General features: G+C 45.2%; 1 protein-coding gene across 2 annotated transcripts; it reads left to right on the top strand.

The window, feature by feature from the left end:
- The first annotated feature begins 25,830 nt into the window (after positions 1 to 25,830).
- Positions 25,831 to 140,886, top strand: SDHAF3 (succinate dehydrogenase complex assembly factor 3). Of its 2 annotated transcripts, XM_072154351.1 has the most exons (4): positions 25,831 to 25,944; positions 29,482 to 29,665; positions 53,742 to 53,903; positions 140,691 to 140,886. In XM_072154351.1, exons 2-4 carry the CDS (start codon positions 29,495 to 29,497, stop codon positions 140,721 to 140,723), a joined length of 366 nt encoding a protein of 121 aa, XP_072010452.1. In that variant the 5' UTR covers positions 25,831 to 25,944; positions 29,482 to 29,494; the 3' UTR covers positions 140,724 to 140,886. The 2 variants fall into 2 exon arrangements, with proteins under 2 accessions (XP_072010452.1, XP_072010451.1); XM_072154350.1 differs by lacking the exon at positions 140,691 to 140,886 and having other exon boundaries at positions 53,742 to 54,648.
- The last annotated feature ends 3,293 nt before the right edge of the window (positions 140,887 to 144,179 follow it).

The raw sequence follows: 144,179 nt of genomic DNA, 5'->3' as shown, positions 1-144,179 counted from the left end.
TTAGGCTTCGACGACCACTGGGATCATTGCAAATCAGCAATCAATGTAGGACTTATGTATTTCCACAAGCACAGCGCCATGTATAAAGTGTGGCTGTGCATGGTACTGCACTTATTGCTGAGCTGCAATACCGCTCATGGAGAGGTGTGGCACTTTTCTGGAAGATAGTAGCACATCAGTTCCTTTACTCTTATCTTGCACATAGGCACAACATAGTTATGGTACTCCAGTACTCTATCTATTGATACTACCAAGTATGGCTACTCTTATCCTGCATAGATGGGCAATCTATAGTATCCTGAATATGTGAGCACTAAACATTACTACTACTCCTATCCTGCATTTATGGGAACAGCACAGTACTACTACTCCTATCCTGTATATATGGGTACAGCACAGTACTACTACTCCTATCCTGTATATATGGGCAAAGAACAGTACTACTACTCCTATCCTGTATATATGGGTACAGCACAGTACTACTACTCCTATCCTGTATATATGGGCAAAGAACAGTACTACTACTCCTATCCTGTATACATGGGGACAGCACAGCACCACTACTCATATTCTGTATATATGGGCACAGCACAGTACTACTACTCCTATCCTGAATATATGTGTACAGCACAGTACTACTACTCCTATCCTGTATATATGGGCACAGCACAGCACAGTACTACTACTCCTATCCTGTATACATGGGGACAGCACAGTACTACTACTCATATCCTGTATATATGGGCACAGTACAGTACTACTACTCCAATCCTGAATATATGTGTACAGCACAGTACTACTACTCCTATCCTGTATATATGGGCACAGCACAGGACTACTACTCCTATCCTGTATATATGGGCACAGCACAGTACTACTACTCCTATCCTGTATATATAGGTACAGTACAGTACTACTACTCCTATCTTGTATATTTGGGCACAGCACAGTACTACTACTCCTATCCTGTATATATGGGCACAGCACAGTACTACTACTCCTATCCTGAATATATGGGCACAGCACAGGACTACTACTCCTATCCTGTATATATGGGCACAGCACAGGACTACTACTCCTATCCTGTATATATGGGCACAGCACAGTACTACTACTCCTATCCTGTATATATAGCTACAGTACAGTACTACTACTCCTATCTTATATATTTGGGCACAGCACAGTACTACTACTCCTATCCTGTATATATAGCTACAGTACAGTACTACTACTCCTATCCTGTATATATGGGCAAAGCACAGTACTACTACTCCTATCCTGTATTTATAGTACATAGAGGATAGATGTCCTTATGGACCAAGGACCTGATGCGACCTCTAGCTCCGGTATCCGTATAACATCTCCCTCCATAGAAAATTCTACACAATTTCTCTTACACTCAGATGGGGGTCACCCGGGAAAATCCCATAGAAAAAGTCACAGCAAACTTCTCCTTTCCCATTCTCCATGACTCACAACATTTGGAGAAGTCGATTCCGAATTCATCCTTTTGGCAATGAAGAAAAAGAAATCCTATGTTTATGAGGCTCAGACGCAGAGTAACGACACGACACAAGTCGGCAAACTCCTTGCGGTTACCGAGGAAGTTAAAAGAAAATCAAAAAGTGTCGAAAGGGGAAACAGCAAATATGTGACTTGGAGCGGCCGGAGGGGGGACTGGTGCGGGGGCTTCAGGACTCTGCAAATAATACACTGGAAAGTTTTACCATAGGCCAAGCCAATAAACCTAGTATGAGCTTGTAGGGAAGCGTGGCAGCATAGCCGGCACCGGGATCGGGGGGTGAGTAATGCTACACGTAGTCCTACCCAGCAAACCTTCCTGTTACATTGGTTCCATTGTCCTAATTTTTGCATATCCATGATGGATGCCAAGATTTTGCAAACATAACAGGCTGAATGTGACAAGTTACTAAAAATCCCCCCCCACACCCTATAAACAATATCCACAGACCAATACAATACTGCAAATATATCAGCAGTGAATATACCACACATAAATATATATATCAACAGCAGGAATACCTTGAGGAAGATATAGTCATCACTACTCCCTTCTACTTTTGTTCTAAACTGGTCAGTCCTAGTTTTCATCCTAGTGGACGATGCTTCTCCATGTGTTCTAGAAAATCGAATTCACACTGCGCTACTAAATATATCACAGTCACTTAGATTGTAGTGCCCCCTAATTAATTAAAGTACAGCATTGGCATCCCCTCCTTATTACATAGCACAGCAGTACCCTGCTTCATAATACGTATAACAGCACCCCTTCATTAATTATTATGTATAACAGCACCCCTTCATTAATTATTATGTATAACAGCCCCACATCATTAATTAACCTGTATAACAGTACACCCATTGAATAAAAGGTAGAACACTAGAACCTCTCATTAAATATTATGTAGCACAGCAACCCCTCCTCAATACAGAGCATAACAGCCCCATTATTAATTATTGCAGAGTTCACGGTGATGCCCCCCTATAGTTCAGCAGCTCTTCTCCCCAAACCCTAATGGTCAATACAAAGTTCGGCAGCTTCCCCCCATATGTGATGATAACTGCAAATTTCAGTTTGTTTTCCCAGATCTGCCACTTGGTTGTGGTTGCACATGATGAATACAGTCATTATGGATCATTACGCACCCTGGATGGATCAGACCGTTGTGTTTGTTGTTAGTAGCAGCAGGACTGTGAAAATGGATTTAAATTTCAGGATTGTAGTTTCTCTAAGTGAACTGGGTGTGTCCTGCGTTTTCTATACCCATGTTATGTATTATACATAGAAACAACACCATCACCTGCTTAAGAAATGGTGTAATGTAAGTCCCTGCTTCTCACACATCGGGGGCTGGTGTATTGTAAGTCCCCACCTCTCAGACATCGGGGGTTGGTGTAATGTGAGTCCCCGCCTCTCACACATCGGGGGCTGGTGTAATGTGAGTCCCTGCCTCTCACACATCGGGGGCTGGTGTAATGTGAGTCCCCACCTCTCACACATCTGGGGCTGGTGTAATGTGAGTCCCCACCTCTCACACATCTGGGGCTGGTGTAATGTGAGTCCCCGTCTCTCACACATCGGGGGCTGGTGTAATGTGAGTCCCTGCCTCTCACACATCAGGGGCTGGTGTAATGTGAGTCCCCACCTCTCACACTTCGGGGGCTGGTGTAATGTGAGTCTCCGCCTCTCACACATCAGGGGCTGGTGTAATGTGAGTCCCCACCTCTCACACATCTGGGGCTGGTGTAATGTGAGTCCCCGCCTCTCACACATCAGGTGCTTGTGTAATGTGAGTCTCCGCCTCTCACACATCTGGGGCTGGTGTAATGTGAGTCCCCACCTCTCACACATCTGGGGCTGGTGTAATGTGAGTCCCCGCCTCTCACACATCAGGGGCTGGTGTAATGTGAGTCCCCGCCTCTCACACATCAGGTGCTTGTGTAATGTGAGTCTCCGCCTCTCACACATCTGGGGCTGGTGTAATGTGAGTCCCCGCCTCTCACACATCAGGTGCTTGTGTAATGTGAGTCTCCGCCTCTCACACATCTGGGGCTGGTGTAATGTGAGTCCCCACCTCTCACACATCTGGGGCTGGTGTAATGTGAGTCCCCTCCTCTCACACATCAGGGGCTGGTGTAATGTGAGTCCCCTCCTCTCACACATCGGGGGCTGGTGTAATGTGAATCTCCGCCTCTCACATATCTGGGGCTGGTGTACTGTGAGTCCCCGCCTCTCACACATCTGGGGCTGGTGTAATGTGAGTCCCCGCCTCTCACACATCAGGTGCTTGTGTAATGTGAGTCTCCGCCTCTCACACATCTGGGGCTGGTGTAATGTGAGTCCCCACCTCTCACACATCGGGGGCTGGTGTAATGTGAGTCCCCGCCTCTCACACATCAGGTGCTTGTGTAATGTGAGTCTCCGCCTCTCACACATCGGGGGCTGGTGTAATGTCAGTCTCCGCCTCTCACACATTGGGGGCTGGTGTAATGTGATTCCCCTCCCCTCACACATCGGGGGCTGGTGTAATGTGAGTCCCTGCCTCTCACACATCGGGGGCTGGTGTAATGTGAGTCCTCGCTTCTCACACATCGGGGGCTGGTGTAATGTGAGTCCCCACCTCTCAGACATCGGGGGCTGGTGTAATGTGAGTCCCTGCCTCTCACACATCGGGGGCTGGTGTAATGTGAGTCCTCGCTTCTCACACATCGTGGGCTGGTGTAATGTGAGTCCCTGCCTCTCACACATCGGGGGCTGGTGTAATGTGAGTCCTCGCTTCTCACACATCAGGGGCTGGTGTAATGTGAGTCCCGGCCTTTCACACATCGGGGGCTGGTGAAATGTGAGTGCCCTCCTCTCACACATCGGGGGCTGGTGTAATGTGAGTCCCCGCCTCTCACACATCAGGGGCTGGTGTAACAAGAGTCCCCGTCTCTCACACTCAGGTGCTGGTGTAATGTGAGTCCCCGCCTCTCACACATCGGGGGCTGGTGTAATGTGAGTCCCCGCCTCTCACACATCGGGGGCTGGTGTAATGTGAGTCCCTGCCTCTCACACATCAGGGGCTGCTGTATTGTGAGTCTCCGCCTCTCACACATCGAGGGCTGGTGTAATGTGAGTCCCCACCTCTCAGACATCGGGGGCTGGTGTAATGTGAGTCCCCGCCTCTTACACATCGGGGGCTGGTGTAATGTGAGTCCCCGCCTCTCACACATCGGGGCTGCTGTAATGTGAGTCCTGCCTCTCACACATCAGGGGCTGGTGTAATGTGAGTCCCCACCTCTCACACATCGGGGGCTGGTGTAATGTGAGTCCCCTCCTCTCACACATCAGGGGCTGGTGTTATGTGAGTCCCCGCCTCTCACACATCGGGGGCTGGTGTTATGTGAGTCCTCTCCTCTCACACATCGGGGGCTGGTGTAATGTGAGTCCCCACCTCTCACACATCGGCGGCTGGTGTAATGTGAGTCCACACCTCTCACACATCGGGGGCTGGTGTAATGTGAGTCCCCACCTCTCACACATCGGGGGCTGGTGTAATGTGAGTCCCCACCTCTCACACATCAGGGGCTGGTGTAATGTGAGTCCCCACCTCTCACACATCAGGGGCTGGTGTAATGTGAGTCCCCGCCTCTCACACATCGGGGGCTTGTGTAATGTGAGTCCCCTCCTCTTACACATTGGGGGCTGGTGTAATGTGAGTCCCCTCCTCTCACACATCGGGGGCTGGTGTTATGTGAGTCCCCACCTCTCACACATCGGGGGCTGGTGTAATGTGAGTCCCCACCTCTCACACATCAGGGGCTGGTGTAATGTGAGTCCCCACCTCTCACGCATCAGGGGCTGGTGTAATGTGAGTCCCCGCCTCTCACACATCGGGGGCTGGTGTAATGTGAGTCCCCTCCTCTTACACATTGGGGGCTGGTGTAATGTGAGTCCCCTCCTCTCACACATCGGGGGCTGGTGTAATGTGAGTCCCCACCTCTCATACATCGGGGGCTGGTGTAATGTGAGTCCCCACCTCTCACACATCGGGGGCTGGTGTAATGTGAGTCCCCACCTCTCACACATCAGGGGCTGGTGTAATGTGAGTCCCCACCTCTCACACATCGGGGACTCTTGTAATGTGAGTCCCCACCTATCACACATCGGGGGCTGGTGTAATGTGAGTCCCCACCTCTCACACATCGGGGGCTGGTGTAATGTGAGTCTCCTTCTCTCACACATCGGGGGCTGGTATAATGTGAGTCCCCACCTCTCACACATCAGGGGCTGGTGTAATGTGAGTCCCTACCTCTCACACATCGGGGGCTGGTGTAATGTGAGTCCCCACCTCTCACACATCGGGGGCTGGTGTAATGTGAGTCTCCTTCTCTCACACATCGGGGGCTGGTATAATGTGAGTCCCCACCTCTCACACATCAGGGGCTGGTGTAATGTGAGTCCCCACCTCTCACACATCGGGGGTTGGTGTAATGTGAGTCCCCGCCTCTCACACATCTGGGGCTGGTGTAATGTGAGTCCCCGCCTCTCATACATCTGGGGCTGGTGTAATGTGAGTCCCTGCCTCTCACACATCAGGGGCTGGTGTAATGTGAGTCCCCACCTCTCACACATCGGGGGCTGGTGTAATGTGAGTCTCCGCCTCTCACACATCAGGGGCTGGTGTACTGTGAGTCCCTGCCTCTCACACATCGAGGGCTGGTGTAATGTGAGTCCCCGCCTCTCACACATCAGGGGCTGGTGTACTGTGAGTCCCCACCTCTCACACATCTGGGGCTGGTGTAATGTGAGTCCCCGCCTCTCACACATCAGGTGCTTGTGTAATGTGAGTCTCCGCCTCTCACACATCTGGGGCTGGTGTACTGTGAGTCCCCGCCTCTCACACATCTGGGGCTGGTGTAATGTGAGTCCCCGCCTCTCACACATCAGGTGCTTGTGTAATGTGAGTCTCCGCCTCTCACACATCTGGGGCTGGTGTAATGTGAGTCCCCACCTCTCACACATCGGGGGCTGGTGTAATGTGAGTCCCCGCCTCTCACACATCAGGTGCTTGTGTAATGTGAGTCTCCGCCTCTCACACATCGGGGGCTTGTGTAATGTCAGTCTCCGCCTCTCACACATTGGGGGCTGGTGTAATGTGATTCCCCTCCCCTCACACATCGGGGGCTGGTGTAATGTGAGTCCCTGCCTCTCACACATCGGGGGCTGGTGTAATGTGAGTCCTCGCTTCTCACACATCGGGGGCTGGTGTAATGTGAGTCCCCACCTCTCAGACATCGGGGGTTGGTGTAATGTGAGTCCCGGCCTTTCACACATCGGGGGCTGGTGAAATGTGAGTGCCCTCCTCTCACACATCGGGGGCTGGTGTAATGTGAGTCCCCGCCTCTCACACATCAGGGGCTGGTGTAACGTGAGTCCCCGCCTCTCACACTCAGGTGCTGGTGTAATGTGAGTCCCCGCCTCTCACACATCGGGGGCTGGTGTAATGTGAGTCCCCGCCTCTCACACATCGGGGGCTGGTGTAATGTGAGTCCCTGCCTCTCACACATCAGGGGCTGCTGTATTGTGAGTCTCCGCCTCTCACACATCGAGGGCTGGTGTAATGTGAGTCCCCACCTCTCAGACATCGGGGGCTGGTGTAATGTGAGTCCCCGCCTCTTACACATCGGGGGCTGGTGTAATGTGAGTCCCCACCTCTCACACATCAGGGGCTGGTGTAATGTGAGTCCCCACCTCTCACACATCGGGGGTTGGTGTAATGTGAGTCCCCTCCTCTCACACATCAGGGGCTGGTGTTATGTGAGTCCCCTCCTCTCACACATCGGGGGCTGGTGTTATGTGAGTCCTCTCCTCTCACACATCGGGGGCTGGTGTAATGTGAGTCCCCACCTCTCACACATCGGCGGCTGGTGTAATGTGAGTCCCCACCTCTCACACATCGGGGGCTGGTGTAATGTGAGTCCCCACCTCTCACACATCGGGGGCTGGTGTAATGTGAGTCCCCACCTCTCACACATCAGGGGCTGGTGTAATGTGAGTCCCCACCTCTCACACATCAGGGGCTGGTGTAATGTGAGTCCCCGCCTCTCACACATCGGGGGCTGGTGTAATGTGAGTCCCCTCCTCTTACACATTGGGGGCTGGTGTAATGTGAGTCCCCTCCTCTCACACATCGGGGGCTGGTGTAATGTGAGTCCCCACCTCTCACACATCGGGGGCTGGTGTAATGTGAGTCCCCACCTCTCACACATCGGGGGCTGGTGTAATGTGAGTCCCCACCTCTCACACATCAGGGGCTGGTGTAATGTGAGTCCCCACCTCTCACACATCAGGGGCTGGTGTAATGTGAGTCCCCGCCTCTCACACATCGGGGGCTGGTGTAATGTGAGTCCCCGCCTCTCACACATCGGGGGCTGGTGTAATGTGAGTCCCCACCTCTCACACATCGGGGGCTGGTGTAATGTGAGTCTCCTTCTCTCACACATCGGGGGCTGGTATAATGTGAGTCCCCACCTCTCACACATCAGGGGCTGGTGTAATGTGAGTCCCCACCTCTCACACATCAGGGGCTGGTGTAATGTGAGTCCCTACCTCTCACACATCGGAGGCTGGTGTAATGTGTGTCCCCGCCTCTCACACATCGGGGGCTGGTGTAATGTGAGTCCCCGCCTCTCACACATCGGGGGCTGGTGTAATGTGTGTCCCCGCCTCTCACACATCGGGGGCTGGTGTAATGTGAGTCCCCACCTCTCACACATCGGGGGCTGGTGTAATGTGAGTCTCCTTCTCTCACACATCGGGGGCTGGTATAATGTGAGTCCCCACCTCTCACACATCGGGGGCTGGTGTAATGTGAGTCCCCACCTCTCACACATCAGGGGCTGGTGTAATGTGAGTCCCTACCTCTCACACATCGGAGGCTGGTGTAATGTGTGTCCCCGCCTCTCACACATCGGGGGCTGGTGTAATGTGAGTCCCCACCTCTCACACATCGGGGGCTGGTGTAATGTGAGTCCCCACCTCTCACACATCAGGGGCTGGTGTAATGTGAGTCCCTACCTCTCACACATCGGAGGCTGGTGTAATGTGTGTCCCCGCCTCTCACACATCGGGGGCTGGTGTAATGTGAGTCCCCGCCTCTCACACATCGGGGGCTGGTGTAATGTGTGTCCCCGCCTCTCACACATCGGGGGCTGGTGTAATGTGAGTCCCCACCTCTCACACATCGGGGGCTGGTGTATTGTGAGTCCCCACCTCTCACACATCGGGGGCTGGTGTATTGTGAGTCCCCACCTCTCACACATCGGGGGCTGGTGTATTGTGAATCCCCACCTCTCACACATCGGGGGCTGGTGTATTGTGAGTCCCCACCTCTCACACATCGGGGGCTGGTGTATTGTGAGTCCCCACCTCTCACACATCGGGGGCTGGTGTATTGTGAGTCCCCTCCTCTCACACATTGGTGAGCTTGATTCTCCTTCCTTCTGAAGGTGGGGATTTTTCTTGTTGCCTACAAACTTCAAATATCATTGGAAGGTTTTAGAAAAACATTGCATACGTCTATTTTTAGATTTTGAGTCTGATATGTATTTACCTATCCAATCTGTATTTCGGAAGATATTCCACCGTCCCGACTTTTTTTGTAACACCCTGCCAACCAATCTTCAAGACAATTTAAACAAAATCAGTTTGGCCAAACCGAATTCAGAAAAAAATTGAATTTGAATCCGCCGTTTTTTTCCGGCATCAAATCAATCTAAAACGTCAAATCAATTTGTTCATCTTGAGGTCTGATCCCCCTTCCATAGTCGCTGACTAATTTGATACATTTTTTGATACAACCTTTCCCCACTTCCCACATTCTATGTAAATTATTATGTATCACCCTCACACCTTGTGACCTTTGCCCCCCTCGAAGCCGCCGTTGATCATGTGTGGGCACAGCTCAGGGGTTAATACAAGCTGCGTGCCGTATATAAGTAGGATCCATACGTCTCCTCTATATTTTGCTGACATATTTTTGAACACCACCAACACATTTTTTTATGTGAAATGTGACTTTGTGTTGATTCTGCTGAGGTTTCATGGGTGGGAACCTGTGGAATTGTATAAACATGGAGCTCACTTCTCACCGCTGCTTGAGTCCATACTTAGCGTGCAGTGTGGGTGGTATAGGTGCCTGGATGCCAGAATCAGGGTGGTAGGGTTTCATGACATTAACCTCTTTCATGCCTCCCTGTGCCGCCTTCCTAAGCTATAATTAAAACCCCAATAAACGCTGTTTACACAATTTATTAGCGATGGCGCTTCGCTTTCCCTTCGGAATTATGACTCGCACATCGTCTCAGTCGCTCATTGTCTTTGGGGTAAAATTCTCTGGATTTGGAGATATTTTGAAAGAGGAGTTTTGGAAAGGACATTGCCAAATATTGAGGGCCGGAAATCTGAGATTAAGGGATGTTTACTCAGTACTGATCACAGGAGTAAATGATGCAAGTATCAATATTTTTTTTTAAAGGGAATGTTGTGTTTTGAAAATTTGTGATCTGAAATTCTTTCTGTCCTTTGCATCACTAATGAGGGTTACTGATTATCCAATACCATGGCCCCCATAACTCACCAGCAGGGGGCAGGGTGTCGCCTATATCATTGATAGGGGTTACTGACTGTCCTATGTCATGGCTCCATACATCATCACACCAGCAGGGGGCAGTGCGTCCTATCACTTCTAGGAGTGACTGTCCAATACCATGGCCCCCATATCTCACCAGCAGGGGGCAGCGTGTCACCTATATCATTGATAGGGGTTACTGATTGTCCTATGTCATGGCTCCATATATCATCACACCAGCAGGGGGCAGTGCGTCCTATCACTTCTAGGAGTGACTGTCCAATACCATGGCCCCCATATCTCACCAGCAGGGGGCAGCGTGTCACCTATATCATTGATAGGGGTTACTGATTGTCCTATGTCATGGCTCCATACATCATCACACCAGCAGGGGGCAGTGCATCCTATCACTCCTAGGAGTGACTGTCCAATACCATGGCCCCCATATCTCACCAGCAGGGGCAGCATGTCACCTATATCATTGATAGGGGTTACTGATTGTCCCATGTCATTGCTCCCTATATCATCACACCAGCAGCGGGCAGTGCATCCTCCTATCACTACTAGGGGTGAATGTCCTATACTAGGGCCCCCACATCATCACACCAGCAGGGGGCAGTGTCCTCCTATCACTAACAGGTGTTACTGAATGTCCTATGTCATGGTGCCCCACATCATCACACCAGCAGGGGGCAGTGTATCCTCCTACTACTAGAGGTGAGCAATTGTCTTATGTCATTGCTCCCTACATGATCACACCAGCAGGGGGCAGTGTCCTCCTATCACTAACAGGTGTTACTGATTGTCCTATGCCAGTGATGGCGAACCTTTTAGAGACCGAGTGCCCAAACTACAACCAAAACCCACTTATTTACCCTGATGTGCCAACGTGCCATTTTAAGAAGTAACATATTGCTCCCTGTTCTTTCACTTCTTTAATTGTATCGGCCCCTTGAGGCTACTAATACAGTTGACAGAAGGTGGGCAAATTAAGACCATCATTGTAGCTTCTCTCCAGGGTCTCTCTGTTTAGGAAATATGGTGGATCCAGCAGGAGGACCTCCAAAGGTAATGCAGTTCTATCAAAACCTTCTCACTTTTCAAGCAGTTCCAAACAGTCAATGAAGTGACACAGTAAAATAGCGCTGAGCGCAGCATCTCTTATGTTGCCTGGGACTGCAGGAAGATTTAATGGATTTGGTCCTGTTTGGGGAACTCTGTCCTGGGCTGGTGGCCCGAGTGCCCACAGAAAGGGCTCTGAGTGCCACCTCTGGCACCCGTGCCATAGGTTCGCCATCACTGTCCTATGTCATGGTCCCCCACATCATCACACCAGCAGGGGGCAGTGTATCCTCCTACTACTAGAGGTGACCAATTGTTTTATGTCATTGCTCCCTACATGATCACACCAGCAGGGGGCAGCGTGTCCTCCTATTACTCCTAGGGGGTGTCTTTTCTAAGTCATGGCCCCCACAACATCACACCAGCAGGGAGCAGTTTGTCCTCCTATCACTACTGGGGGTGACTGTTTAATGTCATTGTCCCCATATCATCACACCAGCAGGGGCCAGTGTGTCCTCCTATCACTTCTAGGGGTGACTGTCCTATGCCATGGCACCCCATATCATCACACCAGCAGGGGGCAGTGTATCCTCCTACTACTAGAGGTGACCAATTGTTTTATGTCATTGCTCCCTACATGATCACACCAGCAGGGGGCAGCGTGTCCTCCTATTACTCCTAGGGGGTTTCTTTTCTAAGTCATGGCCCCCACAACATCACACCAGCAGGGAGCAGTTTGTCCTCCTATCACTACTGGGGGTGACTGTTTAATGTCATTGCCCCCATATCATCACACCAGCAGGGGCCAGTGTGTCCTCCTATCACTTCTAGGGGTGACTGTCCTATGCCATGGCGCCCCATATCATCACACCAGCAGGGGGCAGTGTATCCTCCTACTACTAGAGGTGACCAATTGTTTTATGTCATTGCTCCCTACATGATCACACCAGCAGGGGGCAGCGTGTCCTCCTATTACTCCTAGGGGGTGTCTTTTCTAAGTCATGGCCCCCACAACATCACACCAGCAGGGAGCAGTTTGTCCTCCTATCACTACTGGGGGTGACTGTTTAATGTCATTGCCCCCATATCATCACACCAGCAGGGGCCAGTGTGTCCTCCTATCACTTCTAGGGGTGACTGTCCTATGCCATGGCGCCCCATATCATCACACCAGCAGGGGGCAGTGTATCCTCCTACTACTAGAGGTGACCAATTGTTTTATGTTATTGCTCCCTACATGATCACACCAGCAGGGGGCAGCGTGTCCTCCTATTACTCCTAGGGGGTGTCTTTTCTAAGTCATGGCCCCCACAACATCACACCAGCAGGGAGCAGTTTGTCCTCCTATCACTACTGGGGGTGACTGTTTAATGTCATTGCCCCCATATCATCACACCAGCAGGGGCCAGTGTGTCCTCCTATCACTTCTAGGGGTGACTGATTGTCCTAAGCCATGGCCCCCACATCATCACACCAGCAGGGGGCAGTGTGTCCTCCTATCACTACTAGGGGTTACTGTCCTATGCCATGACCCCCACATCATCACATCAGAAGGGGGCAGTGTGTCCTCCTATCACTACTTGGGGTGACTGATTATCCTATACCATGGCCCCCACATCATCACACCAGCAGGGGGCAGTGTGTCCTCCTATCACTAATGTCCTATTCAGACAACACCTGTATTTACATATCTGCCTGAGACATAACTGCATGTTGAAGTAATTCTTCATGTCAGTAAGTGTTTCTAGGCAGGTAGGTCTGATGCTGCCGGACTATCCTCCATCCATCCATCACATCTACAGCTCTCTAATTTATAGTTGCTCTCTAATTGTCATCATAAAAGTCATCTGTGATCATCATGTGATAATGTAACTATAATGACAATGAGTTGTGTGTGATGCAGGGAGCCGATGATCCGCCCTGACCTGTAATGCCAGGGATAGATAAGCCACACAGAGCGTCTCGGAAACTTGAAAGAGTAATTAGGTTAACGAGGGGAAGGAAAATGATACTGCCGCGTATTCACTGAGAGGAGCGCGGCCAGGAAAACCACACGGCTTGTATGTAGATGTCCACGGAGGAGACGGGACCACAGACAGTCCTACAGGAAATCAGCCACGTGGATTTAGTGGTTTTAATCCTGGAATATTTGACTTTTGGATATGGGAGGGATCCGCACTTCGTCACAACAACTCGAGGGGAAACACTGGGGCAGATTTATCAAGTGTCTGAATGTCAGAATATTTCTAGTTGCCCATGGCAACCAATCACAGCTCAGCTTTCACTTTACCAGTGCTCATGAATATTTTAAAGGGGAGCTGTGATTGGTTGTCATGGGCAACTGGAAATATTCTGACTTTCAGACACTTAATAAATCAGCCCCACTGTGTCCGATATAAATAAACACAAAACACTTTTTTTATGGTATCAAATAGGCCACAACTTTATTTAAATCACAAGCCTAAAACAGTTACAGGAGGATTCGGGGGGATTTGCTAGGAATGGGATTCACCTATACTGTGACATACAGCACCCGGCCAGACAGAAATACAGGGGCGGCATGCTCTGCACCGCCATTCTAGCAGAGCCAGTCCACTTTACAGGGAACCTGTCACCAGGAATCTCATTTTCATGAAAGACTTGTTGCAAAAACCCATGACACCTGCAGTGCACATCTGCCTTTCTGCTTTCTCTAAACATTCACATTACAATATAATTGTGTGTTATAACTTACCTTGCACCCTGACAGAATCCTCTGTGTAGTCCCAGGGGTTGGGCATTGGTTTGGATGCATTTCAAAAAATAACATATGACTTGTCATTGCTGCAGACTCCTCAGCTCTCAGCCCCCACCTTTGTGCTCTTGTACAGCTCCTCCCTCCCTTACTGATGTCAGCTCATAAGGCTGTGAGCTCTGTGAAGAAGCAGGAGGGAGGAGCTTTACAGGAGCACAAAGGTGGGGGCTGAGGAGTCTGCAGCACAGACAAGTCATATGTTTTTTTTTAGAAATGCATCCAAACCAAAGCCCAACCCCTGGGACTACACAGAACATTCTTCAGGGTCCAAGGTAAGTTATTACACACAATTATATTGTTATACAAATGCAGAAAGCAGATGTGCACTGTGGGTGTGATGGGCTTCTGTAACCTGGGGACAGGTTCCTTTAAGGGCACCAATGACCCTCGTGAAGATCCTCACTCCAGTGCTTCATCACCGTGCCCGCCCCTGGGTGACATTACCACTAAGACATCCTTCAGGCCACTTCCAAAGCTCAGCCTGTCACCACCATCAGGTTCAACATCCAGTATTAGTAAAAAATTACCGTAGTCCACTTACCCCTTCCACCCGACTCCTCCACCACCAACCCCGAAGCTGTGACAGAGAGCAAGACCTGCTGTTCTTTATTACTTAGAATTGACCCCCATTTTATTTATTATAAATATTTGTTTCTATCCATATATTTCTATTTAAATCAAAGCCATGAAAATAAAATAATGTCCAGGCCGCCATAAAATCTGATCAACCTCACAAAGAGTCATCAGATCAGGAGAGGAGAAACCCCCGTGGGGGGGGGGGGGGGGAACCTCTAGGGACCCATGGCTGAAGGATCCCCCGTCCTCTGGGCTTAGAAGGATAAAACCAACTTTATGTCATCATAACGCAGTAAATATTACATGGTACAAGATGCAGAATGTCAGGATCCAACAAATAATCTACAATAAAGTTTCCTTAATTATACATAAAGTAGCTAAACAAATGTAGAGCAGTAATGGGACAGGGAGGGAGGGACATGTGTCCCCATCTTCTACTGAGAGGAAGAGAGAGACAGGACAGGAAGTGACATCTACTGCTGGGCCCCACCCCTCTCACAGTACCACCCTATACACTACATACTCTGCCCTCTCACAGTACCACCCTATACACTACATACTCTGCCCTCTCACAGTACCACCCTATACACTACATACTCTGCCCTCTCACAGTACCACCCTATACACTACATACTCTGCCCTCTCACAGTACCACCCTATACACTACATACTCTCAGTCACTGTGTACATACATGACATTACTTATCCTGTACTGATCCTGAGTCACATCCTGTATTATACCCCAGAGCTGCACTCACTATTCTGCTGCTGGGGCAGTCACTGTGTACATACATGACATTACTTATCCTGTACTGTTCCTGCGTTACATCCTGTATTATACTCCAGAGCTGCACTCACTATTCTGCTGCTGGGGCAGTCACTGTGTACATACATGACATTACTTATCCTGTACTGATCCTGAGTTACATCCTGTATTATACCCCACAGCTGCACTCACTATTCTGCTGCTGGTGCAGTCACTGTGTACATACATGACATTACTTATCCTGTACTGATCCTGAGTTACATCCTGTATTATGCTCCAGAGCTGCACTCACTATTCTGCTGCTGGTGTAGTCACTGTGTACATACCTGATATTACTTATCCTGTACTGATCCTGAGTTACATCCTGTATTATACCCCAGAGCTGCACTCACTATTCTGCTGCTGGTGCAGTCACTGTGTACATACATGACATTACTTATCCTGTACTGATCCTGAGTTACATTCTGTATTATACTCCAGAGCTGCACTCACTATTCTGCTGCTGGTGCAGTCACTGTGTACATACATGACATTACTTATCCTGTACTGATCCTGAGTTACATCCTGTATTATACCCCAGAGCTGCATTCACTATTCTGCTGCTGGTGCAGTCACTGTGTACATACATGACATTACTTATCCTGTACTGATCCTGAGTTACATCCTGTATTATACTCCAGAGCTGCACTCACTATTCTGCTGCTGGTGCAGTCACTGTGTACATACATGACATTACTTATCCTGCACTGATCCTGAGTTACATCCTGTATTATACCCCAGAGCTGCACTCACTATTCTGCTGCTGGTGCAGTCACTGTGTACATACATGACATTACTTATCCTGTACTGATCCTGAGTTACATCCTGTATTATACCCCAGAGCTGCACTCACTATTCTGCTGCTGGTGCAGTCACTGTGTACATACATGACATTACTTATCCTGTACTGATCCTGAGTTACATCCTGTATTATACCCCAGAGCTGCATTTACTATTCTGCTGCTGGTGCAGTCACTGTGTACATACATGACATTACTTATCCTGTACTGATCCTGAGTTACATCCTGTATTATACCCCAGAGCTGCATTTACTATTCTGCTGCTGGTGCAGTCACTGTGTACATACATGACATTACTACTTATCCTGTACTGATCCTGAGTTACATCCTGTATTATACTCCAGAGCTGCACTCACTATTCTGCTGCTGGTGCAGTCACTGTGTACATACATGACATTACTTATCCTGTACTGATCCTGAGTTACATCCTGTATTATACCCCAGAGCTGCACTCACTATTCTGCTGCTGGTGCAGTCACTGTGTACATACATGACATTACTTATCCTGTACTGATCCTGAGTTACATTCTGTATTATACTCCAGAGCTGCACTCACTATTCTGCTGCTGGTGCAGTCACTGTGTACATACATGACATTACTTATCCTGTACTGATCCTGAGTTACATCCTGTATTATACCCCAGAGCTGCATTCACTATTCTGCTGCTGGTGCAGTCACTGTGTACATACATGACATTACTTATCCTGTACTGATCCTGAGTTACATCCTGTATTATACTCCAGAGCTGCACTCACTATTCTGCTGCTGGTGCAGTCACTGTGTACATACATGACATTACTTATCCTGCACTGATCCTGAGTTACATCCTGTATTATACCCCAGAGCTGCACTCACTATTCTGCTGACCACTATTTCTGTGCAATGTTGTTCTGTAATGTGTAATTGGTATATCCATTATTTTCTGTCTGCCAGTGACCTGTGTGGGAAATCCTTCTGTTTATATATTTCCTGACAGAATTTTAGGAAATAAACATTTCCTAACTTTTGGAGTTCATATGGAAAAGAGAGGTCACAGAAAATCATCAGTGAGTGTCTTGTAGCATGGATTATAGATGAAGCTCCTATAGCAGATTTATTAGGATGGAGCGCAGTCTATGTGCAGCACATCATGTATTAACCCCTACTGGGAAACACTTAAAGAGGCGTCATAATTTGATAATTAGCCAAAGAGCAGAAAGAAAGAGCCTCTACCACTGTGAAGGACCCAGCATGTACACACATTACAGGGACAGACAATTCATTGCAATTGGAATTGTGTAATGCTGCACTTCTCCACTAGAGGCGCTGCAGGAGAATGAAACATTTGCTAAATTCCCACAGCTTACATCTTATCCCTGGTGGTCCCAGAAGTAGTTATTATACTGTCTGGGACCCTTCTAACGAACAAATCAGAAATCCCCTTTAGAACTATTATGGATTTGACAAGGAGGTCCAATGTTTGACCTTCAGATTTTGGCTAATCAGGCTTGGAGTATACTGATTGCATTTTGGATACACCAAACTTTTATACTAACAAAAATAATTTTTTGCAGAAGATGCATAAAAATTAATTCCTTTGGGGGGTTCTGTATTTAAATTTTTATTAAAATGGTGGGTATATTAATTTGAATTGATATTTTTTGGGGTACTGTATAATAAATTACTCAGAGGAGTATATATCATGATGCATGAGGCCACATGGGGTATAGTTTATAATATAATAATATTATAATATATTAATATATATTAAAAAAAAATAATATAAAATATTATATTATAAAATATAATATATAATAATATTATATATTATTTAGGTGCACAGTGTGGTCAGTTGTGAGTTGTATATTACTTAGGAGAACAGTGTGGGACAAAGGTGTTAATTAGGGAACATTATACTGTGCATATACTATACTATATTTAGGGATGTAATGCAGAGATAATATAATATATAATAATATTATATATTATTTAGGTGCACAGTGTGGTCAGTTGTGAGTGTTATGTATTACTTAGGAGAACGGTGTGGGACAAAGGTGTTAATTAGGGAACATTATACTGAGCATACTATATTTAGGCATGTAATGTGGAGATGTGCTGCAAGGAGCTGAAGACATCTGGACAGCAAATTTGTCACTGAAAAGTCCCAGCTGGGAGAAGTTACCATGTAGTTCTGTACTCAATGGAGCAGATTGTCACCTGTGAATTACTGGGTTCCAATTTTGCCTGTGTCTGATCAGTACTGTAGTCACTGACTAATCTTCGAATGTGTGAGACTACTCTCAGCATGTGTGGTGGCATGAGCTCAGTCTGTCTTCTGAATTTGAATCGGGAGCGCAGTGTGGCGATATTATGAATTGTTATTAATGTTGTCAAGCAACGTCAGCATTTTTTTTAATCAGGATGTGGGTTTTATGCCTGGTACAGCAGAGACTCATGGGTAGGCCACTGTATCTATATATTTAAAACCTGAGACTAGTGGAGGGTCCACAATCTTTACACAGCCCGGGGTCAATGGTAGCCTTAAGTCCCCCACATAATGGAGATGAAGAACCTTGTTTATGGATAATATTGCCCGAGATAATGATAATAGTAGACTGTTATAACTTACAGAATATCTAGGGGTCCATATACTGTTCCTACACAGGGGCCCCCTACTGTCCATGTGAATGTAGCATTCCACCATGTCCAAGTGTTTGAGCTCTAGATTTGGTCCCTGTGATTGCCTGTCCTCCAGCATTTGGAAAATAATATGCCAATTATCTCCTTCCTACTGAAAACCCATAATGTATAGTAATTTAAAGGTTTGTATCCCAAATGGTTAAGTTACATAAATACTGACCCAAGCTACAACCTGCAGGAATCCTGTGAGCTATGTCTCCACCTAGTGGCCACTAGGATCATTACACTTCACATATGTGGGGTAAAGTTTACTCCGACCAGTTTACTACTGGCGAAAGTTCATGAAATGGAAGTGATTTATAATTTTAGATAAAGGATCAACAAATGTTCTCAATTTATAACAGAATTTGCCAACAAAGTATAAAAGAAAGTATCCTACCGTATGGTGTATACAGCCTCAATGCACAACTATGGGGCAGATTTACTTACCCGGTCCATTCGCGATCCAGTGGCGCGTTCTCAGTGGAGGATTCGGGTCTTCCGGCGATTCACTAAGGTCGTGCGCCCGATGTCCACCAGGTGTCTCTGCTGCGCTGAAGTCCGCTGGAGTTCACCGTCCAATCTTGGGTGCAGGTAAGTGCGTGTCAAGCGACGCATTTTAAAAAAAAATTCCGCAGTTTTTCCAATGGCCACGTCCCCCGATTTCCGTTGCGTGCATACCGGCGCCGATGCGCCACAATCCGATTGCGTGCGCCAAAAACCCGGGGCAATTCGGCGCAAATCGGTAATTTTCAGGAAACCCTTAGTAAATGACCCCCTATGTGTTCTGTTACATAAACAAACCAGATGTAGACAGACTATATACATTTCATAGGTTACAAGATATATGGGACAAATAGCAAGAAATAAAAAATGTAGGATCCGACTACACAGTTTGTTTGTTGTCTGTTACCATGGAGACACAGATAGAGTGACACAAAAAGTAATGGAAGTTTTAATCCAGACTTGGGTTGCAGATGATAAGAAATAAGAAAAAAAAAAAGGAAACTCTGTTGGTATCAGAGTTTAGGCTGAGCGTATAAAATTATTCTGGGGGTCCACCTTCCGTCATTACCTGGGAAACAGAACACGGAAGCCTCGAAATTGGGTTATCTTCTGTAGCACCTATGAAGTCCGGTATTGGGTAAGTGTCTGGACACACTAGAGGTTCCTCTAGAACTCTGTTGGGCCAGTACTGAGTACATTGGGCTTGTTGGAGGTCTGTTTCCTTGAAGACACATAGCTCAGTATAATAGCTGTAGAAACTAAAAGATGGACCAGGTGACAAGAAATATGGAGGGAGGACATGGGATGCTCTGTGTGTGTGTAGCTAGCAGGAGAGCCGTGCCTGTGCAGATCTGTGGATACAGAGGTCTTTTACACATAATAGTGAGATACAAGATCTCCCCTGTTCCCTATCAGTCCCTCCACCCCAGTCTGCGATTCTACAGAACTTTCTCTGTCTCTCTCTCTGCACCTCCATCATACTCTTCTCTGCAACCCCCTCCTCTGCGGCTCTCTGGACAATATCTAAACATCTGGGAAGTTGCTAACTCTAAGTGCTCACACAGTACAGACTATTCACTTCATGACACAGTTTCACTGCTGGTTTCTACTACTTATTACATGCTCCACCTTATGATGAAAAGCTGGCAGACTAGTCACTATATAGATCCTGTATGTACACACTGTGCAGAGCTCAGTGGATTTACCTGTAGGAATCTTAATGGATTTACTGCGAAATCACTTAATGAAACCATCATCGGAACTGTGAGCATCCGAAATTTAACTTCAGGCTAAAGACAATGAAAATTTTGGTAAGTACTCCATAAAAAGTAAAAACATTCCCTATTACATTTCCATATTTGGGACTTTGTAGTCATGTTGGGGGTTGTCCTGGGGGTCGCAATTCTTTGAAATATTAAGTTCTCTGTGATAAATGTGACATGAATTGCTCTTCCAGGGACAATAAAATACTGGCAGGCAGGTTTGTGTTTAGGTTTTTTGCACACAACTCTTTTTATCTTGCTACACAGGGGCTGTCACCCAGCTTTCCAGCTACATATGAATTATCACCCAGCTTTCCAGCTAAATGTGGATTGTCACTCAGCTTTCCAGCTACACAGGGATTGTCACTCAGCTTTCCAGCTATATATGAATTATCACCTAGCTTTCCAGCTAAATGTGGATTGTCACCCAGCTTTCCAGCTAAATGTGGATTGTCACCCAGCTTTCCAGCCATACAGGGGTTGTTTCCCAGCTTTCCAGCTACATATGAATTATCACCCAGCTTTCCAGCTAAATGTGGATTGTCACCCAGCTTTCCTGCTACATATGAATTATCACCCAACTTTCCAGCTAAATGTGGATTGTCACCCAGCTTTCCAGCTAAATATGGATTGTCACTGAGCTTTCCAGCTACACAGGGATTGTCACCCAGCTTTCCAGCTACATATGAATTATCACCCAGCTTTCCAGCTAAATGTGGATTGTCACTCAGCTTTCCAGCTACACAGGGATTTTCACCCAGCTTTCCACCTAAATATGGCTTGTCACCCAGCTTTGAAGTTACACAGGGATTGTCACCCAGCTTTCCAGCTACACAGAGATTTTCACTCAGCTTTACAGCTACACAGGAGTTGTCACCCAGCTTTCCAGCTACACAGGAATTTACACCCTGCTTTCTAGCTATCCAGGGATTATCAACCAGCTTTCCAGCTGCGCATGGATTGTCACCCAGCTTTCTAGCTATCCAGGGATTGTCACCCAGCTTTCCAGCTACTCAGGTTTTGTAACCCAGCTTTCCAACGACACAGGAGTTGTTACCCAGCTTTCCAGCTACACAGGGGTTGTCACCCGGCTTTCCAGCTACACAGGGGTTGTCATCCAGCTTTCCCAGACCACAGAACTGCAAATTTAGCTTGTGATATTTGAGAGATTCAAACTTTATATTGCGGCAGATAATTCACGGTTCAGGCAAGCTGCGTAGCTCACAAAACCACAATCCTGATGCAAACTGAAAGATGAGATTGTTATCTTGAATATGACTCAAGCAGTACGGCATGTTTCTAGCTCCTATAGAACCAAAGATAGGGGGGGGTCTGAAGTGACTTTCCCGTTTCAGCCTCTAAACTTGACTCATCTCAGGCAAAATATGACTCTTCTCTGCTCATTGTCACATGACTTTGTGGGATTTTTTTTTTTCTAAGTAAACGGATGAGATTTCACATAAAAGAGGGAATTCTAGAAAGTACATTTTGTCCCTGACCTGAGGGGGCTGAGAGTTTACTGGGGTAAAATTGGGTGACAGGTTCCTTTAAGCAGTGAATGCAGGGATGGTTTACAATTTTTCTTGGCCAGGAAGCAAATATCTGGAAAGAAGAAGCGTATACTGTACCGAGTTGTGTTTACGTATCTGACATGTGGGGGAGAAATACAGCTGCGCCAATGTGTTACTTGCGCTTTTATATCGCGGCTGTAAGATTGGGATCGGGTTGCGATATGTTTTTTTTCGTAAGTTTTTGTTTGTTTTGTGATGGGGAAATCCTGCAGATCCAGGTACTTAGCTGTAATTACACGTTCAGTCCTGATCGGACAGGTTTTGGTACAATCTATAATTAACGGGGGTACGAGATGTCGCGAGGTGATTACATTGGCCACCGCTCAGGACGCGGCTTTTCAGTAAAGTTTTTGTTGAAAGGACGATAATTATAACTTTTATTTCCTCTTTCAATAACATTTCACACATCCGAGGCGCAGGGTAAGTTGTGTAACTCTCCAAATACTTTATTGATTTCTGTTTGTCTAACTTTTACAACGAAAACACAAAAATAATTTTTTTTTGCATTTTTTAACTTCCTATTTAAAGAGACACTTTATGAGGTTTTAAACAAGCAGTTCCCATCAGGTACAGGATGAAATATCCTTTCTAGAATCCCCTTAATTTATGTAAAATATCACCCATTTACCTATAAAAATCTTCTCCTAAGTCATGTGACAATGAGCAGAAAAGAGTCATATTTTACCTGAGATGAGTCATTTTTAGGCTTCATGGTCCGGGTCACGTTTGGTCCACTCTTCTCTATTCAAAACATTGTTGGAAATTGGATGTTTATTTGTAGCTGCCTGTAACTCCAGATTTGTGGAACACAGAACCACAAGCCTGATGCGATCTGAAGGGTGAGATCCTTATCAGGACTCAAGCTGGTAAGTCAAACTTCTGACTCCAACTCCGACTTCTCAATTTCCCCAACTTCAATTCCCAGTCCTGTTTTCCTAGTCCCTCTAGCAGTGCTGAGATGAGTGCAGCCATTTCTCCCAGTGTCTTATTCCTCTGATCTGTAGTGCAGAAGCATCAATACTGAGCATGTACATAAAAGGCAGCCACATCCATCTCAACTGAAACCTAGAATAGGGGTGGACATGATGCCTGTCAAGTCATGAGTTGTGGCTCACACCCTGCTGATAGTCAGAGTCCAATGAGCCCTTCCAGAACTGATGGCAGATAATTGGTGCAGGAGGCCGGGTAGCGGTGAGTGCAGCTGAAAGTGCTCCCTGCTCCCGAGTCCTCTCCTGTCGCTCTGCTCTGTCTCCTAACTGCTGTCGGGTCCTCTCCTGCCGCTCCGTTCTGTCTCCTCACTGCTGTCAGGTCCTCTCCTGGCGCTCTGATCTGTCTCCTCACTGCTGTTGGGACCTCTCCTCCTCCTCCTCTCTGTGTCCTCACTGCTGTCAGCTCCTCTCCTGATGCTCAGCTCTGTGTCCTCACTGCTCCCGGGTCCTCTCCTGCCGCTCTGCTCTATCTCCTCACTGCTGTCGGATCCTCTCCTGCCGCTCTGCTCTGTCTCTTCACTGCTGTTGGGTCCTCTCCTGACGCTCAGCTCTGTGTCCTCGCTGCTGTCGGGTCCTCTCCGGTCGCTCTGCCCTATCTACTCACTGCTGTCGGGTCCTCTCCTGACGCTCCGCTCTGCGTCCTCCCTACTGATGCTGAGTGTCTGCTTTAGGGGTCTTCAGTATTATTATTATTATCTGCTCTGGGGTCTCCACTATTATCATCTGCTCTGAATGCAGTCTCTTGGGGGGGGGGGGGGGTTATTTATTGCTGTATTGTGGTTGTTGCTGGTTACTATATGGCCCTTGGACTGCTGATGAATGTTGCTCAACTCAGGAATAGAGATGAGCGAGCACTAAAATGCTTGGGTGCTCGTTATTCGAGACGAACTTTTCCAGATGCTCGAGTGCTCGTCTCGAATAACGAGCCCCATTGAAGTCAATGGGAGACTCGAGCATTTTTCAAAGGGACCATGGTTCAGGAATAAAATGTGTTATTTAATTGAAAAAGAATGTCTTCTGATAAGTTATCAGATGTATGCAAACATCTGCAATCTATTCTTCACTGTTCCGCGCGTATATTATCTCCCGACAAGTTAGCAGATGTGAAGAACAGTGAAGAATAGAATAAAAACAGTGAACACAGTGAACACAGTGACCACAGGATCATTTAAGTGAAAAACGCAGTGAAAAACACAGTGAAGAATACATTGCAGATGTTCGGCACATCTGCTTACTTGTCGGGAGATACACTGTCCCGGGATCCGCTGCTCTTCTTCCACTGAAGTCTCCCCGATCTCTCTGCCCTTCCCGATGTCTCTGTGCCCGCCCCTTTCCCCCGCTGTCTCCGTGCCTGCCACTGCCCCGCTATCTCCGTGCCTGCCGCTCCCCCGCTGTCTCCGTGCCTGCCGCTGCCCCGCTGTCTCCGTGCCCGCCGCTGCCCCGCTGTCTCCGTGCCTGCCGCTGCCTGTGCTGCTCCCCGGTGTCTCTGTGCTGCTCCCCGGTGTCTCTGTGCTGCTCCCCGGTGTCTCTGTGCAGCTCCCCGGTGTCTCTGTGCTGCTCCCCGGTGTCTCTGTGCTGCTCCCCGGTGTCTCTGTGCCCGCCGCTGCCCCACTGTCTCCGTGCCTGCCGCTGCCTGTGCTGCTCCCCGGTGTCTCTGTGCTGCTCCCCGGTGTCTCTGTGCTGCTCCCCGGTGTCTCTGTGCTGCTCCCCGGTGTCTTTGTGCTGCTCCCCGGTGTCTCTGTGCTGCTCCCTGGTGTCTCTGTGCTGCTCCCCGTTGTCTCTGTGCTGCTCACCGTGTTCTTCAATGTGTTCTTCACATATTATTTTGTTCGCACCGTTCCGCGCGTATCTCCCGACAAGTAAGCAGATGTGCCGAACATCTGTAATCTTTACTGTGTTTTTCACTTAAATGATCCCGTGGTCACTGTTTTTATTCTATTCTTCATTGTTCTTCACTGTTTTTTTTTAATTAAATGCTCGATCTCGAGCCGGGGAAATACTCGTCCGAGCAACGAGCCGTTTCGAGTACCTTAATACTCGAACGAGCATCAAGCTCGGACGAGTATACTCGCTCATCTCTAATCAGGAATAGAACAAGCATTAAGAGGAAATGTTAGATATTTTTTAGTATTTATTATGTATTTGTGGAGTCGGCGGTTTTCTATTTTATCCCGACTATGATTCCAACAAAATAGTCACCGGCTCCACAGCCCTGATTCTTATATTTACTATGACACCAGCAGCAAAGGTGCTACAGAACAGAAGACTGGGGGGTCCAAGGTGACGTCCTCCCTGCAGCCTCTAAACCTGACTCATCTCAGATAAATATTACTACATTACTACTTCCACACTGGAGCTTGCCCTTATCTAATATGGCGGCCACATATCTAAAAGATATCCCCCCCCCCCCCTCAGCCATCACTCCCTGGGGGTCAGATATGTCATATTCTCTTTGGTTTCTGAAATAAAAGAGGGTCATGGGACTTTTCACTCCTCCTGTTCTATAGTAACATGTCTTGGAGAACTACAAGCACCAGCATTACACATATAAGATGAGAGGGGTCTAAGGGTGTGCATCTATTACTTATATAATGACAATGGCTCTCAGTGCCATCTAGTGCTCCCTACTGGTATCACACCTAATTATTCATAATTTACCCACAGTAAAGATGGCGTCTCAGCTACTTCCGGTGTCCTCTCCGTGGTCATGTGACATACTGCAGCCGGAGTTACAGTGTCCGCGAAGGTCAAAACTTAAAAGAAAGGGGGAAATCGCATTTGTGGTAAGGCTGTAATTTTGTATCTTTCATGTATTATAGCCTAGATGTATCGGGCTGAGGTCACGTGATTACATAGTATATACACTGTGCACACAGCTCCGGTACCGCACCGCTCTGTACTGACTCCTGTACTATAGTATATGGTATAGGATGTTACATAAGGGGATTTGACCCTGACATAAGGATCTATAGTGGCAGCCACAAATATATATACATACATATACCATAGTACCAGCCATACACACACACATATATACATACATATACCATAGTGCCAGACAGACACAGAGACACACAGACAGACAGAGACAGAGACACACACACACACGCCACTTTATTAGGTCCACCTGTCCAACTGCTCGTTAACACTTAATTTCTAATCAGCCAATCACATGGCGGCAACTCAGTGCATTTAGGCATGTAGACATGGTCAAGACAATCTCCTGCAGTGCAAACCGAGCATCAGTATGGGGAAGAAAGGTGATTTGTGGCCTTTGAACGTGGCATGGTTGTTGGTGCCAGAAGGGCTGGTCTGAGTATTTCAGAAACTGCTGATCTACTGGGATTTTCACGCACAACCATCTCTAGGGTTTACAGAGAATGGTCCGAAAAAGAAAAAACATCCAGTGAGCGGGAGTTCTGTGGGCGGAAATGCCTTGTTGATGCCAGAGGTCAGAGAAGAATGGGCAGACTGGTTCGAGCTGATAGAAAGGCAACAGTGACTCAAATCGCCACCCGTTACAACCAAGGTAGGCAGAAGAGCATCTCTGAACGCACAGTACGTCGAACTTTGAGGCAGATGGGCTACAGCAGCAGAAGACCACACCGGGTGCCACTCCTTTCAGCTAGGAACCGGAAACTGAGGCTACAATTGGCACAAGCTCATCGAAATTGGACAGTAGAAGATTGGAAAAACGTTGCCTGGTCTGATGAGTCTCGATTTCTGCTGCGACATTCGGATGGTAGGGTCAGAATTTGGCGTCAACAACATGAAAGCATGGATCCATCCTGCCTTGTATCAGCGGCTCAGGCTGGTGGTGGTGTTGTCATGGATCCATCCTGCCTTGTATCAGCGGGTCAGGCTGGTGGTGGTGGTGTCATGGTGTCTTTGGGCCCCTTGGTACAACGCCACAGCCTACCTGAGTATTGTTGCTGCCCATGTCCATCCCTTTATGAGCACAATGTACCCTGTAACATCTGATGGCTACTTTCAGCAGGATAATGCGCCATGTCATAAAGCTGGAATCATCTCAGACTGGTTTCTTGAACATGACAATGAGGTCACTGGACACAAATGGCCTCCACAGTCACCAGATCTCAGTCCAATAGAGCATCTTTGGGATGTGATGGAACCTGAGATTCGCATCATGGATGTGCAGCCGACAAATCTGCGGCAACTGTGTGATGCCATCATGTCAATATGGACCAAAATCTCTGAGGAGCTTCCAGCACCTTGTTGTATCTATGCCACGAAGAATTGAGGCAGTTCTGAGGGCAAAAGGGGGTCCAACCCGTTACTAGCATGGTGTACCTAATAAAGTGGCCGGTGATTGTGAGTGTGGCCAAGAGTCTTTCTGCATGACTGGTTTGACAGTGGGTCACTAATGATGGGGGAGCGGAACAGCCCTCCATGTGCATGCCAGAGGTAGCCTGACTGCCATTAGGTACCGAGATGAGATCCTCAGACACCTTGTGAGACCATATGCTAGCCCTGGGTTCCTCCTAATCCAGGGCAATGCTAGACCTCATGTGGCTGGAGTCAGCAGTTCCTGCAAGATTTAGGCAGTGAAGCTATGGACCGGCCACACATTCTCCAGACCTGAATCCGATTGAGCACATCTGGGACATCATGTCTCGCTTCATCCACCAACATCATGTTGCAACACAGACTGTCCCGGAGTTGGCGGATGCTTTTGTCCAGATCTGGGATGATATCCCTCAGTAGACCATAAACAACCTCATCAGAAGCATGCCGAGGCGCTGTAGGGAGGTCATACAGGCATGTGGAGGCCACACACAATACTGAGCCTCATCATGAGCATGCCAAAGCCTTGTATGGAGGTTATACAGGCACATGGAAGCCACACACAATACTGAGCCTCATAAGGAGCATGCCAAGGTGTTGTAGGGAGGTTATACAGGAGAATGGAGGCCACACACATTACTGAGCCTCATAAGGAGCATGCCGAGGCATTGTATGAAGGTCATACAGGCACGTGGAGGCCACACACATTACTGAGCCTCATAAGGAGCATGCCGAGGTGTTGTAGAGAGGTCATACAGGCACGTGGAGGCCACACACATTACTGAGCCTCATAAGGAGCATGCCGAGGTGTTGTAGAGAGGTCATACAGGCACGTGGAGGCCACACACATTACTGAGCCTCATAAGGAGCATGCCGAGGTGTTGTAGAGAGGTCATACAGGCACGTGGAGGCCACACACATTACTGAGCCTCATAAGGAGCTGCTGAGGTGTTGTAGAGAGGTCATACAGGCACGTGGAGGCCACACACATTACTGAGCCTCATAAGGAGCATGCCGAGGTGTTATAGAGAGGTCATACAGGCACGTGGAGGCCACACACATTACTGAGCCTCATAAGGAGCATGCCGAGGTGTTGTAGAGAGGTCATACAGGCACGCGGATGCCATACAAAATACTGAGCCTCATAAGGAGCATGCCGAGGTGTTGTAGGGAGGTCATACAGGCAGGTGGAGGCCACACACTACTGAGCCTCATCAGGAGCATGCCGAGGTGTCGTAGAGAGGTCATACAGGCACGGGGAGGCCACACAGAATACTGAGCCTTTTGTGGATGACTCCAAATCCAGGTGTCAATTGGTTAATAAATTTGATTTCGATTGATTACCGGTACTTTTTTGTGATTTTGAGCAGCGTATATATACACCACAGTGGCAGCCACAGATATATACACCACAGTGCCAGCCACAGATATATACACCGCAGTGCCAGCCACAGATATATACACCACAGGGCCAGCCACAGATATATACACCATAGTGCCAGCCACAGATATATACACCGCAGTGCCAGCCACAGATATATACACCGCAGTGCCAGCCACAGATATATACACCACAGGGCCAGCCACAGATATATACACCATAGTGCCAGCCACAGATATATACACCGCAGTGCCAGCCACAGATATATACACCACAGTGCCAGCCACAGATATACCATAGTGTTATTTATATATATGTGAAGATATCAGCACAGAGCCAGAGCCCAAGCAATAGAAAAAATAAACTGGTAACGCTCCAAGAAAATGAATGTACTTTTGTTACCACGTGTCAACGATGTTTTGGCCCTCTAGCTACCCTGCGACAGAAACGTCGGTCTTACTATCCCTACCAGAGCACCTCTAGAAGAATGTGATGCTTGTAAAATAATAGATGTTTAGTTCAGATCTGCTGTACTACAAATCCCATCATGCTCTACACCATGCTGTACCATGAGCGGAGCCAGGATGTTGTAAATGTACCGTCTCTTTAAACCTGACTCTTGTTTTATGTATAGCTCTTCTCTGGGGATGTCATCTCACGTGTCCCAGGTGAGGGCGCTGTACAAGAAGATCCTCCTGCTGCATCGGACGTTACCCCTGCACCTGAGAGCTCTGGGGGATCAGTATGTGAAGGACGAGTTCAGGAGACACAAGAATATCGGTCAGACCGAGTCCAAAGTCTTCATGAAGGAATGGGAGGTACGGGTGTGTGTGTGTGTGTGTGTGGGGGGGGGGGGGCTGTGGATTCCTTAAAGGGGATTTCTGTCTTGTGTAATTAGTAACTTAATCATCAGACAGTAAAACTTTGGATTATTTTTTGTGTAAGTTCAGAGCAGATCATGAGATTTAGTAATTGTTCCCCTTTTCAATCAAAAATAGATATATTTGGATTGTTTAAAAACATTGATACATTGTAGCAAACAATCAGGAGAGGAGAGGTTTATGCTGATGGTTTTCTTGACACAGTTGTAACTAAATATCGGCTTTGTCTGAATTTTGACTTGTGGGAAGGGAGTCAAGCTCTACTCTCCAGAATTCTTGGGGAAACCCCCCTCCCCACCTTCCCCCACAAAATAAGGTTTTAAGGGTAAATCAGGAAAAATGTGAAACATTTTGAATTTTTTTTTTTTACCTACTTTCATGTAATAAACTGCTTTCACCACAAGGTGGCAGCATAGACATGTGAGACAAGGAGGTGGATGGGGACCTCTTACCTGCTTTGCTTGTGTTCACATTACAGATTTCTAACATTGGAGAATATGCAGGGATAGAAAAAGTTTGGTTCTCTCTTCTTCTTCTGAGTCAATGTAAGGAGATGAGACTATCCAGTGACTGTCTGTAAGGAGATGAGACTATGCATGGACTGTCTGTAAGGAGATGAGACTATCCAGTGATTGTCTGTAAGGAGATGAGACTATCCAGGGACTGTCTGTAAGGAGATGAGACTATCCAGGGACTGTCTGTAAGGAGATGACACTATCCAGTGACTGTCTGTAAGGAGATGAGACTATCCAGTGACTGTCTGTAAGGAGATGAGAATATCCAGTGACTGTCTGTAAGGAGATGAGAATATCCAGTGACTGTCTGTAAGGAGATGAGACTATCCATTGACTATCTGTAAGGAGATGAGACCATCCAGGGACTGTCTGTAAGGAGATGAGACTATCCAGGGACTGTCTGTAAGGAGATGAGACTATCCAGGGTCTGTCTGTAAGGAGATGAGACTATTCAGTGACTGTCTGTAAGGAGATGAGACTATCCATTGACTATCTGTAAGGAGATGAGACCATCCAGGGACTGTCTGTAAGGAGATGAGACTATCCAGGGACTGTCTGTAAGGAGATGAGACTATCCAGTGACTGACTGTAAGGAGATGAGACTATCCAGTGACTGACTGTAAGGAGATGAGACTATCCAGGGACTGTCTGTAAGGAGATGAGACTATCCAGGGACTGTCTGTAAGGAGATGAGACTATCCAGGGACTGTCTGTAAGGAGATGAGACTATCCAGTGACTGTCTGTAAGGAGATGAGACTATCCAGTGACTGTCTGTAAGGAGATGAGACTATCCAGTGACTGTCTGTAAGGAGATGAGACTATCCAGGGTCTGTCTGTAAGGAGATGAGACTATTCAGTGACTGTCTGTAAGGAGATGAGACTATCCATTGACTATCTGTAAGGAGATGAGACCATCCAGGGACTGTCTGTAAGGAGATGAGACCATCCAGGGACTGTCTGTAAGGAGATGAGACTATTCAGTGACTGTCTGTAAGGAGATGAGACTATCCAGTGACTGACTGTAAGGAGATGAGACTATCCAGTGACTGACTGTAAGGAGATGAGACTATCCAGGGACTGTCTGTAAGGAGATGAGACTATCCAGGGACTGTCTGTAAGGAGATGAGACTATTCAGTGACTGTCTGTAAGGAGATGAGACTATCCATTGACTATCTGTAAGGAGATGAGACCATCCAGGGACTGTCTGTAAGGAGATGAGACCATCCAGGGACTGTCTGTAAGGAGATGAGACTATCCAGGGACTGTCTGTAAGGAGATGAGACTATCCAGGGACTGTCTGTAAGGAGATGAGACTATCCAGTGACTGACTGTAAGGAGATGAGACTATCCAGTGACTGACTGTAAGGAGATGAGACTATCCAGTGACTGACTGTAAGGAGATGAGACTATCCAGTGACTGACTGTAAGGAGATGACACTATCCAGGGACTGTCTGTAAGGAGATGACACTATCCTGGGACTGTCTGTAAGGAGATGACACTATCCAGTGACTGACTGTAAGGAGATGAGACTATCCAGGGACTGTCTGTAAGGAGATGAGACTATCCAGGGACTGTCTGTAAGGAGATGAGACTATCCAGGGACTGTCTGTAAGGAGATGAGACTATCCAGTGACTGTCTGTAAGGAGATGAGACTATCCAGTGACTGTCTGTAAGGAGATGAGACTATCCAGTGACTGTCTGTAAGGAGATGACACTATCCAGTGACTGTCTGTAAGGAGATGAGACTATCCAGTGACTGTCTGTAAGGAGATGAGACTATCCAGTGACTGTCTGTAAGGAGATGACACTATCCAGTGACTGTCTGTAAGGAGATGACACTATCCAGTGACTGTCTGTAAGGAGATGACACTATCCAGTGACTGTCTGTAAGGAGATGAGACTATCCAGGGACTGTCTGTAAGGAGATGACACTATCCAGTGACTGTCTGTAAGGAGATGACACTATCCAGTGACTGTCTGTAAGGAGATGACACTATCCAGGGACTGTCTGTAAGGAGATGACACTATCCAGTGACTGTCTGTAAGGAGATGACACTATCCAGTGACTGTCTGTAAGGAGATGACACTATCCAGTGACTGTCTGTAAGGAGAGCAGCTGTTAGTGCAGAAGATACAGACGATATTATGCTGACTGCGTTTTGCATGTCTCCGCTTGTCTCTTGTTTTAGTGACTTATTTTCCATGCACTTCTGTGACGCAGATTAGCAGAGTTACCATAGAAGTGAATGAACCCTGCACAATGTAAAACAAGCTGACATCTATGGAACAAGTGATTACTGGGGGATCCACATGTTGGACCTTCATTTATGAATTATTTATTCTATGAGTGGAACATTTCCCTATGGGAAGATCAGGATTTGTGCGGGATTGGTGTAAGTCGCTGTCTGACCACAAGATGGCGCCACAGCCTTATGTGTGACATTGGTGAATATATCCAGGCGCCATAATTCTACTTGTACTGATACATTGTAACAAACTGTCAGGCAGGATGTATATTGACCATCATTGGTTGGTGGACCCAGGAGGGTGTGAAGGTCTGCTATCCAGGGTTGGTCAACTATGGGGTCCTCGGGCCCGAATCCTCTGGTACCCAGATCAAAGAGTTACAGGACATTCAAGCTTTGTGCAGCGCTGTGGAATCTGTAGGCGCTATATAAATAAAGAATCATTATTATTATTATTATTATCAGGCAACCTTTTATTTGAAGGGTTAAAGGTAATCTGCCATCACAATCCATCTTGATAAATAGGTCCAGGCACAATGACTGTGGTAATCTTCTCATACACGGCCTCCTTCCTTCTAAAATCAACATTTACAATTATGCTAATGAGACGGAAGGACTGTGGAGGTGTTACCAGAGCCCCTCTTTGCTGTAACTCCACAGGCTGTTTCCCCTCCACCTTTTCCCTGAGCACTTCCCCCTCCCTCGGCTTGATGTAATCTAACATAGTTTGGGGGGGGGGGGGGGGCGGAAGCGCATAGTGTAACAGCTTGTGAAGCTACAGTACAGAAGGGCTCATTAGCATAATTGTAAAAGTTGATTTTTAGAAGGAAGGAGGCCATGGATAACAAATCTAAGAAGATTACCACAGTCCCGGAGCCTGGATCTATGAGTAATGTCCATGGTTTATCAGGATGGATTCTGATGGGAGATTTCTTTTCATTTTAACCCATTGTTTTTCCTTCAGTGTCATCTGCAAGGACCTGCAGTCCTCATGTCTCCCATACACTGCTTACATAGAGAGTAGAAGAGTATTCATCTTGTAGATCTTTTATTAAAATTTATAGCATGACCACGGCGTGTAAGTATGTCCCCATGGATCAGACCCCCCCCCCTGTGAGCCTACCGAGGGATCCGATCCCTCCTGCTGCAGCCCCGGGGTCTGGCAAGTGCCCCGAGGCTGCTGGCTCCTCTTCTCGACGGGTTCCATCTCCTGGCAGGACCCGGTCATTATGTAACTTACATTGTACACTGCAATACAAGTGTAGGACAAGCGATTGGATGCCCCTACTAAACCCTAATATGACATTGGGCTAGTACACCCTAATAACCTAACATTAGAGCCACAGCCCTAACCGGCTGTAACCCCGACCGGAACATATCCCTATTAACACTGGCCCTGGTAAAAAGCCTAAGAGTCAAAGGAATCGATACACGAGACATTCGCCACCTATTGATCTGAGATTTTATCTCATGTAGCTGTTCCTATGACTCCGGAGCTGCGCTCACCATTCTGCTGGTGCTGTCACTGTGTAAATTACTCTGAACTTTAGCTGCCTGCTCTGATTTTTGGTCTGGACTCAATCCCCGTGTGACGTCTGTGTTGCCCTGACCTCGGCCTGTCTGTGACTGTTTTCTGCCGGACCCCTTGGCATTTTGTGAAGCCTCCCCTGGTAGCAGCCTTGTGATGATAGATCCCTGCATGTGAGTTCTAGGAAGCCTCTTCTCCGCTCCTCCGCGCTACTTCTTCAGTCCATACCCAATACAGATCTGGCTCTACAAAAGTCGTGATGACGGAACCGTTGCAAAAGTCCAATGTGATCCTTTGTCTACATTTTGGACTATATTCCTTATACGTTGGACGTTTGTTGCAACATTTGAATTGAAACAAAATAATTCAAAAGACTCGGAACTTGTGTGTTCTATGTTTCCATGGCGATAGTCGACCCGCAGGATCTTCTGGACCCCATATTATCTTTGTCCAGGGCCTGATTACACTTCCCTGGGCTTGTTACTGTCTCTAAGGTGAACTCGCCCGGCACCAGGGTCCGATGTGTCTTATCGGACTCCTCTCTTGGTTTTGTAAGGGTCCCTTAGATGGGAGAAAACTGATGGGGGCTGGGTTTCTTTGGATTATCCGCAGTTCTAACCAGTCTCGCCACTCGGTGCCAAACATAAACCCCCTTCTACGTCTCAGTAAAAAAGCTAAAACGTTCTGACTTTTAGAAGACGGGAAGTCATTTACGAACTTTAACGAGCATCTTAAGAGCACATTCACCAGTCTCCTAATTGCCTCCTCCATGTAAGGGGGGTGGGGGGCACTCGGAGACCTGTCTGTGTTTATTCGGATGCGCGGAGCCTGGAGCAGCGGTTTATTTAGATGAAGGCGCTGGGTGCAGTCACATGACATCAGTCATATAATGAAGAGGGGAATGTGATTAGGACGAGTCTCCGCGGCCGGTCACGTGACACACATGGCCCTCAGCGCGTGCAGCCGCTGCTTTATTATGCTTTTTGTGGATTGCGAATATCTGAATATTTCTGTAATCTGTTTATTCTAATGATCGTCAGGAAAGTCGTCATATACCGGGGTGGCAGGAGGTGAAGGTGGGGGCAGGGGAGACCCATCTGAATCACGGCCGCTTCCGACCCGTGTTGTGTGATTCAGACCCTGCACCTAATGTGCTCCAGTGCGTTGCTGTTGTATCATAGTTACATACTTTATACGGTTGAAAAAAGACACATGTCCATCAAGTTCAACCAAGGAAGGGAAGGGATTGGATGAGGAAGGGATTTAGGGGAAACAATTCTATATAACATAACCATCAATGTTATTTAGGTGTAAAAAGACACCTAGACCCTTCTTGAAGCTCTCTGCTGTCCCTGCTGTGACCTGCGCCTGAGCTCTCTGCTGTCCCTGCTGTGACCCGCGCCTGAGCTCTCTGCTGTCCCTGCTGTGACCAGCGCCTGAGCTCTCTGCTGTCCCTGCTGTGACCAGAGCCTGAGCTCTCTGCTGTCCCTGCTGTGACCAGCGCCTGAGCTCTCTGCTGTCCCTGCTGTGACCAGCGCCTGAGCTCTCTGCTGCCCCTGCTGTGACCAGTGCCTGAGCTCTCTGCTGTCCCTGCTGTGACCAGCGCCTGAGCTCTCTGCTGCCCCTGCTGTGACCAGTGCCTGAGCTCTCTGCTGTCCCTGCTGTGACCAGTGCCTGAGCTCTCTGCTGCCCCTGCTGTGACCAGCGCCTGAGCTCTCCGCTGTCCCTGCTGTGACCAGCGCCTGAGCTCTCTGCTGTCCCTGCTGTGACCAGAGCCTGAGCTCTCTGCTGTCCCTGCTGTGATCAGCGCCTGAGCTCTCTGCTGTCCCTGCTGTGACCAGCGCCTGAGCTCTCTGCTGCCCCTGCTGTGACCAGTGCCTGAGCTCTCTGCTGTCCCTGCTGTGACCAGTGCCTGAGCTCTCTGTTGTCCCTGCTGTGACCAGTGCCTGAGCTCTCTGCTGTCCCTGCCCTGACCAGCGCCTGAGCTCTCTGCTGTCCCTGCTGTGACCAGCGCCTGAGCTCTCTGCTGTCCCTGCTTTGACCAGCGCCTGAGCTCTCTGCTGTCCCTGCTGTGACCAGCGCCTGAGCTCTCTGCTGTCCCTGCTGTGACCAGCGCCTGAGCTCTCTGCTGTCCCTGCTGTGCCCTGATCCTGAGCTCTCTGCTGTCCCTGCTGTGACCAGCGCCTGAGCTCTCTGCTGTCCCTGCTGTGACCAGCGCCTGAGCTCTCTGCTGTCCCTGCCCTGACCAGCGCCTGAGCTCTCTGCTGTCCCTGCTGTGACCAGCGCCTGAGCTCTCTGCTGTCCCTGCTGTGACCAGCGCCTGAGCTCTCTGCTGTCCCTGCTGTGACCAGCGCCTGAGCTCGGCTATTCCACAGATTTACAGTTCTCATAGTAAAAAAAACCATGTAGCCAAGATCATGGAACATAAGGCCGCTGCCTTCCTCCCTCTATGCCAACTCGGGGCTACAGATCATTATCTCATGCCATGAAAAGTTTGGAGGGATATTTGGGGCTGTTTTATTACTAATGCCCTCTCTATACATCTACGAATAGGTCATTACTAGTAAAGGAGCCCAGAAAATCCCTTTAAAGGGAAATTGTTAGCAGGTATGACCTGGCAAAACCAACAAGCACAGCAGTGTGAGGACAGGCCCCCAGTGACGTTGGAGAAGCCACAATCCTGGATTATAAATCCATACGTCACAGTCCTGCTGCTACTAACAACATACACAACAGTATGATTACATCTCTCTCCAGGAACAATACTGTATGCAGAGAGCACAGAGCACAGCACTGTCAGAAAACACCCCCAGTGCACTTGGAAAAGCCACAATCCTGGAATATAAATCCATACATCACAGTCCTGCTGCTACTAACAACATACACAATGGTATCATTATGCATCTTTCCAGGGACAATAGCCAAGACTTGCTGCACAGAGCACAGCAGTGTGAGGAAATGCCTCCAGTGCAACTGTAGAAGCTACAATCCTGGAATATAAATCCATATGTCACACTCCTGCTGCTGCTAACAACATACACAACAGTATGATTATATCTCTCTCCAGGAACAATACTGTATGCAGAGAGCTAAGAACACAGCAGTGTCAGAAAACCCCCCCAGTGCACTTGGAGAACCTACAATCCTGGAATATAAATCCATATGTCACATTTCTAGGGTTACTAACAAAATGCACCACGGTATGATTACCCATCTCTCCAGGGACTATACGTAACACTGTATGCAGAGAGCTAAGAGCACAGCAGTGTAAGGACATGTCCCCAGTGCACAATCCTGGAATATAAACCCAATTCCCTAGTCCTGCTGCTACTAACACCATAGACAGCAGGACTAGAAAAAGATGATCACTTCTGTAAATGCACTGGTAGGGCGTTTCCTCACACTGCTGTGCTTTGAGCAATCTGCATTGAACTTCTCCACTGACCCTTAACCTCCCTGGGGGTTTAAACAGCAGCAGGTTACAGCAGTCATTCAGTCAGACAGGACTCTGAAGCAGGTTAGTACAGAGAGCTAAGAGCACAGCAGGGTGAGGATACGCCTCTTAATAATATAGGCACCTGTTGCCGGATGCTGGACTTAATTCATCGACTCCATTATGTTGGTAAAGATGATAAAGTGGTTCATCCATTTCAGATTGGGGAAGGTTGAGATGTTTGGGATGTTACTCCCAAAGAGTCTTTGGAGGACCCCGGATGTCATCAATTTCATTGGGCGACCTGCAATTCTACATTCCTCCTGTGGGGGCACTGTACAAGAATTGAACACTTGCTCTTCAGTTATCTTGTGCATCTGATCCCTGGAGATGTTTAGGAGAACCTACAGAAGAAACGTAGACCTCTCCTTCAAGCACTTTAATACTTTTCCTTCCAGGACCTGGTGGAATTCTTCTCTCTCTCACTTTTGTTGACAAGGTCCTGATTTGGGAGATGAGATCCCAGGGGAAGTAATACAAATCCATCTACAGGATTATGGCAGTAGCTTATCACATGCTGGAATAGTAAGTCTGCAGGATAACTGCGCTCCGTACACGAGATGAGACCGCTCCCGAGAGACCGCGCATCTCGCTCTGACAGCTTCTTATTTCTTGTTATCCAGAAATTTTGTTTCTCACCGCAGACTCATCTGATACAATGTCCATACGTGGCGAGACTGCCCAATGCTGTCTCCGTAGTACTATGGTATGGAATATCAATGAGGGCTTCTAGGCTTCTCATCGGTAGAAGATGATTCTTCAGCCAAGACCTCTAAAAGAGAGGAGGCCATGTTTGGGACGTTCTTCCTCATCATGGATGGTATTTTTGGAGACCACCTTAATGGAATGTGAGCACATGTTCTACCCTCGTTTCGGTCAAGACTTTCATCTGAGACTCTACCAATTGGAGTTGAACCACTCCTGGTTATGGAGTGCTCTACCATTGCTACCTCCCCATTACTTGGCATGACTTCCAACTGGGACATCTACCAGTCCTTAGAATTAGATGTTCACGGTCCTGACTTGCAGTGGTAATTTGGGCTTGGTTATTCGTGATTCCAAAGAATAAGATGTGGAAAATGTACCTCAATTCTAATTGAATACCCATCTTTGTACTACTTCCTCTTCTGTTCTGAGACTTCTTCATGGTCCTTCATAGATCTCACTTTAAATTTAATTTGAGTGTCTACACATTCTTTGTTATCTCTCCATGAGTGGTCAAGACTTCTAGGACTTCTAGCACAGTGGTGGCGAACCTATGGCATGGGTGCCAGAGGTGGCACTCGGAGCCCTTTCTGTGGGCACCCAGGCCTTCACCCCAACACAGAGTTTGCCAGCTAGGACTCAAGGCTTTCTCCTGTGGTCCAGTACAGCCGAGGACTTGCCTTGCTCAGCGCTATTTTAAAGCAAGATCCTTGGCTGCCAGGAGGAGCGGGAAGGGCTGGATAGAGATGAATGGTCATTGGAGCTCCTGCTCTGGGTCCCCTGATCCTTCCTCTTCAGGTGACCCTGCAGGGAAGCTACAATGCAAATGTCTCCATCTTTCTATTGTATTGGTGAACTCAGGTCACCAATACAATTAAAACCTGTGCTACAGCAGGGATCAATCAGTTACTGCTTAAATTGTCATGTTGGCACTTTGCGACGTACAAGTAAATTTTGGTTGTAGCTTGGGCACTCAATCTCCAATAGGTTCGCCATCACTGTTCCAGCGTATAGGGTTTAACCACCCTCGGTCCTGACTTGCTCTTCAGCGTTTGCCATTTTAATACGAAGAACAATGATCTGTTGCTACCCACTTACTATTGGTTATGAATGATAACTAGTACATACACCAGTCCCAAGCGTGAGATGTCCATGGTCCTGGTCATATCTTAATGGAATGACCATTATTGAACTACTACTTCTCCACCTCTGTTTCGAGACTTGCATCTTGGACCTTCATTCATCTTGTTAATGAGCTGGGTCTTGAAATTTTAGTGGTATGTCTACTAATGCCGGTCGAGACTGGAATCCAGGACCCCAATCAATCTCAAAGTACAACCCTGGATGGCCCCGGCCAGAGGTTGTCATTTGGATGGCCACCATGCTTTATGACCTCAACATTACTGACTAAGACTAGCAGCTAGGACATCTTTCCATCCAGAAAAGGAGCTGTCCTTGGTGCTGACCAGCAGTGGGGAGAAGTGTTCATGGTTGTTGACAATTTTTGATTCCAAAAAAAGGGACATGTAGGAATCTTTTGTTGATTGACCACATTTCTACTACCAACTCTTCATTCTTGTTTTCGGGTTCAGGAGGCTTAGACCTTCACAGAACTTGCAGTTCCTGATCCTGGCCACCGGTTGAAAGATGGTAGTGCTGAGCCATTGTGAAATAGATGGAACCTCTTGAAAGCACATCCACCGATAATGGAGATGTTCATTGTCCTGGCCAGGGGTGGATTGGTGGCCTTAGTTTTTGGTTGTTCTTGAATCAGATGAATGGGTCTTATGGGCAACTTTGCTTTTCATTTTCTTCAATCATTTGTAAGTCCCAAGTTTCCAGTTACGAAAACAAGAACAGTTTGTGTTCCTGGCCAGTGGTGGAAAGGTGGCAGTTCTGAGCCTTGAGGAATAGATGGAACCTTTTGGTAATGAACTCCAGCGATACTGAGATGTTCATGGTCCTGGCCGGTTATCCATTGGTGACTGTTAAGGTCTTATTATATCTTACATACTGCCATTCATTTTACATAACTTTGTGTAGTGAAAACTAAAGTTTGGGTGGGGTTCATCCCTAAGCAAAGACTTAGTGCTCGCTAGCACCACCTAGGGCAGTGATGGCGAACCTTTTAGAGCCTGAGTGCCCAAACTTAAACCAAAAGCCAGTTATTTACTGCAAAGTGTCAGCACAGCAATTTAAGAAGTAATTTATTTTTCCTTGTTCTTTGACAACTTTCAATCGTTCATTTGCTTATCATTGTAGGAAGATTCTGCAGGAAGATTCTTTGAGTCCTGTCTGGTCAACTTTATGCTGGGGTGATGGCCGGGGTGCCCACAGAGAGGGCTCCGAGTGCCGCCTCTGGCACCATAGGTTCGCCACCACTGACCTAGGGGAAGGTATCCAGGTACCTTGGCATTTTGTTTAGCCAATGGTTCTACATTCCTTTGTGTGCTACCATCCAATAGTGTTGCATTTCCAGGGTCAAACCACCCACTAGTATCGCCCGCTTGTGTACTTGCACGCCACCCATGTTATGACTTTCCATATAAGACTTTCAGTGCAAAGAGAATAAAGCAGTCTTGTTGTGAGCTAACTTTCTGCAAGGACAATTTTGTCTTTTCTGAGTTACTCAAAACTCCAGCGCTGGGAAACAGACTCGTATAATTCGGAACTCACCTTTGCAACGCGGACGAGGATGGTTAAACCCTCATGAATCCAGAGACCCTTATGGTCATTTCTCTGATAGTGACCATAGATTTTGATTGTTCTTGAATCCATGGAATGGGACTTGCTTTCATTTTTTGAGACTGGATTCTTGAAGTGATCTTTCATTTCATAGCAGTGGAGTTTCGTTACATGCGGTCACTTTCCCGTTCAAGACTCGCAGCCGGTGCCCCAACTGACCATAAGAATAATTCATCAAGATGTTGACCTTTGTATGGATTATCCATATGTGCAGTGTCTTCTTTTCATTACACTCCATGACTTGCAAGTTGGGTCAATTTATTGAGGTCTTTGTCCTGACCAAAATGGGAGAGATTGACATATTTTTGGTCTTAAATCTTAAACCCATAGAAAGGGTCTTGTACGTTCATTATTATGGATGGTACAAGCCTTTTCTCCCATTTGTTACGAGACTTAAGATCTAGATCCTTATCGATCTTGAGACTGGATACTCCCGGTCTTGACTGATCGAGGTGCAGCTATGACTGCAGGGATGACATGTTTAGAAACAGAGGAGTATCCACACATGTGCTACCACCTCTCTGGTCAAGATGGGATTTTGAGGCTTGTAATGTAACCATTGCTGGTCCTGACCATAGGTAGTGTCAGTGTGAATGGACTTACCACTCATATGTTGCAACCGTTGAGTTACTTGTCAAGACAATGGGGCTCATTTACTAAGGGGCCGAATCGCCGGGTTTCCCGAAAGTTACCGTCTTGTGCCGTTTGTCCCTGAATTGCCCCGGGTTTTTGGCGCATGCGATCGGATTGTGTCGCATCGGCACCGGCTTGCATTGGCATCGGCGTCGGACAACGCGCTGCGGGATCGCGAATGGACCGGGTAAGTAAATGTGCCCCAATATCCACTGGTCCTGAGAATAAGATGTTTAAGGCTCTGGCCAGAAGGGGAGAAGTGACCATGATGGGGTCATTGCTGGGTTCCATATATTTCGTGAATGAGGTACGTCCGCTGGCAGAATCTGATCACCTTCAGCATACTCCAGCAGTGAACATGACCAGCACTAGATGGCGCCAGTGCTTTTGGCAGTCACACACCGTCCCTATAATCAGAAGTTAAATAGTGTAAAAAAAAAAAAGAAAACATCTGAAACATTTATTACTAAAAAGAAAATATCTAGAGAATATAAAGTGATGGATAATACACGGCAGCAGTATAGAGCACGATTCATGTTATATGTAGACATTGATATACATTAGAAATCTGTTAGCAGCCAATAATTGTATGTAGCTTATATTACCATTAACAAAACACTTTCCATGTATCACTCAGCGCTAAGACCCCAAAACTGATGGAAGAAGGGGCAGCTCTTCTACAAAGGGTGGGGGTAGTAGTCTATCTTTGTACATGTTTATCTATCTCTCGGTATATCTACCCTGCCTTCTCAAATCCATCTACTATCTATCTCATATGTATCATTCTATTTATTATTCTATGGATCTACGTATCTGTCTATTTATCCACTTGCTTGTGTATTGTCCATTTATTATCTGTCTCTGTATATAATCTATACATCTTCATCCTTCTATCTATCTATCTATCTATCTATCTATCTATCTATCTATCTATCTCATATCTATCTATCTATCTATCTATCTATCTATCTCATAAATATCTCCTATCTATCTATCTATCTATCTCCTATCTATCTATCTCTCTTCTATCTATCTATCTATCTCATATCTATCTATCTATCTATCTATCTATCTCATATCTATCTATCTATCTATCTATCTATCTATCTCATATCTATCTCATATCTATCTATCTCCTATCTATCTATCTATCTATCTAATTTATCCCATATCTATCTATCTATCTATCTATCTCATATCTATCTATCTATCTACGTATAGAAAAATCAAAGCAGCACATTCAAAAAGGTCTTGTTGGTGGGTGCAAGCATCTAAGGATTGGGCCTTGAATCCTTTAGTAGTATGTATAGAGGAAATAGCGCAGCACACCGGATGAAGTGAAAAAAATCTTGTGAATTTATTCCATGTTCAATAACACAAGCGACGTTTCGGCTACAGGTAGCCTTCCTCAAGCCTGAGGAAGGCTACCTGTAGCCGAAACGTCGCTTGTGTTATTGAACATGGAATAAATTCACAAGATTTTTTTCACTTCATCCGGTGTGCTGCGCTATTTCCTCTATACATATCTATCTATCTATCTATCTATCTATCTATCTATCTCATATCTATCTATGTTATCTATCTATCTATCTATCTATCTATCCATCCCATATCTATCTATCTATCTATCTATCTCATATCTATCTATCTCATATCTATTTTTCCCTTCTATCATTCTTCTACCTCTTTCCTATCTATCTCTCTTTCCATTCTTTCATCCGTCTATAGATGTATCTTTTGTTCTTTCCCATCTTATCTCCTGGCAGTGATTGTATGGGTCCGGATTTCTTTACATTCTCCGTATAATAGAAGGTAAATAAGGACCTCGCTCTATGTTCTGAGTCTCTTTGAATATTACAATGAGTCTCCTGAAGACGATACATCTATTGTATTTTCCAGCATAGATAAAATTCAATAAGTGACTCCTACAGGTTTCATTGTATTGTGACCTTTAAGGCAGAAACAATCCTTCTCCTTTGTATCAGCGGCAACAATGTGTGCAAGCGGCGAATCCCGAGATTCCCGAGAATGGCTTCCCACTAGTCATGTAATGCCGGGGGCCTGTACCTACCTGCAGGGGTTATCACACCGCAATCAATCAAGTCTTTTTCATTTTCACCAGTTTTTCACCAAAAATTTTAGAAAACAAGTAGTTTTTTGACAACCTGAAAGTTCTCTTCATTCCCCATTAGAAAAATGTGTTAAAGGGAATGTATCAATAGTTTCGAACATACAGACTGCAGCCATTGTTATGTATTGTCCCTGGAGGAATGTGTAATATAATCTTGTGGTGGTAGCAGCAGTACTGTGAAATATGGATTGACATTTAAGGATTGTAACTTCTTCAACTGCACTTGGGGTGTGTCCTTACACTGCTGTGCTCTGTTCTCTGCAGCCAGTGTTAGGTATTGTCCCTGGAGAGATGTATAATCACACCTTTGTGTATGTTATTAGTAGCAGCAGTACTGTGAAATATGGATTTACATTTCAGGATTGTAACTGCTTCAACTGCAATTGGGGTGTGTCCTTACACTGCTGTGCCCTGTGTTCTCTGCAGCCAGCCTTATGTATTGTCCCTGGGGAGATGTATAATCAGACCTTTGTGTATGTTATTAGTAGCAGCAGGACTGTGAAAAATGGATTTACATTTCAGGATCTTAACTTATTCAACTACACTGCGGATGTGTCCTCTCACTACTGTGCTCTGTGCTCTCTGCAGCTAGTGTTATGTATTGTTCCAGAAGGCTGATAAAGTTTTTATAGACGACAAAGAATCAGTTCATTGCAGTGAGCCAAGAACACAGCAGTGCAAGGACACATAACCACACCTAACACCATTCACAGCAGGACCAAATGTATCTATCTATCTATCTCATATCTATCTATCTATCTATCTCATATCTATCTATCTATCTATCTATCTATCTATCTATCTATCTCATATCTATCTATCTCATATCTATCTATCTATCTATCTATCTATCTATCTCATATCTATCTATCTATCTCCTATCTAACTATCTATCTATCTCCTATCTATCTATCTATCTATCTATCTATCTATCTATCTCATATCTATCTCATATCGTGTTTCCCCGATAGTAAGACACCCCCGAAAGTAAGACGTAGCGGGGGGTGTAAGGGGGGACGTCTAATGTAAGACGTACCCCGAAAGTTAGACGTAGTAAATTGTACCTGCTTCAGGACCATGGACAACATACAGAGGCAGAGGGGGAACCGGAGCGGAGGGGGGGATTGGTGGCTGCTGGCGGGAGTCGGCCGGCGGGGGCTCGATCGCGATGCAGGATCCGGGAGCGGAGGGGTGGAAAGCGGAGTTATGTGTGGGGCGGGTTGGAGCCGGCCAAAGGGTGGGCGGGAGCTTGATGCCGGCGGAGGCTGGAGATCGCGGGGCCGGGGCATACAGAAACACGCAGCCTCCGTGCCCTCATGTGCAGCCTCTGATTGGACCAGCAGCTCCTTCACGAGGAAGAAGAAGCCACAGCTCTACCCAGCACCGCAGAGGAATTGATCCGATCCCCATTACAGTACCAGGTACTGTAACCCTATGGGAGACAGTGTGTGGGAGACAGTGTGTGGGATACTGTATGGGGCTGTAACCCTATGGGAGACTGTGTGGGATACTGTATGGGGCTGTAACCCTATGGGAGACTGTGTGGGATACTGTATGGGGCTGTAACCCTATGGGAGACTGTGTGGGATACTGTATGGGGCTGTAACCCTATGGGAGACTGTGTGGGATACTGTATGGGGCTGTAACCCTATGGGAGACTGTGTGGGATACTGTATGGGGCTGTAACCCTATGGGAGACTGTGTGGGATACTGTATGGGGCTGTAACCCTATGGGAGACTGTGTGGGATACTGTATGGGGCTGTAACCCTATGGGAGACTGTGTGGGATACTGTATGGGGCTGTAACCCTATGGGAGACTGTGTGGGATACTGTATGGGGCTGCAACCCTATGGAAGGCTGTGTGGGATACTGTATGGGGCTGTAACCCTATGGGAGACTGTGTGGGATACTGTATGGGGCTGTAACCCTATGGGAGACTGTGTGGGATACTGTATGGGGCTGTAACCCTATGGGAGACTGTGTGGGATACTGTATGGGGCTGTAACCCTATGGGAGACTGTGTGGGATACTGTATGGGGCTGCAACCCTATGGAAGGCTGTGTGGGATACTGTTTTTTCCAATATAAGACATCCCCCGAAAGTAAGACATAGTGGGACTTTTGAGGGTTAAAAAAATGTAAGACACTGTCTTACTTTCGGGGAAACACTGTGTCTATCTATCTATCTATCTATCTATCTATCTATCTATCTCATATCTATCTATCTCATATCTATCTATCTATCTATCTATCTATCTATCTATCTATCTCCTATCTATCTATCTATCTATCTATCTATCTATCTATCTATCTATCTATCTCATATCTATCTATCTATCTATCTATCTATCTATCTATCTATCTATCTCATATCTATCTATCTCATATCTATCTATCTATCTATCTATCTATCTCATATCTATCTATCTATCTATCTATCTCATATCTATCTATCTATCTATCTATATATCTATCTATCTATCTCATATCTATCTATCTATCTATCTATCTATCTATCTATCTCATATCTATCTCATATCTATCTATCTATCTCATATCTATCTCATATCTATCTATCTATCTCATATCTATCTATCTATCTCATATCTATCTATCTATCTATCTATCTATCTATCTATCTATCTCATATCTATCTATCTATCTATCTATCTCCTATCTAACTATCTATCTATCTATCTATCTATCTCATATCTATCTATCTATCTATCTATCTATCTATCTGAGGATCAGCTTGATACAGAGATCTAAGGGCACAGCAGTGTGAGGATACACCCCAGTGAAATTGGAAAAGCTAAAATGATGGAACATTCACTGCTGTGCTACCATTAGGCTATGATTACACAGCTCTCTAGCGCTGGGTGCAGAGAGCACAGCAGTGTGAGGACACACCCCCAGTGCACTTGGACAAGCTACACTGCTAGAATATAAATCCATTTTCATAGTCCTGCTGCTACTAACAACATACACAAACCTATGATTACACATCTCTCCAGGGACAATACCTAACATTGTCAGCAGTTTAGCATAGTCAAAACTGCTGACAGATTCCCTTTAAAAGTAACAGTTCTCACACCTCATAGAAATGATAAAGGAACATATCTTTAATATGTTATTACTAAAGAAACGTATTCATAAATCTTCTTTCCTCTCGAGGACCCGTACATTACTGATGGCAGTGGTCACAGTGTAATTCCCCATTCCTCCAGCGGGTGGCACTGCAGGCGAGCATCCTACACATCGCAGTGATACACTCTAATCATCTCACTTCAGTGGGAGCCTTTAAGAAAGTAGGAAGTGTCCAGTGTGGAAAGCCCCTTTAAGGCATTAATATTTGTTTTTCCCTTTGGTACAGTTCCCAAAAGGAGATGAGACGTGATGTTATTGATTCTGATAAATTGTATCATCCAATTAGATGGGAACAGTCATTAGGATTAAAAGCCTTTAAGAGGAAAACATTGCTACACCTCTGTCTGGGCCGTGTTTGTGCCGGCGCAATGATGAAGTGACTTCATTATGTGGGGGGATGGGCGTAAGGGCTGCGTGCAGGAGACCCATGTGACCTCCTTCCCGTCATATATTCTCGCCCCGGATCCGAAGTATTCCCGATCCAACGTCACAGTCAGCCACAAACCAGCTGTTCCCAAATATCTTGTGCCAAAAACCATGTTACATGACCCTCCGGGGAAGGGAAAAAAGTACTTTTTTTGTGAAATGTATTCCTCCGAGATTCTGTGTTCTGACCATTGTGTTATATGGATCCTATGATGGACCATCTTATGGATCATTACTGGCCGCCTTTATTAGGGCTACCCCTTTACAGGTCCATCACGATGGGGCAGTATCAAGAAGACCCCGCTCTTCAGAAGGCGCTTTCTCAGGGGCTGCTACCGATCCACGACAATCCACTTCCTTTATGTCACCTGACACCACAGGAAGTGCTAAGAAAGGCTCCTCAGCCAATCAGTGGCCAAGGCAGGAGGTAAAGATTTATTATGTTACTGGCATTTTATAAGGCTGGAAAATCCCTTTAAATGCCCTATAGGGTATTTAAAGGGACTAGACGGTGGTCACTAATGTGGAGAAAGGGGCATCTCCACTGTTGAATGTCCATTGGTCTCCATGTAAAGCTCTACCTAAGGCCATGAAACATGGACAATCGGGCAGCCTCTACCTAAGGCCATGAAACATGGACAATGGGGCAGCCATATTTACTCTCCTGGACCTGGACTCCAAGTATCATCGTCCTCAGTAATGCTAGGAGTCCCTGCTTCCCCAAGCCAGACTACGGTCCGCTATGGAATCCACTAGGATAAGTAGTGCCTCACAGCCTCCTAGATGACTATAGTTGTAGGTGGTCTTCTGTGTCCCGGCGCAGTGTCAAGGACTGGTCAAGGGCGATGGAACCGAGCTAACCATCTAACATCAACCTTACAGAGCTCCAACTATAGGGGGCACATGCAGATGTAATTGAGAGATGACCATTTCTAAGAGGTGGCCTATCTAGACCATTGTCCCCCATGGTAGGGATCGGGTCTGGAGGGTCCCGAGGATTGTTGGGGAGGTTCATTATGAATATAGATTTGTTTCTTCTTGTTGGACCCATATGGGGTAGTCTCAGGCAGATCACAAATGCCATTCTAGTTCTGTGGGGGTGCCATTGTGGTTAGATTATTAGGGTACAGGGTGTGTTTACACTTTCATCTGACTTCTGACATTGTACTAACACACTGACACAGAGAGAGATGAGACAGATCAGAGATGCATGAGATTACACAGAGGCTAATAGACCATTACACTTTTACACTGTGAGCACTGCTACATCTCACAGACATGTGCCTGCCTCCCCCTTCCCCCGGATCACTTATCTCCTTGTAGTTTGTACCCTCTCTCTCTGCACACCATCTCCTGGTGGGGCTACAGGCTCAGAGCAGAGACACACAGAAATCTCAGCTGCACGATCTCACACAGAAATCCAAGATGGCTTCCCCTACCCTAAGGCTGCGGTCACAAGTTTTGAACCCGTTTTTGGCCCGTTTTTAAGCAGTCCGTTTTTTGAAAACGCATTCCATTTTTGACTAGTTTTAATTAAGATAATTGAGAAAACCGGACAAAAAAGGATGCGTTTTTTAACGCATCCATTTTTAAACGGACTGCTTAAAAACGGGCCAAAAACGGGTTCAAAACGCCATGTGTGACCGCACCCTAAGTCAGAAGTTAATGGGTCATGTTTAGGGGAAAATGAAATTGTGTCCAGCAGGACTGATAGAGACGGGGTGTAATTATATCTGTGAAATGCTGCATTTTTGTTAATAACAGTGAATTAGAAAATGTGTTATTTTGTACATATAGGAAACTTGTCTTCGTGGGAGGAAAACCCTTTTAAAGGGGTTTTCTGAGCTAAAATATTGACAATATATTCGCAGAATAAGTCCTCAATATCAGATTGTTGGACATCCAACAGCCAGCATCCCCACAGATCATAAGCTGATATCCAGAGTATAGATACAGAAGCAGACAGCGCCATTCTCTGTGTAGTGGTCAGAGCAGGTTACTACAAATCAGCACCTACTCACTTGAATGTTGGCTATCCTGCAGTAACTCAGCTCAGCCACTACACAGGAAGCAGAGCTGTCCGTTTCCTGTTCCATTCCACATTGACCAGTTAATCAGTGGGGGCTACAGGTTGTATGACCCCCACTATTCGTATATTCTCTGAATTTTACCCTGTAATATTCCCTTATGCTACATTCTCCTTGATGGAGCTGAGTAAATCCAAGGATCTAAGTAGTATTCAGCTCTGCATCTAGAAGATAGCGGTGGTCTCCTACTACATGTGAGTGAGGCGGTGTGAGCGCATGTAGAGGGGGGTGGATGGGATGAGCACCGTCCTCCCAGAATGCACTTAGCCACCATCATCCTACCGGCTACTAATTGCTTTAATTGCTGCCTGAATGATTGTTTTACCTCTATTGATTTCCTGCTTCTGAGTTTTTTGGCCTTTACCTCTAGAACGTGAGTGATTTACCGCCGAGCTTCCATACAGGATGACCTTCCCCTTAATATTATTCTCTCCCGGCTAATTGATGCTTCCAGTACAATGCCACATTATCTGCTGGAAGTAGAAGTTTTCTTACTTTTGGCATTTGATCAACATTAGTAGAAAAGTAAGAGTTTAAAGGGGACCTATCATCAAGTACAAAATGCTGAATGACTGACCCCATGTGATTGGCGCTGAGCCCCTGATCAATATGGTCTTTGTTTTTTCTAAATCCGTCAACCTGTTCAAAAGATATGACCTCTGGAAGTTTATATGGGAATTAGCGCATAGTAGTAGGAGGGGCGGTAATCCTCATTGACACGCCCCTAGATTAAATAGAATAGTACAAGCCCCGCCCCCAATAGGCTGGCGGTAATTATCACATAATCTTCCAGAGCTTGTATCTTTTGAATGGGTGGACGGATTTTAATAAAACGAACTCCAAATTGTTCAGGTGCAATCGCTTGAGGTCTGCTGCCTGTTGTACTTGGTGACAGGCCCTCTTTAAAGGCATATTCCAGATGTAGCAAATATAAGTTAGTGCTATAATGAAACTTTCTATTTATTCTTTATCCTTTACAAGATCTCTGCTTGCTGTACGCAAAGGAGAATTTTCAGTGGCTAACTGGGCTATGTAGAGACCTTGAAAGCCATATGGAATTAAAGGGTTTTTTTTATGTTAAAAGTGCTTAAAGGGATTGGGCCAAGTTTCAAAGTAAGCCCCTATTCTCCTCATAGGGGATCATTTGCTATTCAGTGGGGGACCCTCCACCATCGGTGGTTTACAACAGAGAATGAGTTAAATGCAGGAGCAGGTGGACATTCAGCTCTGCTACATCTAGTCAAAGGGGCGTTTTATTTATTTATTTTTTACATGGGTGCTACAAAAGGGGGGCATCATGTGGTGGGGGACAGAAGGAGAGCATAAGTAAAGGGGCACTTTAAAAAGGGGGGGATAATTAAAGGGGAGAATACGTAAAGGGGGCATAAGTGAAGGGGGACTACAATAAGGGGGCATAAGTGAAAGGGGGACCACAATAAGGGGGCATAAGTTCAGAAAACTAAGTAAATAATAATTTGGGGGGCATTTACGTGGGGGAAACAGAAGGGGCATTTAAATGGGATGGTGTATAGAAAAGGGGTATATTAAGTGGGGGGGGGCTATGATGGGGGGTATTCTGAGTAGGGATAAAGAAATGGGGTCATAGTGCTAGGTGGGGTTGGATTAGGGCACTTATGGATGGGTAACAGTGCATAGTAGTAACCAATATGTCGGTGGAGGGGGGGGGGCGGTATGGGTGCAGCCAAAAATTTGCTATGAGGCCCAGTTATTTGTAGTTACCCTCCTCTTGACAGATGTCACCGCCACCGATGAACTGTTCTAGAACCTTCTAGATTTGGATCTTCACTCCTTACCAACCACAGCGCCATACAACTCATAGTGGCCGGGCTTGGTAATGAACGGGCCACGTGACTAAAGGATGTGCAGTGATCTAATATTCACCCCCCAATCTGAGGGCAGATGATCTATGAAACTCTGGAATCCCCCTCTAAGGGGACGGCTGCAGCTGAATTTCCACATTGTATCGATTTAAAGTTTTATGATTATTCCGTAAGTTTCCGTCCTTCTGTTGACAAGTTGGAGAATATTCTGGAAACTTGTGTGGCAGTAGATTGCATTCATGCGTCTTCACATTGACAGAGCGGAGGTTCTGTCATGTCCTGCGTCTCGGCGCTGATCCCCGGCTGTCTCCCCCGCATCGCATTGTTCTGGTATTATCCTGATCTTAAAGGCCCGGAAGCCTCGGAGACATCACAACACATTGTATCAGCGCAGCGGCATGGGGCAGCCTGACTGATGGCCTTTGTCTGACATCACAATAGCGCCACCCACAGACCATGATTATACCGCCTCATTATGATGTTTCGGGTCGGTCCAGTAGGGGGCAGAACTCTGGGGGGGTGGGGGGGGACGGATTTTGTGCGTCTTGAAATAAAATGTCAGTGTTTCCAGAAGAAATCAGAATGCGACATTAAATTATACACAAGGCTTCCGGAGAAATTGTTATATCCGTGAATAAGGATTGAGGATTGAAATATCCGGAATCCTCAAGTTCTAGTCGCGTAAATTGTGTCCGTTGTTCGGCATCAGACATTGTAATAAAGATATTGGGGGTCATTTACTAAGGGCCCGATTCGCGTTTTTGCGAAGGGTTAACCGAATTTTTCAGTTTTGCACCGTTTTTTTTTCTGAATTGCCTCGGGATTTAGGCGCACGCGATCGGATTGTGGCGGATCGGCGCCGCCATGCATGCGACGGAAATCGGGGGGCGTGGCCGTAAAAAAAAAAACGACGGATTCGGAAAAACCCGCAGCATTTTTTTTTTAAAAAAAGTGTTGCTCGACACACACTTACCTTCACCCACAATGGCTCGGTAAACTTCAGTGCATTCCGATGCTCTTCAGCGCAGCAGCGGCACCTGGTGGACGTCAGAGGAACTGCCTTAGTGAATCCCGGCCCGACCCGAATCCACCGGAGAGAACGCGCCGCTGGATCGCGAATGGACCGGGTAAGTAATTCTGCCCCATTGTGCGAAAGTACATGAACGAGGCTTTCCACAAACAGCGCCACACTGGTCGACAGGTCACATCTGGTATAGCATCTCAGCCGGAGCTTAGCTGCAGTACCAGACACAACCCAAAGACCAGTGTGGCGCTGTTAATAGAGAAATAACAGACCCTTATGTATATATATATTTGATTTACATTTGCTTAGAGTGCAGGCTGATGACCTTTGCCAGTTATGTGCTTCAAGGGAACCTGTCAGCAGGTGTGTCCACGTAGACCACAGTTGGTGTATGTATTGTTAATAGAGAGATGTTTACTTTGGTGTATGTTAGTAACAGCAGGACTGTGAAATATGGATTTATATTCCAGGATTGTAGATTCTACAAGTGCACTGGGTGCATATCCTCACACTTCTGTGCTCTGTAGTCTCTGCAGACAGCGTTACATATTGTCCCGGGAAAGATGTGTAATCAGACCTTGGTGTATATTGCTAGTAGCAGCAGAACTGTGAAATATGGATTTATATTCCTGGATTTTAGCTTCTCCAGGTGCATTGGGGGTGGGTTATCACACAGCTGTGCTCCTAGCCCTCTGCAGCTAGTGTTAGGTATTGTCCTATAATAGTTCATTTTTGTGTGTCATAGTAGCAGCAGGACTGTGAAAAGCGGTTTCATGTTCAGGTGCACTATGGACATGTCCTCACACTTCTGTGCTCCAAGTTCTCTGCATTGAAATGCTCTACAGTCCCTCCACTCTGAATAAAAGATATTGCACACTTCTGGTTCAAAACTACAGCTCATGCTCTCTGTCTCGCTGTATTGCAGCTGAAAGAAGAGAGCACAGAGCACAGCGGTGTGAGAACATGCCCCCAGTGCACTTGAAAAAGCTACCATCCTTATATATATCCATATTTCACAGTCCTGCTGTTACCAGCAACTTCTTTAAGTTGCTCCACATCTCTCCAGGGACAATACCAAACACTGGCAGAAGAGAACACAGAGCACAGCAGTGTGAGGACATGCTCATTGTTCACTTGGAGAAGCTATGATCTAGGAATATAAAACCATTTATGACAGTCCTGCTGCTACTAACAACTTAAAGATTTGGCTACACATCTCACCAGGGACAATACCTAACACTGTCTGCACAGAGCACAGCAGTGTGAGGACACCGGATGCATAAAAAATATGCGACTTTATGGAATTAGGTGTGGCCAAAATCTGGGTACACCTAATACCAGTAACGGGGACGGACTTTGTCATATAGAGGGTTTAGATATCAACCTCAGAACGTGTGGCCCCCCAATGGTCTCAATGATGTTTCTAGCACACAGAATTTTTGATGTTTTTGACCTGATGACCTCATTTGCTTCTCTTACGTTCCCCAGGGTTACGCAGCGATGCTATGGGAGCAGGCCAAGCAGGGGGTCCAACAAGCCCAGGCCCAAAGAGCGTTTGGGGTTCCTCTAACAGAAGATAAACTGGACTGGTTCAATGAGGAGCAGATCGGACAACTCCACGAACTCATGCAGGAGGCCACCAAACCCAAGGTGCAGTTTGATGTAGTAGAAGACTCCGAGCAGAAGAGATAAAGGTTCTGATACAATGGGGCACATTTACTTACCCGGTCCATTCGCGTTCCAGCGGCGGCTTCTCTGACGAGCGTTTGGGTCTTCCGGCGATTCATGAAGGTCCTGCGCCCGATGTCCACCAGGTGTCGCTGCTGCGCTGAGGTCCGCCGAGTTGCGTCGGAGTTCACTGATCTCTTCCTGGTACAGGTAAGTATGGCCCGTGCGACCAATTTTTTGTTTTAAATGCGGCGGTTTTTCTGAATCCGTCGGGTTTTCGTTCGGCCACGCCCCCGATTTCCGTTGCGTGCATGCCAGCGCCGATGCGCCACAATCCGATCGCGTGCGCCAAAAACCCGGGGCAATTCATGGAAAATCGGCGCAAATCGGAAATATTCGGGTAACACGTCGGGAAAACGCGAATCGGGCCCTTAGTAAATGACCCCCATTGTTACGAGATTCTGTTATCCGGATTTCTGCTGTTCTGTATCATATGGAGAGTCGATAGACCCGAGGGTCACTGAGGACCTGCCGGACTCCATGGGAGCAGAACGCTGTATTTTTCGGATGTCCATTGCACTGGATCGGATGGACAATTAACGTAAATTAACGTAAAATCATCTTTTTGACCGATGATACATTGTTTCACAATTTTGTAAGTGAAATAAACAAATTTTTGTCCGGTGCGAAGCCGAGTGTTCTGTATCTGCTGTACCAAATATTTTAGGGAAAAATAATATAATTAAATTGAAAATTCTACTGTCCTCTATGTACAAGAATATACAGTACAGATCTATAGGTAAATATATATATACAGTACAGACCAAACGTTTGGACAAACCTTCTCATTCCAAGAGTTTTCTGTATGTTCATGACTATAAGAATTGTAGATTTACACTGAAGGCATCAAAACTATGAATTATGGACATACAAAAAAAAGTGGAGTCCTCCACCACAAGTGATGTTATATTTAGGCCATAGACACTATAATAATACATATAGCGAAAAAGAAAGAGAGTGTCAATAATAATAGCAATCTTTATTAGAACAAATGTAACGACACGAGCCCTCAAAAACATAAAAACACTTAAAAGGTGCAATGAAGCACACTGTACACGACTCGGTGAGGTGAGTACAATATAGTCAACCTCACAAACCCCCTCTGGCTGTTAGAAATTTACACGGTGTTTATGTAAACAAACTTTGTAAACAAAAAAGTTAACATGCAATACAAGAGTATAATAAACAAGTGAAGCAACCCTCATTATATAACCTGTTAGAAGCCCATGTCACAGGGTAAGTAGGTCCAAGCACAGGCAGGGTGTAACAGGAGGGTAAGATACACCAAGTACAGCCAGGGGGCCCAGTTTGTACTTGGTGTATCTTACCCTCCTGTTACACCCTGTCTGTGTTTGGACCTACTTACCTTGTGACATAGGCTTCTAACAGGTTATATAATGAGGGTTGCTTCACTTGTTTATTATACTCTTGTATTGCGTGTTAACTTTTTTGTTTACATAAACGCCATGTAAATTTCTAACAGCCAGAGGGGGTTTGTGAGGACTTAAATTAAAGCCATAGTTTTGATGCCCTTAGTGTGAATCTACAATTTTTATAGTCATGAAAATACAGAAATCTCTTTGAATGAGAAGGTGCGTCCAAACTTTTGGTCTGTACTGTAACTACTATGATACTGCCCCCTATGTACAAGAATATAACTAGTATAATACTGCTCCCTATGTACAAGAATATAACTACTATAATACTGCCCCCTATGTACAAGAATATAACTACTATAATACTGCCCCCTATGTACAAGAATATAACTACTATAATACTGCCCCCTATGTACAGGAATATAACTACTATAATACTGCCCCCTATGTACAAGAATATAACTACTATAATACTGCCTCCTATGTACAAGACTATAACTACTATAATACTGCCCCCTATGTACAGGAATATAACTACTATAATACTGCCCCCTATGTACAAGAATATAACTACTATAATACTGCCCCCTATGTACAAGAATATAACTACTATAATACTGCCCCCTATATACAGGAATATAACTACTATAATACTGCCTCCTATGTACAAGAATATAACTACTATAATACTGCCCCCTATGTACAAGAATATAACTACTATAATACTGCCTCCTATGTACAAGAATATAACTACTATAATACTGCCCCCTATGTACAAGAATGTAACTACTATAATACTGCCCCATATGTACAAGAATATAACTACTATAATACTGCCTCCTATGTACAGGAATATAACTACTATAATACTGCCCCCTATGTACAAGAATATAACTACTATAATACTGCCCCCTATGTACAAGAATATAACTACTATAATACTGCCCCCTATGTACAAGAATATAACTACTATAATACTGCCCACTATGTACAAGAATATAACTACTATAATACTGCCCCCTATGTACAAGAATATAACTACTATGATACTGCCCCCTATGTACAAGAATATAACTAGTATAATACTGCTCCCTATGTACAAGAGTATAACTACTATAATACTGCCCCCTATGTACAGGAATATAACTACTATAATACTGCCCCCTATGTACAAGAATATAACTACTATAATACTGCCCCCTATGTACAAGTATATAACTACTATAATACTGCCCCCTATGTACAGGAATATAACTACTATAATACTGCCTCCTATGTACAAGAATATAACTACTATAATACTGCTCCTATGTACAAGTATAGAACTGCTATAATACTGCTCCCTATGTACAGGAATATAACTACTATAATACTGCCCCCTATGTACAAGAATATAACTACTATAATACTGCCCCCTATGTACAAGAATATAACTACTATAATACTGCTCCCTATGTACAAGAATATAACTACTATAATACTGCCCCTATGTACAAGAATATAACTACTATAATACTGCCCCCTATGTACAAGAATATAACTACTATAATACTGCCCACTATGTACAAGAATATAACTACTATAATACTGCCCCCTATGTACAGGAATATAACTACTATAATACTGCCCCCTATGTACAAGAATATAACTACTATAATACTGCCTCCTATGTACAAGACTATAACTACTATAATACTGCCCCCTATGTACAGGAATATAACTACTATAATACTGCCCCCTATGTACAAGAATATAACTACTATAATACTGCCCCCTATGTACAAGAATATAACTACTATAATACTGCCCCCTATATACAGGAATATAACTACTATAATACTGCCTCCTATGTACAAGAATATAACTACTATAATACTGCCCCCTATGTACAAGAATATAACTACTATAATACTGCCCCCTATGTACAGGAATATAACTACTATAATACTGCCCCCTATGTACAAGAATATAACTACTATAATACTGCCTCCTATGTACAAGACTATAACTACTATAATACTGCCCCCTATGTACAGGAATATAACTACTATAATACTGCCCCCTATGTACAAGAATATAACTACTATAATACTGCCCCCTATGTACAAGAATATAACTACTATAATACTGCCCCCTATATACAGGAATATAACTACTATAATACTGCCTCCTATGTACAAGAATATAACTACTATAATACTGCCCCCTATGTACAAGAATATAACTACTATAATACTGCCTCCTATGTACAAGAATATAACTACTATAATACTGCCCCCTATGTACAAGAATGTAACTACTATAATACTGCCCCATATGTACAAGAATATAACTACTATAATACTGCCTCCTATGTACAGGAATATAACTACTATAATACTGCCCCCTATGTACAAGAATATAACTACTATAATACTGCCCCCTATGTACAAGAATATAACTACTATAATACTGCCCCCTATGTACAAGAATATAACTACTATAATACTGCCCACTATGTACAAGAATATAACTACTATAATACTGCCCCCTATGTACAAGAATATAACTACTATGATACTGCCCCCTATGTACAAGAATATAACTAGTATAATACTGCTCCCTATGTACAAGAGTATAACTACTATAATACTGCCCCCTATGTACAGGAATATAACTACTATAATACTGCCCCCTATGTACAAGAATATAACTACTATAATACTGCCCCCTATGTACAAGTATATAACTACTATAATACTGCCCCCTATGTACAGGAATATAACTACTATAATACTGCCTCCTATGTACAAGAATATAACTACTATAATACTGCTCCTATGTACAAGTATAGAACTGCTATAATACTGCTCCCTATGTACAGGAATATAACTACTATAATACTGCCCCCTATGTACAAGAATATAACTACTATAATACTGCCCCCTATGTACAAGAATATAACTACTATAATACTGCTCCCTATGTACAAGAATATAACTACTATAATACTGCCCCTATGTACAAGAATATAACTACTATAATACTGCCCCCTATGTACAAGAATATAACTACTATAATACTGCCCACTATGTACAAGAATATAACTACTATAATACTGCCCCCTATGTACAAGAATATAACTACTATAATACTGCCCCCTATGTACAAGAATATAACTACTATAATACTGCCCTCTAAGTACAAGAATATAACTACTATAATACTGCCCCCTATGTACAGGAATATAACTACTATAATACTGCCTCCTATGTACAAATATATAACTACTATAATACTGCTCCCTATGTACAGGAATATAACTACTATAATACTGCCCCCTATGTACAAGAATATAACTACTATAATACTGTCCCCTATGTACAAGAATATAACTACTATAATGCTGCCTCCTATTTACAAGAATATAACTACTATAATACTGTCCCCTATGTACAAGTATATAACTACTATAATACTGCTCCCTATGTATAGGAATATAACTACTATTATACTGTCCCCTATGTACAAGAATATAACTACTATAATACTGCCCCCTATGTACAGGAATATAACTACTATAATACTGCCTCCTATGTACAAGAATATAACTACTATAATACTGCCCCCTATGTACAAGAATATAACTACTATAATACTGCCCCCTATGTACAAGAATATAACTACTATAATACTGCCTCCTATGTACAAGAATATAACTACTATAATACTGCCCCCTATGTACAAGAATATAATTCCTATAATACTGCTCCCTATGTACAAGAATATAACTCCTATAATACTGCTCCCTATGTACAAGATTATAACTACTATAATACTGCCCCCTATGTACAAGAATATAACTCCTATAATACTGCCCCCTATGTACAAGAATATAACTACTATAATACTGCCCCTATGTACAGGAATATAACTACTATAATACTGCCCCCTATGTACAAGAATATAACTACTATAATACTGCTCCCTATGTACAAGAATATAACTACTATAATATGTACAAGAATATAACTACTATGTACAAGAATATAACTACTATAATACTGCCCCCTATGTACAAGAATATAACTTCTATAATACTGCCCCCTATGTACAGGAATATAACTACTATAATACTGCCCCCTATGTACAGGAATATAACTACTATAATACTGCTCCCTATGTACAAGAATATAACTACTATAATACTGCCCCCTAGGTACAAGAATATAACTACTATAATACTGCTCCCTATGTACAAGAATATAACTACTATAATACTGCCCCCTATGTACAAGAATATAACTACTATAATACTGCCCCTATGTACAGGAATATAACTACTATAATACTGCCCCCTATGTACAAGAATATAACTACTATAATACTGCCCCCTATGTACAAGAATATAACTACTATAATACTGCCCCCTATGTACAAGAATATAACTTCTATAATACTGCCCCCTATGTACAGGAATATAACTACTATAATACTGCCCCCTATGTACAGGAATATAACTACTATAATACTGCTCCCTATGTACAAGAATATAACTACTATAATACTGCCCCCTATGTACAAGAATATAACTACTATAATACTGCCCCCTATGTACAAGAATGTAACTACTATAATACTACCCCCTATGTACAAGAATATAACTTCTATAATACTGCCCCCTATGTACAGGAATATAACTACTATAATACTGCCCCCTATGTACAAGAATATAACTACTATAATACTGCCTCCTATGTACAAGAATATAACTACTATAATACTGCCCCCTATGTACAGGAATATAACTACTATAATACTGCTCCCTATGTACAAGAATATAACTACTATAATACTGCCCCCTATGTACAAGAATATAAGTACTATAATACTGCCCCCTATGTACAGGAATATAACTACAATAATAATGCCCCCTATGTACAGGAATATAACTACTATAATACTGCCCCATATGTACAAGAATATAACTACTATAATACTGCCCCCTGTGTACAAGAATATAACTACTATAATAGTGCCCCCTATGTACAAGAATATAACTACTATAATACTGCCCCCTATGTACAAGAATATAACTACTATAATACTGCCCCCTATGACCAAGAATATAACTACTATAATACTGCCCCCTATGTACAGGAATATAACTACTATAATACTGCCTCCTATGTACAAGAATATAACTACTATAATACTGCCCCCTATGTACAAGAATATAACTACTATAATACTGCCCCCTATGTACAAGAATATAACTACTATAATACTGCCTCCTATGTACAAGAATATAACTACTATAATACTGCCCCCTATGTACAAGAATATAACTCCTATAATACTGCTCCCTATGTACAAGAATATAACTACTATTATACTGCCCCCTATGTACAAGAATATAACTCCTATAATACTGCTCCCTATGTACAAGATTATAACTACTATAATACTGCCCCCTATGTACAAGAATATAACTCCTATAATACTGCCCCTATGTACAGGAATATAACTACTATAATACTGCCCCCTATGTACAAGTATATACCTACTATAATACTGCCCCCTATGTACAAGAATATAACTACTATAATATGTACAAGAATATAACTACTATGTACAAGAATATAACTACTATAATACTGCCCCCTATGTACAAGAATATAACTTCTTTAATACTGCCCCCTATGTACAGGAATATAACTACTATAATACTGCCCCCTATGTACAGGAATATAACTACTATAATACTGCTCCCTATGTACAAGAATATAACTACTATAATACTGCCCCCTAGGTACAAGAATATAACTACTATAATACTGCTCCCTATGTACAAGAATATAACTACTATAATACTGCCCCCTATGTACAAGAATATAACTACTATAATACTGCCCCCTATGTACAAGAATATAACTACTATAATACTGCCCCCTATGTACAAGAATATAACTTCTATAATACTGCCCCCTATGTACAGGAATATAACTACTATAATACTGCCCCCTATGTACAGGAATATAACTACTATAATACTGCTCCCTATGTACAAGAATATAACTACTATAATACTGCCCCCTATGTACAAGAATATAACTACTATAATACTGCCCCCTATGTACAAGAATGTAACTACTATAATACTGCCCCCTATGTACAAGAATATAACTTCTATAATACTGCCCCCTATGTACAGGAATATAACTACTATAATACTGCCCCCTATGTACAAGAATATAACTACTATAATACTGCCTCCTATGTACAAGAATATAACTACTATAATACTGCCCCCTATGTACAGGAATATAACTACTATAATACTGCTCCCTATGTACAAGAATATAACTACTATAATACTGCCCCCTATGTACAAGAATATAACTACTATAATACTGCCCCCTATGTACAAGAATATAACTACTATAATACTGCCCCCTATGTACAAGAATATAACTACTATAATACTGCCCCCTATGTACAAGAATATAACTACTATAATACTGCCCCCTATGTACAAGAATATAACTACTATAATACTGCCCCCTATGTACAAGAATATAACTACTATAATACTGCCCCCTATGTACAGGAATATAACTACTATAATACTGCCCCCTATGTACTGGAATATAACTACTATAATACTGCCCCCTATGTACAAGAATATAACTACTATAATACTGCCCCCTATGTACAAGAATATAACTACTATAATACTGCCCCCTATGTACTGGAATATAACTACTATAATACTGCCCCCTATGTACAAGAATATAACTACTATAATACTGCCCCCTATGTACAAGAATATAACTACTATAATACTGCCCCCTATGTACAAGAATATAACTACTATAATACTGCCCCCTATGTACAGGAATATAACTACTATAATACTGCCCCCTATGTACAAGAATATAACTACTATAATACTGCCCTCTATGTACAAGAATATAACTACTATAATACTGCCCCCTATGTACAAGAATATAACTACTATAATACTGCCCCCTATGTACAGGAATATAACTACTATAATACTGCTCCCTATGTACAAGAATATAACTACTATAATACTGCCCCCTATGTACAAGAATATAACTACTATAATACTGCCCCCTATGAACAAGAATATAACTACTATAATACTGCCCCCTATGTACAAGAATATAACTACTATAATACTGCCCCCTATGTACAAGAATATAACTACTATAATACTGCCCCCTATGTACAAGAATATAACTACTATAATACTGCCCCCTATATATAACTTAGCCTCTATCTCCTATGTAAATATAGTGACTGTCTCTTATGTTTTCTCTTTCCTCCATGTTATTAATACTAATTTGTCAAATCAATGTTGAAAGCAAAATCAAAAAAATCTGCAACATGTAGGAAAAAATAAATCATGAAACATTTACATTATTTTGTAAGACAACACATTGTGGCAGATGATGTCACATGTTATTACTGTGTTGCCGTAGATTGTGACATTCCCTCAAGATTCTGACCATCGCAGTTTGTCATCACTAAACTTTGGAATCTTCAGTGTAATATTTTCTTTTTTTTTAATTTTTCAAGTATTTTAATCTAATTTTAAATGTTTTAAAATTATTATTACTTTTTTTGTGGATCGCTGGTTTATTACTTTTGTACCTTTGAAATTCACTCAATTTATTTTATTTTAGACTTTTATTATGCCTGTGCAGTTTTTGGACCAAATGAAGGAAAATGTTTTGGATGTTCCCCTCCGTCTATACAGAAGATGTGTGTGACCAATTTTAAAGGGGTGTTGTAGTCATAGCAAGTTTTCCCATATACCCACTATAGGGAAGACTTGCTGACCAATCAGAATCCATCCTGATAAACCAGGGACATTACTCGTAGGTCCAGGCACCGGGACTGTGGTATCTTCTTATATTTGTTATGCTTGACCTCCTTTCTTCTAAAATCAACTTTGAAAAAAAAAAAAAGTCTAAAGGGCTCCTGTGGGTGTTACCAGAGCCCGTCCATGCTGTTACTTCACAGGCTGTTAAAGTCTGCAGGAGCACTTCCACCCTCACATTGTGTGAGATTACAGCAGGGTGAGGGAGGAGGACGGAGATGGCCTTTAAAGTTACAGCGCAGAGGGTCTCTGGTAACGCTCCCCCAGAGCACTTCTGGCTCATTAGCATAATTATAGAATTTGATTTCAGAAAACTCCTACTCCCTGACCCAAGGGTATATTGATGGTAGATTTCCTCTAAAGGCTACAACTATTTGGGACAAACCTTTCCCTGTGCCTCCACCCAAATGTTTTGAGTTCTGAATTACAGTTTCACTAATTTACTAATGGAATTTATCTTGTAGGAAAAAAATTATCATTTTTATTATAACTGAATTGTAATATTCTCCTTCATTATTCAAATGTCTCCAATTATCCGTCATTATACCACTCAGAGCCCAGGTAATCCATAACCACTCGTCCCCTAATTACACAAACTCAAAAATTCATTTATTTGCAAGTCAATAGAATCTACTCAGTACAAAACCCCCGAGCGTGATTCTAATCTATATAGGGATGAGATGTGACTGATGTATCAAGTGGGAATTTATGGGGATGTCCAACCAGATACTCACTATTCTCCTAGGGGAGTCACTGGGGCAGATTTACTTACCCGGTCCGTTCGCGATCCAGCGGCGCGTTCTCTGCGCTGGATTTGGGTCCGGCCGGGATTCATCAATGTAGTTCCTCCGCTGTCCACCAGGTGGCGCTGCTGCGCTGAAGTTCTCTGAAATGCACTGAAGTTCACGATCCTATCCTGGATGAAGGTGAGTGCAAGCTCCGCGACACAATTTCCTTTTTTAAATGCGGCGGTTTTTCCGAATCCGTAGGGTTTTCATTCGGCCATGCCCCCCCATTTCCGTTGCGTGCATGCCAATCCGATCGCGTGCGCCAAAATCCCAGGGCAATTCAGGTACAATCGGCGCAAATCGGAAATATCCGGGTAACATGTCGGGAAAACGCGAATTGGCCCTTAGTAAATGACCCCCACTGTGTACATACATGACATTACTTATCCTGTACTGATCCTGAGTTACATCCTGTATTATGCTCCATAGCTGCACTCACTATTCTGCTGCTGGTGCAGTCACTGTGTACATACATGACATTACTTATCCTGTACTGATCCTGAGTTACATCCTGTATTATACTGCAGAGCTGCAGTCACTATTCTGCTGCTGGTGCAGTCACTGTGTACATACATGACATTACTTATCCTGTACTGATCCTGAGTTACATCCTGTATTATACTCCAGAGCTGCACTCACTATTCTGCTGCTGGTGCAGTCACTGTGTACATACATGACATTACTTATCCTGTACTGATCCTGAGTTACATCCTGTATTATACCCCAGAGCTGCACTCACTATTCTGCTGCTGGTGCAGTCACTGTGTATATACATGACATTACTTATCCTGTACTGATCCTGAGTTACATCCTGTATTATGCTCCCTAGCTGCACTCACTATTCTGCTGCTCGTGCAGTCACTGTGTACTTACATGACATTACTTATCCTGTACTGATCCTGAGTTACATCCTGTATTATACCCCAGAGCTGCACTCACTATTCTGCTGCTGGTGCAGTCACTGTGTACATACATGACATTACTTATCCTGTACTGATCCTGAGTTACATCCTGTAAATCTTTTATTTTATATAAAAGTGAAAAACATAACAATCATAAACATAAAAAAGCCATAACTTCTGGCAAAAAAATTTACAAAAGAACAAATATAAGCGAAAATAACTTACAAAACCTCCTGGCCCAGCCACACACACACCCCACACTCAGCATAAGAACAAACAAAACCATCACCCAATCCCACCACCTAATTTTTTTTTTTTTTTTTTAAATACACAGCAAAATACACATAAACGAACAAGAAATAAACACAGAAATAACAATGAATATAACTAACTAAATCCCACGCCCATCACCCTCCCCCCCAGACACTGGTCTAACGTCCAAAGTTCGCGTTATATAGTCCAGACCAGTGCCCAGGATCGTACAGTCCAAGTCCCGTCCACCCCCCTCCCAACCTAACACCCTAACACCAACACCCCAAAACCAACCAACCTATATACACACACAAGAACTATAACTACATATAACTACATAAATACACACTGTACACAAGATACAAACACATTAAACAAATCAACATAACAAATTCAAACCACATAAAGCCCAGGTTCGGCGCCTGCAAGCCCCTACATCACTATAACCTCAGATACAAAACAAAAATCTACAGTGTCAGCTTCAGCCCAACACCAGGAGCGGAGATGACAGACTAAGGGACACTAAAGGAGAACCCCCTCCATAGGAGAGAGGCCCTCCCCGTGCCCAGCCTCTCATACTCCAGAGAGCGCACCTTCACCAGGTCACCCAGAATGTTCCTAACCACCTCATCCACCGGGAGGATTTTACGCTGCGTCGATACTAAGCACCGTGCGTTCCACGTGTGGTACCTGACCACTAGACTAACTAGGAATAACGTGCAGCGGTCCCGGCCACCCAGTCCTTTGAATGCTCCATAGGCCCACTCCGCATAGGAGAGACTGGCCAACCCGGGCCAATGGATGGAAGCGCCCACCCGGTTGTACACCTCTGTGTTAAAGGGGCACTGAAGCAGGAAGTGGTCCATGCTCTCCAGCAGGCCACCGCACTCCTCCCGGGGACAACCCCTTTCCTCAGAGCTCCTACACTTCAGATTGTCCCTCACACACAGCTTTCCATGGAAGCAGCGCCAAGCCAAGTCCCAAAACTTCAAGGGGATCCTGATGGAATTCAATAAACTCAAACCCACCCCCAGATCCCGACTTGGGCAATCCCTGAGGGCCAGAGGCTTCTGGAAACGGGCAAACAGAACCCTCTTGTCAAGGACTTTCCTCGACATGGTCCTGATCTCCCACATTCCCAGACCCCACCGGCGAATCACCTTCAGAACCGGGATAGCGTAAGCCGGAAGATGCCCATGCGGTGTACGGAGATCCTTCACTTGCCCTCCTGTCTCCCATTCCTGGAAGAAAGGCCTAAACCATCCCCTGCAGGAGTATACCCACCCAGGAGGAGCCCTCTCTTTCCAGAGGTTTGCTACATTAATCTTAAGAAAGGTATTCACTAGGAACACCACAGGGTTGACCATACACAACCCTCCTTGTCTCCTTGTGCGGTAAGTAACCTCCCTCTTGATAAGGTTCAGCCTATTCCCCCATAACAGTTGGAAGAACAGACTGTAGACCCGAGTCCAGAGGGGCTCTGGCAACATGCACACACTGCCCAGATATATCAGCAATGGGAGCAGGTAAGTTTTAATCAAGTTCACCCTTTCCCTGAGGGTCAAAGACCAACCCTTCCACTGGTCCACCCTCTGAGCGGCGATCTTAAGCCTGCCGTCCCAGTTTTGCATGGGGTAATCCCCCTGGCCAAATTCGATGCCGAGAACTTTGGCAGAGTCTTGGGGCCCTGGAAGAGTGTCCGGGAGATCAAAGCCTGGATCCCCCTCTCCCAGCTAGAGACTCTCACACTTATCCCGGTTGATCTTGGACCCAGAAGCCTCTGAGTAGCGGTCGACCTCTGACATCACCCATTGCGCCTCCCCTCTCGAGGACACAAAAACGGTGACATCATCGGCATATGCTACCACCCTTAGAGTGGCTTCCGGTGCCACCTGGTCCATCCCGACTCCCACCAACGGCCCACGGTCAACCCTCCTAAGGAATGGGTCAATCGCGAACACATATAAAAGTGGGCTCAGAGGACAACCCTGGCGAACACCAGACCCGACCTCAAAAGGGCGGCCAATCCAACTGTTCACAAGCGGGAAACTCTCTGCCCCTGCATACAAAACCTTTAGCCAATTGACAAACTCCCCCGGCAGGCCATACCTCAGAAGGACAGACCAGAGGTACTCGTGGTCAACCCGATCAAACGCTTTTGCCTGATCCAAGGACAGCAAGTACCCCTTCCAGTTACCAGCCCTGCCCTGCTCCACTGCCTCCCGGACACACAGCACAGCACTAAATGTACTGCGGCCTGGAACAGAGCAGTGCTGGGTCCCCGAAAGGAGCCGGGGCGCAAACTGCACCAGCCGATTAAACAGCACCTTTGCCAAAACCTTTCTGTCCGTATTGAGAAGCGCTATGGGACGCCAGTTCTCAATACGAGATCGGTCCTTACCCTTTGACAGGATGATCAGGGCAGACCTCCTCATTGACTTCGGCAGAGCGCCCGAGGAAAGACACTCATTGAATACCTCAGTCAAGAGGGGAACCAAGGCGTCCTTAAAGGTCTTATAAAACTCGGATGTTAAGCCATCCGGACCCGGCGATTTCTTGAGGGCGAGCCCTTCAATCGCCAGGCTAACTTCCTCTTCCCTGATCATCTCTGTCAAAACATCAAGAGAGGGGTCTACTCCTGGCTCAGGGACAGTTTCAGCCAGGAAAGCCAACATCACATCCCGATCTAGAGCCTTCCTGCCCAAGAGGTGCGAGTAGAAGGATCTGACGACCTCCAGAATCCCTGATCTGGACCTTTTCAGGGATCCCGTACTGTCAACCAGTCCCGTGACAACTTTACCATTCACTGACATCTTGCAGTTTCTGTAAGGGTCGGGCGAGCGGTATTTCCCGTAATCCCTCTCAAAAACCAAAGATGCGTGTCTATCGTACTGACACCTCTTCAGCAAGGATTTCACTCTGGAGATGTCCTCACGACTACCTCCAGTCGAGACGAGATGCTCGAGTTTCCTCCTCAGGCCCTGATACAGGCGGTACCTGTCCAGGCTCCTGAGGCTCGAGAGCTGGCGGAAGAATCTCGCCACCCTTTTCTTGAGCATCTCCCACTACTCTGGCTTACTGCTACAAAGGCCCAGCAATGGTACCTGGCTCTGAAGAAAGTCCTCAAAGGATTGTCTGATCTCCGCTTCTTCCAGGAGAGACGAATTGAGCTTCCAATAGCCTCTTCCCATCCGGGGGGTCTCTGTAACATTCAGAGAAAACAAAATTAGACAGTGATCGGAGAATTCCACCTCAACAACAGAAACTGGTGAAGAAATGGCTTCCTCCTTTAAATAAAACCTGTCTATTCTAGACCTGCAGCTACCCCTATAATAGGTGAACCCCGCGTGGCCTGGGGTGTGCCGGATGTGGACATCCACCAGGCGAGCCTCACTAGCTATGCTATTAAGAGCGACGCTATCATAAGTCAGCTTGTCTCTGGAACCTCCCCTATCCTGGGACCTCGTGACAGCATTGAAGTCCCCTCCAAAGACCACCTGCCGACTTGTAAAAAGGTAGGGCTTGATCCTCATAAAGAGACACTTCCTGTCCCACTTGGACTGGGGACCATAGATGTTAATTAGGCGAAGTTCTTGTCCCTTCATGAGGACATCCAGGATCAGGCACCTCCCCATTTCTAACTCAATAACTCGTCGGCATTCTACCGGTGCGGTAAAAAGGACCGCCACTCCGCTATACGGCTCGGCCGCAAGAGACCAATAGGAAGGCCCGTGTCTCCATTCCCTCTTAGCTTTAAACACGGCCGCCAAATCTGGCAGCCTGGTCTCCTGCAAAAATAAAATGTCGGCTTCAACACGGCCGAGAAAATCAAAGGCCGCAAATCTAGCCGCATCAGACTTAATGCTGGCGACATTAATGGACGCCAGTGTCAATGGAGTGGGTGCCGCCATCATGAGTGATTGAGTTAGACGGCTTTTTTCTTTCCATTTCCCTTCCCCCGACTCTCCTCTGAAGATGATGCCTTTTCCCTTTTACCATCAGAATTGGGGCAACTTCTTTTTAACGAAATTGAGGTGTCCATGTTATTACTGGCCCCCAAGGACCTACCCGGACCACCCTCTCCCTCGTCCTTGTCTCCTGACTCTGAGTCAGTCTCCCACTCTGAGGACCCGGTTTCCCCAGAGGATAGAGACTCGGTGCCCCCTGCAGGCTGCTCCGCCGCCACCTCCAGAACCCCACCCTCAGCCCCTCCTTCCGAGGAGGCGATCTCATCGAGGGTGAGGAACCGGTTGGAAAGCTCAACCAGAGGGGAGGAAGTTTTCCCTTCCTTAGGTACCTTAGATACGCCGCGCTTTTTCTTTTTCTGCTTGCGCTTATTTTCTAGCCAAATCCTATTATCCTCATCCATACTCTCATAATGGGAGGACGTGGAGGACATGGCACCTTTCTCGCGCTCCATCCTCCTGACCTCCTCATCCAACTCATCATCCCTCAGGGCCTCAGTAGCAGGACCAGCCTCTGAGGAAGGACCAAGGGTCACCCCAGCAACCTGAGGCTTCCCCAGCTCTCTCCCTTTTTGTCTGACTTCAAGCCGCCTCAACTGAGAAGGTGACTTATTCTTGCTTTTCTTCACAGGCCCCTCAGCTCCTCCACCTCTGCTGGTACCTTCCCCAGCAGAAGCAACCTCATGGCTCTCCTCCACTGGGGTCACAACCGCATTGGCAAAGGAGCGAGGACAACGGCTGAAAGGGTGTCCGAGCTCACCACACAGGTTACACCTAATGTCCTTACAGGATGCAGCGAGATGACCTAGCCCACCACACAAAGCGCACTTCTGCACTTGGCAGCTGGCGCTAAAGTGTGTGGGGTCACCGCACCGGTGACAGACCTTCGGCTGCCCCTGGTAGAAAATCAGGATTCTGTCCCGTCCAAGAAAGGCTGAAGAAGGAATGTGGGCGACTGTGCCACCTGAACACTTCAACTTCATCATGAAGGTCCAGGCCCCAGACCAAATGCCAAATTCATCGCGGTTTTTCTGAGGTACCTGAACTACTTCGCCATAACGACTTAGCCAAGTCATGATGTCCATGCAAGAAAGTGACTCGTTACGGGTCAAAACGGTCACCTTCTTGACTGTGTTTTGGCGAGACACTGCTTGCACAGCAAAGTCTCGCCATGCGGGCTCGTTCTTTGCCAGCTCATAATTCGACCAGAAGAGCTCTAAGCCCTCCGGCCGGACAAAGCTAACATCGAACTCCGGAGTACCATAAGGATGTATCAGGGCAAAGATGTCACTAGCCCTGAAGTTCATCTTCAGGAGGAGCTCCACCACCCTTGACCTGGGTGGGCATGCGTCACTGCCCCTCCAGCGAAGACGAACCACATTCCTACGGGAGGCTCCGGGCCCAGTTGTGGGTAAAGACCATACAGTCTCTCCCCCCCTTTTCTCTTGGAAGGCTGCCAGGCCATGCCTGTCTGTCCAGAAGGACAGATCAACCTCTCTCCCCTCTACAGTGATTGACTTTTCCCCTCTCCTGAGAGCCTCCAGAAGACGCCTTTGCAAAACGCTGTTCCCAGAGCCAGGAGACAAGGAGTTAACCCCACTTGCCCCAGCGGTGACACTCGCATAGCTCCTTATAGGAGCGGCCACCACTGGGGGTGCAGAAGGTCCAGCACGCACAACAGGATCACCCCCCTCCACCATTCACCACTCCCACATTCACCACACTATGTGCATTACTGCCTCGCTTCCTTGCATCACTCACACCAGCTGGGCCAGGAGGACCTGGGGTTGCCTCGGCGTCACTGGGCACTGGGGATAGAGCCACCTCCATAGCTGATACAGCCTGAGAAGAGGCAGCTCCAACCCCGATCTTACTTGTGCCCTCTGCCTCATTGGCATTAACCCCTTGTTGTCCAGTATTTTTTTTAATATTTCTGCTCTGCTGCTCGCTGGATGCAAGAGGCCGCTTGCCCTTGCAGACTCCGGACAGTCTTTTTGTGCCCTCTCCAGGGTCTGTTGATCCAATGCAAAACAACACTTTTCCTGCGTCTTTCTCTGCAGGCTGCTCGGGATGCTTGGGAGGCGCCGCACCACAAGCCCCAACAGCCCCATCACACTGCCGCTGCTCACCGGAGCTAGATGCAGCCACAGTGCTAGGGGCCACAGGAGCCACCGCCACTGCCCCTGGCACCGGGCCACCCCCCCTCCCACTGGGGGGCAGCGCACAGTACCAGGACCTGCTGGATCGCCCTCACTGTCCGGCCTTTCGGCCGATGCCTTCCCTGCACCGTCCTTGCTACTACAAACAAGGCTGGTGCTCTGCGCCATGATGGAACGTGGCTTTGCACTCTCCCCGCACCCTGGCACCGAGTCCACTGCAGGATTCGTGCTGGGCTGGGTAACGGGGCCTACACGACAGGCTGACACTGCTGCCTGCCCGGAGGGAACAGGGAGGGGACGAAACACCAAGCTCACCTCCTGAGACGCCTTGATCTTCTTGGCTCTCTTCTTTCTCTTTAGGTCGTCATCTGGCATATCATCGCCGAAGGAAAAGTTCTGGAGGTGAACTGGGGACTCAAGCTGACGGATCTGAGCCATTAGCGCCCCCCCCCTGGCCGCTGTCATCACTTTCCTCCTCCAGGTTGGCAGAGCCGCAGCCTGATGGTAATGGCGCTTGCTCCGCAGGCAGCCTGTCGTGCGAGGCCTGCTGGTGTTGGTGCAGGCCTCCAGACGGACACGGCAGGTCTTCCTCATCCTCCTCATCATCGCCATCATCCGCCTGGATCTCAAGCCCCTTCAGCTTTCTTAACTGCTCCTGGTGCATGTCATCAAACCGGGCATCATTCTCCAACTTTTCACAGAACGGACCGCTGTGCTCGCGGATTAGATGTCGCTTCTCCTGCAGAGCGGTGACCTCGGCTTTTAATCTGTCTATGGTGGTAAGAAAATCAGACTTTTTCTTCTTAGTGGCCACCCCCGCTAGGGCCAAGGTCTCGCGTATCTCCTCCTGGAGCCTCCTCAGCGCTTTTCCAGCTTCCTCGTACTCACTGAGGTGCTCAGCAATCCGGGAGCCATAGATGGAAGCAGACTCCCGGGCCTTAAGATCACCCCATGCTTTTTGCACACCTCCGTGAGCACCCAGCTTTCCAGCTGAACCACCCAGCTTTCCCGCACATACATCCAGCTTTCCAGGAGGAGCACTCAGGCTGATGTCACTTGCCTTGATCTTCTGTGTTCCGGAGACCTTGCGGCTTCCCTGGGTCTTGGGGGTGGCAGCCGAGGTCACATCGCTGCGTCCTTGGCTCCGGGCAGATCTTCTCACGCCATCAGCTTTGGCCGGTAACTGGCTTCTCCTGCCCCCCGCCGGCCTGGTCCGGGAGACAGGAGCCTGGGACTTTCCTGCGGGATTCATCCCAGAGAACCCACTCCCTCCCTGGGGAGGAGAGAGCAGGCCTGGGTGGATTGGGTTTGCTCCAGGTGGTGCAGGAGCTCAGCAGCAATAACCACACCCGTCAGCAGTTCACAGCAGAATGAGAATGCACGCACTATTCTGCTGCTGGTGCAGTCACTGTATACATACATGACATTACTTATCCTGTACTGATCCTGAGTTACATCCTGTAAATCTTTTATTTTATATAAAAGTGAAAAACATTACAATAATAAACATAAATAAAGCCATAACTTCTGGCAAAAGAATTACAAAAGAACAAATATAAACGAAAATAAACTTACAAAACCTCCTGGCCCAGCCACACACACACCACACACTCAGCGTGAGAACAAACAAAACCTTCACCCAGTCCCACCACCTAAAATTTTTTTTTTTTTTTTTTTTTTTTAATATCGAAATACACAGCAAAATACACATAAATAAATAAACAATAAATAAACACAGAAATAACAATGAATATAACGGAAATAACATTAATAACATTAAATAACATAAAATAACATAAAATATAACTAACTAAATCCCACGCCCATCACCCTCCCCCCCCCCAGACACTGGTCTAACGTCCAAAGTTCGCGCTATATAGTCCAGACCAGTGCCCAGGATCGTACAGTCCAAGTCCCGTCCACCCCCTCCAAACCTAACACCCTAACACCAACACCCCAAAACCAACCAACCTATATACACACAAGAACTATAACTACATATAACTATATACACACTGTACACAAGATACAAACACATTAAACATATCAACATATATCAAAACCACATAAAGCCCAGGTTCGGCGCCTGCAAGCCCTACATCTCTATATGTTCATAACACAAAACAAAAATCTACAGTGTCAGCTTCAGCCCAACACCAGGAGCGGAGATGACAGACTAAGGGACACTAAAGGAGAACCCCCTCCAAAGGAGAGAGGCCCTCCCCGTGCCCAGCCTCTCATACTCCAGAGAGCGCACCTTCACCAGGTCACCCAGAATGTTCCTAACCACCTCATCCACCGGGAGGATTTTACGCTGCGTCGAAACTAAGCACCGTGCGTTCCACGCGTGGTACCTGACCACTAGACTAACTAGGAATAACGTGCAGCGGTCCCGGCCACCCAGGCCTCTGAATGCTCCATAGGCCCACTCCGCATAGGAGAGACCGGCCAACCCGGGCCAATGGATGGAAGCGCCCACCCGGTTGTACACCTCTGTGTTAAAGGGGCACTGAAGCAGGAAGTGGTCCATGCTCTCCAGCAGGCCACCGCACTCCTCCCGGGGACAACCCCTTTCCTCAGAGCTCCTACACTTCAGATTGTCCCTCACACACAGCTTTCCATGGAAGCAGCGCCAAGTCACGTCCCAAAACTTCAAGGGGATCCGGATAGAATTCAATAAACTCAAACCCACCCCAAGATCCCGACTTGGGCAATCCCTGAGGGCCAGAGGCTTCTGGAAATGGGTCAACAGAACCCTCTTGTCAAGGAGTTTCCTCGACATGGTCCTGATCTCCCACATTCCCAGACCCCACCGGCGAATCACCTTCAGAACCGGGGTAGCGTAAGCCGGAAGATGCCCATGTGGTGTACGGAGATCCTTCACTTGTCCTCCTGTCTCCCATTCCTGGAAGAAAGGCCGAAACCATCCCCTGCAGGAGTATACCCACGGAGGAGCCCTCTCTTTCCAGAGGTTTGCCACATTGACCTTAAGAAAGGTATTCACTAGGAACACCACAGGGTTGACCATACACAACCCTCCTTGTCTCCTCGTGCGGTAAGTAACCTCCCTCTTGATAAGGTTCAGCCTATTCCCCCATAACAGCTGGAAGAACAGACTGTACACCCGAGTCCAGAGGGGTTCTGGCAACATGCACACACTGCCCAGATATATCAGCAATGGGAGCAGGTAAGTTTTGATCAGATTAACCCTTTCTCTGAGGGTCAAAGACCAACCCTTCCACTGGTCCACCCTCTGAGCGGCGATCTTAAGCCTGCCGTCCCAGTTTTGCATGGGGTAATCCCCCTGGCCAAATTCGATGCCGAGAACTTTGGCAGAGTCTTGGGGCCCTGGAAGAGTGTCCGGGAGATCAAAGCCTGGACCTCCCTCTCCCAGCCAGAGACTCTCACACCTATCCCGGTTGATCTTGGACCCAGAAGCCTCTGAGTAGCGGTCAACTTCTGACATCACCCATTGCGCCTCCCCTCTCGAGGACACAAAAACAGTGACGTCATCGGCATACGCTACCACTCTTAGAGTGGCTTCCGGTGCTGCCCGGTCCATCCCGACTCCCACCAACGGCCCACGATCAACCCTCCTAAGGAATGGGTCAATCGCGAACACGTACAGTAGTGGGCTCAGAGGACAACCCTGGCGAACACCAGACCCAACCTCAAAAGAGCGGCCAATCCAACCGTTCACAAGCGGGAAACTCTCTGCCCCTGTGTACAAAACTTTCAGCCAATTGACAAACCCACCCGGCAGGCCATACCTCAGAAGGACAGACCAGAGGTACTCGTGGTTAACCCGATCAAACGCTTTTGCCTGATCCAAGGACAGCAAGTACCCCTTCCAGTTACCAGCCCTGCCCTGCTCCACTGCCTCCCGAACACAGAGCACAGCACTAAATGTACTGCGGCCTGGAACAGAGCAGTGCTGGGTCCCCGAAAGGAGCCGGGGTGCAAACTGCACCAGCCGATTAAACAGCACCTTTGCCAAAACCTTTCTGTCCGTATTGAGAAGCGCTATGGGACGCCAGTTCTCAATACGAGATCGGTCCTTACCCTTTGACAGGATGATCAGGGCAGACCTCCTCATTGACTTCGGCAGAGCGCCCGAGGAAAGACACTCATTGAATACCTCAGTCAAGAGGGGAACCAGGGCGTCCTTAAAGGTCTTATAAAACTCGGATGTTAAGCCATCCGGACCCGGCGATTTCTTGAGGGCGAGCCCTTCAATCGCCCGGCTGACTTCCTCTTCCCTAATCATCTCTGTCAAAACATCAAGAGAGGGGTCTACTCCTGGCTCAGGGACAGTTTCAGCCAGGAAAGCCGACATCACATCCCGATCTAGATCCTTCCTGCCCAAGAGGTGTGAGTAGAAGGATCTGACGACCTCCAGAATCCCTGATCTGGACCTTTTCAGGGATCCCGTACTGTCAACCAGTCCTGTGACAACTTTACCATTCACTGACATCTTGCAGTTTCTGTAAGGGTCGGGCGAGCGGTATTTCCCGTAATCCCTCTCAAAAACCAAAGATGCGTGTCTATCGTACTGACACCTCTTCAGCAAGGATTTCACTCTGGAGATGTCCTCACGACTACCTCCAGTCGAGACGAGATGCTCGAGTTTCCTCCTCAGGCCCTGATACAGGCGGTACCTGTCCAGGCTCCTGAGGCTCGAGAGCTGGCGGAAGAATCTCGCCACCCTTTTCTTGAGCATCTCCCACCACTCTGACTTACTGCTACAAAGGCCCAGCAATGGTACCTGGCTCTGAAGAAAGTCCTCGAAGGATTGTCTTATCTCTGCTTCTTCCAGGAGAGACGAATTGAGCTTCCAGTAGCCTCTTCCCATCCGGGGGGTCTCTGTAACATTCAGAGAAAACAAAATTAAACAGTGGTCGGAGAACTCCACCTCAACAACGGACACTGCTGAAGAGATGGCTTCCTCCTTTAAATAAAACCTGTCTATTCTAGACCTGCAGCTACCCCTATAATAGGTGAACCCCTCGTGGCCTGGGGTGTGCCGGATGTGGACATCCACCAGGCGAGCCTCACTAGCTATGCTATTAAGAGCGACGCTATCATAAGTCAGCTTGTCTCTGGAACCCCCCCCTATCCTGGGACCTCGTGACAGCATTGAAGTCCCCTCCAAAGACCACCTGCCGACTTGTAAAAAGGTAGGGCTTGATCCTCATAAAGAGACACTTCCTGTCCCACTTGGACTGGGGACCATAGATGTTAATAAGACGAAGTTCTTGTCCCTTCATGAGGACATCCAGGATCAGGCACCTCCCCATTTCTAACTCAATAACTCGTCGGCATTCTACCGGTGCGGTAAAAAGGACCGCAACTCCGCTATACGGCTCGGCCGCAAGAGACCAATAGGAAGGCCCGTGTCTCCATTCCCTCTTAGCTTTAAACACGGCCGCCAAATCTGGCAGCCTGGTCTCCTGCAAAAATAAAATGTCGGCTTCAACACGGCCGAGAAAATCAAAGGCCGCAAATCTAGCCGCATCAGACTTAATGCTGGCGACATTAATGGACGCCAGTGTCAACGGAGTGGGTGCCGCCATCATGAGTGATTGAGTTAGACGGCTTTTTTCTTACTAACTCCCTTCCTTCTACTGTCCTCTGAAGATGAACCCTTTTGCCTTTTCCCTTCAGAATTGGGGCAACTACTCTTTAATGAAATCGAGGTGTCCATGTTATTACTGGCCCCCAAGGACCCACCCGGACCACCCTCTCCTTCGTCCTTGTCTCCTGACTCTGAGTCAGTCTCCCACTCTGAGGACCCAGCATCCCCAGAGGATAGAGACTCAGCGCCCCCCGCAGGCTGCTCCGCCGCCACCTCCAGAACCCCACCCTCAGCCTCTCCTTCCGAGGAGGCGATCTCATCGAGGGTGAGGAACTGGTTGGAAAGCTCAACCAGAGGGGAGGAAGTTTTCCCTTCCTTAGGTACCTTAGATACGCCGCGTTTTTTCTTTTTCTGCTTGCGCTTATTTTCTAGCCAAATCCTGTTATCCTCATCCATACTCTCATAATGGGAGGACGTGGAGGACATGGCACCTTTCTCACGCTCCATCCTCCTGACCTCCTCATCCAACTCATCATCCCTCAGGGCCTCAGTAGCATGACCAGCCTCTGAGGAAGGACCAAGGGTCACCCCAGCAACCTGAGGCTTCCCCAGTTCTCTCCCTTTTTGTCTGGCTTCAAGCCGCCTCAACTGAGAAGGTGACTTATTCTTACTTTTCTTCACAGGCCCCTCAGCTCCTCCACCTCTGCTGGTACCTTCCCCAGCAGAAGCAACCTCATGGCTCTCCTCCACTGGGGTCACAACCGCATTGGCAAAGGAGCGAGGACAACGGCTGAAAGGGTGACCGAGCTCACCACACAGGTTACACCTAATGTCCTTACAGGATGCAGCGAGATGACCTAGCCCACCACACAAAGCGCACTTCTGCACTTGGCAGCTGGCGCTAAAGTGTGTGGGGTCACCGCACCTGTGACAGACCTTCGGCTGCCCCTGGTAGAAAATCAGGATTCTGTCTCGCCCAAGAAAGGCTGAAGAAGGAATGTGGACGACTGTGCCGCCTGAACACTTCAACTTCATCATGAAGGTCCAGGCCCCAGACCAAATGCCAAATTCATCGCGGTTTTTCTGAGGTACCTGTACAACCTCACCATAACGACTGAGCCAAGTCATGATGTCCATGCAAGAAAGTGACTCGTTACGGGTCAAAACGGTCACCTTCTTGACTGTGTTTTGGCGAGACACTGCTTGCACAGCAAAGTCTCGCCATGCGGGCTCGTTCTTTGCCAGCTCATAATTCGACCAGAAGAGCTCTAAGCCCTCCGGCCGGACAAAGCTGACATCGAACTCCGGAGTACCATAAGGATGTATCAGGGCAAAGATGTCACTAGCCCTGAAGTTCATCTTCAGGAGGAGCTCCACCACCCTTGACCTGGGTGGGCATGCGTCACTGCCCCTCCAGCGAAGACGAACCACATTCCTACGGGCAGCTCCGGGCCCAGTTGTGGGTAAAGACCATACAGTCTCTCCCCCCCTTTGCTCTTGGAAGGCTGCCAGGCCATGCCTGTCTGTCCAGAAGGACAGATCAACCTCTCTCCCCTCTACAGTGATTGACTTTTCCCCTCTCCTGAGAGCCTCCAGAAGACGCCTTTGCAAAACGCTATTCCCAGAGCCAGGAGACAAGGAGTTAACCCCACTTGCCCCAGCGGTGACACTCGCATAGCTCCTTATGGGAGCGGCCACCACTGGGGGTGCAGATGGACCAGCACTCCTACCAGGATCCCCCCCATCACCATTCACCACCCCCACATTCACCACACTATGTACATTACTGCCTCGCTTCCTTGCATCACTGCCTCGCTTCCTTGCATCACTCACACCAGCTGGGCCAGGAGGACCTGGGGTTGCCTCGGCGTCACTGGGCACTGGGGGTAGAGCCACCTCCATAGCTGATACAGCCTGAGAAGAGGCAGCTCCAACCCCGATCTTACTTGTGCCCTCTGCCTCATTGGCATTAACCCCTTGTTGTCCCGCAGTTTTTCTAAGGTTTGAGCATCGCTGCTCGCTGGATGAAAGAGGCCGCTTGTCCTTATTGACTCCGGACAGTCTCTTATGGTCATCTCCAGGGTCAGATGCACCGATACAAAATAAAACTTTTCCTGCGCCCTTTCCCACAGGCTGCACAGGACGCTTGGGAGGCGCCGCACCACAAGCCCCAGCAGCCCCATCACACTGCCGCTGCCCACCGGAGCTAGATGCAGCCACAGCGCTAGGGGCCACAGGAGCCACCGCCACTGCCCCTGGCACCGGGCCACCCCCCCCTCCCACTGGGGGGCAGCGCACAGTACCAGGACCTGCTGGATCGCCCTCACTGTCCGGCCTTTCGGCCGATGCCTTCCCTGCACCATCCTTGCTACTACAAACAAGGCTGGTGCTCTGCGCCATGGTGGAACGTGGCTTTGCAATCTCCCCGCACCCTTGCACCGAGTCCACTGCAGGATTCGTGCTGGGCTGGGTAACGGGGCCTACACGACAGGCTGGCACTGCTGCCCGCCCGGAGGGAACAGGGAGGGGACGAAACACCAGATTCACCTCCTGAGACGCCTTGGTCTTCCTGGCTCTCTTCTTTCTCTTTAGGTCGTCATCTGGCATATCATCGCCGAAGGAGAAGTTTTGGAGGTGAACTGGGGACTCGAGCTGACGTATTTGAGCCATTAGCGCCCCTCCCTGGCCGCTGTCATCACTTTCCTCCTCCAGGTTGGCAGAGCCGCAGCCTGACGGTAATGGCGCTTGCTCCGCAGGCAGCCTGTCGTGCGAGGCCTGCTGGTGTTGGTGCAGGCCACCAGACGGACACGGCAGGTCTTCCTCATCCTCCTCATCATCGCCATCGCCTTCATCCGCCTGGGTCTGAAGCCCCTTCAGCTTTCTCAGCTGCTCCTGGCGCATGTCATCAAATCTGGCGTCGTTCTCCAACTTTTCACAGAACGGACCGCTGTGCTCCCGGATAAGATGACGCTTTTCCTGCAGAGCGGTGACCTCGGCTTTAAGTCTGTCAATGGTGTTAAGAAGATCAGACTTTTTCTTCTGTGTAGCCACTCCCGCTAGGGCCAAGGTCTCGCGTATCTCCTCCTGGAGCCTATTCATCGCCTTGCCAGCTTCCTCGTACTCACGGAGGTGCTCAGCAATCCGGGAGCCATAGATGGTAGCAGACTCCCGGGCCTTTAGATGTCCCCATGCTTTTTGCACACCTCCGTGAGCACCCAGCTTTCCAGCTGAACCACCCAACTTTCCCGCACAGTCACTCAGCTTTCCAGGAGGAGCACTCAGGCTGATGTTACTTGCCTTGATCTTCTGTGAACCGGAGACCTTGCGGCTTCCCTGGGTCTTGGGGGTGGCAGCCGAGGTCACATCGCTGCGTCCTTGGGTTCGGGCAGATCTTCTCACCCCCTCCATGTTGGCCGGTATCTGGCTTTTCCTGCCCCCCGCCGGCCTGGTCCGAGAGGCAGAAGCCCGGGATTTGCCTGGTTCACTCATCCCAGAAAACCCACTCCCTCCCTGGGGAGGAGAGAGCAGGCCTGGGTGGATTGGTCTTCCACCAGGTGGTGCAGGAGCTCAGCAGCACACAACCACACCCTTCAGCAGCTCACAGCAGAATGAGATTGCACGCACTATTCTGCTGCTGGTGCAGTCACTGTGTACATACATGACATTACTTATCCTGTACTGATCCTGAGTTACATCCTGTATTATACCCCAGAGCTGCACTCACTATACTGCTGCTGGTGCAGTCACTGTGTACATACATGACATTACTTATCCTGTACTGATCCTGAGTTACATCCTGTATTATACCCCAGAGCTGCACTCACTATTCTGCTGCTGGTGCAGTCACTGTGTACATACATGACATTACTTATCCTGTACTGATCCTGAGTTACATCCTGTATTATACCCCAGTGCTGCACTCACTATTCTGCTGCTATTGCAGTCACTGTGTACATACATGACATTACTTATCCTGTACTGATCCTGAGTTACATCCTGTATTATACTCCAGAGCTGCACTCACTATTCTGCTGCTGGTGCAGTCACTGTGTACATACATGATATTACTTATCCTGTACTGATCCTGAGTTACATCCTGTATTATACCCCAGAGCTGCACTCACTATTCTGCTGCTGGTGCAGTCACTGTGTACATACATGACATGACTTATCCTGTACTGATCCTGAGTTACCTCCTGTATTATACTCCAGAGCTGCACTCACTATTCTGCTGCTGGTGCAGTCACTGTGTACATACATGGCGTTACTTATCCTGTACTGATCCTGAGTTACATCCTGTATTATACTCCCAGAGCTGCACTCACTATTCTGCTGCTGGTGCAGTCACTGTGTACATACATGACATTACTTATCCTGTACTGATCCTGAGTTACATCCTGTATTATACCCCAGAACTGCACTCACTATTCTGCTGCTGGTGCAGTCACTGTGTACATACAAGACATTACTTATCCTGCACTGATCCTGAGTTACATCCTGTATTATACCCCAGAGCTGCACTCACTATTCTGCTGCTGGTGCAGTCACTGTGTACATACATGACATTACTTATCCTGTACTGATCCTGAGTTACATCCTGTATTATACCCCAGAGCTGCACTCACTATTCTGCTGCTGGTGCAGTCACTGTGTACATACATGACATTACTTATCCTGTACTGATCCTGAGTTACATCCTGTATTATACCCCAGAGCTGCACTCACTATTCTGCTGCTATTGCAGTCACTGTGTACATACATGACATTACTTATCCTGTACTGATCCTGAGTTACATCCTGTATTATACTCCAGAGCTGCACTCACTATTCTGCTGCTGGTGCAGTCACTGTGTACATACATGACATTACTTATCCTGTACTGATCCTGAGTTACATCCTGTAATATACCCCAGAGCTGCACTCACTATTCTGATTGTGTGTATAAAGTAAATCCTATGAAAAAGGAAAAAGAATCAAAGAATTAATAAGCAGTCATATGTATGGAGATGATGGGCAGTTTATGATGGATATTATGAAGGACTATCCAACAATATCATCCTAGTATCCCTTTAAATTACCCTTTTTTTTTTTAATCGAACTATATTGGAGAAACATAAAATTTTAACATATGTTTAAGGGTGTGGATACTTTTGCATTGCGCCATATTGATAGGATATAGGAAACATTTGGAGATTGAACTTCGTTCCTAACCCGACAGGTAAAGCTGAATATCGCTGCTTGTAATGTGGATAATGAGGAACATTCTGAGCGGAATAGAAATCCTTCCCACGGAGCGCGGATCACATGAGCCCCTTCCTATAGACACATTGATGAGACCCCTCCACATCGCCGCTTCACAAGCTCTTTTTCTTCTTTCTGTCTCGGGGGCAAGTCCTTACGATCCATCACCATGGATTGTTTTTCCCTTTGATGCCGCACAGAATCGCCTCCAGTCACCAGGAAGATTTACAAGTTCTTATTACCCAAATGAGTCCATAATCCCCCCCCCCCAACCTTCCCGACTGTTCACCAAATCCACAGCAACATAGAATTATCTACGGCAATGTCAGGACTAGCAGAATATGAGCAAAAGTGTTTATTACTATAATAATATCTTCTTAAAGGAGTTTTCTAGGACTAAGATATTAAGTACTATACTACTATAATACTGCCCCCTATGTACATGAATATAACTACTATAATACTGCCCCCTATGTACAGGAATATAACTACTATAATACTGCCCTCTATGTACAAGAATATAACTACTATAATACTGCCCCCTATGTACAGGAATATAACTACTATAATACTGCCCCCTATGTACAAGAATGTAACTACTATAATACTGTACCCTATGTACAAGATTATAACTAGTATAATACTGCTCCCTATGTACAAGAATATAACTACTATAATACTGCTCCCTATGTACAAGAATATAACTACTATAATACTGCCCCCTATGTACAAGAATATAACTACTATAATACTGCCCCCTATGTACAAGAATATAACTACTATAATACTGCCCCCTATGTACAAGAATATAACTACTATAATACTGCCCCTATGTACAAGAATATAACAACTATAATACTGCCCTATGTACAAGAATATAACTACTATAATACTGCCTCCTATGTACATGAATATAACTACTATAATACTGCCCCCTATGTACAAGAATATAACTGCTATAATACTGCCCCTATGTACAAGAATATAACTACTATAATACTGCCCTATGTACAAGAATATAACTACTATAATACTGTCCCTATGTACAAGAATATAACTACTATAATACTGCCCCCTATGTACAAGAATATAACTACTATAATACTGCCCCTATGTACAAGAATATAACTACTGTAATACTGTCCCCTATGTACAGGAATATAACTACTATAACACTGCCCCCTATATACAAGAATATAACTACTATAACACTGCCCCCTATGTACATAAATATAGCTACTATAATACTGCCCCCTATGTACAAGAATATAACTACTATAATACTGCCCCTATGTACAAGAATATAACTACTATAATACTGCCCCCTATGTACAAGAATATAACTACTATAATACTGCCCCCTATGTACAAGAATATAACTACTATAATACTGCCCCCTATGTACAAGAATATAACTACTATAATACTGCCTCCTATGTACAAGAATATAACTACTATAATACTGCTTCCTATGTACAAGAATATAACTACTATAATACTGCCCCTATGTACAAGACTATAACTACTATAATACTGCTCCCCTATGTACAGGAATATAACTACTATAATACTGCCCCCTATGTACAGGAATATAACTACTATAATACTGCCCCCTATGTACAAGAATATAACTACTATAATACTGCCCCCTATGTACAAGAATATAACTACTATAATACCGCCCCCTATGTACAGGAATATAACTACTATAATACTGCCCCCTATGTACAGGAATATAACTACTATAATACTGCCCCCTATGTACAAGAATATAACTACTATAATACTGCCCCCTATGTACAGGAATATAACTACTATAATACTGCCCCCTATGTACAGGAATATAACTACTATAATACTGCCCCCTATGTACAAGAATATAACTACTATAATACTGCCCCCTATGTACAAGAATATAACTACTATAATACTGCCCCCTATGTACAAGAATATAACTACTATACTACTGCCCCCTATGTACAAGAATATAACTACTATAATACTGCCCCCTATGTACAAGTATATAACTACTATAATACTGCCCCTATGTACAAGAATATAACTACTATAATACTGCCCCCTATGTACAACAATATAACTACTATAATACTGCCCCTATGTACAAGAATATAACTGCTATAATACTGCCCCCTATGTACAAGAATATAACTACTATAATACTGTCCCCTATGTACAAGAATATAACTACTATAATACTGCCCCCTATGTACAAGAATATAACTACTATAATACTGCCCCCTATGTACAAGAATATAACTACTATAATACTGCCCCCTATGTACAGGAATATAACTACTATAATACTGCCCCCTATGTACAGGAATATAACTACTATAATACTGCCCCCTATGTACAAGAATATAACTACTATAATACTGCCTCCTATGTACAAGAATATAACTACTATAATACTGTCCCCTATGTACAAGAATATAACTACTATAATACTGCCCCTATGTACAAGAATATAACTGCTATAATACTCCTATGTTCAGAAATTAAATTACCTTAATATTATCCCCTTTGTTAGAGAACAGAACATACATCTATAATACATCTGCTTTTTCCTTCTAGTGAAATAATATTTGTATTTAATAAGTTGTCCCCGGAGAGTAGAAAGTTGCGCGGTGTTTCTGATCTCTCTGGGTCGGACGGTTTGTTCTCTGTTCTTGTAGCAGGAGATTAAATTTTGGATAAGAAACAAAAGCATTATTTTTCTGAAAACAAACAGACACCATATGGCGGGCAGTATATGTGCGTAGCCCTTGCCCGGGAGGGAGCCCGCCGTCACCGGGTAATCTGCATACTAGTATTTGTATAGACTCTGCTATTAACTCTTTGATCTCTGTTGTTCTCCTCTCTGTGCAGGGATATGATGAGGGCTGAAAGAAAATTTTCCGTTGAAGTTCCTCTTGCGTTCCCTTTATGTGTATATAAATAATACCGTCACTCTCCAATATTTTACCAGGTATCCGACTGCCCGGTTCAGTTTTGTATTTCCTCTTAGTGGTTGGCAAACACTTGTTTTAGAAATACGTGAAACTTACCTAAATCTGCCCCCAAAAAGTGACTTAACACCAAATCCTATAACCTAAACCCTGTGCCTCTTCTCTGTAGTGACGCTGGGACATGTGACCCGGCCTCTATTACTGCAGGGTCACATGTCCCATCTAGCCAATCACAGCCATGCCCATAGTGGACGTGGTCGTGGTTGTTAGGGCCCATCAACCAGCATTTCCATCTAAGGCCAAACTCCCAGCCGGAATATCTGCCTGAACTCCAGGGACAAAAACCCACAATATGCGGCACAGACCCAAATAGTGGGATTCAAGTCCACTCAGCACTAAGGCTAATTTCACGCGACCTTTGGGGGACGTATGTAAGGCCGCAAGCTGGCGGTCCCTCCATGGGCCAGCAATGGGTGCACGGAACCATACGGAGCGGTATGGTGCGGCACCGTACCCTCCGTACCCGGAGAAAAGATAGGACATGTCCCATCTTTCCCTGTATTACGTCGCCATGTGCCATGTATTTCTAAGGAGAGGGGCGTGGTTAAGCGGCGGTCACCCCCTCTTTTTCTCCTGTGCACCAACGTGTGCACTTGTTAGTGTGAATGTTGCTGTGCTCGGTTTACTCCTATTTCAGGGTTATGGTCATATCACTTCCGAACCCATCTTCTGTCCTGCATGCTTATATATACATCATCTGCTGTGGATCTGGCATATATATACATTTGTGTAGTGTTGCACTGGTGGGCTCCTTCAGCGGGTATACTGGCTTCTATCAGGTGCCGGGTACCTGCTGGGACCTTTGTATATGGGAGCATACATTGTTTCCCTTTTTAATTACTTTTACCTTTGTTTGATGTCTCAGATTCGTGTATATATAATTTTTTCTATCAATAAAAATGGGATTTTGTTTGCTACTTAACACGTGTTTTTTTGGATATAGTTTGAGTATTTTCATGTGTGTAGGGTTATTTTGAATTCTGGATCCCTCAGGATTCCATTTCTTTGGTTGTATATAGAGGATGTGTCTCCTGTGTGGTGTAGTATATAGAGGATGTGTCTCCTGTGTGGTGTAGTATATAGAGGATGTGTCTCCTGTGTGGTGTAGTATATAGAGGATGTGTCTCCTGTGTGGTGTAGTATATAGAGGATGTGTCTCCTGTGTGGTGTAGTATATAGAGGATGTGTCTCCTGTGTGGTGTAGTATATAGAGGATGTATCTCGTGTGTGGTGTAGTATATAGAGGATGTGTCTCCTGTGTGGTGTAGTATATAGAGGATGTGTCGGCTCTCCTGTGTGGTGTAGTATATAGAGGATGTGTCTCCTGTGTGGTGTAGTATATAGAGGATGTCTCTCCTCCTGTGTGGTGTAGTGTATAGAGGATGTGTCTCCTGTGTGGTGGAGCATATAGAGGATGTATCTCCTGTGTGGTGTAGTATATAGAGGATGTGTCTCCTGTGTATTGTATTATATAGAGGATGTGTCTCCTGTGTGGTGTAGTATATAGAGGATGTGTCTCCTGTGTGGTGTAGTATATAGAGGATGTGTCTCCTGTGTGGTGTAGTATATAGAGGATGTACCTCCTGTGTGGTGTAGTATATAGAGGACGTGTCTCCTGTGTGGTGTAGTATAAAGAGGACATGTCTCCTGTGTGGTGTAGTATATAGAGGACGTGTCTCCTGTGTGGTGTAGTATATAGAGGACGTGTCTCCTGTGTGGTGTAGTATATAGAGGATGTGTCTCCTGTGTGGTGTAGAATATAGAGGATGTGTCTCCTGTGTGGTGTAGTATATAGAGGATGTGTCTCCTGTGTGGTGTAGTATATAGAGGATGTGTCTCCTGTGTGGTGTAGTATATAGAGGATGTGTCTCCTGTGTGGTGTAGTATATAGAGGATGTGTCTCCTGTGTGGTGTAGCATATAGAGGATGTGTCTCCTGTGTGGTGTAGCATATAGAGCAGTGATGGCGAACCTTTTAGAGACCGAGTGCCCAAATTACAACCAAGACCCACTTATTTATCGCAAAGTGCCAACACAGAAATTGACTTAGTGATTTATACTCCCTGCTCTGTCACAGCTTTCATTGATACCAGCACCCTGAGGACACCAATAAAGCAGAAAGTAGAAGAAATTTGGATTATTGTATCTTTCCTCCAGAGCTACAATGTTAATCCAGATATGTCCACACCTACCCACTCCTGCAGTAGTCCCAGGTAGCGCTGTCACTTAAAGTAGCTCTGTGCACAGCAAGTCCTGTGCTGTCTGGGACTGCAGGAAGATACCTGGAGTCCTCTCTGGTGATGGCCTAGGTGCCTACAGAAAGGGCTCTGAGTGCCACCTCTGGCACCAGTGCCATAGGTTCGCCACCACTGATATAGAGGATGTGTCTCCTGTGTGGTGTAGCATATAGAGGATGTGTCTCCTGTGTGGTGTAGCATATAGAGGATGTGTCTCCTGTGTGGTGTAGTATACAGAGGGTGTGTCTCCTGTGTGGTGTAGCATATAGAGGATGTGTCTCCTGTGTGGTGTAGCATATAGAGGATGTGTCTCCTGTGTGGTGTAGTATATAGAGGATGTGTCTCCTGTGTGGTGTAGTATATAGAGGATGTGTCTCGTGTGTGGTGTCGCATATAAAGGATGTGTTTCCTGTGTGGTGTAGTAAATGGAGGATGTGTCTCCTGTGTGGTGTAGTATATAGAGGATGTGTCTCCTGTGTGGTGTAGTATATAGAGGACGTGTCTCCTGTGTGGTGTAGTATATAGAGGACGTGTCTCCTGTGTGGTGTAGTATATAGAGGACGTGTCTCCTGTGTGGTGTAGTATATAGAGGATGTGTCTCCTGTGTGGTGTAGTATATAGAGGATGTGTCTCCTGTGTGGTGTAGAATATAGAGGATTAGAGATGAGCGAACATGCTCGTCCGAGCTTGATGCTCGGTCGAGCATTAGGGTACTCGAAACTGCTCGTTGCTCGGACGAATACTTCGCCCGCTCGAGAAAATGGCAGCTCCCGCCGTTTTGCTTTTTGGCGGCCAGAAACAGAGCCAATCACAAGCCAGGAGACTCTGCACTCCACCCAGCATGACGTGGTACCCTTACACGTCGATAGCAGTGGTTGGCTGGCCAGATCAGGTGACCCTGGGATAGACTAGCCGCTGCCCGCGCTGCTCGGATCATTCTGTGTCTGGATGCCGCTAGGGAGAGAGCTGCTGCTGCTCAGGGAAAGCGTTAGGGTGTTCTATTAGCTTACTGTTAGGCAGGAGTGATTCTCAAAGAACCCAACAGCCCTTCTTAGGGCTACAATAACGTTATACTTTTTTTATTTTAATTTGCATCTAGTACCATTTTGTGAGGAATTAGCAGGGGGACTTGCGACCGCTGTGTTCTGCGCTTAGTGACGCACATATCCATAGCAAAGACCGAAGTGGGAAAATTTAGTAGGGGTTGGATTTCAATTAGGCAATAACTCAGTGTCATCTCATCTGGCATAGTAGTGTGCTTTGATACTTGGCTAGAAAATAGCCATAGGAGAATACAAAGAGCTTACTTACGCATACAGTAGCGTTCTATATATTTGATTTCTGGTTGATCTGCTGGTGGCTGTACTTTCTGCAGTGCATGTACTAGCCAATTCTGAGCAATTTGTAGTGAGACTTGCGACCGCTGTGTTCTGCGCTTAGTGACGCACATATCCATAGCAAAGACCGAAGTGGGAAAATTTAGTAGGGGTTGGATTTCAATTAGGCACTAACTCAGTGTCATCTCATCTGGCATAGTAGTGTGCTTTGATACTTGGCTAGAAAATAGCCATAGCAATAGGATAGCATTGTTTGGTTTTAAAAACTCAAAAAAAAACAAAAAACACAAAAAAAAAAAAAAAACACAAAAAAAAACAAAAAAAAGTAAAAAAAAAAATAAAGTTATAACTCTCATTTTAAAAATGTTTAACCCGAGGGCTAGGGGTAGAGGACGAGGGCGGGGACGTGGGCGTCCAACTACTGCAGGGGTCAGAGGCCGTGGTCCTGGGCGGGGTGAGACACCACCTGCTGATGAGGGAGCAGGGGAACGCCGCAGAGCTACACTCCCTAGGTTCATGTCTGAAGTTACTGGGACTCGTGGTAGAGCACTGTTGAGGCCAGAACAGTGCGAACAGGTGATGTCGTGGATTGCTGACAATGCTTCGAGCAATTTGTCCACCACCAGTCAGTCTTCCACGCAGTCCACCCATGTCACCGAAATCGCCACTCCTCCAGCTCCTGCACCTCAGCCTCCTCCCCCCCAGTCTGCCCCCTCCCAGGAAAATTTGGCATTTGAACCGGCATACTCTGAGGAACTGTTTTCTGGACCCTTCCCACAGTCACAAACCACTTGTCCGGTTGCTGCTGAGCAATTTTCCGATGCCCAGGTTTTCCAACAGTCACAGTCTGTGGGTGATGATGACCTTCTTGACGTAGTGGAAGTGTGTAAAGAGGTGTCCGACGATGAGGAGACACGGTTGTCAGACAGTGGGGAAGTTGTTGTCAGGGCAGGAAGTCCGAGGGGGGAGCAGACTGAGGGATCGGAGGATGATGAGGTGACAGACCCAAGCTGGGTTGAGAGGCCGGGTGAACACAGTGCTTCTGAGACGGAGGAGAGTCCTCGACCAGAACAGGTTGGAAGAGGCAGTGGTGGGGCCAGACGGAGAGGCAGGGCCAGAGCTGGTGCATCAGCGCCAAATGTGTCAACTAGTGAAGCTCCCGTGGCGAGGGCTCCTGCGGCGAGGGCTAGATCTTCAGAAGTCTGGAGGTTCTTTAAGGAAACACCGGATGACCGACGGACTGTGGTGTGCAACATTTGCCAAACCAGGCTCAGCAGGGGTTCCACCACTACTAGCTTAACTACCACCAGTATGCGCAGGCATATGAATGCTAAACACCCCACTCAGTGGCAACAAGCCCGTTCACCTCCGGCCGTGCACACCACTGCTCCTTCCCCTGTGTCAGCTGCTAGTCAGCCCCCTGCCCAGGACCCTGCCACAAAAACCCCATCGTCGCCTCCACGATCCTCCACAGCATCCACCAGCGTTCAGCTCTCCATACCCCAGACGCTGGAGCGGAAACGCAAATATAGTGCAACCCACCCGCACGCCCAAGCCCTTAATGTGCACATCTCCAGATTGCTTAGCCTGGAGATGCTGCCCTATAGGCTAGTAGAGACCGAGGCCTTTCGCAACCTCATGGCGGCGGCCGCCCCTCGGTATTCGGTCCCCAGCCGCCACTACTTTTCCCGATGTGCCGTCCCAGCCCTGCACCAGCACGTGTCAGACAACATCATCCGTGCCCTGACCAACGCCGTTTCTGACAAGGTCCACCTGACCACGGACACGTGGACGAGTGCTGCCGGGCAGGGCCACTATATATCGCTGACGGCACATTGGGTTAACTTGGTGGAGGCTGGGACCGAGTCTGACACTGGGGCTGCTCATATACTGCCGACGCCGAGGATTGCGGGGCCTACCTCGGTCCAGGTGTTTCAGGCCTACTATGCCTCCTCCTCCTCCCACCCCTCCTCCACCTCCTCCTCCGAACTACCATCCGTGGGCACGGCGCCATCAGTCGGTAGCTCTAGGCACAGCAGCAGTGCCGTCGCTAAGCGACAGCAGGCGGTGCTCAAACTGCTGAGCCTAGGCGACAAAAGGCACACCGCCCAAGAGCTATTACAGGGCATCACGGCGCAGACTGATCTGTGGCTGGCACCGCTGAACCTCAAGCCGGGAATGGTTGTGTGTGACAACGGCCGTAACCTGGTGGCGGCTCTGCAACTCGGCAGACTGACACATGTGCCATGCCTGGCCCATGTGTTAAATCTGATAGTTCAGCGTTTCCTCAAGACATACCCCAATCTGTCTGATTTGCTCACGAAGGTGCGCCGCATCTGTGCGCATTTCAGGAAGTCCAGCCCAGATGCTGCCACTCTCAGGGCAGCGCAGCGCCGCCTCCAACTGCCCGCTCACCGACTGTTGTGCGACGTGCCCACGAGGTGGAATTCAACACTGACCATGTTATCCAGAGTTTACCAGCAGCGCAGAGCGATTGTAGACTGCCAGATGTCAACTTCCACCAGAACTGGTAGTCAGGTCAGTCAGCTTCCTCAAGTCTACAATGAGGAGTGGACGTGGATGTCTGATATCTGTCAGGTGCTGAGTAACTTTGAGGAGTCAACACAGATGGTCAGTGGCGATGCCGCCATCATCAGCCTCACCATCCCGCTGCTTGGCCTGTTGAAAAACTCTCTGGTCAGCATGAAGTCGGAAGCTTTGCGCTCGTCACAAGAGACAGGGGAAGAATATTCCCTTGTTGATAGCCAAAGCACCCTCAGGTCTGTTTCTCAGCGCATATCGGAGGAGGTGGAGGTGGAGGAGGATGAGGAGGAAGAGGAGGAGAATGTTGGTGAGACACAAGAGGGGACCATTGTTGAGTCCTTTACTGTTCAGCGTGTATGGGCAGAAGAAGAGGAGTTGGAGGAGTTGGAGGAGGAGGAAATGGACAGTCAGGCCAGTGAGGGGAGTGAATTCTTACGCGTTGGTACTCTGGCGCATATGGCAGATTTCATGCTAGGCTGCCTATCCCGTGACCCTCGCGTTCAAAGAATTTATTCCAGCACCGATTACTGGGTATTCACTCTCCTGGACCCACGGTACAAGCAAAATCTTTCCACTCTCATCCCTGCAGAGGAAAGGAGTGTGAGAATGCATGAATACCAGCAGGCCCTGGTGCACAAGCTGAAACAGTATTTCCCTTCTGACAGCGCTAGCGGCAGAGTGCGTAGTTCTGCGGGACAAGTAGCGAGGGAGAGTAGGCGAGCAGGCAGCTTGTCCAGCACTGGCAAGGGTACGCTTTACAAGGCTTTTGCCAGCTTTATGTCACCCCAGCAAGACACTGTCACCTGTCCCCAGTCTCGGCAGAGTAGGGCTGATCTTTACAGAAAGATGGTGAGGGAGTACGTAGCTGACCATACCATCGTCCTAAATGATCACACAGCTCCCTACAACTACTGGGTTTCAAAGCTGGACATGTGGCACGAACTGGCGCTGTACGCCTTGGAGGTTCTTGCCTGCCCTGCCGCTAGCGTCTTGTCCGAGCGGGTTTTCAGTGCAGCTGGTGGCATCATCACCGATAAGCGTACACGCCTGTCGACTGACAGCGCTGACAGGCTGACGCTTATTAAAATGAATAAAGGCTGGATTTCTCAGAATTTCCAATCTCCACCAGGTGAAGGAAGCTCAACCTGAATAATTGATCCACTCCTCCTCCTCCTCATTTTCCTCCTTCTCCTCCTCTTTGTACAGTAAAGCAGAGGAAAATGGCTATTTTTTGACAGGGCCCACTGGCTCTTGCTATAGTACTTCATGCATTTAATTTTTCTGGAGGGCCACCTACCCGGTCCTCTGTTTGAAACAATTTTTGTGAGTGCCACATACAGGCACTCAATCTATTCCATTTTACTGCAGGGCCACCTACCTGCTCCTCTGGTTTGAAACATTTTTGGGACTGCCACATACAGGCACTCAATCTATTCCATTTTACTGGAGGGCCACCTACCTGCTCCTCTGGTTTGAAAAATTTTTGGGACTGCCACATACAGGCACTCAATCTATTCCATTTTACTGCAGGGCCACCTACCTGCTCCTCTGGTTTGAAACATTTTTGGGACTGCCACATACAGGCACTCAATCTATTCCATTTTACTGGAGGGCCACCTACCTGCTCCTCTGGTTTGAAACATTTTTGGGACTGCCACATACAGGCACTCAATCTATTCCATTTTACTGGAGGGCCACCTACCTGCTCCTCTGGTTTGAAAAATTTTTGGGACTGCCACATACAGGCACTCAATCTATTCCATTTTACTGCAGGGCCACCTACCTGCTCCTCTGGTTTGAAACATTTTTGGGACTGCCACATACAGGCACTCAATCTATTCCATTTTACTGGAGGGCCACCTACCTGCTCCTCTGGTTTGAAAAATGTTTGGGACTGCCACATACAGGCACTATCCAAATTAAATTGTCTCCATAGCAGCCTCCACACGTTGTCTCCATTGCTACCTCCAAAAGTCGTCCATATAGCTGCCTCCATACATCGTCCCTTTATCAAACGAGGTGTGTCAGGCAGAAATTTGGGTTGTTTTCATGGATTCCACATCAAAGTTGTTAACTTTGTCGCCACCCTGCTGTGTTATCCACAAAATATACTGGCAAACTTTTACCATTTAGGGATATTATTTCAGCGCTTCTTGCGCATCTGTTTACATTCCCCTCACCCGGCATATCCTAAACTTATAAGAACGCTACTACACTTGATCTTATACAAAAGGTTCTTAGAAGTGCTGTTTGGGGAGTAGCCTAGAGACAGGGGCTTGAATTGGCGAAAGCTCGCCTGGCAGCGGAGCGCCAGCTCCATGCGCATCATGCGCTTCTTGCGCATCTGTTTACATTCCCCTCACCCGGCATATCCTAAACTTATAAGAACGCTACTACACTTGATCTTATACAAAAGGTTCTTAGAAGTGCTGTTTGGGGAGTAGCCTAGAGACAGGGGCTTGAATTGGCGAAAGCTCGCCTGGCAGCGGAGCGCCAGCTCCATGCGCATCATGCGCTTCTTGCGCATCTGTTTACATTCCCCTCACCCGCCATATCCCAAACTTATAAGAACGCTACTACACTTAACTTGGTGCAGGCTGGGACCGAGTCTGACCCTGGGGCTGGTCATATACTGCCGACGCAGAGAATTGCGGGGCCTACCTCGGTCCAGGTCTCAAAGGCCTACTATACCTCCTCCCACCCCTCCTCCACCTCCTCCTCCTCCGAATTACCATCCGTGGGCATGGCGCCATCAGTCGGTAGCTCTAGGCACAGCAGCAGTGCCGTCGCTAAGCGACAGCAGGCGGTGCTGAAACTGCTGAGCCTAGGCGATAAAAGGCACACCGCCCAAGAGCTATTACAGGGCATTCCACATCAAAGTTGTTAACTTTCTCGCCACCCTGCTGTGTAATCCACAAAATATACTTGCAAACTTTTACCATTTAGGGATATTATTTCAGCGCTTCTTGCGCATCTGTTTACATTCCCCTCACCCGCCATATCCTAAACTTATAAGAACGCTACTACACTTGATCTTATACAAAAGGTTCTTAGAAGTGCTGTTTGGGGAGTAGCCTATAGACAGGGGCTTGGATTGGCAAAAGCTCGCCTGGCTGCAGAGCGCCAGCTCCATCCCAAGATCCAACTAACATAGTTGCAGCACCTTTAATCTACTACTAGTTCACTGCCTCCATAATAATAATAATAATAATCTTTATTTATATAGCGTCATCATATTCTGTAGCGCTTTACAAATCATAGGAAACAAATACAAATGTAATGTAACAGAGCACAACATTTGTATGGAACAACAGGAGTGAGGTCCCTGCTCGCCAGAGCTTACGGTTTATGAAGATGATGGGGTAACACGAGGTAAAAGAATATTTAATGGTCAAGCCATTCTTCTTAGGGAATAGAAAAAAATATAATAAATGGAATTGCTGTCGCTTGAACCACTCAGCCGTCATCTTATATACCAGGTCCAGGGTGAATGGGACTGCAGAGAAGTCTGGTGCCTGTTGGTTGCTGGATAACAGATGGGAGGACGACACAGGACGGGTTAGTAGAAGAGTTAAAACTTCATGCAGTTAATGAGTGTTATAGGCTTGCCTAAAGAAATGGGTTTTAAGAGCACGTTTGAAACTTTGGAGGTTAGGTATTAGTCTGATAGTCCAGGGCAGAGCATTCCATAGAATTGGTGCAGCTCTAGAGAAGTCTTGGAGACGCGAGTGGGAGGTCCGCACTAGGTTAGAGGTTAATCTAAGATCACTGGCGGATCTAAGAGCACGGGTTGGGCGATAGACTGAGATAAGAGAGGAGAGGTAGGGGGGTGCAGCATTATACAGAGCTTTATGGATGAGGGTTATTATTATTTTAAACTGTATTCGAAAGGAGACTGGCAGCCAGTGCAGCGACTGGCATGAACTGTAAGCATACATGGTCCCCTTATCAAACAAGCTGTGTCAGGCAGAATTTTGGGTTGTTTTCATGGCTTCCATGTTAACTTTGTCGCCACCCTGCTGTGTAATCCACAAAATATACTGGCAAACTTTTATCATGTACCGATATTATTTGAGCGCTTCTTGCTCACCTCCTTTGGTTCCTCTCTGACACCCATTGGTTTGAAGCCTGAGTCCAATTAGGGTATGTCGCCATGCCACTCTCTAGCCTGCCGCTGCTGCCGCTGCCTCTGCATGCCGTCCCCTATAGTGTCAGGGTCAATTATTGGATGTTTTACATGCTATCTAGCTTCATTCTGTCACTCTGTCATGGCCATGCTGTTGCCCATAATTTCGGCATAATGGTGCGATTAAGCAGCCTCAGAGGCATCCATGCATGCTGCCCCTGCTGTTTCCTGTCCATTTCCGTGGTGTTTCCATCCTTTTCTGAGGTTCCCAGGTGTTTGGCCAAGCTTCCCTGTGCAGAGCCTTGGTCCCCTTGAAAAATGCTCGAGTCTCCCATTGACTTCAATGGGGTTCGTTATTCGAGACGAGCACTCGAGCATCGGGAAAAGTTCGTCTCGAATAACGAGTACCCGAGCATTTTAGTGTTCGCTCATCTCTATAGAGGATGTGTCTCCTGTGTGGTGTAGTATATAGAGGATGTGTCTCCTGTGTGGTGTAGTATATAGAGGATGTGTCTCCTGTGTGGTGTAGTATATAGAGGATGTGTCTCCTGTGTGGTGTAGTATATAGAGGATGTGTCTCCTGTGTGGTGTAGCATATAGAGGATGTGTCTCCTGTGTGGTGTAGCATATAGAGGATGTGTCTCCTGTGTGGTATAGTATATAGAGGATGTGTCTCCTGTGTGGTGTAGTATATAGAGGATGTGTCTCCTGTGTGGTGTAGTATATAGAGGATGTGTCTCCTGTGTGGTGTAGCATATAGAGGATGTGTCTCCTGTGTGGTGTAGCATATAGAGGATGTGTCTCCTGTGTGGTGTAGTATACAGAGGGTGTGTCTCCTGTGTGGTGTAGCATATAGAGGATGTGTCTCATGTGTGGTGTAGCATATAGAGGATGTGTCTCCTGTGTGGTGTAGCATATAGAGGATGTGTTTCCTGTGTGGTGTAGTAAATGGAGGATGTGTCTCCTGTGTGGTGTAGTATATAGAGGATGTGTCTCCTGTGTGGTGTAGTATATAGAGGATGTGTCTCCTGTGTGGTGTAGTATATAGAGGATGTGACTCCTGTGTGGTGTAGTATATAGAGGGTGTGTCTCCTGTGTGGTGTAGTATATAGAGGATGTGTCTCCTGTGTGGTGTAGTATATAGAGGATGTGTCTCCTGTGTGGTGTAGCATATAGAGGATGTGTCTCCTGTGTGGTGTAGCATATAGAGGATGTGTCTCCTGTGTGGTGTAGCATATAGAGGATGTGTCTCCTGTGTGGTGTAGCATATAGAGGATGTGTCTCCTGTGTGGTGTAGTATATAGAGGATGTGTCTCCTGTGTGGTGTAGTATATAGAGGACGTGTCTCCTGTGTGGTGTAGTATATAGAGGACGTGTCTCCTGTGTGGTGTAGTATATAGAGGATGTGTCTCCTGTGTGGTGTAGCATATAGAGGATGTGTCTCCTGTGTGGTGTAGCATATAGAGGATGTGTCTCCTGTGTGGTGTAGCATATAGAGGATGTGTCTCCTGTGTGGTGTAGTATATAGAGGATGTGTCTCCTGTGTGGTGTAGTATATAGAGGACGTGTCTCCTGTGTGGTGTAGTATATAGAGGACGTGTCTCCTGTGTGGTGTAGTTTATAGAGGACGTGTCTCCTGTGTGGTGTAGTATATAGAGGATGTGTCTCCTGTGTGGTGTAGTATATAGAGGATGTGTCTCCTGTGTGGTGTAGAATATAGAGGATGTGTCTCCTGTGTGGTGTAGTATATAGAGGATGTGTCTCCTGTGTGGTGTAGTATATAGAGGATGTGTCTCCTGTGTGGTGTAGTATATAGAGGATGTGTCTCCTGTGTGGTGTAGCATATAGAGGATGTGTCTCCTGTGTGGTGTAGCATATAGAGGATGTGTCTCCTGTGTGGTGTAGCATATAGAGGATGTGTCTCCTGTGTGGTGTAGTATACAGAGGGTGTGTCTCCTGTGTGGTGTAGCATATAGAGGATGTGTCTCCTGTGTGGTGTAGCATATAGAGGATGTGTCTCCTGTGTGGTGTAGCATATAGAGGATGTGTTTCCTGTGTGGTGTAGTAAATGGAGGATGTGTCTCCTGTGTGGTGTAGTATATAGAGGATGTGTCTCCTGTGTGGTGTAGTATATAGAGGATGTGACTCCTGTGTGGTGTAGTATATAGAGGGTGTGTCTCCTGTGTGGTGTAGTATATAGAGGATGTGTCTCCTGTGTGGTGTAGTATATAGAGGATGTGTCTCCTGTGTGGTGTAGCATATAGAGGATGTGTCTCCTGTGTGGTGTAGCATATAGAGGATGTGTCTCCTGTGTGGTGTAGCATATAGAGGATGTGTCTCCTGTGTGGTGTAGCATATAGAGGATGTGTCTCCTGTGTGGTGTAGTATACAGAGGGTGTGTCTCCTGTGTGGTGTAGCATAAAGAGGATGTGTCTCCTGTGTGGTGTAGCATATAGAGGATGTGTCTCCTGTGTGGTGTAGCATATAGAGGATGTGTTTCCTGTGTGGTGTAGTAAATGGAGGATGTGTCTCCTGTGTGGTGTAGTATATAGAGGATGTGTCTCCTGTGTGGTGTAGTATATAGAGGATGTGACTCCTGTGTGGTGTAGTATATAGAGGGTGTGTCTCCTGTGTGGTGTAGTATATAGAGGATGTGTCTCCTGTGTGGTGTAGTACATAGAGGATGTGTCTCCTGTGTGGTGTAGTATATAGAGGATGTGTCTTCTGTGTGGTGTAGTATATAGAGGCTGTGTCTCCTGTGTGGTGTAGTATATAGAGGATGTGTCTCCTGTGTGGTGTAGCATATAGAGGATGTGTATACTGTGTGGTGTAGTATATAGAGGATGTGTCTCCTGTGTTGTGTAGTATATAGAGGATGTGTCTCCTGTGTGGTGTAGTATATAGAGGATGTGACTCCTGTGTGCTGTAGTATATAGAGGATGTGTCTCCTGTGTGGTGTAGTATATAGAGGATGTGTCTCCTGTGTGGTGTAGTATATAGAGGATGTGTCTGCTGTGTGGTGTAGTATATAGAGGATGTGAATCCTGTGTGGTGTAGTATATAGAGGATGTGTCTCCTGTGTGGTGTAGTATACAGAGGATGTGTCTCCTGTGTGGTGTAGCATATAGAGGATGTGTCTCCTGTGTGGTGTAGTATATAGAGGATGTGTCTCCTGTGTGGTGTAGTATATAGAGGATGTGTCTCCTGTGTGGTGTAGTATATAGAGGATGTGTCTCCTGTGTGGTGTAGTATATAGAGGATGTGTCTCCTGTGTGGTGTAGTATATGGAGGATGTGTCTCCTGTGTGGTGTAGTATATAGAGGATGTGTCTCCTGTGTGGTGTAGTATATAGAGGATGTGTCTCCTGTGTGGTGTAGTATATAGAGGATGTGTCTCCTGTGTGGTGTAGTATATAGAGGATGTGTCTCCTGTGTGGTGTAGTATATAGAGGATGTGTCTCCTGTGTGGTGTAGTATATAGAGGATGTGTCTCCTGTGTGGTGTAGTATATAGAGGATGTGTCTCCTGTGTGGTATAGTATATAGAGGATGTGTCTCTTGTGTGGTGTAGTATATAGAGGATGTGTCTCCTGTGTGGTGTAGTATATAGAGGATGTGTCAGCTCTCCTGTGTGGTGTAGTATATAGAGGATGTGTCTCCCGTGTGGTGTAGTATATAGAGGATGTGTCTCCTGTGTGGTGTAGTATATAGAGGATGTGTCTCCTGTGTGGTGTAGTATATAGAGGATGTGTCTCCTGTGTGGTGTAGTAAATACAGGATGTCTCCTGTGTGGTGTAGTATATAGAGGATGTGTCTCCTGTGCGGTGTAGTATATAGAGGATGTGTCTCCTGTGTGGTGTAGTATATAGAGGATGTGTCTCTTGTGTGGTGTAGTATATAGAGGATGTGTCTCCTGTGAGGTGTAGTATATAGAGGATATGTCTCCTGTGTGGTGTAGCATATAGAGGATGTGTCTCCTGTGTGGTGTAGTATATAGAGGATGTGTCTCCTGTGTGGTGTAGTATATAGAGGATGTGTCTCCTGTGTGGTGTAGTATATAGAGGATGTGTCTCCTGTGTAGTGTAGTATATAGAGGATGTGTCTCCTGTGTGATGTAGTATATAGAGGATGTGTCTCCTGTGTGATGTAGTATATAGAGGATGTGTCTCCTGTGTGGTGTAGTATATAGAGGATGTGTCTCCTGTGTGGTGTAGTATGTAGAGGATGTGTCTCCTGTGTGGTGTAGTATATAGAGGATGTGTCTCCTGTGTGGTGTAGTATGTAGAGGATGTGTCTCCTGTGTGGTGTAGTATATGGAGGATGTGTCTTCTGTGTGGTGTAGTATATAGAGGATGTGTCTCCTGTGTGGTGTAGTATATAGAGGATGTGTCTCCTGTGTGGTGTAGCATATAGAGGATGTGTCTCCTGTGTGGTGTAGTATATAGAGGATGTGTCTCCTGTGTGGTGTAGTATATAGAGGATGTGTCTCCTGTGTGGTGTAGTATATAGAGGATGTGTCTCCTGTGTGGTGTAGTATATAGAGGATGTGTCTCCTGTGTGGTGTAGTATATAGAGGATGTGTCTCCTGTGTGGTGTAGTATATGGAGGATGTGTCTCCTGTGTGGTGTAGTATATAGAGGATGTGTCTCCTGTGTGGTGTAGTATATAGAGGATGTGTCTCCTGTGTGGTGTAGTATATAGAGGATGTGTCTCCTGTGTGGTGTAGTATATAGAGGATGTGTCTCCTGTGTGGTATAGTATATAGAGGATGTGTCTCCTGTGTGGTGTAGTATATAGAGGATGTGTCTCCTGTGTGGTGTAGTATATAGAGGATGTGTCTCCTGTGTGGTGTAGTATATAGAGGATGTATCTCCTGTGTGGTGTAGTATATAGAGGATGTGTCTCCTGTGTGGTGTAGTATATAGAGGATGTGTCTCCTGTGTGGTGTAGTATATAGAGGATGTGTCTCCTGTGTGGTGTAGTATATAGAGGATGTGTCTCCTGTGTGGTGTAGTATATAGAGGATGTGTCTCCTGTGTGGTGTAGTATATAGTGGATGTGTCTCCTGTGTGGTGTAGTATATAGAGGATGTGTCTCCTGTGTGGTGTAGTATATAGAGGATGTGTCTCCTGTGTGGTGTAGTATATAGAGGATGTGTCTCCTGTGTGGTGTAGCATATAGAGGATGTGTCTCCTGTGTGGTGTAGTATATAGAGGATGTGTCTCCTGTGTGGTGTAGTATATAGAGGATGTGTCTCCTGTGTGGTGTAGTATATAGAGGATGTGTCTACTGTGTGGTGTAGTATATAGAGGATGTGTCTCCTGTGTGGTGTAGTATATAGAGGATGTGTCTACTGTGTGGTGTAGTATATAGAGGATGTGTCTCCTGTGTGGTGTAGTATATAGAGGATGTGTCTCCTGTGTGGTGTAGTATATAGAGGATGTGTCTCCTGTGTGGTGTAGTATATAGAGGATGTGTCTTCTGTGTGGTGTAGTATATAGAGGATGTGTCTTCTGTGTGGTATAGTATATAGAGGATGTGTCTTCTGTGTGGTGTAGTATATGGAGGATGTGTCGGCTCTCTTACTCTCTGTACTCTCTTATATTAATATTATTTTCCCATCTTATTATTCGGGTGGGTTTGCGGTATTATTGGTCATCCTCTCCTGGTACATATGTCTGACAAGACTTTTATCTGGCTGTAATGTACATAATCCCTACGCGGCTGCTGCTTGTTCTCGCTGTTCTGCTCCAGGTTCATCCAGAGTCGGATCATTACATGAAATTTCAGCATTGAATCTTTTGGCTGCCTTTGTCTACATTGTACATGGTAACTGATGAATGTAGACACCGGGCCGGGGGCCAGAAATGTGAACGTCAGTCTCATTGCAGGATATTGTCTGTGAAGAAGCCGAAGTTTCCTGAAGACAAAATTTTGTCAAGAAATAACTCAGATAAAATGATTGTGTGGTGTCAGCGGAGCCTCGTGTTACAGAATAGAGAAGAGCAGACACCTGGAGGCTACGGAGAGACAACGGTAATGGCAATGTAATTTCTAAAATGCTCATAAATGCTGAAAATCTTCTACTCTCGGATTTCAGCGCAGGAGAGAGAGGACTACAACTCTCAGTGGAGATGTTTGTTTAGGTTGAAGAGAATTATTATTGATGGTTTACCCTTAGAATGGACATAAATAGTTGATCATTGGCTCCTCAACAATCATCTGATCGTTACGGTTTAAAAATTGGGCAAATATTGATCAATCTAGTCCAATGAAGATGCACTTGGCCTGGGAATATAGATACAGCTTTGCTTTTGATACTATTTGGGAGTGTTGCCTCTGCACTAGATTAGTTATCGGTGACCCTGGCCGAGGGATCTATGACTTGCCACCCATTTCCATTTGGCTCAGCTGCTCTGGACCTTCCTCTATCTAACCGTCTCATATATATCCATCAATATCTATCAATCGATCCATCCATCTATCTAATATCTAGCTCATATCTATAAATCTATCAACATTGGGGCAAATTTACTTACCCAAACCTGTTGCGATCCCTGATTCGGAAGGTCTGATGAGAATGAAGTCCGGTGCGATTCATGCCGAGGTCCGCCAGGGTTCACCTTCTTCTTCCCGATGCTTGTAAGTGCGTGTCTTACGACACAATTCTAAATGTTAAATCCTGCGCCCCCCCCCCCCCGATCTCTGTCCCGTGCACGCCGGCGCCGATGCCCCAAAATCTGATCGTGTGTGCCAAAATCCCCTGTTAAATGCGGCGCAAAACAGAAACAGAAATGAGCCCCAGTGGGGCACATTTACTAAGGGTCCACGGACCGTGATTCCGTCGGGTTTTCTTGAATATTTCCATTTTGCGCTGAATTGCCCCGGGAATTTGGCGCACGTGATTGGATTGTGGCGCATTGGCGCTGGCTTGCACAGAAATCGGGGGGGGCGTGGCCATCGGACAACCCGCTGGATTCGGACAAACCGCAGAATTTAAAAAACGAATTGTGTTAAGATCAGCACTCACATGCACCAGGAAGAAGAAGGTGAACTCCAGCGGATCTCAGCGCGAAAGCGACACCTGCAGGAAATTGGACCCTCGATCTTAGCGAATCGCGCCAGACCCGAATCCTCGTCGGACAACGCACCTCGTAGGTAAATGTGCCCAAGTGTCTTGCATATCCATGACTTGTCTCCCCTATTGCTTCGTCACCTCCTTTACGTCACTCATTGATTCCTCTCATCATGGACGTGGACTCCTCACCCATTGAGCTCCACAACATTGATGTAGCTCATCATTTGCAGAACTTGCACTGAAGATCGTGGAATTGATCTCTCAGTTTCTCGTTCTTCAGCCCTCACTTACTGTTGGGATAACATTTGCCAAATAGATTTTGTTTTTAAGTTTGCTTTTGGGTGAATTGAAGAAAATTAGCGAATCACCTGCTGATATCTCTGAGCCGGCCGCGAGGATCAATCCACTTGACTTCTAAGTAAGAGGTAAAGTTGTGCTAACTTCTAGCAGAAGTAACTACTATACACAATATATTAACTCCTTAAAGACTTGGCCGATCATCATTGGACAACGTTTTTTCATACAGGATCCATTGTTGGTCTCCACCGGTGGGAACGTTTTCCTGTTTGACGTCCCTAATCTTTCCTGTTCTTCTGGAATAATCGGTCATCTTAGTCCTTGGGTTTGTTGCCTACATCTTTAGTTTTACTCCTTTGTCTACTTCCACTTCCCATCATTGGCTGGTTGTACCTCTCTACTTGTGATTACTTATTTTTCTGGTTAGCCAATAAAGGTATCATTCCTTAAGCACTTTTGTAGTTTTTACACAAAAGTATTTACATCAGATTTTTGATTTTTCCTGGCTAACACGGTACGTTTTCTCAACATACTATGTGACTAACAGCAACTTTCCTGACTTCTCATCTGCTGTTCCTACCACCAACTGGTGGCTACTCTGATGACTTTAGAGGTACAAATGCAGTTAAAGATTGTGTAGGCAATAAAACAAATCCCCATCTTCATTACACCAGCCTCCGATGTGTGAGAGGCGGGGACTCACATTACACCAGCCCCCGATGTGTGAGAGGCGGAGACTCACATTACACCAGCCCCCGATGTGTGAGAGGAGGGGACACACATTACACCAGCCCCCAATGTGTGAGAGGAGGGGACTCACATTACACCAGCCTCCGATGTGTGAGAGGCGGGGACTCACATTACACCAGCCCCCGATGTGTGAGAGGAGGGGACTCACATTACACCAGCCTCCGATGTGTGAGAGGCGGGGACTCACATTACACCAGCCCCCGATGTGTGAGAGGCGGAGACTCACATTACACCAGCCCCCGATGTGTGAGAGGGGGGACTCACATTACACCAGCCCCCAATGTGTGAGAGGTGGGGACTCACATTACACCAGCCCTCGATGTGTGAGAGGAGGGGACTCACATTACACCAGCCCTCGATGTGTGAGAGTAGGGGACTCACATTACACCAGCCCCCGATGTGTGAGAGGAGGGGAATCACATTACACCAGCCCCCAATGTGTGAGAGGTGGGGACTCACATTACACCAGCCCTCGATGTGTGAGAGGCGGGGACTCACATTACACCAGCCCCCGATGTGTGAGAGGCGGGGACTCACATTACACCAGCCCCCGATGTGTGAGAGGCGGAGACTCAAATTACACCAGCCCCCGATGTGTGAGAGGCGGGGACTCACATTACACCAGCCCCCGATGTGTGAGAGGCGGGGACTCACATTACACCCGCCCCCGATGTGTGAGAGGTGGGGACTCACATTACACCAGCCCCCGATGTGTGAGAGGAGGGGACTCACATTACACCAGCCCCCAATGTGTGAGAAGCGGGCACTCACATTACACCAGCCCCCGATGTGTGAGAGGAGGGGACTCACATTACACCAGCCCCTGATGTGTGAGAGGAGGGGACTCACATTACACCAGCCCCTGATGTGTGAGAGGAGGGGACTCACATTACACCAGCCCCCAATGTGTGAGAGGCGGGGACACACATTACACCAGCCCCTGATGTGTGAGAGGAGGGGACTCACATTACACCAGCCCCTGATGTGTGAGAGGTGGGAACACACATTACACCAGCCCCCAATGTGTGAGAGGCGGGGACACACATTACACCAGCCCCCGATGTGTGAGAGGTCGGGACTCACATTACACCAGCCCCCGATGTGTGAGAGGTCGGGACTCACATTACACCAGCCCCCGATGTGTGAGAGGTGGGGACTCACATTACACCAGCCCCCGATGTGTGAGAGGCGGGGACTCACATTACACCAGCCCCTGATGTGTGAGAGGTGGGGACTCACATTACACCAGCCCCCGATGTGTGAGAGGTGGGGACTCACATTACACCAGCCCCCGATGTGTGAGAGACGGGGACTCACATTACACCAGCCCCCGATGTGTGAGAGACGGGGACTCACATTACACCAGCCCCCGATGTGTGAGAGGTGGGGACTCACATTACACCAGCCCCTGATGTGTGAGAGGTGGGGACTCACATTACACCAGCCCCCGATGTGTGAGAGGTGGGGACTCACATTACACCAGCCCCCGATATGTGAGAGGAGGGGACTCACATTACACCAGCCCCCGATATGTGAGAGGTGGGGACTCACATTACACCAGCCCCCGATATGTGAGAGGAGGGGACTCACATTACACCAGCCCCCGATGTGTGAGAGGAGGGGACTCACATTACACCAGCCCCCGATATGTGAGAGGAGGGGAATCACATTACACCAGCCCCCAATATGTGAGAGGAGGGGACTCACATTACACCAGCCCCCGATATGTGAGAGGAGGGGACTCACATTACACCAGCCCCCGATATGTGAGAGGTGGGGACTCACATTACACCAGCCCCTGATGTGTGAGAGGAGGGGACTCACATTACACCAGCCCCCGATATGTGAGAGGTGGGGACTCACATTACACCAGCACCCCATGTGTTACATCAGCCCTGGAAGGGAATAGAAACTACTATGTCAGTGGTGGCGAACCTATGGCACAGGTGCCAGAGGTGGCACTCAGAGCCCTTTCTGTGGGCACCCAGGCCATTGCCCCAGCACACCAGACAGGACTCAAAGAATCTTCCTGCAGTTCCAAGCAACTTAAAAGATGCTGCTTTCAGTCCTATATTAAAGTGATACTTACTTTGCTACTTGGGACTGGAGGAAGAGGGAGAATGAGTAGACAGGACCGAATTATCTTTGGAGGACCTCCTGCTGGCCACACAATTCTTTGTGTGCAGAGGGACACTGGAAAGAAGCTAAAATGATGCAAATTTTCCACCTTGTCCTCAGGAGGCCAATATGATCGAAAGTTGTTGGATAACAGGGAGCAATAAGTTAATGCTTTAATTTTTTGTTGGCACCTCGCGATAAATAAGGGGGGTTTTGGTTTGCAGTTTGGGCACTCAGCCACCAAAAGGTTCGCCATCACTGTACTATGTCTACATCATTGTTCCTGTAATACACTGAATATAGCTTCTACACAAAAAAATTAGATTCCCCCTTCACCCCCTGGGGTGAAAATAAAAGGGCAACTTTAGTATTGATGGATAGATTCTTGAAAAATATTTGACATGTATATTTTTAGTTTTTACATTTGATGCATATTTAGCAAGATATTCCACTGTCTTGTTCTTTTTGTTACATCCTGTATAAGTAATGAGGGGCATTAAGGGGTTAAAACCCAGGTAAAAATTGATGCACAAATATAAACATCCCCATGTGGTACAGAATTCCTTATTTTACCTAAGGCGAAAACAAGCCCTTCCCCCGATGAGACTGATTCTGTATATTATGGAGAACACAATTACCGCTATACTATGTATCCGCCGCACGACTCCCCAGTCACCTATTCACCAGTAAAATCTACATTCAGATTTTCGTAGACCTTCCACAATGAAGGGTTCAAATCGCTTTATTTGGAGGTGAATAATTCATAACCCCCCCCCCCCCCCCCAATATTACTGCTTTTGAAAAGCTCCAACTACGGTATTCACCCCCCCCCCCTCTCCCCAAATGTAAAACCGCACATTACAGCTCAAGTACATTAGGGACTGCCATGGTATTGTCTCCGCTCCTAACCCCGAGTCAAGGTTCCCACTTAACTGCACAAAACATGAATGTGTTTATTTCACTTGTAAAAAAAGATGTAACGCACAACGATCACAGAGAAAAAACCCTCCATACTTGTGCACAGGGGCGAGTAGTAAAGTACAAATTGTAATTTTGGGTGAAGGAGTATAGATAGATGGATGTTAGTCAATTTTAACATAATGGCACCAAACTGTGATTATAAAACACCACTATACAGTGCAGAATACAACCACATAATGTCCAATACAGATATAAACATCACACTACACCCAAATAATAGCACAGCTCAGAGGCCACATAATACTGCCATATAATAACCCACTGATATCTCTGTATGCAGACTGAAAAGTATAATCTTACAGGGGGCAGTATTATAGTAGTTATATTCCTGTACATAGGGGGCAGTATTATAGTAGTTATATTCCTGTACATAGGGGGCAGTATTATAGTAGTTATATTCCTGTACATAGGGGGCAGTATTATAGTAGTTATATTCCTATACATAGGGGGCAGTATTATAGTAGTTATATTCCTGCACATAGGGGGCAGTATTATAGTAGTTATATTCTTGTACATAGGGAGCAGTATTATAATAGTTATATTCTTGTACATAGGGGGCAGTATGATAGTAGTTATATTCTTGTACATAGGGGGCAGTATTATAGTAGTTATATTCCTGTACATAGGGGGCAGTATTATAGTAGTTATATTCTTGTACATAGGGAGCAGTATTAGAGTAGTTATATCCCTGTACATAGGGGGCAGTATTATAGTAGTTATATTCCTGTACATAGGGGCGGTATTATAGCAGTTATATTCTTGTACATAGGGGGCAGTATTATAGTAGTTATATTCCTGTACATGCGGGCAGTATTATAGTAGTTATATTCTTGTACATAGGGGGCAGTATTATAGTAGTTATATTCTTGTACATAGGGGGCAGTATTATAGTAGTTATATTCTTGTACATAGGGGGCAGTATTATAGTAGTTATATTCTTGTACATAGAGGGCAGTATTATAGTAGTTATATTCTTGTACATAGGGGGCAGTATTATAGTAGTTATATTCTGGTACATAGGGGGCAGTATTATAGTAGTTATATTCCTGTATATAGGGGGCAGTATTATAGTAGTTATATTCCTGTACTTTGGGGGCAGTATTATAGTAATTATATTCTTGTACATAGAGGGCAGTATTATAGTAGTTATATTCTTGTACATAGGGGGCAGTATTATAGTAGGTATATTCTTGTACATAGGGGGCAGTATTATAGTAGTTATATTCTTGTACATAGGGGGCAGTATTATAGTAGTTATATTCTTGTACATAGGGGGCAGTATTATAGTAGTTATATTCCTGTACATAGGGGGCAGTATTATAGTAGTTATATTCCTGTACATAAAGGGCAGTATTATAGTAGTTATATTCTTGTACATAGGGGCAGTATTATAGTAGTTATATTCTTGTACATAGGGGGCAGTATTATAGTAGTTATATTCTTGTACATAGGGGGCAGTATTATAGTAGTTATATTCTTGTACATAGGGGGCAGTATTATAGTAGTTATATTCTTGTACATAGGGGGCGGTATTATAGCAGTTATATTCTTGTACATAGGGGGCAGTATTATAGTAGTTATATTCTTGTACATAGGGGGCAGTATTATAGTAGTTATATTCCTGTACATAGGGGCAGTATTATAGTAGTTATATTCTTGTACATAGGAGGCAGTATTATAGTAGTTATATTCTTGTACATAGGGGCAGTATTATAGTAGTTATATTCTTGTACATAGGGGGCAGTATTATAGTAGTTATATTCTTGTACATAGGGGGCAGTATTATAGTAGTTATATTCCTGTACATAGGGGGCAGTATTATAGTAGTTATATTCCTGTACACAGGGGGTAGTATTATAGTAGTTATATTCTTGTACATAGGGGGCAGTATTATAGTAGTTATATTCCTGTACATAGAGGGCAGTATTATAGTAGTTATATTCCTGAACATAGGGGCTGTATTATAGTAGTTATATTCTTGTACATAGGGGGCAGTATTATAGTAGTTATATTCTTGTACATAGGGGGCAGTATTATAGTAGTTATATTCTTGTACATAGGGGGCAGTATTATAGTAGTTATATTCTTGTACATAGGGGAGCAGTATTATAGTAGTTGTATTCTTGTACATAGGGGGCAGTATTATAGTAGTTATATTCTTGTACATAGGGGGCAGTATTATAGTAGTTATATTCTTGTACATAGGGGGCAGTATTATAGTAGTTATATTCCTGTACATAGGGGGCAGTATTATAGTAGTTATATTCTTGTACATAGGGGGCAGTATTATAGTAGTTATATTCTTGTACATAGGGGGCAGTATTATAGTAGTTATATTCCTGTATATAGGGGCAGTATTATAGTAGTTATATTCTTGTACATAGGGGGCAGTATTATAGTAGTTATATTCTTGTACATAGGGGGCAGTATTATAGTAGTTATATTCTTGTACATAGGGGGCAGTATTATAGTAGTTATATTCTTGTGCATACTAAAATATGAAAAGTATTGAATAATTATAGATGTTATTATTATCTTGGCATGAGACATATACATTGTGAATGACAATGCTTTCTAAAATATTGCATTGTTTTTGAGTTTAGAGACTCATAAAGAGGATGTGATGGGGTGGGGAGGGGTTGTGTTGTAAAGTTTGATTTTGGTAAGAAATAAAATTGGTTAATATAAAATCACCTTCATAATGACACTGAGATCCAGTACATAAAATACAGGAATGGCTCTTACATCCTATTTTTTTATATCTGTGGCTGGAAAATATAACATCTTAACAATATTTCTTAGGTAATAGTGAGAGGGTGAGTGGGAGAGGAGAGGCGGCCACTGCCTGGTACAGGATAATCATAACTTGGTCCGTGAGCAGAAATGCTATAATTTTTTCAGAATGTGATATCACGTTGCTTCTCGTCTGCCGTATCATAAGGAGACCAATTCTGGGGCTGTTTCTACAAAAATAGACAAGCAGAAAGCTGTAATTTGGGGGATTGTAGTATTAAACCTCCGGCTCGAAGACTCACATGAAGGATAAATTGATTTTGATATATAACAGCGCTGTCTGGTACCAGGTGATGTGATCCTGCTGAGGGATCGAAAAAATTCATTGTGGTCCCCAGGAACCTCGACCCAAAATGAATCCAACATCTGTTAGTGTGGAGTATCAGGGGCCCAGGAGTCTCTCACTACATCCATGTAACAAGTTTCATTACTATGTAACCAATTGCCAAAAGATATTGGGGCAGATTTACTAACCCGGCCCTATCGCAATCCCTGGATGCGTTGTCCATCGAGGATTCGGGTCTGTCGCGATTCAATAAGGTCCGTGCGTCCAATTTCCTGCATGTGTCGCTTTCGCGCTGAGATCCGCCGGAGTTCACCTTCTTCTTCCCGGTGCATGTGAGTGCTTGAACTTGCAACACAATTTCGTTTTTAAATTCCGCGGTTTGTCCAAATCCGTCAGGTTGTCCGACAGCCCGCCCCCTGATTTCTGTTGCATGCAAGCCGACGCCGATGCACCACAATCCGATCGTGTGCCCAAAAAACCCGTGGCAATTCGTCGCAAAACGTAAATATTCATGAAACCCCATGGAATCACGGTCCGCAGACCCTTAGTAAATGAGCCCCAATGAGTTTAAACAATATCACAGCAAGAAGCCAAAGGGTCAGAAAGATCCTCAAGATCAACGTCATTGCTCCAGCAGCTACGAAACTTTCTATAGTACCATAATCTATCATCTAAATGGTGCACAATGTGATTATGTAGATATAGTACTCCAAAGATCCCAGAGTGTCAAGACTAGCGACGAACAGCTCCCCGGGATCTAGATGAAGGGAAGCGGAGGTGAGTATTTATAGGATTTTTTTTGTTTTTTAGCTGGTGGATTTCCTTTGAGGATCAGGGACATGTCCTTCTGGTGGTGGTGGTGATGGAGATGGTGCTGCAGGGAGAAGATGTGTTCCTTCTCTGTCTGCCCAACATTCCTCTTGTGCAAGTAGGTACCAGGGTGTGTGGCTTGTACTGATAGGCCCCAATAGGCCACAGGAGGTTGAGGCATTGGCCACTGACATGGTAGACAGCTCAGTTCATCCTCAGTTGGAAGTGCGGAGCCCTCCACCTCACCCCCCTTCACAGTAGGAAAGTCTTTGTAACCACAAGCTATAGAGTAGTCCGTCATGCTGCACGATGACTCTCTTCGCTGGGATTCAGTGACCCTTCCACCTACCCCGGTCCCATTAGCTGAGATAGAGTTCCAAGAGTTCCAAGTTTTATATGAAGATGAAGGTGTGGGTTTCGGACCATGAGACGAGACCTATGATGATGATAAAACACAACTGCCAATGGCTGTGGCTTTCTGTGATGTGCAAATGGAGAAGGAGGGCATCAATGAGGGCTCAGTGATGGAAGAAGCGAGGGGTCGATGATGAGCTTTTAGACTAAGCATGGGTGGAAGGCAGTGATACTTCAGAGGAAGAGATGGCCAGGAAGCCATGCGCAACCTGCAGTACAAGTGAGAGAATGCCATGGCGCAGCGGTCAGTCTGTAGCCACGTCGTTGGCTGCTACTGGTGGGACCCAGGTATCATAGGCCATCCCAAGGGTGTCTGCAGTGTGGCATTTGTTCTCAAATGCATAAGACAGATCACATTTGTATGTTGTGCCACCAGACCATGAAGCATGCACAAAGCCTTAAAAATCTGAGCACCTCATGTATGACCAGGCACCTACAGTAAACAAGAGCTTCAGTAGCTAAAACACCAAAAAACCCTGGAAATATCTAAGGCTCCTCCTGCTGCTTTAGTTGGCTCAGTCTGTTTGAGTGTTTCCCAAGTCACAAGGACACCTGTGATATGGAGACACCTCACACTGAGCAAAGCCTGGCCCATAGGAGCCACTATATGTTCCAGTGCCTGAGCACCGACACCTGAGTTGTACTGATACTCAACAGTGGGTGGCCACCCTGCTGGATCCATGCTGCAAACATAGCGTAGCATCCTTCGTTCAATACTAGTACCGGAGACTAAAATGATGGAGCACAAGTGCTTTTTGTTACGGACACTACTGCCAGAATTCCCAGAATTGAGAGCTCAGTGACTGTGTGTCACCAAGTGTCACTCACATGGTGTCCACACTTCTCCTAGTACTGAAAGATGGGTCCTTTCTTTTCGATTTCTGGGTTGGAAAATTGGACACATGGCCAGAGTTTGTGGCCCTCTATGTCTTGCAGGTGTTGTTGTACCCTGCAGCTAGTGTGCTGTTAGAGCACATATTCAGCACCACCGGTGGGGTCATCAGTGGACCTGCCTCTCTACAACCAACGTTGACATCCTAACATTTTATTAAGGTTCCCTTCAACTTGAAATTCACTATCCCAGAACTTCCATTTTCAATTTTTTATTTTTCCTGGAAATTCTGTTATTCCCACCATTTTCGAGCCCTCTAGCCCTTACTAACCCCATTTTACAGTTATCTTTGGGTGTCAAAATCTGGGTCCCCATTGACTTCAATGGGTTGCGCATTCGGCTCAAAGTTTGGACTGAAGTCTTTGGGGCAGATTAACTTACCCGGTCCAGTCGCAATCCAGTGGCGGGTTCTCCGACGCTGATTCGCCTCCGGGCGGGATTCACTAAGGTAGTGCGCCCGATGTCCACCAGGTGTCTCTGCTGTGCTGAAGTCCGGCCGGAGTTCACAGAAGTTCACTATCCTATCCTGGGTGCAGGTAAGTGCGTGTCAAGTGACACTTTTTTAAAAAAAAATACAGCGGTTTTTCCGAAGCCATTGGGTTTTCCGGCTGCCACGCCCGCGATTTCCGTTGCATGCATGCCGACGCCGATGCGCCACAATCCCATTGCGTGCGCCAAAAATCCGTGGCAATTCAGGGAAACCTGACGGAAAAACGCGATTCGGGCTCTTAGTAAATGACCCCCATTGTTGCACAATTTGGAAAAAAAATTTGCACTCAACTTGCGACCAATCTGCTCATCTCTTAATACATGGCTTGATGTATCCGGTGGGATGCAGGGGGCGTGGTCCTGATGATACGGTGGTGCAGGAGCCTCTACCTGTGGGACAGAACAGCCAATGTCCACTACATGATCAGTTGTTACATGGATAAGATTTTAGTTCTTGTAATGAACTTGTTGAAAACTGTTTCTCTAAGTAAAGACGTGGGCGGATCAGAACCTTGTAAGATTCAATTTCCAATCAGGATTATACAATGGAGAGAAATTCTAAAGCTCTTGATTAATTATAACAAAGCAAGAAAAATAACTTGGATTGTTTCAGCGGAAGAAAAGACTCAAGAAGAAATCTCCTTTGTAACTTCACAAATGAGGAGTTTACATGTCAAATTTTTACCTATACAGACAGCCCCCTACTTAAGAACACCTGACTTACAGACGACCCCTAGTTACAAACGGAACTCTGGATGTTGGTAATTTACTGCAATTTAGCCTTAGGCTACAATAATCAGCTATAACAGTTATCACAGATGTCTGTAATGAAGCTTTATTATTAATCCTGGTTCTTATGACAACCCAACATTTTTATATATATATTTTATCTTATGCATCTAAATCACTGACAATATACAGCTATAAATTGCTATACAATAACTTTTCAATGGATTTGCTTTAATGCAGGTTATTCATTTCCATTCTTAAGTTAGATTTACACTGCCCCAAACACATAACTCTGCTTCACGGTGTAAATACACATTAAAAATAAAAGAAAGACATTTACATTTTTTAATATATATGTAGCTTCAGGCAATTGTAAATTATATATAGAGGTCCAATAAGTAGATGAAACCTCTGACATTTATCATTACTCCAGTAACTAATTTAATTTAATATATTGTGGGTAAAGTGTGATCTATCAAGGAGGTAGATTTTAATTATTTAATTAGTGCACAAGAATATAACTACCATAATACTGCACCCTATGTACAGGGATATAACTACTATAATACTGCCCCTATGTACAAGAATATAACTACTATAATACTGCCCCCTATGTACAGGAATATAACTACTATAATACTGCCTCCTATGTACAGGAATATAACTACTATAATACTGCCCCCTATGTACAGGAATATAACTACTATAAAACTGCCCCTATGTACAAGAATATAACTACTATAATACTGCCCCCTATGTACAAGAATATAACTACTATAATACTGCCCCCTATGTACAAGAATATAACTACTATAATACTGCCCCCTATGTACAAGAATATAACTACTATAATACTGCCCCTATGTACAAGAATATAACTACTATAATACTGCCCCCTATGTACAGGAATATAACTACTACAATACTGCCCCCTATGTACAGGAATATAACTACTATAATACTGCCCCTATGTACAAGAATATAACTACTATAATACTGCCCCCTATGTACAAGAATATAACTACTATAATACTGCCCACTATGTACAGGAATATAACTACTATAATGCTGCCCCCTATGTACAAGAATATAACTACTATAATACTGCCCCCTATGTACAAGAATATAACTACTATAATACTGCCCCCTATGTACAAGAATATAACTACTATAAAATTGCCCCCTATGTACAGGAATATAACTACTATAATACTGCCCCCTATGTACAAGACTATAAATACTATAATACTGCCCCCTATGTACAGGAATATAACTACTATAATACGGCCCCCTATGTACAGGAATATAACTACTACAATACTGCCCCCTATGTACAGGAATATAACTACTATAATACTGCCCCTATGTACAAGAATATAACTACTATAATACTGCCCCCTATGTACAAGAATATAACTACTATTATACTGCCCCTATGTACAAGAATATAACTACTATAATACTGCCCCTATGTACAAGAATATAACTACTATAATACTGCCCCCTTTGTACAAGAATATAACTACTATAATACTGCCCCTATGTACAAGAATATAACTACTATAATACTGCCCCCTATGTACAAGAATATAACTACTATAATACTGCCCCCTATGTACAAGAATATAACTACTATAATACTGCCCCCTATGTACAGGAATATAACTACTATAATACTGCCCCCTATGTACAAGACTATAAATACTATAATACTGCCCCATATGTACAGGAATATAACTACTATAATACTGCCCCCTATGTACAGGAATATAACTACTACAATACTGCCCCCTATGTACAGGAATATAACTACTATAATACTGCCCCTATGTACAAGAATATAACTACTATAATACTGCCCCCTATGTACAAGAATATAAATACTATTATACTGCCCCTATGTACAAGAATATAACTACTATAATACTGCCCCTATGTACAAGAATATAACTACTATAATACTGCCCCCTATGTGCAAGAATATAACTACTATAATACTGCCCCCTATGTACAAGAATATAACTACTATAATACTGCCCCCTATGTACAAGAATATAACTACTATAATACTGCCCCCTATGTACAAGAATATAACTACTATAATACTGCCCCCTATGTACAGGAATATAACTACTATAATACTGCATCCTATGTACAGGAATATAACTACTATAATACTGCCCCCTATGAACAAGAATATAACTACTATAATACTGCCCCTATGTACAAGAATATAACTACTATAATTCCCCCCTATGTACAAGAATATAACTACTATAATACTGCCCCCTATGTACAAGAATATAAAAACTATAATACTGCCCCCTATGTACAAGAATATAACTACTATAATACTGCCCCCTATGTACAAGAATATAACTACTATAATACTGCCCCCTATGTACAAGAATATAACTACTATAATAATGCCCCTATGTACAGGAATATAACTACTATAATACTGCCCCCTATGTACAAGAATATAACTACTATAATACTGCCCCCTATGTACAAGAATATAACTACTATAATACTGCTCCCTATGTACAAGAATATAACTACTATAATACTGCCCCCTATGTACAAGAATATAACTACTATAATACTGCCCCCTATGTACAGGAATATAAATACTATAATACTGCCACCTATGTACAAGAATATAACTACTATAATACTGCTCCCTATGTACAGGAATATAAATACTATAATACTGCCCCCTATGTACAAGAATATAACTACTATAATACTGCCCCTATGTACAAGAATATAACTACTATAATACTACCCCCTATGTACAAGAATATAACAACTATAATACTGCCTCTATGTACAAGAATATAACTACTATAATACTACCCCCTATGTACAAGATTATACCTACTATAATACTGCCCCTATGTACAGGAATAAAACTACTATAATACTGCCCCCTATGTACAGGAATATAACTACTATTATACTGCCCCCTATGTACAAGAATATAACTACTATAATACTGCCCCCTATGTACAGGAATATAACTACTATAATACAGCCCCTATGTACAAGAATATAACTACTATATTACTGCCCCTATGTACAGGAATATAACTACTATAATACTGCCCCCTATGTACAGGAATATAACTACTATAATACTGTTCCCTATGTACGAGAATATAACTACTATAATACTGTCCCCTATGTACAAGAATATAACTACTATAATACTGCCCCCTATGTACAAGATTATAACTACTATAATACTGCCTCCTATGTACAAGAATATAACTACTATAATACTGCATCCTATGTACAGGAATATAACTACTATAATACTGCCCCCTATGTACAAGAATATAACTACTATAAAACTGCCCCCTATGTACAAGAATATAACTACTATAATACTGCCCCCTATGTACAAGAATATAACTACTATAATACTGCCCCCTATGTACAAGAATATAACTACTATAATACTGCTCCCTATGTACAAGAATATAACTACTATAATACTGCCCTCTATGTACAAGAATATAACTACTATAATACTGCCCCCTATGTACAGGAATATAACTACTATAATACTGCATCCTATGTACAGGAATATAACTACTATAATACTGCCCCCTATGTACAAGAATATAACTACTATAATACTGCCACCTATGTACAAGAATATAACTACTATAATACTGCTCCCTATGTACAGGAATATAAATACTATAATACTGCCCCCTATGTACAGGAATATAACTACTATAATACTGCCCCTATGTACAAGAATATAACTACTATAATACTACCCCCTATGTACAAGAATATAACAACTATAATACTGCCCCTATGTACAAGAATATAACTACTATAATACTACCCCCTATGTACAAGATTATAACTACTATAATACTGCCCCTATGTACAGGAATAAAACCACTATAATACTGCCCCCTATGTACAAGAATATAACTACTATAATACTGCCCCCTATGTACAAGAATATAACTACTATAATACTGCCCCCTATGTACAAGAATATAACAACTATAATACTGCCCCCTATGTACAAGAATATAACTACTATAATAATGCCCCTATGTACAGGAATATAACTACTATAATACTGCCCCCTATGTACAAGAATATAACTACTATAATACTGCCCCCTATGTACAAGAATATAACTACTATAATACTGCTCCCTATGTACAAGAATATAACTACTATAATACTGCCCCCTATGTACAAGAATATAACTACTATAATACTGCCCCCTATGTACAGGAATATAAATACTATAATACTGCCACCTATGTACAAGAATATAACTACTATAATACTGCTCCCTATGTACAGGAATATAAATACTATAATACTGCCCCCTATGTACAAGAATATAACTACTATAATACTGCCCCTATGTACAAGAATATAACTACTATAATACTACCCCCTATGTACAAGAATATAACAACTATAATACTGCCCCCTATGTACAAGAATATAACTACTATAATACTACCCCCTATGTACAAGATTATACCTACTATAATACTGCCCCTATGTACAGGAATAAAACTACTATAATACTGCCCCCTATGTACAGGAATATAACTACTATTATACTGCCCCCTATGTACAAGAATATAACTACTATAATACTGCCCCCTATGTACAGGAATATAACTACTATAATACAGCCCCTATGTACAAGAATATAACTACTATATTACTGCCCCTATGTACAGGAATATAACTACTATAATACTGCCCCCTATGTACAGGAATATAACTACTATAATACTGTTCCCTATGTACGAGAATATAACTACTATAATACTGTCCCCTATGTACAAGAATATAACTACTATAATACTGCCCCCTATGTACAAGATTATAACTACTATAATACTGCATCCTATGTACAGGAATATAACTACTATAATACTGCCCCCTATGTACAAGAATATAACTACTATAATACTGCCACCTATGTACAAGAATATAACTACTATTATACTGCTCCCTATGTACTGGAATATAAATACTATAATACTGCCCCCTATGTACAGGAATATAACTACTATAATAATGCCCCTATGTACAAGAATATAACTACTATAATACTACCCCCTATGTACAAGAATATAACAACTATAATACTGCCCCTATGTACAAGAATATAACTACTATAATACTACCCCCTATGTACAAGATTATAACTACTATAATACTGCCCCTATGTACAGGAATAAATCTACTATAATACTGCCCCCTATGTACAGGAATATAACTACTATAATACTGCCCCTATGTACAAGAATATAACTACTATAATACTGCCCCCTATGTACAGGAATATAACTACTATAATACAGCCCCCTATGTACAGGAATATAACTACTATAATACTGCCCCCTATGTACAGGAATATAACTACTATAATACTGTTCCCTATGTACGAGAATATAACTACTATAATACTGTCCCCTATGTACAAGAATATAACTACTATAATACTGCCTTCTATGTACAAGAATATAACTGCTATAATTCTGCCCCCTATGTACAGGAATATAACTACTATAATACTGCCCCCTATGTACAAGATTATAACTACTATAATACTGCCTCCTATGTACAAGAATATAACTACTATAATACTGCATCCTATGTACAGGAATATAACTACTATAATACTGCCCCCTATGTACAAGAATATAACTACTATAATACTGCCCCTATGTACAGGAATATAACTACTATAATACTGCCCCCTATGTACAAGAATATAACTACTATAATACTGCCCCCTATGTACAAGAATATAACTACTATAATACTGCTCCCTATGTACAAGAATATAACTACTATAATACTGCCTCCTATGTACAAGAATATAACTACTATAATACTGCCCCTATGTACAGGAATATAACTACCTCGTGTTTCCCTGAAAATAAGACAGTGTCTTATATTAATTTTTGCTCTCAAAGATGCACTAGGTCTTATTTTCAGGGGATGTCTTATTTTTCCATGAACAAGAATCTACATTTATCGTTGAACAAAAAAATCAACTTTTCTAACATCCTTATGACTCTCCAAACTCTGAATTTCCTGCAGTATTTCTTGTGACTCCATTTCTATTAGAATCATTGGCCCCAATCTCTCATGTTTAGTAAAAGCACTTTCCATAAATGACCCTTCTTATCCTGGTAGCTGCTGGTGTCACATTTGCAGCACAGCAGCCAGTGATTTACTTCCATGAATTCTTTCCCATGTCACAACCTTCTGCAGCATCTAAAAGATTTACTAATACAGGCAGGCCCCGGGTTACGTACAGGATTGTAGGTTTGTTCTTAAGTTGAGTTTGTATGTAAGTCGGAACTGTATATTTTATCATTGTAATCCCAGCCACAACTTTTTTGGTCTCTGTGAAAATTGGATTTTAAAAATGTTGGGTTGTCATAAGAATCAATATTAACACTAAAGCTTCACTGCAGACACATTTGATAACTCCTACAGCTGATCATTGTAGCCTAGGAATAAAGTACAATAAATTACCAATATCCAGTGGTCCGTTTGTAACTATGGGTCGTATGTAAGTCGAGTGTTCTTAAGTAGGGGACCGCCTGTACTAATGTATGGCGTGGGGAGAGCTGCTGCAATGACGGCCGCTAGGTCTTATTTTCAGGGGAGGCCTTATATTTCTAAGCATGAACAAAATTGTACTAGGTCTTATTTTCGGGGGATGTCTTATTTTAGGGGAAACAGGGTACTATAATACTGTCCCCTATGTGCAAGAATATAGCTACTATAATACTGCCCCCTATGTACAAGATTATAACTACTATAATACTGCCTCCTATGTACAGGAATATAACTACTATAATACTGCCCCCTATGTACAAGAATATAGCTACTATAATACTGCCCCCTATGTACAAGATTATAACTACTATAATACTGCCTCCTATGTACAGGAATATAACTACTATAATACTGCCCCCTATGTACAAGAACATTACTACTATAATACTGCCCCTATGTACAGGAATATAACTACTATAATACTGCCCCCTATGTACAAGAATATAACTACTATAATACTGCCCCCTATGTACATGGATATAACTACTATAATACTGCCCCCTATGTACAGGAATATAACTACTATAATACTGCTCCCTATGTACAAGAATATAACTACTATAATACTGCACCTATGTACAGGACTATAACTACTATAATACTGCCCCTATGTACAAGAATATAACTACTATAATACTGCCCCCTATGTACAAGAATGTAACTACTATAATACTGCCTCCTATGTACAAGAATATAACTACTATAATTCTGCCCCCTATGTACAAGAATATAACTACTATAATACTGCCCCCTATGTACAAGAATATAACTACTATAATACTGCCCCCTATGTACTGTAATATAACTACTATAATACTGCCCCCTATGTACATTGATATAACTACTATAATACTGCCCCCTATGTACAGGAATATAACTACTATAATACTGCCCCCTATGTACAAGACTATAACTTCTATAATACTGCCCCCTATGTACAAGAATATAACTACTATAATACTGCCCCCTATGTACAAGAATAAAACTACTATAATACTGCCCCCTATGTACAAGAATATAACTACTATAATACTGCCCCCTATGTACAGGAATATAACTACTATAATACTGCCCCCTATGTACAAGAATATAACTTCTATAATGCTGCCCCCTATGTACAAGAATATAACTTCTATAATGCTGCCCCCTATGTACAAGAATATAACTACTATAATACTGCCCCTATGTACAAGAATATAACTACTATAATACTGCCCCCTATGTACAAGAATATAACTACTATAATACTGCCCCCTATGTACAAGAATATAACTACTATAATACTGCCCCCTATGTACAAGAATATAACTACTATAATACTGCCCCTATGTACAAGAATATAACTACTATAATACTGCCCCCTATGTACAAGAATATAACTACTATAATACTGCCCCCTATGTACAAGAATATAACTACTATAATACTGCCCCCTATGTACAAGAATATAACTACTATAATACTGCCCCCTATGTACAGGAATATAACTACTATAATACTGCCCCCTATGTACAAGAATATAACTACTATAATACTGCCCCCTATGTACAAGAATATAACTACTATAATACTGCCCCCTATGTACAAGAATATAACTACTATAATACTGCCCCCTATGTACAAGAATATAACTACTATAATACTGCCCCTATGTACAAGAATATAACTACTATAATACTGCCCCCTATGTACAAGAATATAACTACTATAATACTGCCCCCTATGTACAGGAATATAACTACTATAATACTGCCCCCTTGCTGGGAGGTTGTGTGTGAGCAGAGCTCCTGAGTCTCCTGATGCCTGGAGACAGCCCAGGGCGGGGCCACCCTGGGTGCGGAACTTCCCCAAGCAAGGCCCAGGCTTCCAGGCCTACACCGGGAGAAAACTCCCTTAATACTTCTGATGGGGATGTAAATCCCAGAGTTATCCGCCAGCAGAGCAGCAGTCAGTTTGTGAGTGACGTTAATGTTATGAAGAAAGAAGAAAAGAAAGTGAGTGAAAGTGAAGCCAGATCCCAGCCCGGACAGCATGGAGTACAGATAATGAAGCAGCTGAGTACAGGTCAGGCAGCAGGTGCACAGCCCCCCACTCCTGCACCCAGACAGAGAAGAACATCCCTGGAGAGACAAACTCTGCAAGAAAACCTGCAGCAGAGAGAGGTTGTGTCCAGCATGGCCTGCACAGGCCGCACCAGGTCAGCAGCAAAGCCGCAGAGTGTCTCTGCACAGAGTGATCCAGCCTCAGTCTCAGGCCCGGCCATTACAGGCAACAAACCTGAGAAGCCAAGCCAGGAGATGGTTACACCCAGGCAGCCTGGAGGACTACAGCAACCAGCACGGCAGCTGAAGGAGACCACCCGAGCGCATGAGCTGCAGATGGCGGAGGAGATCCCGGCACTGGTAAGGAGGATGGGGGAGCTAAGTCACCACAAGCAGATGCTGCAGATGCAGATAGACTGTATGTACAGCCTGAGGACCGCGCACCCTGAGAGCAGCGCCCTGTACAATAGTAAGCTGCAGGCACTAAGTAAGGAGCTGGCGGTGGTGGTGAGGGACATGGACTGTGTTCTGGAGAGGATGGGACCCCTGGCCGAGTCCTATAAGAACAGGGAGCGCTTTGCCCAGCAGAAGCAGAGCTATAACCCTGGACCCCGAGCCCCTGCAGCACAAGCAGGACTTGATGCACCCCACAAAGTGTCACCCCAAGTATTGAAACCTGCAAGTTTCTCATTCCAGAAGGGACAGACACAAGAGCAGCCGCAGATCCCCGCAGCAGGCCTGAATAAAAATGCTGTAGTACCACAGGTCCCAGCAGAGACTGTGCAGCAGGATAGTGGACTTTCATCCATGCGTCATGGTGATGCGGTGACCCAGAATTGTGCTGTAGTGACAGAGACTGGGGACATTGCTGGACGTATTGATGTGGCTGAGGGGTTGGGGGATGGAGGGGACCCTCAGTCTATCTGGGAGGTGCAGCCACCGGTGGATGGGGGGCAGGGGGTTGTACAGGATGATGTGTGTGACTTCCCCCCTTTAACATCGAGCCCCCCAGATGAGTCAGGTCCCTCTACTTCAGACCCTCCCCCCAATACCCAGAGCGAGCCCCGTCAGGAGCCTCCTAAAAACGCCTGGAGCCGCGGCGCTCCCTCCTTCACCTCTGGCGCACAATACTCAGGGCAGGCGTTTAAGAGGAGGAACGTGGTGCGCTTTAAGAACAGAGGCGCTAAGGAAGATCTCCCGGATAGGAGGTTTGTGGTCCGGGATCTCCTGTGCGGCCAAATGGGGTTCTCCCCAGATGACATCCTGGCGGTCATAAACCTTCCAGACAGACAGGGCTACGATGTCAGCTTCAAGCTCATGTCTAGTCTGGACAGGTTCTGGGATAAACTCCCCCGGTTCGGGGACACTGAGGGCTGGTGTAAATTCACGTTTGTCCCCATATCCAGGCCAGGTACTGTAGTGGTGAATGTCATCTTCTGGAACAAGTCAGTTCCCCCTCAGGATATTCTGGTATGGCTCAGGCGCCATTGTGATCTTGTGTCTGACCTCACCAAGAATAGAGACGCTGACGGTATCTGGACTGGAGGGTGGAAGGTTCTAGTAAAGCTGAGACAGTACAATAACATCAAGTGTAATCTGTGCGGTGAGATGGGCCACCCACACAAGGATTGCCCGGAGGCCTGGCATAACATCGCCAGGGACTTATCAGATGATGAGATAGTCCAGGAGGCAGACGCCTTAGAGGAGGAGGCCTTGGTGTCAGGGCAAATTCTGACTAGGCGGGAAGTACAGCAGGGCTCAAGTAAAACTGCTCAAGAACCTCAGCGGTCAGGGAGCACTCAGGGGAGTATGGAGGTTGTCACCCAGGAGCAGCCTCAGGCAGCCACCTCTGTAGCACCTGATGATTATGAGGAGGTAAAGAAGAAAAAAAGAAAGAAAAAAGATAAATCCTCCCATAAGCCTGAGGAGTACAGTGCGGAACCTAAGACCAGGAGGAAGTCCAGTGGTGATACTGGGGTCATGGTCCTTGGCAACCGGTTTGATGCTCTGTCAGAGTCAGATGGGGATTATGAGCGAGAGCTGGAACATATTGACAATGAGTGTGAGGTGGACATAGGGGACCCCCCAACTAAAAAGAAGCCCCCTCCTGAAGATACGGATGTAGAGTCAGACATGGAGACAGGTGGAAGACAGGGGGAGGATGATTCTGACACATGATGATGGGGGTCACTGCTCTGCTCTTTATCATTGTAATGGCTGGGTTCTCTCTAAAAGTTGCTTCCAGCAACGTCAACAGCATTAAAGTAAGAAGGACCAGACACGCCGTGTATGACCACCTGAGATATCTGGACGCTGATGTCATCTTCCTGCAGGAGACCCGTCTGACCACCTTGGGGCATCTCCGTGAGGCTGAGCGTGAGTGGCGGTCTGGTCCTTCTTACTGGTCACTGGCTGTGGAGCCGTACGCCGGGGTCGCCATACTGTTTAACACCACAGACGTGACGGTGCACAGGCTGACGGAGGTCGCTATGGGGAGGTGCCTGTTGCTAGAGGTGACCATCCATGGTAGGCGGCTCCGGCTGATCAACATCTATGGCCCACAGACAGTGACAGAGAGAATCCAGCTGTTCAATGAGGTACAGCAGTATCTATTTACCTCTATCCCTGTGATAATGGCGGGTGATTTCAATGTTACCATGACATCAGGTGACAGGTCCTCGGGCAGAGCAGTGGTCAGAGACTCCAAAGTCCTAAAGAGCATCATATCACAGGCCGATCTATGTGATGTGTTCACCCTGGATGGTAGGACACCTAAGTACACATACTCTTGTGCTGACAGACACAGCAGGATCGATATGGCTTTTGTGAGTCCCTCAGAGACTGTAAGTGGGATGAGCGAGAGAGTCGTCCCATATTCTGACCATCTGGCCTTATTGTTTAGTATGGGAGCCACTAACCGCTCTGATATTGGTCGGGGGTTATGGAGGCTCAATTCTAGCATCCTGGATGATGTATATGTCCAGAATTGTATCCACTCCCTTTTTCAGGACCAGCTCCAGAGAGTAGACTTCTATGATAACATATATGACTGGTGGGAGAACGTCAAGGAGGAGATCAGGTCCCTCTTGAAGAGACTGTCAGTGAAGAAGGGTAAGAGTAAGTACAGCCAGTATCTCAAGCTGCGGAGAGAATTGGAGTCACTGTATTCGGCGGGAGGGGGGGACAAACATAAAATTGACCGACTGAAGTCTGAAATAAAGCAGTATCAGTACAGCCGCTACACGTCCCTGGTAATAGAAAGAGATTACGGAAAACTGGGTGTTCCCGATCCGTATGAAAATTGCCGGGAACGTGTGGCCAAGAAATCGATCACAGGTCTCACTGACTCCCAGGGAGTTTTACAGGAATCTCGGGAGGGTATCCTGGGGGTGGTGAGATCCTACTATGCTGAGTTATTTCAGAGGAAGGTTTTGGATAAAGAGAAAATGGCTCAATTCTTGGAGGCAACTCCAGGCCCTGACACTAAAGATTTGGACTTTTCTCCTTTGACTGCAGGAATAACAGAGGAGGAGGTTAAAGAGGCCATTGATAAGTTACATCTGAAGAAGGCACCAGGTCCTGATGGTATAACATGTGAATTCTATAAGAAATTTAGAGACCTCTTAGCTCCGATCCTTGTGGATGTGTTTACTAATTGTCTAGAGAATCACCTGATGCCTCCATCCATGAGAGTGTCCTCCCTTATTCTGCTGTCCAAAGGTAAGGAGCCTAGTGACATCAAGAACTGGAGGCCGATCGCCCTCTTGAATGTCGACCGGAAGATTCTGGCAAAGATTCTGTTTTCTAGATTAGTCTGTTTGTCCCCGGCACTGTTGGCAGGCTCTCAGTACGGCACAGTAAGAGGGCGGAACATCTCTGGAGCAGTCATCTCGATAAGGGAGATGTTTGAGAGATGTAAAGCTCTGAGGTGTGGGAGATATGTTGTAGGTCTGGACCAGGCTAAAGCCTTTGACAGGGTTGACCACGATTATCTATGGGCCACTTTGTCAAAGTACGGTATTCCGGGACAATTTATAGATTGGCTGAGAACTTTATACAGAGAGGCGAAGAGCTTTCCTCTGATTAATGGTTGGCAGGGGGACACTTTTGAAGTAGAGGCCGGGGTGCGACAGGGCTGCCCCCTGAGTCCACTGCTGTATGTGTTTGCCATCGATCCGTTCCTGAGATCACTGCAGCGGTGCGATTTTCAGGGGGTGCCGGTCCCCCATTGCTTGCCTTTGAAGGTAGTCGCCTACGCAGATGATGTGACTGTGGTGATATCTGAACCTCGTGAGGTGGAGATGTTGTCTGCAGCCATCAGAAGTTACTCAGAGGCCTCCGAGTCTCTGGTCAACCTAGAGAAGAGTCAGGCTTTCTGGACATTAGACACTGCTCCTGGCTTTGATCTGCCACAATTCGCCAAGGCCTCCACCCATATTAAGATCCTTGGGGTTAAATTCGGGAGGGAAGATAATGCCAAGCTAAATTGGGAAGAGAAGTTGGAATCCGGAAATGCAAAGGTTCAGCGATGGAAGAACTGGAGGCTGACCTATAGAGAAAGGGTTACTCTGCTGAAGACTTACCTGGTCCCTGTCTTCCTCTACGTCTCTGTCGTCTTTCCTTTGCCAGAATCTTTCTCCGCTAGGCTCTTTAGCCTGTTCTTCCAACTTTTATGGGGGAACAGGTTGAACCCAGTAAAAAGAGGGATCACCTACCTGCAGAGGAGAGAGGGTGGGCTGGATATGTTAAATCCAAGGGTTTTCTTTGACTCCATGTTTCTGAAAGTTAATTTTGGTTGCCTGGACTCAAACAATGGTCTCCTGTGGGTAAGTAGTGTCAGGGACTGGATATTGCCTTTTGCAGAGACTTGGGTGCGAGGCGGCAGTCTCAAGAGGGGCCGATGGACTCCTGGCTTCCTCCCCCAGTATCTGGAGTATGGTCTCAGGTGCATGAAAAAGTGGAGGCTAGACAAAACATTATTGGAGAGTAGGACCAGGAAGGACCTCTATACCAGTGTCTGTAGGACCTTTTATTCGTTACAGCCAGCTCTGAGGGACTGCACAACGGCCACCCTGCAGGAGAGTCTGAAGCTCCTTAATGGACCGAGGCTTCCAGCCAAATTCTTTGACATCGCCTGGTTGTCTCTGCATGGGAAGCTTTTTGTTAGAGGAAATTTAAAATTCCTGAGTCTTTCTGACCGTATGTGTCCCTTAGGATGTCAGCAGGAGGAGACTATGGAGCATTTTACCACCGAGTGCCCGGGAGGGAGGCAGATATGGCAAGAGGTGTCCCGCAGGCTGAATATACCACGTCTACAGTCTCTCAGATACCCAGAGATCATCTATGGGGTAGCACCACATATAATGGACATTGACAAGGGGACCATGTACCTCATTATCGTCATCATAAAGTATTACCACTGGCACAACAGGACCCGAGTCTCCATCCACAGCGAGTCCTTCCAGCACATGACCGCAGTCACACTGATCATGTCTGAACTCAGGTGAATCCATAGAGATTAGGAAAAGAGAAGGGAATAGGAAGTTATGGAGGAACATAAGTCTATACTAATGCATCATGTAATTCTGTTTATTTCTGATTTTTTTCTCCCCCCTTAAACCAGTGATGGACATTTAAGTTATTATAAATGGAATTTTGATGTATGATTTCTTGTAAATTCTGATAAGAATGTAAAATGTATTTTGTTTGTTTTTACTAATAAAAATTGCCCCCTATGTACAGGGATATAACTACTATAATACTGCCCCCTATGTACAGGAATATAACTACTATAATACTGCTCCCTATGTACAGGAATATAACTACTATAATACTGCCTACTATGTACAGGAATATAACTACTATAATACTGCCCACTATGTACAAGAATATAACTACTATAATACTGCCCCCTATGTACAGGAATATAACTACTATAATACTGCCCCTATGTAAAAGAATATAACTACTATAATACTGCCCCCTATGTACCGGGATATAACTACTATAATACTGCCCCCTATGTACAAGAATATAACTACTATAATACTGTCCCCTATGTACAAGAATATAACTACTATAATACTTCCCCCTATGTACAAGAATATAACTACTATAATACTGCCCCCTATGTACCGGGATGTAACTACTATAATACTGCCCCCTATGTACAAGAATATAACTATCATAATACTGCCTCCTATGTACAAGAATATAACTACTATAATACTGCCCCCTATGTACAAGAATATAACTACTATAATACTGCCTCCTATGTACAAGAATATAACTACTATAATACTGCCCCTATGTACAGGAATATAACTACTATAATACTGCCCCCTATGTACAGGGATATAACTACTATAATACTGCCCCCTATGTACAGGAATATAACTACTATAATACTGCCCCTATGTAAAAGAATATAACTACTATAATACTGCCCCCCTATGTACAAGAATATAACTACTATAATACTGCCCCCTATGTACAAGGATATAACTACTATAATACTGCCTCCTATGTACAGGAATATAACTACTATAATACTGCCCCCCTATGTACAAGAATATAACTACTATAATCATGCCCCCTATGTACAAGAATATAACTACTATAATACTGCCCCCTATGTACAGGACTCTAACTACTATAATACTGCCCCTATGTACAGGAATATAACTACTATAATACAGCCCCCTATGTACAAGAATATAACTACTATAATACTGCCCCTATGTACAGGAATATAACTACTATAATACTGCCCCCTATGTACAAGAATATAACTACTATAATACTGCTCCCTATGTACAAGAATATAACTACTATAATACTGCTCCCTATGTACAAGAATATAACTACTATAATACTGCCCCCTATGTACAAGAATATAACTACTATAATACTGCCCCCATGTACAGGAATATAACTACTATAATACTGCCCCCTATGTACAGGAATATAACTACTATAATACTGCCCCTATGTACAAGAATATAACTACTATAATCCTGCCCCCTATGTACAAGAATATAACTACTATAATACTGCCCCCTATGTACAGGAACATAACTACTATAATACTGCCTCCTATGTACAAGAATATAACTACTATAATACTGCCCCTATGTACAGGAATATAACTACTATAATACTGCCCCTATGTACAGGAATATAACTACTATAATACTGCCCCCTATGTACAAGAATATAACTACTATAATACTGCCCCCTATGTACAAGAATATAACTACTATAATACTGCTCTCTATGTACAGGAATATAACTACTATAATACTGCCCCTATGTACAAGAATATAACTACTATAATACTGCCCCCTATGTACAGGAATATAACTACTATAATACTGCCTACTATGTACAAGAATATAACTACTATAATACTGCCTCCTATGTACAAGAATATAACTACTATAATACTGCCCCTATGTACAAGAATATAACTACTATAATACTGCCTCCTATGTACAAGAATATAACTACTATAATACTGCCCCCTATGTACAAGAATATAACTACTATAATACTGCCTCCTATGTACAAGAATATAACTACTATAATACTGCCCCTATGTACAGGAATATAACTACTATAATACTGCCCCCTATGTACAGGGATATAACTACTATAATACTGCCCCCTATGTACAGGAATATAACTACTATAATACTGCCCCTATGTAAAAGAATATAACTACTATAATACTGCCCCCCTATGTACAAGAATATAACTACTATAATACTGCCCCCTATGTACAAGGATATAACTACTATAATACTGCCTCCTATGTACAGGAATATAACTACTATAATACTGCCCCCCTATGTACAAGAATATAACTACTATAATCATGCCCCCTATGTACAAGAATATAACTACTATAATACTGCCCCCTATGTACAGGACTCTAACTACTATAATACTGCCCCTATGTACAGGAATATAACTACTATAATACAGCCCCCTATGTACAAGAATATAACTACTATAATACTGCCCCTATGTACAGGAATATAACTACTATAATACTGCCCCCTATGTACAAGAATATAACTACTATAATACTGCTCCCTATGTACAAGAATATAACTACTATAATACTGCTCCCTATGTACAAGAATATAACTACTATAATACTGCCCCCTATGTACAAGAATATAACTACTATAATACTGCCCCCATGTACAGGAATATAACTACTATAATACTGCCCCCTATGTACAGGAATATAACTACTATAATACTGCCCCTATGTACAAGAATATAACTACTATAATCCTGCCCCCTATGTACAAGAATATAACTACTATAATACTGCCCCCTATGTACAGGAACATAACTACTATAATACTGCCTCCTATGTACAAGAATATAACTACTATAATACTGCCCCTATGTACAGGAATATAACTACTATAATACTGCCCCTATGTACAGGAATATAACTACTATAATACTGCCCCCTATGTACAAGAATATAACTACTATAATACTGCCCCCTATGTACAAGAATATAACTACTATAATACTGCTCTCTATGTACAGGAATATAACTACTATAATACTGCCCCTATGTACAAGAATATAACTACTATAATACTGCCCCCTATGTACAGGAATATAACTACTATAATACTGCCTACTATGTACAAGAATATAACTACTATAATACTGCCCCCTATGTACAAGAATATAACTACTATAATACTGCCCCTATGTACAGGAATATAACTACTATAATACTGCTCTCTATGTACAGGAATATAACTACTATAATACTGCCCCTATGTACAAGAATATAACTACTATAATACTGCCCCCTATGTACAGGAATATAACTACTATAATACTGCCTCCTATGTACAAGAATATAACTACTATAATACTGCCCCTATGTACAGGAATATAACTACTATAATACTGCCCCTATGTACAGGAATATAACTACTATAATACAGCCTCCTATGTACAAGAATATAACTACTATAATACTGCCCCCTATGTACAAGAATATAACTACTATAATACTGCTCTCTATGTACAGGAATATAACTACTATAATACTGCCCCTATGTACAAGAATATAACTACTATAATACTGCCCCCTATGTACAGGAATATAACTACTATAATACTGCCTCCTATGTACAAGAATATAACTACTATAATACTGCCCCCTATGTACAAGAATATAACTACTATAATACTGCCCCTATGTACAGGAATATAACTACTATAATACTGCCCCCTATGTACAAGAATATAACTACTATAATACTGCTCTCTATGTACAGGAATATAACTACTATAATACTGCCCCTATGTACAAGAATATAACTACTATAATACTGCCCCCTATGTACAGGAATATAACTACTATAATACTGCCTCCTATGTACAAGAATATAACTACTATAATACTGCCCCTATGTACAGGAATATAACTACTATAATACTGCCCCTATGTACAGGAATATAACTACTATAATACTGCCTCCTATGTACAAGAATATAACTACTATAATACTGCCCCCTATGTACAAGAATATAACTACTATAATACTGCTCTCTATGTACAAGAATATAACTACTATAATACTGCCCCTATGTACAGGAATATAACTACTATAATACTGCCCCTATGTACAGGAATATAACTACTATAATACTGCCTCCTATGTACAAGAATATAACTACTATAATACTGCCCCTATGTACAGGAATATAACTACTATAATACTGCCTCCTATGTACAAGAATATAACTACTATAATACTGCCCCCTATGTACAAGAATATAACTACTATAATACTGCCCCTATGTACAGGAATATAACTACTATAATACTGCCCCTATGTACAGGAATATAACTACTATAATACTGCCTCCTATGTACAAGAATATAACTACTATAATACTGCCCCTATGTACAGGAATATAACTACTATAATACTGCCTCCTATGTACAAGAATATAACTACTATAATACTGCCCCCTATGTACAAGAATATAACTACTATAATACTGCCCCTATGTACAGGAATATAACTACTATAATACTGCCCCCTATGTACAAGAATATAACTACTATAATACTGCTCTCTATGTACAGGAATATAACTACTATAATACTGCCCCTATGTACAAGAATATAACTACTATAATACTGCCCCCTATGTACAGGAATATAACTACTATAATACTGCCTCCTATGTACAAGAATATAACTACTATAATACTGCCCCTATGTACAGGAATATAACTACTATAATACTGCCCCTATGTACAGGAATATAACTACTATAATACTGCCTCCTATGTACAAGAATATAACTACTATAATACTGCCCCCTATGTACAAGAATATAACTACTATAATACTGCTCTCTATGTACAAGAATATAACTACTATAATACTGCCCCTATGTACAGGAATATAACTACTATAATACTGCCCCTATGTACAGGAATATAACTACTATAATACTGCCTCCTATGTACAAGAATATAACTACTATAATACTGCCCCTATGTACAGGAATATAACTACTATAATACTGCCTCCTATGTACAAGAATATAACTACTATAATACTGCCCCCTATGTACAAGAATATAACTACTATAATACTGCCCCTATGTACAGGAATATAACTACTATAATACTGCCCCTATGTACAGGAATATAACTACTATAATACTGCCTCCTATGTACAAGAATATAACTACTATAATACTGCCCCTATGTACAGGAATATAACTACTATAATACTGCCTCCTATGTACAAGAATATAACTACTATAATACTGCCCCCTATGTACAAGAATATAACTACTATAATACTGCCCCTATGTACAGGAATATAACTACTATAATACTGCCCCCTATGTACAAGAATATAACTACTATAATACTGCTCTCTATGTACAGGAATATAACTACTATAATACTGCCCCTATGTACAAGAATATAACTACTATAATACTGCCCCCTATGTACAGGAATATAACTACTATAATACTGCCTCCTATGTACAAGAATATAACTACTATAATACTGCCCCTATGTACAGGAATATAACTACTATAATACTGTCCCTATGTACAGGAATATAACTACTATAATACTGCCTCCTATGTACAAGAATATAACTACTATAATACTGCCCCCTATGTACAAGAATATAACTACTATAATACTGCTCTCTATGTACAAGAATATAACTACTATAATACTGCCCCTATGTACAGGAATATAACTACTATAATACTGCCCCTATGTACAGGAATATAACTACTATAATACTACCTCCTATGTACAAGAATATAACTACTATAATACTGCCCCTATGTACAGGAATATAACTACTATAATACTGCCCCTATGTACAGGAATATAACTACTATAATACTGCCTCCTATGTACAAGAATATAACTACTATAATACTGCCCCCTATGTACAAGAATATAACTACTATAATACTGCCCCCTATGTACAAGAATATAACTACTATAATACTGCCCCCTATGTACAAGAATATAACTACTATAATACTGCCCCCTATGTACAGGAATATAACTACTATAATACTGCATCCTATGTACAGGAATATAACTACTATAATACTGCCCCCTATGTACAAGAATATAACTACTATAATACTGCCCACTATGTACAGGAATATAACTACTATAATACTGCCCCCTATGTACAAGAATATAACTACTATAATACTGCCCCTATGTACAGGAATATAACTACTATAATACTGCCCCTATGTACAAGAATATAACTACTATAATACTGCCCCCTATGTACAGGAATATAACTACTATAATACTGCCTCCTATGTACAAGAATATAACTACTATAATACTGCCCCCTATGTACAAGAATATAACTACTATAATACTGCCCCTATGTACAGGAATATAACTACTATAATACTGCCCCCTATATAACTACTATAATACAGCCCCCTATTGTTCCAGTGTAGCAGTATGATGGTTTCTTTATGTTATTTTCCTCTCTGTCTCCCTATACGCTGTATACAGAAGGTTGCTCCTGTCTTTTTCTTGTCTGTATTAGGTGTTCGGGTCAGGTCCATTACAGTTCTGTTTAGTAATTCCTCTGACGCTTCCCTGACTGATGATCTGTATTATTCCTCTTCCCTCTGAATGTGTGACCACTACTTGCAGATATCACAGCGGGCGGCTGTAATTTCCCTCATTACCTTCAGTGAGTCCATAAGAATTTCCTCCCATCACCATTGCGTGTCTTATAAGAGACTCTAATTCAATAAAAAGCTCCGCAATCACGGCCCCGGGGCAGCGGTGCTATTATTACGCTCCGCTCTGTTATTACACTGCATCACACAAGATCTTATCTTCCCTTAGGGATCAGGTGACTGCTCTTAAAGGGGTCTTCCAGGACATTGATGTTGATGACCTATGACCTTAGGATAGGTCGTGATTATCACTTTGTCAGAAGGTCCAGCGCACTATAACCCTCCTGATCAGCTGCCTGAAGGGATCACACAGCTCAGCCATTCACTGCTTATCAAGGACTGCACCGTACATTGTATAGTGGCTGTGCTTGGTATTGCAGCTCTGCTCCATTCACTTGCTTAGGAATGAACTACAGCAGTGACGTTACATGTCTAGGAGGAACATTCACAGCATTATATCAGGCTCGAAAAGTTTGAATAATGGGGCAGATTTACTTACCCGGTCCATTCGCGATCCAGCGGCGCGTTTTCTGCGGAGGATTCGGTTCTTCCAGCGATTCACTAAGGCAGTTCCCGATCCATTGCTGGGTGAAGGCAAGCGCGTGGCCAGCGACACTTTTTTTTTTCTTCAATGCAACGGTTTCTCCGAATCCGTCGGCGCCAGTGCACCACAATCCGATCGCATGCGCCAAAAACCCAGGGCAATTCAGGGAAAATCGGCACAAAATAGAAAAATTTGGGTAAATCCCCGTAAAAATGTGATTCGGGCCCTTAGTAAATGACCCCCAATGTGTCCCTTAATTTACCCTAAAATTGAATAATCTACCAGTTCTGCGGTTTTGTGTTCATTCAGGATCTGGGGGTTGTACTTAAAGAAAATCTACCACCTGGATGAAGGAGTGTAAACCAAGCACACTGACATACTGGTGTGTGCCCCCTCTGGGAGGATCCACTTTTCTTTTTGCTTTTTATGCCCTTGTTCTAAAACAAAAGGCTTTAAAAATTATGCAAATGAACATGTGGGGCTCCAGGTTTAATTAACAGCTGTGGAGTCGGTGCCCCATTGGATCACATCCTTTTTTTTGCAGAAACAAGGGTGTAAGAAGGTAAAAGAAGAGTGGATCCTGCCAGAGGGGGCACACACCAGTATGTCAGTGTGCTGGGTTTACAATCCTTCATCCTGCTGGTAGATTTCCTTTAATCTACCATCACAATCCATCCTGATAAACCAGGGACATTACTCATAGATACAGGCACTATGTCTGTGGTAAACTTCTCATGATTGTTCTCTGTGGCCTTTTTCCTTCTGAAATCAACTGTGAAAATTATGCTAATGAGCCTTAAACGTTTCTGAGCTTTTGATCAGAGCCCATCCATAATGTAGCTTCACAGGCTGTTACACTGTGCACACGCTCTCCCCCTTCACTGTGTTCCCACGGCTGCCAAGATTACAGGAAGTGCATGAGGAGCAAACATCCTGAGTTGGTGGAGGTGGTAAAAGACCCACTTTAAAGGAAATCTACCATCAAAATCCATCATGATAACCCCCGGACATTACTCATAGGTCCAGGCACCGGGACTGTGGTATCTTCTTATATTTGTTATCCATGGCCTTTAAAATTATACTAATGAGCCTGTAGAGCTGTGGATGCGTGGATGCGTGACAGAAGCCCCTCTGTGCTATGGCTTCACAAGTTGTTGTTACCCTGTGCAGCAGCACATCTCAAACTCGCTCTCCCCCTGGGAGGAGGGAAGCGCTCCTGCACAGTGTAACAGCCTGTGAAGCTCAAGCATGGAGGGGCTCTGATAGCACGACCAGAGCCTTTCAGGCTCATTAGCATAGTTTAAAAGGTTTATTTTAGGAGGAAGGAGGCCATGGATAACAAATTTAAGAAGGTTGCTACAGTCACAGCACCTGGATCTATGAGTAAGTGTCCCAGGTTTATCAGGATGGATTTTGGTTCTGGCATAGTTGGAAATATTTATCTAGCCCCTACAGTTCCAAAAAAATTTTCCTCTTAGCACTGGCCTCATATATGCCAATCGGGCTCTCTACTGTCATGTGGGGGTTCTTCAACTGGAGCACATAGCCCTCCTCTGCCCATGTGATGGTAAAGAGGTAAAGTTGTTGGGGCTCATGAAAGATCAGGTTGAAGTATTGGCTGTAACATCAATTTCTCACTGGATCAATAAAGTTGTAGGTATCGTAAGTCTTGTCCTTGGCCATGGACCCACCTCTACATGAGTTGGTTTCACCCAAAAACTGGTTGGGACCATCAACTTTAGGGTGGATTTTGGAAGCCCTGTGCCCTTTTTGAGCGAGGACATGCTTATAGTTTCCAGAACTGTTCAAAGAGTTTCATTTGCTGGAGGTGGTGGAACGTTCTCGTAGAACGTCCTCATTTTACCAACTGGTAAGTCAAAAGGCGGCGACTCTCATTCCTGCAGACCACTGGAAAACTGGAAAACTGCCAAAGACATTGTGGCAGATTTACTTACCCGGTCCAGTCGCGATCCGCAGTGCGTTGTCCGACACTGATTCGGGTCTGCCGGGATTCACTAAGGTCGTGCGCCCGATATCCAGTAGTTGTCGCTGCTGTGCTGAGGTCCGCCGGAGTTCACCTTCTTCTTCCCGGTGCATGTAAGTGCGTGATCTTGCGACACATTTCTTTTTTTTAAATTCCGCGTTTTTTCTGAATCCAACGGGTTGTCCGACAGCCACGCCCCCCCATTTCTGTTGCGTGAAAGCCGGCACCAATATGCCACAATCCGATTGCGTGCGCCAAAATCCTGGGGCAATTCGGCGCAAAACGTAAATATTTGGGAAACCCACGAAAGTGCGGCGTTCGGACCCCATAATGTCTGAGAGCAACTGTTCTAGTTACTGACAACCAATCAGAGCTAAGCTTTTATTTTTTAAACTGTTGTGGGAAAATGTAAGCTGAGCTCTGATTGATCACCATGAAACTTCTGATGATCTCCCGGAATCAATCTCTCCCAATGGGGCAGATTTACTTACCCGGTCCGTTCGCGATCCAGCGGCGCGTTCTCTGCGCTGGATTCGGGTCCGGCCGGGATTCATCAAGGTAGTTCCTCCGCCGTCCACCAGGTGGCGCTGCTGCGCTGAAAAGCATCTGAACGCGCTGGAGTTCACCGGGCTGGAACAAGTGAAGGTAAGCGCGTCCCAAGCGACACATTTCTTTTTTTAAATGCGGCGGTTTTTCCGAATCCGTCGGGTTTTCGTTCGGCCACGCCCCCCGATTTCCGTCGCGTGCATGCCGGCGCCGATGCGGCACAATCCGATCGCGTGCGCCAAAATCCCGGGCAATACAGGGGAAATTTGGCGCAAATCGGAAATATTTGGGTAACACGTCGGGAAAACGCGTTTCGGGCCCTTAGTAAATGACCCCCAATGTCTCTTAGTTGGTCTTGGCAGATGAATTTTCCCACCACCATTGACCTGCGGTTTTCACCGTTGTGACCTCTTCCCATCACCTCTGGTACAGTACCTGGCGCGCGCCAATGTAAATAACCCCCCTCCTCACAGCCGTACATTATCGTTCTTCCCTGAATTCAATTGTTGTTTTCATGGTTTTCCGAGAGGCATTTCCTCCTTAATCCGTCTCATCAATTATTAATGAAAGTTCAATTAGAAGCTTTTCTTCATTCAGCTGTGAAATTAAATGGAGCTCCGAACTGTCCGTCTGCTCCCGCAGCAGCGTCTCCTCCTCGTCTTCCAGACATTCATTATTCCCAAGTCTTTGACTTTCTAATCAAACTTTTAACGCTATGATAAATATTCGGATTGTCTGGAAATGTATCATGATGTTCCTCGGCTCCTGCCATGTGACATGTAGCAGGATCTCATTATTTTCGTGTAAATGAGGCTCGAGGGCCTGATAAACGGTGTTTATAAGGAGTCCGTAAGGTAGAGTAAAAACATATGGAGTTATTTACTATAAACCATTCAATAAAGAGGTTTTTCAATGAAGATCCTATTAACTAACTCGTGTTACCCATTTCTTGTTAAGGGTTAAGAAAATTCAAGGGACCAGGAAGCAGTGACTTTTCACTTCCTGTCAATGGCTCTCCGATTCCAGGTCTCCGCACCCCTTGACAGTTAGAACATTAGCCAGTCTTCCGTGGCTGTAGACAGCCGGGGCCCAGAATACCGGAGTGGCTGGCTTACGCGGCCTTGGGCACGCTGTGGTCATGTTGCTTGGTATTAGGACCAGAGGAAGGGCCTACAGTCTGGCAGGTTTCCAGCAGGTGGTGTGTGCAAGAAATATGGAAGAAGATGGCTTATGGAGAAATATGGAAAAATATGGCTGATGGAGTAAGTTTCTCCCTGGGGCAACCCCTAAGGTGTATATAGGGATCCCTAGGTGATGGGGAGCCCGTGATGGTGAAGCAGCCTGATCCAGGGATCACAGGATCACACGGAGGCACGTTGTGCAAATCAACTCACAGTTCTTTATTTGAACTTCAATGGCAGGAAATGGCCTAACATCAGCAGCAGTTCAGCAGGCTGGAAAGCTGGTAGGAGATAGCTGGTCAGCTGGAAGGATGGCTCACAGCCTGGGAATAGCTTCAGGCTGGGCTGGTAGATGGAGCCGAGTTCTGACAATGGACCTCTGCTCTGGGGCTTAGTCTCCTGACTGCCCCAAGGTGTCAGGCAGCTCTGCTTCCTGGTAGTATGACACTGTCTTGTGCAGCACAGACAGGTGCTGTACTCTCCTGCTTCTGGGATCTAGTGACTCTGCAGGACCATGTGCTCCCGCTCACACGGGGTTTTTATACTGCCCTAGTGAGGTGGCAGCACTCTCCAATCATCTTCCAGCTTGCTTTACAATAAGAACACAGCTTATCATTCATTATAGACAACAGATATGTTAACTCTGGCCCTTCCAGGCAGTGGTTCCAGCTCTAATTACAAAGTTCCCCACTTTTGGAAACCACCTAGCAAGGTGATCAGTCTCCCTAGGCAGCTCCTAACATGGAGAGGGCCCTACCTTATGCATCGGCAGGGTTGTTGCATACAGTATATTGTATTTCCACTCATCCGCAAAAGAGCAAGGTCCATGTTTAGTTATAGGCTCTCCATATGGTTTATGGGAATGGGTTGTGAGGGGGTCATTGAGGTTGAGCTCTGGAGGGGCCATACTGCTTATTGTCAGTATCTTTTCCTCCAGACCATGAAGACCAATAGTGCCAATCCTGATAAATCACTTTCTATCATCGTTATTACGACCGACCTCCATGAAGTTGGTGATAATATGTTTCTCAATCTTATCTACATCTACTTCTTCAAGACTTCAGATCGCCAGCTATCACATTTCTGTTCATCTTTGTCTTCTTTTTCCACCAACTCTTGGTATCATGGCCTAAACCAGTGAGATGGGTCTTCTCATTATACCTCGAGCTTTGCATTCTTTTCACAGAAGTCTCAGATATCTTCTCAAACACCAACAGTTTGGTCAATTGAAGTGACCTCTGATCGTCTAAGTGGAACCTTTTGAAACTGTTCTTTCGGAAGGATACAAGTCACAGGACCATCAGTTTGGCCAATTTCTCCTAGGTCCCTCACACAACACAGTTGTTTCTCCCAGTACTGATCTTCTAGACTCCTCCACAGCTGATGTTCACCTCAAATTGTGATGGATGGGTAAAGCCCTTGAACATGTCTTGTTTATCTTCAAGTATCTTCTATGCCTATTACCACAACTCCATTTTCTTTGGTGGAATTAATGTGTCACATTCCGACGCTGAGAAGCTGTTTATGTGCCGTATGGAAGCCTCCTTAGCTTTCCAATTCCTGCCAATTAAGGGAGAAGTTATGGGATATGTGTGATAGCTCTACCGCACTACAGTAGGACAATAATAGAAAGACGACTAATTTTCACGTGATCTCCATGACAAATTTGGAGACTTGCCCCTACCTCAAGAAGACAAAGTGATGTCGTAGACTCTCACCACTCAACATCTCTTGAAATCATTTGCTTTAACTTTTTTTCTCCATTTGTCCTTTATCCCAGGGCACACCTAGGAGACCATATAGCAAAATTAAGGTTCATCACCTAAAAAAAATGTATTTGGGACCACTAAATGATTTTAGAAACAAAACCCCTGGTTTAGTCTCACATGTTGGGTGCGGTGGCCGTTCAACACTTGGCCAACTTATAGCGTGAGATCCATAGCAGCCACCTGGCCTTCCACCATTGAAGGCAAGCATGAAGAAAATGTAATATCTCTACAAAAAAACCTTGTAATATACCTTAAAGGTGCGTAGACTTTAGCTCTCCCCGCTCCCCGTATTGAGTGCCCTTCCTCCTGACATGTTATGAGCCTCGGTATTTGTTTACATCAATGTAATAAAATTCTGTAGGATTTGCTGAAGAGACGGATGAAAGGATTGAACATAAAACATCTGTTCTCTTTACTTCATTAATGAAGGTAAAATCCAATGTCAACAGTCCCACAGATCTGATCTTTGGAATATTACAGTTGTCCTCATTACACATTTCTCCTCTGCCGGTAACCATCTGGGTCACCACGACACAAAATCCTGAGGAATTGTGAAATTTGTTATTTATTTGATATCTGAGCTTAAACTTAATTTTCTTGGGTTGTCCATCACAGTGTCATAAGATCCTCCTTCCTGTGTGTTCTAAGGGATGTTCCTTCTCTCCCTTGTATTAATATCCAATATTCCGTTTGATTATAGGAGACATATGAAAGAGCAAATCCACCAAGATAGAAGGAGCGGAGCTGTGATAAGGAGCGGAGCAGATGTGTCCACCTCAATATTCTGGAAGGAAAGCCTACAAATATTTGAAGCAGCGAGGAGCATGAATCTTGGATACTCTTACGAAGTCTAATCTGATGAACATAAAAAAGGTCAAATAAGCAGCCCAATCGTGTCGTCATTTTTCCAATTTACCGTTCACTCTATAAATTGTGAGATCCACTCTGGTGAAGAAGTGTCCGGATCTGAAACCAATGACCTATTAGTCAAAACTCATAAGAGGTCTATGATTCCGACAAAGAGTCTGGAACTATTTTTAATCTTACTAAGCTGAAGAAGGGACCTAGTGTCGGACTGGCCCACCAGAGTCTCAGAGGATCCTCCGGTGGGCCCTGGCTCAAACCAATACCGAACCCCAGAGGTCCATCAGAAAACACCACAATTTGGAGGATGCTAGAGTATATTTCCTGGGGGATAATGAAGAGTGGACCCGCATATTGATTTTCTCTGGTGGGCCTAAGGAAACCCAGTCCGACACTGAAGGGACCAGTACAGAACAATAACACTGCTTCAGCAGATAAGTTACTAGGCTTCTTCCCTTAGACTGAACTCTAGGCATTGACTGCGCCCTTGAGGGCCTGCAGAGGTGGCCAACACAGATCCAAGATGCACAGGTCTTCTGCTCAGTGATTTTTTAGGATTCCCTTGTGAGGGGAACAAGGACTGATTTGAATTGTGTTGCTCTTTTATTAGGTGGTGAATTTGAAGAAGTGTCCAACACAGATATGAAACCAAAAACAGATCTCAAAAAATAAATATGTCCAAATAAAGTCCAAAAAGATCCAAAAGGAAACCTGTTTTACTGCTTTAGCTATAAACATTGATTGGTCCCTTGACTGCCAATAGGCCAAGCCGTATATAAGACCCCATAGACGCCAGTAGCCACATGGAACGGTCTGGTGAGCACAACGTGTCCTCATTGTACTGTTCCGTAGCCGCAAAAAGATAGAGCATGCACTATCTTCAACCGTACCTGCGGCTGTGCAATATTATTTCCTATAAAGAGAGGAGACGTCAGCCCTCCTCCGCTTCAGTACGGCTTATTTATGCCCATACGTTCGTGTAAATGCAGCCTAACTCAGGATCAGTAAAGGATAAGTAATGTCATGTATGTACACAGTGACTGCACCAGCAGCAGAATAGTGACTGCAGCTCTGGTGTATAATACAGGATGTAACTCAGGATCAGTACAGGATAAGTAATGTCATGTATGTACACAGTGACTGCACCAGCAGCAGAATAGTGACTGCAGCTCTGGGGTATAATACAGGATGTAACTCAGGATCAGTGCAGGATAAGTAATGTCTTGTATGTACACAGTGACTGCACCAGCAGCAGAATAGTGAGTGCAGCTCTGGAGTATAATACAGGATGTAACTCAGGATCAGTACAGGATAAGTAATGTCATGTATTTACACAGTGACTGCACCAGCAGCAGAATAGTGAGTGCAGCTCTGGAGTATAATACAGGATGTAACTCAGGATCAGTACAGGATAAGTAATGTCATGTATGTACACAGTGACTGCACCAGCAGCAGATAGTGAGTGCATCTCTGGTGTGCCTCGTTACCTCGTTAACTCTCTGTTGCTGTGAGAGGCTGTGTGCTGCTGCTGCTCCTGAGCTCCAGGGAAAACCACCTCCACCTGGGGCCTGCTCTCTCCTCTCCCAGGGAGGGAGTGGGTTTCCAGGCATGAGCCAGGGCAGCAAGTCCCAGGCTCCTGCTTCCCGGTCTAGGCCGGCGGGGGGCAGGGGTAGCCAGGAACCGGCCAGCGCTGCGGAAGCCTTGGGGGTGAGAAGATCTGCAAGGAACAGCAGCAATGCTGCTCCAAGTACCCCCAGGCCAGCTAAGGCTTCAAAAAGCGCCAAAACCCCAGGAAAGCTGGACACCTCGGGAAAGCTGGGTACCTCGGAAAAGCTGGATACCGCGAGAAAGCTGAGTGCTCAGAGAGGTGAGGCTGACCTCAGTGAAGAGGGCTGGGGAATGCTGAGGACCCGGGAGTCTATTTCCACCTATGCCTCCCGGGCTCTGGGCCACCTCTCTGAGTACGAAGAAGCCAGCAAGACGGTGAGGAGACTGCGGGAGGAGCTCAGGTGCGCCCATGCCAGGGCAAGCTCTGCCCCAAAGAGGAAAAAGGAGCAGATTGTGGCAGAGATTTCCAGGTTCCAGACTAACATCCAGGCCTTGGAGGAGAGGAAGGCTTATCTGCTGGAGAGGAGCGGACCATTCAAGGAAAAGATCCTTAATGATGAGCGGTTCCGGGAGATGGTGGAGGAAAAGCAGAGGCGGCTGATGGGGCTTCAGCCTGAGAGTCAGACGGAGGAGGAAAGCCCGGTGCCGTACAGTGGGCCCCCTGCAGGACAAGCGGCTATGTCATCTGGCTGCGGTTCTGCCGGCCCGGGTGAGGATAGTGACAGCCACCAGGGAGGGGCGCTGATGGAGGAGATCAGACGGCTCGAGTCCCCTGTGCACCTCCAGGACTTTACTTTTGGAGACGATCTGCCGGAGGATGCACCGGGGGGCAGCAAACCACGAAAGAAGAAGACCAAATCCGTGGAAGTGGTGAGTCTAGTCTACAGCCCCCTCCCCGTAAAAAACGAGTCGGCCGCAGGGTCAGCTCACTGTGCGAGCCCCGTTACCCAGCCCAGCACGGGTCCTGCAGTGTACTCAGTGCCAGGGAGCGGGGAGATTACAGGTGTGACATCTGATGTGGCGATGGGCTCCGTCTCTGTTTGTGGTAACAGTGGGGGAGCAGGGGAGGCATCGGCCGCAAGGCCGGACAGTAAGGGCGGCTCGGCTGTTGCGATACCATCAAAATCCAGTGCTGTGGTGCGTCCCCCAGTGGGAGGGGGGGACAGCCCGGCACTGGTGGCAGCTTCCGGTGCCTCGGCGCCTCTTCATGCTGTTGCCGCTGATCACTTGGTGGTGGGGCGGCGGCAGCGTGGAGGGGTCGCTGAGGCTGAGGGCTCTGGACCTCCCAAGCCTAAAGTACTGTTTTGTGTTGGTGTTGGAGACAGTCTGCAGAGGAGTGCTGAGGAAGGTGGGGATCAGCGGTGCCACATACCAGCCAAAGATCGGAGTCGACGCTTACCTTCCCCTAAGAAAAGTAAAATAACATCTGCTACCGATGATGCGGAGGGCACAAGTGTGACACAAGTTGGGGTCCCCTCTGGGCGATGCGCTGCGGGGGGACCCCCGTCCCTTGTGCCTGAAGATGCGGAGGTGGTCTTGTCTGCTAATATTGCTGCTGGTCCAGCCAGTGTGAGTGGAGTCAGTAATGTTGTGCAGGATAATGTGAATGGTGTGAGTGGTGGAGAATCTTTTCCAGCTTTGGGGGTGAGTGATGGAGTGACTGGTGGTGTGGGTGGCGCGGCTGAGTATAACATGCAGGTGGGTAGTGTTAATGTGG

The sequence above is a fragment of the Engystomops pustulosus genome, chromosome 5, assembly GCF_040894005.1.
Source record: "Engystomops pustulosus chromosome 5, aEngPut4.maternal, whole genome shotgun sequence".
Lineage (NCBI taxonomy): Eukaryota > Metazoa > Chordata > Amphibia > Anura > Leptodactylidae > Engystomops > Engystomops pustulosus.
The sequence above is the reverse complement of the archived record's forward strand: the minus strand, read 5'-3'. Positions and strand labels throughout refer to the sequence as shown.

Coding starts and splice junctions, on each gene's coding strand:
- SDHAF3 (XM_072154350.1), top strand. CDS start 29,495: ATGTCATCTCACGTGTCCCAGGTGAGGGCGCTGTACAAGAAGATCCTC. Junction 29,666..53,741: donor TCTTCATGAAGGAATGGGAG/GTACGGGTGTGT, acceptor TACGTTCCCCAG/GGTTACGCAGCGATGCTATG.